Below are 121,439 nucleotides of genomic sequence, written 5' to 3'. Positions count from 1 at the left end.
GCCTGTACCACAGTGAGGAATGGCGGACTTGAGGTCAAGAGAGGCAGAGCCTCTAAAGTTACAAGGGAAAATTCGACTGTCCAGCCCAGCAGGCTGCAGGTCAAGTATGTGAAGGCAGCCAGTTTAGGCAAATCTAGTCCCCTGGAGTCTGTCCAGCCTCAAGTGCCAGGCATCCTCCTGAGCAAATCCCCTGTTGGGGTTCCATGCTGCAGCTCACCACCTTCTGGCTCCAATGTGTGAGATGCACTCACCTTCAGGTGGCCTCTCCATGGGCTCTGAGCCACATCCAGTGCCTGCCACAGCACTGCCCATCCCTAGACGAGCTGGAGATCCACTCATAAATTCATCCTGTTTCCTGAGTACCTGCCTTGTGCTGGGCGCTGTTCCAGGGGCTGATGATGTCTTGCCCTCCAGAAGCCGACCTTCCAGGTGGTCTCAAGATCTGTGCTGGGAGGCAAGCCCCTGCCCTCAGCCCAGTCTGAAAGACCTCGCTTCCCCACAGAACCATCTGGCTGAGCATTACAGTGGGGCTGAGTGAGTGGTGGGGATCTGGGGCCTCAGTGGCCCTGCCAGTCCTCTCAGCCAAGAGACCACATGGACAAGAATCTCCATGCAGCGTTTATTTCCCTAGTATCCTCACACGGCCGCTGGGGGGCAGCAGGAGACACCAACTGGGGCCCCTGAAGGGAAGCATGGGTCAGCACAGCCTGCTTTTCCCACTGCTGCAGTGGGTCTTCCGTAACACCTGTCACCCAGCAGGGGAAGCACCTCTGTCCTTTCCCACAGGGCTTATGACACTTAAGTGGCTCATATCAGAGATGATCCCAAGAGTGGGGCTCAGTCAACTCGAAACCCAGAACAGTGGGGGCCATGTTCTGGGGAGAACAGCAGCATCCCACCCCATCCCATGCTGCCCTTCCTCAGGTTCCAGGCACAGGCATTCTAGGGTGTGTGGGCTCCAGGTGGAGTGTCTTGAGTGCCCTCCCAACCCTGGGGGCAGCACCAGCCCTGCCAGGTCACAGGCAGCCTCATCCCTCCTCTGGGAGGGTCTGCGTATGTGTGAGGCCTGTGTGGACAGAATACCCAGGGATGTGGATCCACTGTAGCCTGGCTGGGAAAGGGTCCAGCCTGGAGGATCAGGTCCCCGTAGCCTCTGGGGTAGGCCTAACATGGTAGCCCCTGGGCCTGTCTTGAGCATCTCTTGCTCGGAGCCAAGCTCCCAAGATGCCTGTTGTTGACCCAGGGGCCATCCAGGTGGTATAGAGGGGCTCACACACCAGATGGGACTGGACGGGCTGAAGTGGGCAATCCATAGAGTAGAGAGGGTGTGCCTGCTGGGTCCTAGGGCTGCTTCACTCTTTGGCTCAGGCCTGGCCTCCAGGACTCTGTCAGCCATGGGCTGGGCAGGGGTGTCCAAGCTGAGTTTCCCGGCCTGCCTGCCCCTTCTCTATGTATTTATGGGTTCTCTTTAAATGTTCCCATTACTCAGGCCTCTGGTCGGCACTGAGACAGAAATAAATCCCACAAGGCAGCCCAGCCAGAAGCTGGGAATCCGATTCCCCCTTCAAGGCCGGAAGAGGCCCCTGTGCAGAGAGTGCCAGACCACAGTGGCCCACACACTCCACATGGCCATGAATACGGCCATGCGCCCCCCCATGCACACACATGTGCACATGCACGCATTCACACATGTATACCCCCACACGCAGAGACGCCTCACACCCACATATGCATATGCAGGAACTCACATTTGCCTGCACACTCAGATTTGTGTAGTGCACACACACGCACTCACCCCCCTCACAGAGATTGACCTCACGTGCACACATGCATTTACGTGTACACTCCCCCAGTGCAGACTCGATTCACGCACACACATGCACTTACAGCCCCTCACCCACCACATGCACACATGCAAACTCACTCCACACACATTCATGCATATACTCCCTGACAGCCAGGCTTACACTCAGTTGTGATCACACACTCTGGGGTCACACTCAGTCATCCTGAAGGCACTGGTAGACAAGACAAGTGGTGAGGCTGTGGAGGGTGGGAGGACGAGGCAGCCCCTGTGCAGCTCTGGAGGAGAGTGGCCTCATGGGAATGCAGGCCCAAGGCTGCCAGGGCTTCTGAATTTTTAAGAGAAGCTGGAAAGCTGAATTTTTATGTGAAATATCCTGATTTTTAAATGTTGGCTCAAGATGTTGAAAATACTTTGAGGGCCAAACCAAACACGTCTCTGGGCCAAATTCCACCCACAGGCGGCATTCTCAGACCACGGATCCATACAGACACACACAAATAGACACACACATACACAGGCATACATACAAATAAATACAGATATACACACTGGTCCACACACAGTCACACAGATACACCAAAAGACACACATGCAAGTGGACATACAGATACATATACAGACACGTGGGCACACAGACACAGGTATACGTACAAATAGAACCACAAACAGACACAATACAAATAGACATAACAGACACATGGCTAGGCACATAAACGGACAGACACATGTATACAAATACTCATATACACATACAAACACACATACACATATACATACACAAATACAAATAAACACAGACATACAAATATACATGTACACACGAATATACACATACATACAAACACATAATGACACACAACACTCCTCTACATCTCTGATGTGAGTGAGCTTGTTGGGGACAGAGCACCTGGCAGTGTAGCCTCTGGGCAGGGCCAGGGCATGGTTCACACCAGCACTGTCCCCTGACTCATATATGCTGGAACAGGAAAAGGGTGCTGGGGCAGAGGGTCCCCAGGAGGGACAGGTGGTCTTGGAGTGACAGTGTGGGGAGTGGAGAGGAGCAGGTGAAGGGCCTTGTGCGGCAGGGCCTGGGAGAGGAGTTTGAAGCTACGTGTACTGAGGCTCTGAGAAGGGAGCTTGGAGTGGCTGCAAGCCCACCCTCGCATGCCCACAACCTCATCCTCCCAGCCTGGCCCCGTCTCCTCACCATCGGGAAGCAAAGCCAGCAGGAGCCCCATGGGGGCTGCTGTCTGCAGAGCTCCCTACCAGAGCTGCTGGCGAGGTCCCCACCCTGCAGTGTTCTGTCTGAGGAGAAGCAGACTGAAAACCACGGGCCTTCCAATCAGGAAGACTTTGGGAGGATTGAAACTGCCTCTCTACCTCCACCCAAACTGACACCACGAGTAGGGGAGCGGCCTGAACAATAGGGGCATAATTAATGCAGGAACATGAAGGGGCCGCGCCTCCCCTCTCATCCACAGACGGAAGGCTGAGGCCAGCAGGCATGGTTGTGGGCCTGGAATCCGGTCTTCTGCCTCCCAGACCCTGGCCCCTTTCCTGACCCCCAGCGCTTGTATGTGGAGGAGCTGCACAGACTCCGCACCCACCACCTCTGGACCCCACTGCCTACATGACCGTGATGCTGAAGAAAGGGAACCTATCACTTGGGGATGTCCTGGCCTTGGGTCCTAAGGGCCCCAAGTCTGCCCAAGGGTAAGATAGGGGCCCTGTCCAGGCAGCCAAAACCCAGCTTGGGAGCCCACTGGGGAGCAGGGTAAGGTACTGAGCCCACACAGGCCAGGAGACCCGGACAGGGGTCTGATCTCAGAGGAGAAGCTGAGGCTCAGAGAGGGAAGGTGACTTGCCCGGGATCACACAGCACACACGGGGAGCCAGCCAGGGCCCAGGCCCCTGCCTGGCTCTGGAGTCCCCTCCTCCTCTGCCCAAAAGGAGGATCTTCTGCTCCAGCCAAGGCTTGTTTCAGTTGGCCATGGTAGCCTCAGGCTGGGATCATTCTCCTGGAGTTGGCCGAGGAGGCATCAGGGACAAGCATCCGGACCCAGCCCAGACTGTATGCTGGAGCTGCGCAGCAAGCCCCACTCCTCCAGCCCCTCTGACTGGGGTCCCCATAGCCAGACCTCTCTGCTAACAACCAAGGCAGAGCCAGGACCCTCTTAGATGCCCCCCAGGGCAGGTCCATGTCTCCTCACGTGCCCTCAGAGCAGGGCCATGTCCCCTTAGCATCCCCCTCCCCCAGCAGGGCTGTGTTCCTCTCACATGCCCTCAGAGCAGGGCTGGGTCCTCTCAGACCCCTGGGCAGCGTCATGTCCCTTTTGAACTTCAGAGAACTCAGCCCCCTTTCCCCTCTGCCTCTCCTCCCTCTGACCACCTCCTCCCGGTAAAGGCTGCCTACTCTGGGCAGGTGTGTGGGGCCCAGCTCAGTCCTTGTTCTCCACAAGCTTGCAGGTGAGGGTAGGGAGAACCATCTCTTGATGCCTCTGGATCCCGCAGACTCCACTCTGAGCTGGGAGCAGTACTCACCCAGCCTCACCTTAAGCCCTGGCCTGTGTTCCACAGCCCTCGGCAGGGCACGTTCCTTCCCAAGTGTCTGAATTCAGAGTCCCTCTCCCAGCCTGGGCTGGGGAGAAACAGCCAGAGAAGGGCAGGGCCTGTCCACATGCCCAAGACAGGTGGGAGCTGGAGGCCACCTTACTGGCCTGATTTGGAGTCCAGGTGAGGTGCCCAGACACCGTGGCCAAAGAGTCAGGGTCTCTTGGTGTCCTCCTCCCCGCCTACCCACTGTCCGGCTCGGCTAGTGTTTACGTGTTCCCTGTGGCTTGGCTGGGCTGTGAAGCCTTGAAGGAAGAAGTGACCACCTGGCTCCAGCCCCTGCTCAAGGCAAACAGGGTCCTGACTGCCTGCCAGGCCCGCTGAGGGCTCCCACTTCCTTTGCCAACACCTGGATGGCCCAGACGGGGCTCAGGGCCTCTCTGAGTGGATAGGCTGGCCCTGGCCCAGGAGCCCCCTATCTAAGGTTGGAGACCTGGTCCTGGCCTAGGGTTTTCGACTGATGTAAGAGGTCCAGTCCTGTCCTGGACATCCAGTCTGAGGGAAGAAATGGTACCCAGTCTAAAGGGGGTCTGGCCCTGGCCTGGGGACACTAAACCTGAGAGAGGGTACTCAGCATGTCCTGGGGGCATTTAGTCCAAAGGGGAATCACAGCCCTATCTTGCGGGTCCATCTGAAGGGAAGGTGGTAACAAGTCTGAGGGAGGAGAGACAGCCCCATCCTGGAGGGTGCCCAGTCTGAGGGGTGAGCATGGCCCCATCCCGAGAGGCGTTCAGTCTGAGGGGTGAGCACGGCCCTGCCTAGGGGTGCCCAGTCTGAACATTTCAGGGTGAGTGGACCTCATGGACTCATTACTTCAGGAGCCCCCCGATGGAGGAGTCAGCTGGAAGATGGGGCCCTGTGGCCCAGCCTGCTGGGGCCTCAGTGACTCCGTCTGTGGGGTGGGCGGATGAGTTGCCCTGGAGCTTCAGTGGTCTGGAGGTCCCGTGGCTCTGAGCACTGGAGAGGGGTGTCAGACACCCCTGGGAGGGGGTAGGGGGGTCTGTCTTGCTTAGGCCTCCTTCCCCCAGTCAGTGCCTCATCCAGGGTCCTTCCTGACCACTGTACCTCCCACTCCCATCACCATCTCCCCATCTGGCCACCTGCCTCTCACAAGGCTACCTCTCTCCTGACCCCTGTAACCTCTTCTGGCCTTTACACCTGGAGCAGGGACTCTTCTAAATGTCGCTCAGACCTTGTTGCGCTCTCTCTAGAACTTCCAATGGCTCCCAGCATTCACAGGAATTCTTGGTGCTCAGCTTGGTTCAGTGGTCCTTCAAGTCCTGGCTTTTGCCTCTCTCACACCCTACCAAGCAGGTCACACCACGTGGAACTCCATGAGTGCCCCAGGCCTTTGGACAGTTGTTTCCCCTGTCCGCCATCTGGAAGGGCAAGTGGGGCTGGCCCAAGCTACCCACTACCTAAGTGAGTTTGTGGTTCTGGCCTCATGACCTCTCACCTCAATTCATTGGGGGCTGTTGGAGATTTGGGAAGCGCTTCCCAGGTGCTGAGTCCATGGAGAAGAACAAGACAGTTTGAGCTGGAGACGAGCGGAAGGCAGGGCCAGGCAGGGGCACCGCCTTGTGCATAGGCCCAGAGGCAAGGCCATCTTCAGGTCGGGGCAAGAAGCTCATTCTGGCCAGAGCATGGGGTAGGGATGCAGTCTGGTCAGTTATCAGAGTGTCAGGCCCAGAAGGGCCTAGGCTATTCTAGGGCCCAAGACTGAGGTGGGCAGCGTGCAAGTAAGGTGGTGGGTGGTCTTGGGTGGGGATGCTTAGTGACCATCTTGGGTCCATATGAGTGGACGTGCCAATTCTGGCAGACCCCCACTCCAGCCAGCCCTCTGGGCTCAGGCTCCTGGCTCCCCCATGGTTCCTGAGCCAGAGCTGAGACCTCAGCCCACCTTTCACTTGCTGGCCCTGGCACTCCCCCTGCACCCTATCTGGTTGCTAGAGGCATGTCAGGTCCAGGGTGGGGGCTGGGAGTCATGTGTAGATGGCTCTCTGAGTGGCCCAGCCTCCAGGGCACAGCATGGCCACTAGACAGGCAGGAAGAGGCCTGTAGCAGGGCCTAGGTTTGGGGGGCCTGGCCAGGAACCCAAGGGATCTGCTGTCAGCCCTGGGTGGACAGTGATTGGGCGCCAGCAAGTCGGGGAGTTGGCCCAGTGGAGCCTGGGCCAAAGGCAGCCTAGGTCCCCCATGGGGCATGGGCACAAGTGTGGGGAGCAGCCGAGGTGGCAACTGGTGGCAGGGAAAGGCTGGGGCCCAACTCCCGCATGGGTCTACTGGGTCGCTGTGTGACCCCTGCAGACTTGAGCTCCTCTAGGCCTAGACAACAGCCTCTCCCAGGCCTTTCTGCTGGACTGTGCCCCAACCTGAGACTGGCCTATGGTTCCCAGGCCTCCTCCTGAGGTGAGACCCAAGAACTCCCCCAGGGCTCCCAGTGCCCTCCCCTTCTGGAGTGAGTCCCCAGTTCAGACCACAGGAAGCCACACACTGCTTCCTTTTCCCTTTTCTTTGTTTTTTTTTTTTTTTTTTTTTTCCTGTTTTATCGTCCTGGCCCCGGCCCTGAGTGGGCAACCGTCCAACCACCCATCTCTTGGTCCATCTTTCTGTCTGCCCTTATGTCCGTAGGTCCAACCCCGGGGTCCCCAGTCACATGACTGTCTCCCACTCCTCCTGCAGCAGGGCGGGTGGCCGCTCTGGCACGGAGGCCTCCTCGTCCAGCCCCGAGCAGGAGCCGTTGAGGAAGCCATTGTCCTTGGGAGTGGCCATGACAGGTGGTGTGGTCTGGAGGGCTGGGGCCCCTGGCTTGGTGTGGCTGGGCAGCTGGGGGTGGCCGTTGGTGGTGGCGGTGGGCAGCAGGCGGGGGCTGAGGGGCAGGCCAAGTCCCATGCGGGGGCCTACATTGGTCACACTTGTGTGAGACACCATGGGACCATAGCTGTAGCTGCTGCTCCCACTGCGTGCCTTACGCTTGAAGTCCAGTGCCAGTGTCCAGCGACTCCAGGATTTCTTGATCTCAGCCTGAACCTGGGATGGCAGTGGGACGGTGGGTGGTCAGGTGTGCCCCTAATCCCACTGCCACATGTCCTCCCAACCCCAGCAGTGCCCCATCCCTGTCCCTACAACAGCACTGAATGGAAACAGAGGTATGGAGTATTACTAGAAAATTCCAAGGCCAAGTAAAATCCTGTCATCCTCAGAACATGGTGCCTGGCTGCAGGCAACTGACACACCCAGAATCTGCAAGGCTCAAATGGCCCAAAGGGTGGCTGAGTCGTTCAATCTGGGTTACACAGAATTCAACCATGGGGTTGGGAAGACACTTGGCTATGCCAGAGACTGAAGAGCCCAAAAATCCTAGCACATTCTGAGCCTAACATTCTGAGCCTGAAACATCTGGAAAGACTTCTTTCTGCCTTCAGAATATCCTCAGGGATGTTCTTGGAGGAACAAAGGAAGAAGCAGGCAGAAGAAAGGAGGGACAGGATGTGGGGAACCCCTGGCACTTCTCTGTCCTCCCTGCCTCGCTCCAATGTGGCCCACCACCTACCTCACCATTGCAGAAACAGTATATGATGGCGACAAAAAATCCCTGTAGAGAGAGGTGTATGGTCAGGGCTAGAGCCCGCATCTAGAGAGGCTGGAAGCAGCGCCCCCCCGCCCCTCCCACCCCTCGCACCCTCAGCCAGGCCTTGGCCAGGGCTGCGCACCTGGAAGGAGTTGAAGAGCATCTCGTAGTGCATCTGGACTTGCCAGAGTGTCCCTGAGACCTCGGTGTATGGCGTGGCCATGAAGACGATGTAGTGGACGCCGAAGAGCGGCATGAGCACCAGTGTGGATTTGAGCAGCTTCCTGGACCCGCAGGACAGGCGGGTCAGGGCTGAGCCACTTGCCCTCGACAGGCAGTTTGCCACCCCCACCTGCCAGCCCCAGGCTCCAGAAGCCACTAAGGGGCCTAAGGCTCTGGCCACCAGCAGAGGACAGCCCAGTTCACCTGGGACAACAACACTTTGTCATCTCAGCAAAGTGTTAACAGGGCCCCTGGTTCTGAGGTGTCCTGGAGTGGACCATAAATTATATGTCGCCCTGGCCCAGGGCCCTTTGCACCTGCTGGTCCTTCTGCTGGCACTCACTCCCCCATGGCCTTACCCCATTTTCCCTCAGGTTTCAGCTGAGCTGCCACCTTCTTGAGGCCACCCACTGCCCACCTGTCCCTCATACTCCCTACCACCAGTTCTTTGAGGAGGGGTCTGGGTTTGTCCTGCTCTTGCAAACCCCAGCTCTAGTGCAGGGCCTTGGCACCAAGTGGCCCAGGTTGGCTTTGGGGTGCCCCCAGGGCCTCCAGAGGCCAGGCGAGATCCCATCACTGCTGGGGGGGGCTGGTCAGGGAGTCAGGAGCTGGGTCCTTCCCTTGAGACAGGTTCATTCTTGGGGGCTCCATCTTTGCTTTTGGACATAGCGCTGGGATTTGATGACCCCTAAACTCTGAGAAGCCTGGGCACGGCGGGTGTGGCTCACCGGTACTGCTGCCGCGTGTCACACCGGCCGGCATTGGTCTCCCGCAGCTTGGTGGCGAGCACCCGGACGATGTTGATGAAGAGGATGAAGTTGAGCTGGGGAGTGAGAAAGGGCTGCGTCTCGAGGCTGCACCCTAGTAGGGTGAGGGCAAGGACTCGGACCCAGGCCTGCTCAGGCTCTGCTCTGCCACTGCATCTCCAGGTGGCTTGGTTTCCCCATCGGAACCAGGATGGGGATCAGCTGCTTCTCAGGCCTTATGACTTTGACCCTGGGGTCCAAGGAAGCCTCTATAGTCCCTGTCAGGGGCTGGTCTCTGGTGCCCGTGGTCCATACCCCCACCCACCCCTGTGGCCACCCCTGCTCACCACAATGGAGGCGAGGATGGGCACCTGGATGATCCACTTCTTGTTCCCAGAGCTCAAGTCCCAGCACCTGGGGGAAGTTGAGGCATTAGTCCCCACCCCGTCCTGTTCCCACCCTGAGACTGCCCACAGAGAGGCCCCAGAGCTGGTCTGCTCTGATAGTAGCTGTTGAGAACAAAGGACAGGGGAATGTCAGGTGTGGCCAAGCCTGAGGCCACCCTCAGAGGCCTCTTTTGAAGTAGCTTCCTGTGACCCTGAGGGAGTACCTGGCTCGAAGCTGGACTGAAAACTCCTGAAGCTGGGGCCACTCAGGGCCAGGGTACAGGAGGCCCCCTCATACGCTTCATGGAGAAAGATGGTACCAGGGGTGTTCCTGGCCTGTGTCAGAGCCCCCGGCCCCCTTCTCCACCTGGACCTACCCAGTGTTGGCCAGGGTGGCTCTCACACTGACCCACACAGCCACGAAGATGGCAGGCAGACCTGTGGGCGCAGAGGGGGACAGCGTGTGAGGGACTGTAAATGCCGTCCATGATGTCTCTCTCCTCAGCCCACCTTGCTGGTCCCGTTCCCTTCAACCCTGATGACCCCCAGCCTACCCCATCATTGTTCCTGACCCCCTCACCCTGGGCACGTGGGCTGCTTGGTGACAGAGCCACACACTGGCATGTGCTGCCCCAACAGCCTCCCCTCAGGACTCCAGCCCTCAGGACCCAGTTCCACTCTCTGCCCTCATCTTGGTTCTACATCTCCTACACACACATGCACACGTGTCGGGCACGTAGTGAAATAAGGTATCACTAACTTATCCATGCCCAGTCCATTCCCCCCTCCCCTCCCCTGAAGCACACTGCTCTGAGCTGGGGTTCCCTATCAGGAAGGAGCCTATTACTAGCATTTTTCTGTCCCAGCGTGCCCCCTCTCAGTTTGAAAGGTCCTAGCCCCCATGGATGAGGCTGGATGGGGTGAGGGCCACAGGGAACCTCGGTGTGCCCTGGCCTGAGCCAGCTCAGAAAGCACATGGTAAACCTGAGTGAGCTTTGCCTGTGGAAGGGTAGCCTAGTTCCCAACCCTCCACCCCCTCACACTTCATTCTAGGCCTGGTGCATCCCCAGGAGGGGCAGGGCGTGACCTGGGTTATGGTGAGAAAAAGAGCTGTGACATTCCCGCACCATAAAGTTCTGTGTACTCCCCAATCTGCGATCTGTGTGTTCCCCGCCCACCATGACACCCTCTAGCCTTGGAGCCTACGTCAGTTCCTGGACCAGGCCCAGGTCTCCCGCAACTCTGGGGCTTGCCATGGGTGAGGTCAAGGTCAGAGTGTGTGCCCAGGGGCAGGGAGGCTGTGGCTGTTGATCTGAGGGCCTCTGGGTGCTGAGCATAGGAGGGCTCCCGCCACCAGGCCTACCCCTCTGCAGTCTGGCCAGTTGCCCCGGAGCCCAGCCAAGCCCTGGAGCTGCCAACAATAATGGACAATTATCGGTAACTCAATCCCAGAGCCCGTGGGGGAAGAGCGCAGAGCCCCAGCAACTACTCTGCAGGGAGGCTGCCAAAGCCCAGATGATGCTGAGAGCCTGGGCCTGCAGCTCTGGGCCATGGACCCTGCAGACAGGGTGGCAGTGGCATGGACAGCTCCACGCAGTGAAGGGACTGGTGAGGAAACAGGGCTCAGGGTGGAGGGAGGGTCCCAGATCCCAACTCCAGCCCCAGGCTGACCTCTGACCCAAGATCCCACTCTAATCCTGAGCTGAATCTACCCGAGAGTCCCCCCTCCCTCTCCTGGGCTGAGCCTCAACCCCAGGTGAATCTGCCTTCAGGTGAGCCCCAACCTCAGGCTCAGCCAGCCACAGGGGAACCTCTGGCCAAGCCCTGTTCTCTAAGCCTGGGATGGGGTCAGAGTCACAGAAGGGTGGGCAGGCGGCCCACCCGCCGCCCGACATCTGGGGTGGGATATGCTGTGTGGACACCTTACCCTCAGTGGTACCCTCTGACCCTGCCGCCAGTGGTTCCACCCATGCCTGTGCCACACCGCCCACCGCGCCTGCATACCCCAGCCGAAGACGGTGAAGCCCCACAGGTACTTCTTCTCTGAGAAGAAGGCCATGAAGATGAGGCTGTGCAGGTACAGCCCCTCCACCAGAATCCAGTAGTAGTTGGTGGCCAGGAAGTAAAGGAAGAAGGTCACAGCCACCCGGCAGCCCACCTAGGAAACCAGCTGGTGTTAGCCAGAGGGCAGGGTCTGCATCTGGGGAACTCGGGGCTGGGTGGGAAGGGGGTGGGTGTGGGACATGGGGCAGGGAGGGGCGTGCTGGAGAGATAGGTGAGTGATGTCAAGCCAGGAAGGGGCAGGATGTGTTCCAGCCCTAAGGGTAGGGGCTGAGGCGTGTGTGTGTGTGTGTGTGTGTGTGTGTGTGTGTAGGGGGATGTTGCCAGGGGCAGGAGAGCACTCACAACAGTGGCAGGGAGCAAGGTGAAGAGGTGGGATGGTTTGGGGTACTGGGCTGATGCAAGAGTGTTAATGAAAATGCAGGGAAGGGGGGACACTCCCAAAGCCCTTGGCAGTAGGGGCTAGAAGCAGGGCTGAGGAGTGGGAGGGAGACAGTGAGGTGGGTGTGAATGGCCTGAAGCCAGTGGTAGCAGGATACAGGCAGGGGCGAGGGCCAGGCTGGAGGTGCCAGGGCACAGCATGGTGCGGCTCCCACAAAGCCAGTGGTGGCAAGGGGCCCCAAAGCATGGGACGCCCGAGGGGGCACTCACGTAGCCAGCAGCCGAGGCGGCAGGCAGCAGGGGTGCCTGCGCGATGGCGCGCAGCTCCTCCTCGGTGAGGCGCTCAGCCTCATCGAGCGTGGTGCCCGAATAGAGCACCGCGTCCTTGACGAAGATGCTGACGGCGCGAAGCATGAAGGACAGGAACAGGTGCATGTGGATGTAGTTGCGTGTGCAGTGCAGCCGCCTGTGGGGCGCGCATCATCGTGGGTGGGGGCACGGGGACGCGCGGCGGGTGGGCAGGAAGCCGGGCTGTGCGCGGTGAGTAGGGACCTCCGGCAGGGGTAGAGGTGCGGTGAGGGGAGAAGGGAGGTACCACACCTCGGCCCCACCCAGACCACGCCCACCTCGACATCGCCCCCGCCCATCGCCCCCGCCCACCTAAAGTAGGCCAGGATGAGCACCGCCACGGTGAGGGAGGCCAGCGACACGGAGTAGCCCACGGTGTAGATCATGCCCAGGCGGTCAAACACCTCCTGTGCAGGTGGGAAGACACCGTCAGAGCCCTGGGACTCGCGGGGAGCATCAGGTTAAGGGTCAGAGGCCAGGTTAAGGTTGCTGCTGGAGGAGTCAGGACTAGGTCTGGGTCACCAAAGGGGTGGGGTGGCCTTATGGGGTAGTCAGGTCCGAGAGGGGAAGGCTCGCACCCGTTCACGAGTCTCATTGGTCAGGAACTTGACACACTCGCTGTAGTTGGCCCATGTCCGGTTGTGCCCTGGCACCAGCTCCCAGCTGCCATTGCGGTCACAGCGTCGGTAGGCATGGCCTGCAGGTCCATGAGAGGGTTAGGGCAGGCCGAGAGGTCTGGAGCCACTGAAGCCCAAGTCCTGCTGCCCCTGCAACCACCGCCCCCCCAACTCCAGCCTGCCTTACCTTTGTGATTGAAGTCATAAATGTAGTCGGGACAGGGCACAGCCACCACCTCACCTGGTGCCCCTGGCGGCCAGCACAGGATGTGGTCCCACTCGGGCAGGCAGGGGCGCCCTGTGCCCACAGAGACAGACAGACAGGGTGGGGGACACCAGTCAAGTCCTTGGTTAGTGACCCAGAGGGATGAACACACCTGTGGTCACTGACTCCCTCAGGGACAGGTGTGCCCCAGGACTGGAGAACTCTGGCCTGGAGCGTTCTGGAGAGAAGGTATTGAGCTCTTACTCCCTACTGTACCCTGCACCCACCTAGCCTCACAGAATTCACTACAGCTCCTGTATGCAGGTAATGGCACTGGCTCTATTTTCCAGATCGGCTGGCAGAGGCCAAGAGAGGCAAGTGACTTGCCAAGGTTGTGCAGCCCAGGGCCCAGTGCTCAGCCCCAGGCCAGGCCTCTCTTTTCTCTCTGCTCTTGGTCCCACCTTCTAGATGTCCCTGGAGAAGGGCGAGTTCCCAGACTAAGTCTCCTTTAGCTGAGAATGGCTCGCTAGGTGACCCCTGCACAGGTACCACGGACAGGAGGCAAGAGGTCTGGCCTCCAGTGCCAGCTGGACTCCCAGGGAGCTGCCGACCTCACGCAGGTGTCCACCCTCTGTGCACTTCAGTTTCTTCACTGGGAAGCTGCAATGGGCCATATCAGCCCGCGCCTCCACCACCATCCAAGGCCTGCCTGGAGCACCTGCCGTGAGACTCCCTCAGCCACTCATGGAGAGAGATGTAATCCCCTAAATCGAAGTGCTAACTGTGGGATTCAAGGCAAGGTGACATTTCCCACTTTGGGGCCCCAGCCTCTGAATCTTCCATGCTCCACCCTCTAGCCTTCTTTCCCCCTGCAGGGCTCCAACCACAGGACTCTCCAGCCACCCTGGAAGGCTGCCTTGACGGCCGGACCCACCCAGCTTGGTGAAAGGCTCTCTGTCCTGGGTACCATATTCCCGGCCCCGCCTGGCCAGGCCCACAATTCCCTCTGGTCCCTGGGGAGCCACAGGGTGACCACAGCCTCCCAGATGTGGCCCATCTGAAATCTGCTGCCCACCCAGCCGGTTCAAACCGGCCCTGTGGCTGCAGCCTGGACTCTGCGTTTGTCTCTCCTCACCTCCCTGAGGGACAGCACAGCCCCATGCTTCTCCCTCTCTTCTCTTCTCTCCGCCTTGTCCCACCATCTCTGGCCCCAGCCCTCCTCGGCCACTCTCCTCTCCTGCTCTACCTCTATGGCCCACCTCACTCTGCGTCTTGGTGCACATGCTCTGACACACTGAATCCCAGACTCTGTTTGTGCCTCCTGGTCCCCTCTGTCTCTCCTTGCCTCTCTTTATCTCTGTCTCTGGGTCTCTCCCAGCCTCTCTCTGTCTCTGTGTATCTCCCCTCTGTGTATGCCCTGTCTCCCGGCTTCGCTGCCATCTCTTTCCATGGGAGGGGCTGAGGCCCTAGGTCCACCCTGGGGTGGGGCGGGGCAAGTTCTCTGCCCACATCTCCCCAGGCCTGAGCCCATCCAGCTCGCCTGCCCCCTCCACACGCTGCCTCCTCAGCTCTGTCTCCTCCCAGCTCCTCTTTCTTGGGCAGGAGGCCGCAGCCTCTTCCTCCCCACAAGAGCTGAGGAGCATGAGCTCACTGAAGGGGACAGAGCTGTGGGGCGGGTGGGGCCGAGCCCGGCTCAGATGGACACACGGAAGTACAGACGTACCTCGGTGCCTGCTGCCAGTGGGCGCCTCCTTGTCCTCCTCCGACTCAGGGTAGAGCTTCCCAGATGCCTTCTCTTTCCTGGGCTTCCCTGATGTGGATGCAGATGCCCATCCCTTGTCTGATTCCATTATGTCGGCTGGAGAAATCAGGGCAGTTATAGCCATCGTCTATGCTACGGCAGGAGATCCAGGGCACCCTCCTGCCTCTGACTCCCCCTTTGTACAATGAGTAGGGTGTCCCCTGCTGACACCCAGGCTGCTGGGAGAGCTGGGATGACAAGTGAGGATGCGCGTTACAAATTGTAAAGTGCTTGCCAGGTGCAGAAGTAATCAGAGGGGATGGAGACTGTCAACAAGGGGGTTCAAATGGGAGCGAACACCATGTGGTGTGGGATCAACTCGTGAGTTGAGCATTAATGTGGGTAAGATGTGGGCAGAGATGGTATCCTCAGACCCAGGAGTCGGAGCCTGAGTCCACGCAGGAAGCGAAAGCCCCACCAGGGGGCGCATGGCAAAAGTACACAGTAGTGGTGAGATTAAACAGTGAAAATGAAGCTGGGCCACAGCGCTGTGCAGGTCAAGAAGCGGGTGGTGTGGAAGACAGGAGCAAGAGTGTGCAGTTGTCAAGAGTGGACAGACAAATCTACCTACCCTGTCCCCTGCCCTAGGATATTTGAGTAAGGGGCACACAGCTTCCACAAGGGACCCTGGAGGCTCTCCATCTGACATGGGGCCTGGCCTGTCTCTCCATTGGAGAGATGCTCAAGGTCTCTCTTCCTTGCTGAAAAGGCTTCCTCATTATCTGACTTGCATCCCTTCAGCTACAGCCCAAGCCAGGGCCCCTGGCCCTCCCATGTCTGGGTTTGTAGCAACAATGGGAAGCTGAATGTAGCTGGGATGGAATACCTGTGCCCATTTTCCTGCCTGCAGCCTTGGGTATCAGTAGAGTGGGGGTAGCAGGATGGGGTGGGGCAGGAAGAGAGGGGCTCCATCATGCACAGAGAGGGGGCGGAGGGAGGTGCCTCCAGGCTTCCACAACTAGGAAGAGGGCTGGGTTCAGGACCCAGAGTGAGGGGGAGCCCACCTGACCCTCCAGACCCTGATGTGACTGTGGCAGGGGACCAGGGAGCCACTAATGGGGCCAGTGTGGGTGGGACTGTGACTGCAGAGACCATGTGAGTCCCTGTGAGTGTGAGCAAATCCGGGTGCTACAGAGTGTGCGCCTGTGTCCTGGGCGTGCATCAGCATCCTCCCCCAGCCATCTAAGGGCCAGCACAGGAAGAGGAGAAAGCTGTTCTTGTCGGCCAGTCAGTTGGGGTCTGGGCCTCTTCCAGGTTGATGTGATTAATCAGACAGATGAGATTAATCTAATTAATCAGATTAATCAGAGGCCTGGATGGGTGCTAATGAGGCCCCATCTCTGCTTCCAAGAAATGGACTCAAGGAAGAGACCAGCCTGAGACGGGGGCAGGAGCTGTGAAGTCAGGTGAGTGCCCCTCCCAACTTCACTGTGCCAGGGGTCCTACAGAGATGCTGTGCTGGTGGGAGGAAGCCCTCTCTACCCCAGGTCAAGCCCCCTCTCCCGGACAGTGGCCATGACTGACAGAGTCATAGATACCCATCCCTATCCCTCTATCCTCCTCCCTTCTGGCCCCATGGACCCTGGATTCTCCCGACCCTGGACACCTCTGCCTTGCCCTCTGCCCAGGTGGCCTCTGTCAAAGACCTTGTCATCTTTCTGGCCCTGCCTTGGATACCTCCTCCTCCAGGAAGCTGTTCCTGCCCACCCCAGTGGGGTCTGGCACCCTAGTCAGTGCTCCTGTTCCTGGCTTGTCTCACCGGATCTAAGGCATCTCTGAGCCTGCTGACTTTGATCTTGCCTGACCCACCCCACTTTTGGTCCTCACTTTGGCCTGGTCTCACTTTACCTGGACCCACCCTCCCCTGATGCCACTTGGTTCTGCATCCTGGGCTCCCACCTTTGTCTGGCACTTCCCTCTCCTGACCTTGCCCCCAGACCCTCCTCCTTTGGCCCCGCCCCACCCGGCTCCACCCCCACCTGGCTTCTGCTGGACTTCTTTGAGCCGCTTCTCACATTGGGCCTGGGCGCGGTGCAGCAGGAAGATCTGCTCCTCTTTGGTCATGACGTCATCTGCATCCACCTACCAAGCTGAAGGTCAGACCGCAGGCAGGACTTCCCGGCGCAATGGCAGGTCCCACAACCATCTCAACCTCCCTGGGGGATTCTCCCCTTTCCAAAGGCCCTGACTCTACAATGTGGGAAATCTCCCTTATGTAGCTCCCATTTTGCAGATGGGAAGCTGAGGCTCCAAGGGGCAAGGCCTGTCCTACCAGAGGGAAGAAGGGGGAGGAGGGCTGTCCCCTGCCTGCCCGCTAGTAACCCTGTAGGCTGCAGCCACTATATTCCCTGTCCAGTCTGTTCCCCAGGGGTACATGGGAAAGGGATGGAATGTCCCAGGATGGATCCTCATAGGATCCTGGCTGTCTGCTAGGGACCTGGGTGGGGAGGGGGGTGGATAAGGAGTGGTGAACTCTCGGGAAACAAATCTGGCCTGGATTCCTTCAAGTCCTAGTGCCCTGGGGGACCTTGGGAGTCACCAATTTCCATGCTGGCCCTCTCCCCAATCACTGCTTTCCCCAGTGAATGGTGAGTGCCTCAGCCCCTCCCATCCTTGTGGTCCCAAGAGGGAGAGGATGGAGGAATTGCTGGCAAGTGGTCTGGGTTGGGCGGGGCACTCCTGTGCCGGCTGTGGGTGGGAGTTACCCACATCCCATTGCTTATCTGGAAGCTCCCTCCATTCAAGCAGATGCTGTGTTTTGATGACGTGGACAGGCCATTGCTCCTGCTGTTCCCTGCCTGGAATTCCTCTGCCCGGAATGTCTTTCCTTCCAACCTGCACACCCTGGGCATTAGCTGCCACCCACTGTGATGCACTGGCATTATTTTAAGGGGACAGGAACATCATGGGGGTGGGGGTAGGGTCTCACCCTGAGCCTCTGTTCCCCTGACTTAGGAGTGGAAGAGAGTCAGAGGGTAAGGTAGCATCCTGCTGTGGGGACAGCTCAGTGTACCCAAGCCCAGCCACTCCCATGAGTGGGACCCACAAGAGGTTAATGCATCCCCTCAGACCACCGTGTCTGTCCCCCTCCAGCCCCCACCCCAGTCAGGGCCGTATCCCCTCAGACTCCCAGGACAGGGACATGGTCCCTGAGACCCCTCAGACCCAGAGCAGTGCTGTGTCTCCTCAGACTCCACCAGGCAGAGCCTGGTCCCCTTAGTCCCTCAGTAGGCAGAGCTGCACCCCCTCTGACATTCCCTGGCAGGGCCGGGTCCCTTTAGTCTGAGTGGAGCTTTGCAGGGCGGGAGAACCAGAAGGCGGCAGGGAAGGAAGGAGGCGGGTCTAGGGGCGGGCACCAGCGGGTGGGGGCGTGCTGGCCAGCAGGGCGAGTCAGGGAGCCTGGCTGCAGGGAGAAGTTAATTGACCGCGTCTCTTGGTGGCAGCAGCAAGGGCTTCCAGGGCCAAGGAGTCTCTAATTGGCTCGGCCGGACTTGGGTTCTGCTGGTTTCATTTAGCGGAGGCGCGTGCCCGCATTTGCGCGTGCGCGTGCGACTGGCGGAGCATCCTCAAGTGGCTGCGCACTCGCTGTCCGGCTGGTGTGTGCACTTGTGTGTGCCGCCGTCTCTGTGCGTTCTCACGTGGGGATTGTCCAGCATGCACACTGGGGATATGAGCTTGAGGTATCTGTGAACGTGCACGTGTACATATGTTTCTGGGCAAAGGTCCGCGTGCGCGCGTCTGCGAGTGTGTGATGCGGTTGCTCCTTAACATGTCTGTCTGTGAGTGTCCATGCTTCTGCGTGTCTCTGGAGTCTGAGTTGGACCCTGAGATCTCAGGTGGACCTAATACCCATGGGTGCCCAAAAAGAGATAGAGCAGATTCTCATGTGCTTGCTGCTGGCCCCCCACAGCTCCTCTATCCTGGCCCATGTCCTCAGCTATGGCTGAGCAGGCTGGGACTGCAGTAGCCACAGGGGGGATGGTGTTTGAGGGAGGACAACTAGGGCATGCCCTAATCCAGGGGGCTCCTGAAGTACTCTTTGTGCCTCGGGCATTGGGGGTCCAGGCTGCTGTGGGGTCTGACCCCTGTGTAGCTGCCCTGCCCACCCCATCCCCATTACAGGACCCCTTCACTACCATTTCCATTGTTGCAACTAGTACCTCGATCAATAACCACCACAAACAACCATCACCAATTGACCAACAACACAACCATCACCACCACCCCATCATCACACCACCACCACCACCACCAATACCAGCAGCAGCAGCAGCACCATTACCACCATGAACATTAACTACTATTACCATCAGTATGACCACCATTACCACCACCAACACCATCACAACTGGTAGAACATCATTACCGTCACTACCACCAGTGCTACTTCTACCAGCACCACCAGCACCATTACCACCAAAGGCAACATTAGCACCATCACTGCCATCACCAATATTGCCACCAGCCCCATAACCAGTCAGTACCGCCTTTGCCATCATCTTATCTTTGCCCTCTCACCACGCCCCCTTCCCCACCACCCCTTCTCCTTCTGCCCACCTCCATCTCTCTCAAGACAAACAGATAACGTACCATATTTTTTCCAGCTGATGGAAAGTTCCTGAATGACTGACTGAGGCTTCCACCAGTCCCCAAAGACTGGCACACCAGCCCTCCCCATAGATAGACTAGCCCATGTATGTGAAAGGCAGGCAGTCACGGGTTGAAAATGGCCCGTTTGGCAGACTGACAAACAGACAGGTGTGCTAGCTGGGTGATGACCAGGAACTGACCACCTCTCTCACAGGCCCAAGGTGTCTGCTCAGCCTCCACCGACTGCTTTTGGCTTCACCATCTCCATGGCCGAGAGGGGGCACAACCTCTTTTCTGGAATCTTGTTTCCATGGTGGGTCTAGGAATGCCCAGGAGAGGGGAAGGTATGTGCTTCCAGCACCCTATGGCCCCCAAACTCCTTCATTCATCCGTAGGGATGGTGGACCCATTTCTGGCCTCTCTGAACAGTAGGAACCATTTCTCTGTCACCCAATCAGGGCTGAACTGCCATTGCAGCAAGAGGAATTCAGGCCAGAGTCAAGGAAGCACTTTCCCAATGAGAGGAGGGCAGCTCCACACCACTGCATTCCCACTCGCCTTAGAGGGCAGCTCCCCCACCTGGAATGTTCACCCCCCTCCAACTGCACTCTCTCCTCATCCAAGGAGATTCTGCACCACCAGTGGAGCTTGAATCCCGCCTCCACCACTGACTGGCTTTGTGTCTTTGGGAAAGTTGCTTAACCTTTGTGCCTCAGTTTCCCATCTATAAATCAAGATAATAGGGCTGCTGTGAGGAGTAAATGAGGTACTGCATGAAAAGCCTGGGCAGGAGTTGCTACTGTTAGCAGCAGCACCAAGTCATGGCTCCCACGCTGGCTATGGGGCCCCTGCGGCCGGGCTCCGTGGGTGCCCCCAGGGACCCCATAGTGGCAGGGAGAGATTGTCTGGGTAGATGACTGAGCCCAGGGGGCCACAGTGAGGGGCAGATGGGAGGTGGGACTCCAGGGAGGATCGGGAGCAGGGAATATGGAGGGCGTGCTGGGGGAGGTGTGCCTGGCAAGCTTTTGGGGTGGAAGGACATCCTAATAACTCCCTGCATTTCTGGATCCACCCTGGACTCACACTAAGATTCAAGGTCACTGCCAGTCCCCCAAGCTTGGGCTTGGGGGGGCAAAAGGGCCCCTCCTCTGCCTCTGCTCTGACTGAGGCGGCTTTCTCTCCTGGGGGTGACTGGGAAAATGCTGACACCTCTGATTCTCCTCCTGGCCTGGCGACTGTCTGCTGCTCCCTCTCCCCACCCCTTCAATCCCTCTCCCCCTGCAGAGATTGGATCTTCTTAGCCCAGCTCCTGGTGTGGAGGACTCAGACTTGCATCATTTTAGATCCAGAGAGTCTGCAGATCTTGGGTCTCAGGGGCGAGGACTGAGGGACCTGGGGCTGGGTCATAGCCAGGGGGTCAGTTAGTCTACACCCCCCACTGATGGGGCCACCCAACCCTAGCTCCAGGTGTCCCAAATATCCCCCACATCCCTCCTATGGTCTTGGGCAGGGGCTGACTTCCCCTGACCTAACCATTGTAGGGCTCAACTTCAATGTACCCTGGTATAGCACACTCTCCCCACCTTCACCCCGCAAGACGGAGCCCTCCTGTGTGCACATGTGTGCAAGATGTGCGGTTCGTGAACATGCAGGGGGTGGGGTGATGACCCGACCTTAGCCCTGAGCTGGTGTTTGTGGCGCTCCAGGCAGGCTGCAGGTGGGGGCTAAAAGCCAGTATGTTATTTACAGACACAGAAACTGCTGTCCTAGGGAGAGAGTAGTGTGTGGTCAAGAGGCCCGGATGCATTTCTCATTTCCTGAGTTCAGAAGCCCAGAAGATAAAAGCCATCTATCTGCTCACTACCCCTCCCGCCCAGGGACAAGCAGCTCCATCTAACTCAGCTCCCAGGGAGACCCCGCTGAGGATGGTGTTGGAGCTGGGGGTGGCAGTGATGGTGGCAGTGGGGGTGGAGGTGAGGACAGTGATGTGGCAATGTCAAGGCTGGTGATGGTGACAGAGGTGTGATGGTGACACTAGTGATGGAGAGAGCCAGTTCCATGCCACTGACCAAACGAGGGCCACTCCTCTCCATTCCTCTCCTAACTGCCAAATTCCACACATTTGCTGTCTGTGACCTCGGTTGTGCCTAAATTCTCCTCCTCCCGGCAAAGCTAAGGAGGAAATACAAGGGATCCTTCTTCAGCTGCTGACACGTCTGCCTGTGGGAAAGGGGCTTCTTCCACTGCATGGTGTTAGCCCCTGGATGCCCTCTTGAGTCCTCTCACCCCGCCCTCTGCCTGGGTTCAGCCTGGTCCCCTGGGGGGAAGGTGGCTGTTGGCTTCTTGCTCACCTCTAGAGAAAGCAAACCTGCCTGGTGTTCATCCCTGGACCCCTCTGCCTGTTGGCACCAGCTGTTGCCCCTGGAGCTGTGACCACATCTCCTTCACCTGCCACCACACCCCATCTTACAAATAGGGACACTGAGGCTGAGAGTTGCAGTGAGAAAGAAGACCAGGACTGGAGCTAAGGTCTGCTTGATATGAAGCACAACCCTGGAGGAAGGGAAAGAAAGGAGGAAGGACCCAGCCACATGGACCCCCTAGTGCCAGCCTCAATATCAGCTTTCCACAGGGTCCTTCTGGATTGTATCTTTTGCTGCATCAAGCAAGCACCTCTTTGCAGAGCACCTAAGGCAGCCCCCACAGAGGTAATTCAGGGGTGGAGGTAGATATAGAGGTGATCAGATGGTGATGGTGTTGGTGATGGCAGCTTGTGCTCAGCTCTAACTGGGCAGAAGACAGTTGCGCCCTGGTATGAGGAGCAAGGAGAGTTTGTACCTCCAGAAAAGCCAGAAGGAGAAAATCTTGGCTAACAGGAGACCCCCTCGTGACCTCCTGGCCTTCCTGCACCTCCTCTCCAGGTTCCACTACTGGGACCTGTGCTGGCACCCCTCAGTGTCTCCCATGCCAACTGGCTAGGCACTGCTCCCCACCCCTTGCTGCCCTCCATTGTCAGGCTGGTCCGATCAGGCTGGGACGGGCTCCCTGCCGGGGACACTCCTGCCCCGCCACCGCTGACAAGTGCTGACTTTTCCTCCCCCTTGCCAGGCCTTCCTGAACAGGCTGCCTGTGTTCGGGGCTGGGAGGGGCTGGGGGGGAGGCACTGTGACGCCTCTCATCCTGGCCAGCGTGGACGCCTTCAGGGCAGGGGGTGGGATGGAGCCTGGGATGGCGGAGTTGGCTGCTAGGACCCGGTGGATCTTCACAAGCAGCCTCTACTGGGGCTGGGGGACCAAGGCCCAGAAGGATGGTATGGCCTAACCTAACCATAGCCTGCTCAGCAGAATAGGATCCCACCAGGTCTCACCTCTGCACAAGGCTGGTCCCAGAGCTGAGATTCTTAAGGGTTTGAAGGTTTCTGATGTCTCTGGAAATCTGAGCAAAACTTTGCCCCCACTGCCTGTCACACTGTATTTTGCAGACAATTTCAGGGGCCTGCAAAATCCTCACCCCACCATTTCTTTTTCCTGGGGACTCTCTCCCTGAAAGAGCTGCCTTCCTGATGTGGTGGCCGGACCAGGGAGTGTCCCCAGAAGGCCCATAACAGGAATCTGGGGGAGGCCGCTTGACGCCTCATTAAAACATTCCGAAGAAAACCCAAGTTCCTGGGAGGGCTTGGCCCCCCTCCTTCTGCTCCATCCACGGGCAGTTCCCAGAGCTGGGGGAGGGGGGGTTTAAGGGCAGGTGATATAAAAAGCTTCAACAAATCAATATAAAAAGACAAATAACCCATAGAAAGATGGGTAATGGCTTTGAGCAAGCTCTTAGAAGATGGACAATAAACCAACATAAAGTCCAAAAGCTCACTGGTAATTGGCAAATTAACATGACAAGAGACACCATTTTTCACCTATCAGAATGGCAAAGGTGAAGAAAAGAATCCTCACACTAGCCCATGAGACAGAGGGTGTGGGGAAGATGCCCTCCGGGTCACTCCTGGTGTTGTGAGTATAAACCAGCACAGGCTTTTTAGAGGGCAGTTCGGCCATGTCTATTAAGATAAAAAATGTGCATGGTCTCAGACCCAGCAATGAGAGAATCTAGAAATATCCTACACGGGGATACGAGTGGGCATTTCAAGGAGCTTCCCTGCCACCGTCTGGAATCTCTCTCTCTCACACACACACACGAAAATTATGCAGAAAGAATCTAAATATACATTCCTAGGGACTGCTTAATGAATTCCAGATTCTGGAATACTATGCAGCATTAAAAAAAGACAGATTTATATTTACTGAAAAGAAGATCTCCAAGACACAACTTTAAGTAGAAAAATGCACATGGCAGAGCCCTATCTACAAACTGATAACATTTATTTAAAAACAAACAGAAAACAGAACAAAACTATCTACTTTATATGTACACAAAAGGTACCTTTTGAAAACACACAGAAAAATGTCCGGGAGGACATTCACCACCCAGACTGTTAAAAATGATTTTCTCTAGAAGGGGGAAAGGAGCTTGGGAGTAATCAAGGATGACTTGTTTAATCTGTATTGACTCTTTTATAAGAGAGTACATATTCAAGTATTAGTTATGAAATTAAAAATAAGGAAATAAAAGTAAAATAACAGAAGGATTTTATTTTAAAAAAAAAAGAAGGAAAGAAAGAAAAGGAAGAAAAAGAAAAAGAAACCCCAGAGTGGGACACAGGGCTTTCCTGCTAGCACGAGCCCTTACTCTGCTTTGGAGGAAGAAGCTCGGCACACGAGTCCAAAGACCTAGGTTCAAATCCCACCTCTGCCATAGACTCATCATATGAAGCACAGGGCCCTTTCCCATAAAATGGGTGAACGGACGGAATGAGAAAACATTTGTGACAGTTTCTAGCTCAGAATCTGGGGACGGCCACTACTTAATACATGTTGGTTCTTTCCTGTCTTTGGAAGTGAGCCCCGTGGCTGAACTGCTCCTGGAGCAGGCTGGAAGGGTCCCCTACACTCCCACCCACCACAGTCCCTCCTGAGTCTGACCCCAGGTCGCATCTCGACACTCAAGGCCTGCCCCCTACACTGACTTTCAGCCTCTCCCACTGCAGTCTCTCCTTCACATGTGTGCATGCTGACGGTGTTCTTAGGATGAGGCATCCCCAAGGATAAGATCACTCCTTTGCCCCGCTACTCACAATCTGTGGCTCCATCCCTTTCTCCAAACTTCACTCCATCTGATCCCCAGCCTCACAGCTAGCTACTCTTCCCTGTAAGGCACAAGATGGACCAGCTGAGTCTGGCCCCAGCCAGTGTCCTTCCAGTGGGACGATTTTTTGTCCCCCAACCGCGAGGTCCCAGGAGATGTGAGCCTGGTCCTGGGGTGGTGGGACAGGCAGCATACAGGTTTGGTGACAGGGGCAATCAATTGAGGTTCGTGGGCTTGGTGGGCACCAGTGCGGATCTGGGTGGGAGAGGCAGCTCCTGGCTTCAGGAGAGGAAGCTGGCAGGCTGTCAGCCTCTCGCTGGCTCCAGCTGAGCCCAGGGGGCCCATAGGGTGTTGGGTGACCCTGGGACCATATCCTCTAGCCCTGATGCCAGGGAGGCTCCAGTGCACTCACAGCCTGAGTGTCCAGCCACAGATCCCCAACAAGGTCCCAGAACAGACCTGGCCCTGGCATCCCACCTCCTGCCCTACCCTCAGCTTTGGGCCAGGGCTAAGCCAGGCAAATTCTCTGCATGTGCCTCAGCTTCCCCAGAAATCAGTATGGGGCCCTGGGAGCCGTACCCCACCACTGAGGCACAGGGCTTGGTACTCGGTGGGCATGCAATATAATGGTCATATTGGTTGTGGGATTCACGTCAGTTAAAAAATGGGGACAATCACAGAACCTTTCTCAGAGAGTTGTTGGAAAGATTAAACTAGTTAATATTGTAAAGTGCTTAGAACAGTGTCTGGCAAGTAGAAAGCACTACGGAAGCATTTATTAAATAAAAATAAGAAAAGAATAGACCTGGGTGCACATGTGCTCACAAATGCACACACAACTATGCTTCTGCAAGTCCTGTGCAGACCCACAGTTTCGGACACACATGAGCTCACATGTGGACTCAGACACTCACCCTCATGCAGACCCAGAAAACACAATGCCCAGAGTCCCACGGAGCTCTGCTCTGACACCCTGACGTACCCTCAGGACACCCAGGCCCATCACCCTGTCTGTCCCTCCACAGTCACATGCACACATATGTGCACACAGACCATGCTGGCTGGCTCTGCACAATGGCTATGCTCACACACCCTGGAAATGGCTCTGGGCCCTGGCATTTACCAGTGTTTGGAATGTCTCTGAACCTTGGTTTCCCCATCTACAAGCCTTTGTAAGGGGCGATGTCTCTGGCTTTGGGGAGCCAGAGTCATAAGGGCATGGGCACCAGTGAGTGGGGCGTGCTGAGGCCCACGGAGGAAAGGAGAGCCTCAGATCAGGGGATTCTTAGGCAAAAGTTTCTTTCTTGCTGTCTTTTTAGATAGGGAAACTGAGGTGTGAGGAAGGACAGCCCAAGGTTATGCAGGCATCAGACAGAGATGGAGGAATCAGGAATCGGAGGAATCGCAGAGCTCCTGCCTTCCCACCTGGGGCTCTGCCTGGGTAGGGAGCTTACAGGAGGAGGAAGCTGCCTGCCCATCTCTCTCTAGAGAAGGCAGATGCCGTTACCTGGGAGGTGGCGGGGAAAGCAGCAGGGGCCCTCAAGTCAGACACACAGGCACACAGCCTCCTCAGCAATGGGCTGGTCCCCTGGGACTGGGCTGCTGTGGGATCTGACTGACTGACTCCCCAGGAAATGGCCCCCAGACCCTGGCCCAAGATGAGGAGGCTGCTGCCCCTCTGTGTCTCCAGTTCTTGCGCTCTCCCAGTCACTCCATATTTTTCTTTGCTCTTCTTGGTCTATCTACGCCTGCCGCTCTGACGAACTCCCATCTCTACTTCTCTTTGTCTCTGTCTCTCTCTTCCCTCTGTCTAGCGTCATCTCCCATTCTGTCTCTTCTCTCTTTGGTTCCCTCTTGGCCTCTGCTCTCATGAGGGTACAGATGGGAGTCCTCCTGTCTTGCTAGGGGTCCCCTCACTCACCCAGTCCCCCTCCAGTGTGTTTCTCCTGTAGGAGTGTTTTGTGAAGTTAAACCTCCATTCCTGCTCCATGCCACACCACACCCGCCTCCCTGGGCAAACAGCTTCCACTCTGGGTAAAGCTCGGTATGAGTGCATGCATGTGTGCACGCATGTGATCTTGAGAGCTGGAGGGGGTCCCTAAATCCTACCCCCTGCCTGGGTGATTCAGACCTCCGACTCACAACCCTGCCTTCCAGACTGCAAACAAAACTTGCAGAAAACAGAGACCCCCACAGCAAAGTCTGTGGGACCCTACATGAAGGCCAAAGCCCAGTCTTCTGCTAGTTCGTCTTCCCGGGAGACTAAACCAGAGCAGTGGTGCTCACAGAAGCAGAAGCTAGGGGAACCCCAACCACAGATTTCCAGACCTGAGACCCCAAACCCAGGCTTCGGAAATAGGGAGACCTTAGGTATCTGGAACACAGAATCCAGACACCCCAGAGACAGCAGGCATCGAGGATCCTGGGTCAGAGGGGACCCCCCACCCCAAGTTCAAATTACTTGAGGAACCCAAGACTCTGCGCCCTGGACCCACCTCAGGGACCCCAGAGCAAGCCTGCAGCCTGTCCTGGAGTGCGGGCGGGGGACTTACCAGCGCGTATGCGGAGCTGAGCACCGGGCAGCAGAGCAGGAGCGCCAGGCCGGGTGCGATCCGGGCGGCCCCCATCGCCACCGCCTAGGGCCCCGTCCCTCGGGGCAGCCGCCGCCGCCGGCCCTGGTGGTGGTGGTGGTGGGGTACAGAGCTGCGTCAGGCCCGGCTGCCCCGCCCACGCCCGGGCCTAGGGGACCCCGGCGGCCCGGCGGCCCGAGGCCCCGGGGCCCGGCGCGGGGCCCATGCGCCGAGAGCTTAGCGAGCGAGCGAGCGCAAAGGAGAGAGAGAGGGAGGGAGGAAGGGAGGCAGCCGGGGGCCGGGCGGGCGGCGGGCGGGCGCCGAGCGCTGCGGAGCTGCCCGTCTGCCTCGGAGCGGAGAAATCACATCCATATGGCCGGGCCCCCCGCCCCCGGCCCGCCCCCTGCCCCCCCCCCCCCGCCGCCTTTTCTTTCTTTTTTTTTTCTTTTGGGGAACTGGGAGCTGTGGCTTCGCCCCACGCCCAGTGGGGGAGGGGTCGGGGGAGGGGTTGGGGTCGCGGTCTGCGGGGGGCGAACGGGCTGTTATTTTTAGCTCCGCGGCTAACGCAAGTGGGGGGGGGGGCGGGGCGAGGCTAGGGGCACGTTTTGAGCCGCTCGGGGTGTGCAGCTTGGGGATGCGATCCCAACTTTGCAACGACACTGAGCCCTTCGGTGATCGGGCCGCCAGCTCTCTGCCCCTCGGCCCCCTCAGATCCCCATCCCCTCCGCGGCCGCCTCCGGCACCCCCTCCCCATCCTCGGCCGGAGCCCCGACTGCGCCCGCGCTGCTGGAGCGCGCCTGCGGCCGGGACGCTCTGTCTGTCTGCCTGTCTGTCAGTCCGTCTCTAGCTCCCCTGGCCTCGGCCTCCGTTCTTCCAGCAGCCCCGAGCTCCGTTTCGGTCACTCCCTCGCTCCCTCCCTCCCCTCCTCCTTCTCTCTCTACGAAAACATTTGCAAGTTTCCAAAAAAGCCACGGAGCCGAGCGGCGCGGGGCTGGCGGCTCCACCGGGCTCCGAGGAGGCGCCGCCGACTGACACCGAGACAGACCAGCCTGCCCGCCCGGGTCAGGCCTGGGGTCACCCCCACACACCTCCAGCCTCCTCCCCTCGGCGCCGGCCCCCAACCCTGACTTACTCTGAGCGCGCCGCCGCGGCCCCCGTCTAGCCATGGATGTCGGGGACCCCCCGACAGCCTCCCCAGGACAGCGCCCCGTCCGCGGCCCCGGGGGTACCTCATGGAGCTCCCGGGATCCCTCCCTGGCCGGCCTGGCCTCCAGCGCCCCCCGCCCGGCCGCCGCTCCGAGCCGCCGCCCGCCCAGCGCGTCCCTCGCCTCGGCGTCTGCGCTCCCCTCCCCCCGCGGCCGGGCGCCGCTTCCCTCCCCCGCGCCCTCTCTGGGCCTCTCCCGCCCCCGCCCCTCTCCGTCGCCTCCGACGCGATGTGTGGAGCGGCCGAGCGGACGGAGCCCGCTGCCCCCTGCCCCGGGACATTTCTCTAGAGGCCGCGGCCCGGGGCCGCACAGCGGCAGGATGTGAGTGTGGAGGGGACGGGGCCCGGGAAGCTCTGACATCGGGGCTCGGGAACGGGGCCCGGGACGCTGCCGCTGCTTCGTTCTCTCCTCCGGGAAGGCACAGACGTTATTTTTTCTGATCGTCCGGCCCAGGCTGGTGAATGGGGGCCTTCAGCCACGAAGCAGGCCCTCTTCACGGGAGGTATCCTGCGCGCCCCCGGCCGCGGCGCTGCTCGTTCGCCCGCGGGATTCCCGCTCGGGTTGGACCGGGATCCCGGGAGAGGCTGCTCGGCCGCCCGCCCGGAGCTTGGCTCCGCCGCCGCCGCCCCGCCCCGCCCCGCCCTCGCCTGGACCCCCAGCCTCGGGAACCTCCGGAGTGGGTCGCTCGGCTGAGCCGGAGACCCACCCCCGCCCTTGCCGGGGTCTCCCTCCTCACGTCCCTCTCTCTCCCTCCCCAGCCTCTCCCCGGGTCCGGGTCTCTCCGAGTCTCGACCCATCCAGACGCCGGCCTGGCCTTTCCAGCTCCACGCCTGACTCCATCTCGGGCCTCTCAAGGCCGCTAAGACCCGGAGCTCGGCCGAGACCCCCACCATCGGGCTCCGCCTCCCTCTCCCACCCCTTCACACCCCCAAACGCTCTTGGCGGGCTCTGGTCCACTGCGGACCGTCAATTCGGGGAGGGGCGGGAGGAGTCTTTGGGGGCAGGGGCTGGATGGGGGCGGGGCTTACATACTCCCGGGCCGCCGAGGGGACGTCGGAGCGCTAAGAGGAGTGGGCCTCGGACCTCAAGCCTACCACCTCTCAGTACCAGACGGGGAAGCTAAGGTGCACGATGGGCCTGGGGACGCCTGGAGCGGAGGTTTGAGGAGGAAGCTAATATAACTGTCGGGGCCCTGCGAAATATCATCTGGGCTAAGCAGCAGCCCCTGCTCACCCACTTACCAAGTGTGTATCCTGGGCACGACGACTCTCCCACTGTCTGGGCCTCAGTTTCCTCATCTGCAAGATGGGGAGTTGACCAGCTGATTCAGAGGACACAACTTCACTGTTTTAGTGCCTCTGAAGGTGGGTGTGCAGACCCATGGGCTCTGGGGGTTCCCCAGACTCAGCTTTTAGAAATTAAGCTCCTCAAAGCCCCCAAATCTGCCCCTCATCTCTGGTATGGCCCCTCCCCTCAACGTGAATGAGTCCCCAAGCCCAAGCCCCTAAGGCCACTGGAATCCAGCTGTAGCCAACCTTCCTGGCAAGCTCACCCCTCTCCAGGCTCAAACCACCCATCTCCTAGACTATACCCACAACTGTCCTCTCCATACATTTTTATGGCCCCGCCCTCCTCCGTGCCCCATTACCCTCAAGTTTCTTGTCCTGGCGTTTAAGGAGTGTGTCGTTTGAGGCAGTTTCCTCCAAAGATGACTGTCCCCAGCAGGTACTGTCCACAAGACTCTTGGCCTTCTCCCCATGTTCACTCCCCTGCCTGCCTTTGTAGTCTCCTCTGCCAGGATCGCGCTCCTCTGCCTGGTGTAAAGGCCATCCCTCCTTCCTTGTGTCCCCATCTCCTCCATTGCTGGGGCTGTGATTTGGGGGGTGCCCCCTATGGTGTGTGGGCTCCTTGGGAACAGGGACAGAGGCCCAGGTGCCCAGAGTGGGCACCTAGAGAACACTTGTGGTTCTTCAGTGTTATATTTTGATGGTCTCCACTTTATGTCTGTTTCTAATCGATTCTATTCTAAGTTTTATGGTTTGATGACTACTGACCACGCGCCCCTCTCCCCCCACTGCGGTGATAGGAAAAGACCATTCACGGAGGGATTGGCAGAACTGAGGGGCTCATGGAGGGAGTCCTTCTCAGATCTGACACCAGAAAGCTTGAGATTGGGAAGCAAACAATATTTGTACTTAGGAGGACCAGGGTGGGCTGTGGATAGGGCTGCAGAGAGGGGTCTGATGTGCTCTGGGCCCCTAAGGGTGTTCCCTAGCCATAACTCATGTGCCTCTCCCCAGAGTCCCCTGCTAGACATTCCACCACTGCAGGTGGGGCCCCTGATCCCCTAACTCGCCCCCAGGCCTCTGGTTAAAGTGCCACCATGGGGGTGGGGGTGTCACACATTAACTGGTAGCACCCCAGTGCCTGGCAAAGCCAGCCTGCCCTTTTTGACAGAGCCCCAGGGTCAGTTTCTGGTTAGTTTCAGGTCAGTTTCAATGGGGTTTGGAAAGGCCTGATTGGGGGTGGGGAGTGGGAGTGAGTCCCAGTGGGGATTCTGGTCTCTGATCCCCAGGCTGGGGCCTAGGAGGAGGAGCCAAGGTGGTCACTGGAGCTCAGAACTGGAGCAGGGGCTGGACTTTGGTGCAGCAGCCCTAGGCTGACAGGCCTCTGCTACCACCACTGCCACCGTGAGTAGGGCTCTGGCCAAGGTACACAGACCCTGGGGCCATGGTGGGCACCAGACTCTAATAGGAAAGACAGAGGCTCAGCCCTCTGAGCTGGGCAGCCTGGCCTCACTCCCTCAGAAAACCCCTTGCCACAGCCTGAGGGCTGTCTGGGAAAACTGGCCCACAGACCCCCGACACTTTGTCCCCCAACCCTAGTCCCAAAGTCAGCCTAAACCCCAATCTCAACCCCAATCCCAGACTGAGCTTTACCCTCAGGCTGAGTCCTTATCCCAGTCTGACCTCTAACCCCTGGCTGAACCCTGACCCTGGGCTGAGCCTCCACCAAGCCTCAATCCCAGACTTCTCTCCCGTTCCAGGCCCCTCTGGAAGCTTTTCAAGGCAAGGGGCTGGTAGGGGAGGGGATGGCCAGGCCGTAAGTGAACCGAGGTGCCACTTTTACAGCCATTTCGGCTGCTCATAAACACCCCCCACCCGGATGAGTCACTGGAGGCTCCCACAGCAGCTGGTTGGGCAGCCCCTTCCCCTTGCAGCAGGAAGCCTGGCTTTCTCACCTCTCAGGAAGACGAAGGGAGGGAAGCTGGGGGCACAGGGGGCCAGGAGGCTCTGTCCCAGGTGAGGAGCACTCTCAGGGCGGCTGGGGTTGTGGGCTTCCTGTCCCTTCAGATCACATGGTCATAGGCCCCCTGCTGCGGTAACACCAGGTCTACAGACATCTCCATGCAGACGTGCCTTGTCTGCCCCACGGCGCTGCACTGGTACACACACACTAACGCGGTGGGGTACCACACAGCCTTGCCCCTCCCAGCTGCGCTCAGGTCCCCTCTGGACCCCACTCACCTGGAGCCCACAAGGCCTTCCAAGTAGGGCCTGTAGCCGCAGAGCAGATTCAGGTTGGCCGTGGGGAGGCCATGGATAGTCCTGAGCAGCTTCTGTGGGTTCAGGCCTAAGCAAAGATGTTTCTGTTTGGGACAGGAAAAGGCCTGAGTCAGAGCTTTCACTTAAAAAGAAAAATTAATTATTTTTTACCAAGCCCTGCACCAGCCCAGGACTTTGTCCCAGCCCCCTGGTAAGGGAACAGAGGCAGGTCCAAGCACACCAGTGCTCAGGTGCCCTGGGCTGGGCCCTCCTCCCCCTCCACTGGTCTGCCTGCCAGGCACCCAGGCCAGCTTAGCTCCTCAGGTGTGTGTGTGCTTCAGTGGTCCTCTCCTCGCCCTGCCAAGCCTCTCTCTGACTAACTCTCCTTCTGTCTGTTCCTGTGTCCCTGTCTGCCCATTCTGGCCTTTTCCACATCTCAGAAATTTCAGGCCACCACAAGGTATGAGCACAGCCCCTATGAGTGACTTCATTCAAGTTTTGGGCACCTGGAGAAATCAGATAGAGGCTGACGATAGTTCATACCTAGGTCACAGACTGGAAAACTGAGACCTGAGAAGGCCTGACCTCCCAGCAGTAGGTATCCAATGTCCCTCAGCCAGGAGAGATGTGGGAATCCTCATTCCACCCAGCCCTCATCTTGACCCCTGCAGCCCCACAGCCACACCATATCTGACTCCTTGTCCACTGGAACGTGGGCTCTTGGTGGGAAACCAGCCAGGAAGCCCTTTTGTGGCTGGCCCCCTAGTGCCACCCAGGCTCAGGACCTGCTTATGCAGTTACAGGTCACAGAGACGGGGGTGGTGGACAGGATGACCTCCCTCTGTGTTTCTGTGGAATGAGCTGTGGCAGAACCAGGGCTGCCCCTGGACACTGAGGGTGAAGATGTGGACAGACGGGGAGGAAGAGACCATGCAAGATCCTGGTACCTCACCCAGGGCCCCGAGACCATGGTTGGAGGCCACCCTTCCGCCTGAGCCCAGCCCGAGCTGGTTTGTGTCTGGAAGTCCCAGGCTCAGCCTGACGAGGTGTAATGATTGACGTGGCAGCTGCCGCTCAGCACATTCCAGCCGTAGCCCCCAGTGCCCAGCACGTGAGACGGCTGACCCCAAACCACCCCCAACTGCTGGGGCATGTTTCTAGGGCCCGCATCCCCAGAGGAACCTCTCCCCAGGTCTTACACACTTTACTACTACTTTCTTTTTTTGTTTTTTAAAAATTCTTATTTATTTATTTATTGAGAAAGATCAGCCCTGAGCTAACTTCTATTGCCAATCCTCCTCCTTTTTTTCCCCAAAGCCCCAGTAGCTAGTTGTATGTCATAGTTGCACATCTTTCTAGTTGCTGTATGTGGGACGCGGCCTCAGCATGGCCAGACAAGTGGTGGGTCGGTGCGTCGGGATCTGAACCCAGGCCGCCAGCAGCGGAGCGCGCACACTTAACCGCTAAGCCACGGGGCCGGCCCCACTTTACTACTACTTTCTAGTTCAGAAGCTGGAAAGGAAGACAGGGAGCTTGTCAACACCTGGCCTTCAGGTGAAGAAAATGAGGCCTAGAGAATAGACCAGGCTGGCCAGGGGCACACAGTAAGACCGTGACAAACAGCATTTACAAGGCTCCTGCCCCTAGAGCTGGGCTACTGCCAAGTGTGCAGCTCCAAGGGGTATCCCAGGGCACATAGTCATTCTGTGACCAGGGCCAGTGGGGGCTAGATTTTAGCTTTACAGGTCAGTGGGCAGCTGTGTCCGAGGGGAAGAGCTCCTCTGCCGTCTGTTGGGCTTCCTGCTGCCCTGACCCTCCACCTGCGGAGCTTCTCCCTCCTCTGAGCCCGCACACACATTGCTGCTCTTCCCAGTGTTCCCATCCTTACTGGAAAGGGAAGCAGGAGGCTGGGTCCCAGTGCCTGTTCTACCCTGACGTGTGGGTCCCCTTCCTGCTTGTGGCCTCAGTTTCCAGATCTATCATTAACAGATGGGCAGTTAGTTCAAAGCTCGAAGGGGCCTCATAAAGTGCCCCAGCTCTGGGGTCTTGGGTGCAGACCTGTGATTCTGAAACCTGAGGTCCTCTCTCTCCCCCAGCCTCAGGACCGTCTGTGCGGGCCAGGCTGTGTTCCTCCAGGGGGCCCCAGCCCAGGGCTTTGAGAGGCGAGTCTGGCCCTCAGCTCCGGGGACAGGAAGTCATATTTTGGTCCTGGGTCCTGGGGAAGGAGGCAGGGGGAGAATGGCAGCTCAGACCCAGTCATGTTTACTCGGGCCCGGCCCCCTCTGAGCTCAACAGGCCCATTCATTGGGAGCCCCATAAACCCTTTGGGGCTCCCTGAGGTTCGGAACGCCTGGACGCCAGGCCTGGCTGCCGCCCCCAGACCTGCTGGGCGCCGTGGGCAGCAGGTGGGGCATGTGTGAGGCAGGACTGGGGATGGTGGAGGGAGCCTCAGACACGCCTCAGTTTCCTAATCTTTGCATTGGAGTAACGGTTCCTGCTCATGCACATTTCAGAGCAGTTGGGAAACTCGAGGGGGCCTTCAAGGCTGTGTCCCTTCAGACCAGGCTCCTAAGAGCACATCCTCAAATCATATGGCCTTCAAGGCAAGTTTGAGACTGCAGTGGCCCAAACCAGAGCAGATTTCGTTGTGGAGACCCCACACTTGGCCTTGAGTTGTCCACAGTCCACACCCTGGCCGGGTGGGCGTGGGCGCACATCTCGCTGGGGTGGAGGGAGTCCCTCATCCTCTCCAGTGCTAACGTACTCATCTCTTCAAGGGAAGATCTCCTTCAGAAGTGGAAACATGGGGATTGGCTGGGTGGTTGAGGGATGGGGCTCTGCCGTCTGCTCACCCCGAGGTGAGGACTGGGATAACTCATGTCAGGGGACCCTTCACGCTGTCTGCAGTCCTCCAACAGTGCTTTAATCGGGTGGGGTAAGCTATTGTCCTACGGTCCCTTGAAATGGAAGGGAGGCAGCAGCAGCATTTGGTGGAAAGAACCGTGGCTTGGGGATCTGAATTCCTACCCCGCTCCCGTGTGACCTTGGAATAATCCCTTCTTCACCCTGGACTTGCTCCCCCGTCGCTGACTGGGGTTAGAGTGGACGTGCTCCACTGGGGTTCCCACGCTGGCAGCTGAATGGAGACCCTGGTGGTGGGAAGGGGGAGGGTAGGAGTAAGACCTCTCGCCCCAGGCCCCTTTCAGCAGTGCCCCCACATGCCCTGGCCAACCGATCCCAGACCCTGGTGGGGGGCGAGAATGGAGTCTCCTTTCCCAGATGCCTTCCGGTTGGGGTGTGACTTCCCGCTCCAGTGGTTGTAAAATCCCCTGAAGCCTGGTGGGTCCCTGGTGGGGAGGGGGTCTGTGCCTCGGAATACCCCCCTCCCAGGCATGTTTGACACGTGTTTCCGCCTCTCCCAGCATGGGCTCCCGCTGCTGCTATTTATAGCCTTTAAGAGCTCCTGCCGCTGCAAAGTTTTCTTAAACTCAAAATATCACTGAAGTCTTGGGCACGCGTTCCAGAGGCTGGCTGGGCCCTGCGGTTTGAAGGGACGAGGGGGCCAGGAAGGAGGAGGCAGTGGGAAGGGGGTTAGCTCAGACACTGGGTCCTGGCTGGGGGCTGTGGTGGGGAGACCTTGGGTGGGGGACCCCTGGGTCTGGACAGTGGGCCCTGCTTGGCCTGGAGGGACCCTCTATGTGGGTGGTCCTTGGTCAGGCTGGGCTTTTGAGGATGGCTGGGCCATCTCTCTGGGCCTCAGTTTCCTCTCATTCTGAATGCCTCAGGGGACACTAGGTGGGTGAAGCAATGAGCTGGCAATGACACTGGGAACATCTCGGGCTGGGACCAGGGCTGTGTCTGCCTGGCTATCCAGCACCCGGCACAGAGCCTGGCCCAGAGGCGCCGTGGACGTTGGCTGAACTAGCCAGAAAGGGGAAGCACTTTGGGGAAGTTTATAAAACTGTGTGTGGGAGAGCAACGTCCAGAGAGGGGCAATGGCATGCCAGAGGTCACTCAGGTCATCCAGACCAAGTACCAAGGCCTTCCCAACACCCAGGGCCCTCTGAGGTTCCCATGGGCTCTGGAAGAGGCTGAAGGGCTGTGACTGGGGACAGGTGAGTTGCCACCTTGGAGGACGTTTCAGGGATAACAGGAGAGTGGCTATGAATAGTTCAGAGACTTCCCCAGAGCTGGAGGGGCATTGGCCAAGGCTGGGCCCAGGGAGGCAGGATGCGGCCCAAAGTCACCCAGCTCCTGCCTGCCCTGGGCCACCGCTCCATCGCCGGGGCCCCTCTGCCTCCTCAAGAGTGAGTGAAAAGCTCAAGGCCGATTTCCCAGGTGGAAAGCAGACTGTGGGCTCAGTCATGCTCTCCATAGGGAAGCCAGTGGTTTAGTCCTCCCTCACCCCCACTGCACCTCTTTCCTTCCCTGCTTTCCTGAGCCAGTGTAGGGGAGCAGAGGCAGAGAACCGGAGTGCTGACCTCTGGGCCATCCAGCATATCCTGTCCCCACCGGCAACACCCTCTGCCCCACAGCCGGCTCCGGAAGCCATTCCTGGCCCAGAGAGCAGAGCTGGGTCCCAGATGGAAGGGTGGCCACCCTGCCCCTCCAGCTCATTGCTCCACATCACTTTTCTGATTCAAGCATAACCACAGAGGGCTATTTGAGGGTGGAGGGGGCGAGGAGGTGATGACCTAGCAGAGAGAGGAGAGAGAAAAGGAAACGTTCTGGAAGCTTAGCCCTGATGAGGCCACTCCTTTGCTCAAATGCCTTCTTATGGCCCCCTGGATCAGGTCACTCATTCCTCAAACACTTGAGCACTTACTGTGTGCTGGGCTGGGCTTGGAGACCTGGAGGCCTTGCTTCTACTTCTGGGAGCCATGTCCCTGCCCCACCTCTTCCCATTGCCTGAACCCTCAGTGACCTTTCACCTCTGCCCCTGCTTCTTGCTGTCTGACTTGCCCTCCCCTTCTTGGCTTAGGGGCTCTTGTATGCCCTTCAAGTGTGCCCTCCTCTTTAAGGTCTTCCTAGATCTGCCCCCTACCCCAGCAGAGTGAGACCTCAGACTCCTGATTCTTGCCTTTATCCTAACAGACTGTGAGCCCCTGGGGCAGGGACTGGGTCATCTTTGTGGTCCTGCTGAGTCCTACATGGTAAGAAAAAATGTCATCTTGTCCTGCATCTCTGTGGGCGAGGAGAGTTACTGGCTGGAGCTTTGGACTTCAAACACCCTGCTCCCTCTTACCTCCTCTCAGTTGATATGGGGTGGGCCCTCTTCTTCTGAGCCTCAGTTTCCCCATGAGGAGGGAGGGAATCTCAGGATCTCAGAAGGACCCTCCTCTACCCTCTTGACAAGTCCCTGTCATGTGTTAGAAAGTTCTCCTTCTTATGAGATTGAACCCATCTGATGGAAAGTTCTTAGCAAATTGAGGAGCAACCCAAGGGTCAATCTGGAGGGACTGGAGCCAACTCCCAGATGGGACACTGAAGCCTGGGAGGCCTGGGCTGCAGGGAGGGAGGGACCACCCCGCTCCTCCAGCCCAGGCCAGTCCAGCTGTCCCTGCAGCCACTGTCCTCAGTGTAACAATGGAGGTGGGAAGACTGGTGTGTCCTCTCTCTGGACCCCAAGTTCAGGCAAGGGGGGACCAGAGGTGGTGAGGGCTCTTGGCAGCCACAATCAATGGCTCCTCTTGGTGGTTCCTGACCCCAGACTGCATCTACAATGATTATGGGCCAGGTAGGGGCTGTGAGCATGCTAGGTGAAGGTGGGCTGGGGGAGAGCCTGCTGCACCCACCAGAGAGGCTCCTGCTTATCCCCTCAGACCCTGACTCCTGAAGGCAGGGCCCCACTTCAGAGGGGTGGGGCTTGCTATCAGGTAAGGCTCCCCAGGGGCGCAGGAATCCCCCAGTCCCTCCTTGCTTATCTGCAGCCTTGGATGAGCCCTATGTTCACGCAGAATTCCAGCCCATTGTTCCCCTGTTGACTCAGCTCTAAGCTCAAAGCTCCAGCAGAGAAACTCCAGCCTCAGTGCAAGGCACTGAGACCTCAGGTCCAAGGATGCCCCAAATGGACTGTGCTGGGGGGGACTGTGTGCCCGCTGAGCTGACCCAAAACCCCACCCCACTGTACAGGTGTGAACACCAAGGTCTGCAGAGAGGAAGAGGCTCCGGAGTCAGTGATGGGGCCAGGACCAGAACTGGGTCCCCTGCTGGCCCTGATCCCAGAACCAGCACCCTCGATCTGCTTTGGATGAGGCATGACGCTTTGGTGTCCCCCTAACATTCCAACTGTCTCCCCCAAACAGTCTCCCCATCGAATTGGGTTGCAGACTTCTTGGACATCTGTGTCCAAGACCATTAGACCATTAGTCCCTGACTGTTAGCCTTCACTCCAGAGCCTCATGAGCCTCCCTGGAGCAGAGGGTCTCAAGTCCAGATGCTGCAGGGAGCTGGGTGCCTGACATCGCCCCTCTCCATCTGCTCCAAGCCCTGCACTTGAGGGTCTCTGGGCTGGTTTGAGGGGTCACTCCACATTCCTGGGTAGCTTGAGTCTCTGAATCTGCAGTGGTCTCCTCTCAGCCCTCAAGGCTGGCCTGATTGGGACTTTGCCTGTCCCTCAGTCATCCCTCTTTCCCTTTTGCCCTCCCTCTGCCTGCTCTGGGGTCCAAAATCTGGGAAAGGAATGGGTCGGGAGCCTTCCAGAGAGTCCTTTCCCACGAGAGCCGAGCTCTGACCCCAGTCCTTATCTGGCCTGAGTGTGCCAAGAAAAACACAGATGCTAAGGCTTGCAGGCCCTAAACCTGGGGACGCCGACCTCCCCAAGCCCAGCTGCTCTGCTCTGGCCTCTATTTCCCCTCTGTCAACAGGGCAGGGGTAGGGATGGCCCTCCGGGGAGTTGGAGGAGGAGGCAGTAGAAAGGTCCCAAATACCTGGACACACACGTTCACACTCACATACAGACATGCACTGGCACAGCCACCCAGACCTCACCAGACAGGCCTGCTGTGCTCCCTGATTTCTCTCGCCTTCAGCCTCTCTCCTCCTTCCCAGTGCTCCTAATTCCCACCCAGAGCCCTTTCTATAGCTGTGCCCTCGAAGGTGTGATGTGTGCGTGTAGATGTGTATGCAAAGGCATGTGAATGCATATACATGTGTGCAAAGAGCATGTGTGTGCAAACGCCTGTGTGCACAGGTGGGTGCACATGCATATGAACATTCATGCAAAGGCATCTATATATCATGAGGATTTGTGTTTAAAGGTGTGTGCATAAGAGTGTGCCTGCTCTTGGTCCAAGCACCTGTGGGCCGAGGTTCCTGAGTGAGTGTGTGGGTGCATCACTGTGATTCCTGTTGGCCCACTGTTGGTGGAAAGGGACCAAGTGGCATGGGGAGTGTCCAGGGACGAGTGGGTATCTCCAGGTAGACACAGACACACAGCAGGGACGGGTTAGCCTGACTTGTGTATCCTCTGAGTGTGTGCGTGCGTGTGTTTTAGGCATAACCACACCGGGTGGGTGGGCTATATAAATAATATGTAAATACTCATATGGGCAGGTATAGGAATTGACCCTAACTATTCCTGGCTGGGCACTTGGGCCATTTTTAATGCAGCTCCACACCCTGGGCCACAGAGGGTGTTTGTGTGAACACTGGAGGGAAGGACACAGCTGGTGCTGGGTGGGGTGGGGTGGGGACGGCCTTGGGTCTGGTGGGGCCACCACAGCTAGGTGGGGTGTGCAAGGAGAGAGGGAAGGAGGCCCTCCCAGCCACAACTGCCTCTTCTGCTGTCATCACCACCATCATTTGCTTGTCACCCTCCTACCTCACTTCTACCACTGCTTTCCCTGTCCCCTGCACTGCTTTCATTCCTGTCACTGTCCCCTCTGTCACAGCTGGCTGTCCCCACCCTCTCTTCCTGCATCTCGGCCTAGTACCCCCTCCTGTCCACTTCAGACTGCTTGAGGGTGGTGAGAGGGGAAGATGAATCTGCCTTATACTTGGCTCCTAGCTGAGGTTGGGCGAGAGGGCTGGGCATGCACACACATTGTCTGCCGTCTATAGGCTCTGGGAAGCTATGCCCTGCCCTGGGTGCTCCCTTTGTCTCTGACCCACCTCAACAGCCTTCCCTTCCCTGTTTCTAAATCTGTCCCCATCTCTGTCTCAGTCCCTGTGTCTCTTCTCTGCTGTAGTCGGGGGTCCCTGGTCTCCAGTTTCTCTATGATGGCCCGGGGGAGCTGGCTCCTCCTCTCAGCCAGCATGAACCGTTTGCCTGAGACAGTTGGTCCATCCAGTCAAACAACCACCCAATTCAGACTCCTCATCTGACTGACGGGTTTTTTTTTCCCCTGCTAAATTTACTTGCATTTTTGACTGAATTGGCCATTCAACAGAGGTTGTGTCCACATGCCCCTACCCCGCCCCATGCCAGCAGATGAACAGGCTCACAGATGGACACGCACACAGGGCCAGGAGCACCCAGGCATGTTCAAACACACGTGTGGTCACAGCTTTGTGTGACACACGTGAGTACACGAGATGACAGACGCCCACACGATCACACATGTGTTTCCCATCCTCGTGCCTGCAGAGATGCATGTAAGCGTACACAGATGGCGCACATCTACATGGTCACACACACATTCATACCTCATGCCGTGGTGACAGTGTCTATACTCCACTAGACCTATCTGGAGAAGTCTTGGGGAAATGGAGGCATGGGCCGAGCCCCTGCCCAATGGCCTGGAGCAGCCATGGCCCCTCTCCTCTGGGGCCAGCTCACATCGCATCCTCCTTCCTCCACCCTCAGCCTGTCTAGGTGGGGTTTCTGGTCATCTCGGGCCGCTGCTGAGTCCCTGTAGGCCTCAATAGCAGCTCCCAGACCCCGATCCTAAAAGGGGACTCTTTTTTTTTCTTCCAAGGACAATAAATATTTGCTCTTTGGGAAACTGCTGGTGGGAGAGTACAGGGTTTGGCCCAGCGGCGGAGAATGTCCAGGGCAGTTCAGGGAGGCCACAGGCCACACTGGGGGGAGGGGTTGGGCCCCCTCCGGAAGCTGGACCAGGAGGCGGAGCTGGGGAGTCAAGGCTGGGGCTGCACCTCACTCCAGTCCCTCTGACCTCAGCCTTGGGCCTTGTTTTCTCCATTCCTTTGCCCAGCATGTTGGTACCCCTCCTCCCATCTCTCCCATCTCAGACTCCTCTACCCCAAACCTCACCCCTCAAGAGCCTTTTTTCCACTCCCATTCACCCTCGTCAGCCCCCATCCCCTTTCTCATGCATTCATATTTCCAATCTACCTCCTTGGACCAGCCACTGAAGGCAGGGCTGGTGCCCCCCAGGCCAGGCCCCTGAGAGCAGAGCACACCCCTCAGACTGGGCCCCTGAAGTTAAGGCTATGCTCTCCTTCCATAAGGGACCAGGCCTGGCCAACAGTGTCCCCCATCCTGTCCCCCACGAGGCACTGGTCCCTGGAGGATCCGCCTTCCCACTCCTCCCTCATGCTCAATTGGGCTCCCAAATATAGCGGCCGTGGCCACAGCTGGCCAGGACACCACAGCCCCAAGCGTCAGTCCTGGGCCGGGATCAGAGGGGCAGGAGCTGATTATAGGTCCCTGGGCCAAACCCAAGGCTTGCCTGCCAGCCCGCTGGGCCCTGCCACCCCCACCCCCAGAACCACAAGGTTGGAGCATCTGGTCCCCGTCAGCACAGTGGGCAGAGGGAGGGGCCTGAGGGTTGTGTTTGGCCTGCTGAGGACAGAGTTGTCTGTGTGTGGCGTGGGGGTGGCAAGGACGGGCTGGGACTCAGGGGCAGTGACTGTCTTCTGAACCCAGGATAACCTTTCCCCACCTGTGGCCATTGTACAGATGGGGAAACTGAGGCCAAGAGGAGCCAGGACCAGCCTGGGTCACAAGAGCATAGAGTCTCCTGCCTGGTCCTTGGCCACTCCTTCCCCTTGTTCAAGGCCTGGGGCTGTGCCTCTGGGAAGCAGGCCACATCCTGTTGGTGGCAAAGCAGCCCTGCTGGGAAGTCCTCCTTGGAGTCAGACTTCCACTCAAGGCTCCAGGGGCGTGGGATGGTGCAGAAATTCCTCTTCTCCGAGTCCTCGTGGCTGCCTCGTGCCACCTGTAGCCAGAGTTGCTGGGCAGCTCCTGCCCCTCTGGGGGCCTCAGTCCCCCGATCTGTGCAGCTGAGCAGGGACTAGGGGCTCTGCATGGGTCTGTATTTACGGGCACCCAGCATGTGGTGGTGGGTTTACACGTGTGCCCTGGTAGGTGAGCTGCAGCCCCTGAGCCTGCTCACGTCCAGACAGGGTCCCCAGGACCTGCTGCACAGCAACATTTGACCTACTTCTAAGGCTCTGGGTCTGGCCCAGGCCGCGTTCTCGACTCCTCCGGGAAGTGTGGGCCTGCGTCCCAGCCCACAGGCCATGGGCCAGGAGGGGCGGGCCCGGGCGGCCTGCGGAGCCTGCGGCCAGGGGGACAAGGGCACGTGGGGAGCCCGACCCTCCTTCCCTGCCTCTGTCTTCTGGGCCCAAGGGACACCAGGCCTTACCCATCCGTCCCTCCCTCCCCTTACTCCCCACCACTCCCTCCACGTGGCCACCATATTCTGAGCTCTCCAAATTGGCTCTGACAGGATGAGGGACATTCCTCATGCCCCTCTGAACACTACAAGGAAGGTCTGCCAGCACTTACCCCTGCTGTTTGCCAAGAGTTTACCCCACCACCTCCTGCTCTTGTCTATACAGGGCAGCAGGCCATGCCAGTCTGGAAAACCAGCAGCCCCTGTCCTGGGTCCTGGGTCTGGGGTCTGGGTTTGGGTTTGCAGGCCTGGAGTCTGGGTTTAGAGTCCTGGGCCTGGTGTCTGGGGTCTGGAGTCTGGGTTTGGCATCCTAGGTTTTGGAGTCTGGGTCCCCAGAGTTGGGTCTGGTCCTGGGTTCTGGGTTCCAGGTTCTAAGTTTGGCATTCAGATCCTGAGAACTGAGTCTGGGGTTTGTATTTGGGGTTCCAGTTTCCAGGTCTGGAGTCTGGGGTCTAGTTTGGGATCCTGGGTTCTGGGGTTTGGGTTCAGGAGCCAGAAGCTGGTTCTTATCCCTTCTACGCCCCCTGCTGGCTGGTCATCACGGTCAGGTCACTGTCTATACCGTGGGATCATCCCTACATCTTTAGGCTAAGAGGAGTCTCAGCAACAGCTGGGGAGTGGCATGAAGAGCAGGCCTGAGCTGAGGTGTCTGCAGGTGCGCTGAGGCAGCTGCTGGCTGCACTGCTGTCCCGGGGTGCCCCCTGCCATCACCAGAACTCTAGTCAGTCAGTCAACAAATGCCCCCTCCCCAATCTCCCCTTGCCCCACTCCCGGATGGGGTTTGGCAAGGGGTCCCTGTCCCCCTGTGAGAGGCAGGCACATTGAGATGTTTGGGACATTTGCTCATCCAACATTTATTGAGTGCCTACTGTGTACTAGGCTCTGTTCTGGACTCTGGGGATATATAGCTATGGAAGAATAAAAATTCCTCCTATGCTGACACTCATGGGAGGAGGGATCCACATAAGAGACAAGAGAACAAAGAGACAAGCTCATTTTAGGGTATGCAGGGACGGGGAGACAGGGCAGATGGAGCAGGTCCAGGGTAGTCTGAGGAGGCTTCTCAGAGCAGGTGACATCCCACTGAGACCAGGCGGTGACAAGGAGCAAGCTATGGCCAGGGTCCCAGACAAGGGTACCAGTGGGAGGAAACAGCCTGTGCAAAGGCATGGGGGTCTGGAAAGAACCTAGATGGAGGCCGGTGTGGCCAGGGGTCTCCTGCCTCTATCTGTGGGCTCCTGAGTAGTCAGGGCCCATAGCATTCCCATTGGCTGGGGGGAGGGGGAGGTAAGGTGGCTGCCCCCCGAGAGTGCTCTGGAACATGGCACGTGTGAGTCTGCATCAGATTGGGTCACAACTCAGACGCTGGAGCTGGGGAAGCCAAGGGGGTGGATCTAGACCCCCACCCCCGCCCCCAGGCTCTCCAGGTCCCCCAGGCCCTGCCAGTATCTTGCCTGCTGGGCTGTCATTCCTGAAGAGTGCAGAGCTCAGGCTGGGACCTGGGAAAGAGAGGTGAGCGCCAAGCCTTGTTTGACCTGTCCTTGCTGCCCACTACCCGTCCCTCCCTCTCGCAACGCCCCCTCCTCTGTTCACCGGCCTGCCCACCTGCCCAGCCCCTGCCTTCCTCCTGGCCTGCTGGCAGTGAAGGGGCCTGGCCCTGGCACTGCTCTGTCTAATCTCTGCAGAGTCTCTGCTGGGGGCTGGACATTAGTTATAGGTTGAGAGTGGTCCTGTGGGGTGAGCCCTGGGGCACTGTTGGTCCCAGGAGCCAGAGCTCAGACAGTCAAAGGCCCTGCCTCAGCCTCCATCTGAGCCCTGGGGAGGCTCAGAGTCCTGCATGGCTCTGTGCACGGTGTCCCCATTGCAGGACCACATCTGCCCTGTATATGAGAGAAAGGGACCAAGACACCCCTTCCCCTACCCCTGGTCCCCAAAAGGCAGAAGAAGGTGGTGCTGTGTGGCTCTGGCTGGCTGCATGAGCCTGGCCACCCCATATCACAGAACTGAGGCCCAGGAGGCCCATGTCACTCACCTACCCCTGTTCAAGCTGACACTGGGTGGTTTCCGAGGGATGGTAGTTATGTGTGAAAGAAAGAAATGAAGTGGGGAGTCTGGGTGACCCTGAGTATGTCCTCTGCCCTGGGCCTCGGTTTCCCCCATGATAGATGAAAGGCAATTGGTAGTGTCTTGTTGGCTGGGCCTGTGGATGGTTGGAGTCCCCGTGGGACATCCAGAGTCAGTTGTCCTGAGGGTCAGCAGGCGTGGGCAATGGGGCTGCCCAGAGGCCTCTCTCTGTGTTCCCTCTGGCTGTCTGCTCCTCTTGTGGTGTTTCTGGCTTGCCTCTATGGACCGTCCCCCACCCCTTTCTTTCTTAATACTCTTGCCAAACATCTGGAAGAAAAGTGAAAAACTTACCTCCCCCCCAGCACCGGATGTTGTCAGATTTCCAAATGTGGGGTGTTCTGCCCTCCAGATGAGGGGAGGAATGTCCTGTGTTCCAGCTGGATAGGGGCCTACCCCCATCTATGGACTGCTGTCCCCTTCACCATGAGGCTCAGTGACAGGATGAGTGAGACCGGGGCCAGCAGGAAGGCAGTGGGGGTACCCAGGTATGCACCCCACTGATTCCTCCCCTCAGGCTCCAGCCCCAGTCCCGCTCCACACCCGGGAAATCCCGTGGGGCCTGGGGGTGGAGTGGGGCATTGCCTCTGAAGTTTCTATCAAAGGCTCCAGGCATTTAAAAATAACAAGGAACACCTCCTTCCCACCCGCAGGCACAGATGCTGGGCAAGGAACGGGCCCAATGTGTTTGCAAGATGTCCCCACTCTCAGAGTTCTGTGCCTGGAGCGGCCTCATGCCTCCTCAGCTTTGCCACCTCCCCCCACCTCCCCAAATGGAGGCCCAGCCGGGCTGCACTCTGTCACTACCAACTGCCGAGGGCCGGGCACTCCAGGGTGAGCACGAGGGTAGGAACTAGGGGTGAACATCCTGAGCTGAGCATGAGAGGGCAAACATCCCCCAGCCCCCTGAGGTCCCTCAGAGAAGCAGACTCCCTCAGGGCCCCCACCAAAAAGGTCGACAGAGTGGGAACAGCATCCTGGAAGAGGGGGCATGTGCCCAGTGGAGGAGGGGCCAGGGCACTCTGGGCAGAGGGTACAGTGTGTACAAGGGTCTGATGGGGAGCAGGCCCCGAGGTGTGTGGGGAAAGTGGGTCACGGGGAGCTGTGGGAGGGGGCAATAGGAAGCAAGGGTGAAACTGAGAAACCGGCCTCAGGGCCAGGCAAGTGCTGATGAAGGAGGCTGTGGGTCTGTCTGGCTGTTGAACTGGGCCGAGTGACTGTCCTCAGGGAGCAGCACCCTTCCACTGCCCCTTGGGGTGTTCCTGGAGACCCTTGGACCTATGGCTGGGCTGCAGCTGCCTGTGAGTCAGGACCAGACACTCACATGCAAACACTTATAAACACTCAGACACAAACACACGGAAACAACACTCACAGACACACTCACATAGACACACCCAGACATGTGCACACGTGTAAACATCCAGACACAGATCCACAGAGCATACACCCAGAGATAGGACGGGCCATCCCCCACATAGACAACAGGCACAGCACACATGGACTCCACCCACATAAAGACACCCAGACAACATACACAGATACACACAGACCCTCCCACCATAGAGACACAGACACACATACAAACACTCCGACACACAGAGACCACACACACAGACATCCCCCCAACACACACATAGATTCACAGACACAGACACATGGGAATTCAATGCACAGATGGGAAGTTTAACTCAAGAGGTGCCCGTAGGTAATCCCAGTCCTTTTCCCCCCAACACAACACATGACGCACACTTGGTGCAACCTTCTGCACCTGTTCAATGTATTGACCTGCTAAGAGGCAGCGGGGCCCCTGTGCATGTGTGTGTGTGTTTGTGTGTGTATTCAAGGGTGTGTGTGTGTGTGTGTGTGTGTGTGTGTGTGTGTGTGTTGAGCAGTGGCCTCTGTCCTCCCCTCCTCCTCCCTTTTCCCAACAGGTCATTGGGAGGAATAGAGAGCCCTCCCTCTTCCCCACCCATTCCCGAGCCTGCACAATGGCCTCTCCAGGCCCCAAAATAGCCCCTGAGCCTAGCCAATGTCCTTTTATGGCCCTGTCCCTATTGTGCACTGCGGGGGTGGGGCTGGGGTCAGGAGGTATCCAGGCAGGATAAAGGCCAGGCCCAGGACGCTCACCTATCCTGCTCTCTGCTTCCTTCTCTCCACATCCCTCTCTGTGCTTACAGCCTCGATGGCCCCCAAAAAGCCAGAGCCCAAGAAGGATGATGCCAAGGCAGCCTCCAAGGCGGCTCCAGCTCCCCCACCGGCACCTGCACCTGCACCTGCCCCCGAGCCCCCCAAGGAGGCTGAATTTGATGCTTCCAAGGTCAAGGTGAGCGTGGGAGCTGGGTTCTGGCAGGAAAGGCAGGGCAGGTAAGTGGATCACAGAGTGGACCTACCCAGTACCAGGCCAGCCTCCGGAAAGTGAGCACTGAACTTAAGCTGGAAGCTTCTGTTCAGAGGTCAGACAAGCCCTGGGGGCTTCAGGCATCAGGAGGGCTGCAGCAAGAGGGATGGTGGTCAGACATTAGGCAGGGCTCTCCCAGTGCTGCTGAAGGGAGTGTCTTTTTGGTGGTTTCGGAAACTGATTCTCTCTTGCCCTTCTCCCTGGACCTCACATCCTTGGGGAATCCTGGAGCCACCTGTCCCCCACCCATGCAGCCAGGCGGGGATCTTCCTTGTCCAGCTGTTGGGTCTCAAGTCCGTGCCAAGTTCCCCATGGTGGACAGGGTGGGGGTTAAAGAGAAGTGAGACCCCTGCCCAGGCTGGGTCACACTCGCCCCTGCCGAGGTGCCTGTGCCCCAAAGCTGGTAGGGCCTCAGCTTTTTGGTGGGGAAGTTGAGGCAGAGGCTAGATAGGTCATGCAGGAAGTTGGTCTCAGAGCTGTGACCGTGGCCCCAGAAGGCCTTTCCCGGCTGGGCAGTCTTCTTCAGTGCCTAAACTTGGAGGACGAGCCGTGACTCCCACCTCTGCCATCTGCATAGCGGCACGCACCCTGCGTCCTGCCTGTTGCCTGTTCTTGCCTGGCCACCGGCCAGTGCTACCCTGGCTGCTGGCTGACGGGCCCTAGGAGCGCTCCCAGCCCCTCATGGTTCCTGCATGCCCAGCCAGGCCTGCAGCCCATCTGCACAGATCTACCTCCTGTTCGGAACCCTTCCTAGAGGCACCTATCCTACCCCTCAAGACACAGGTTCAAATCCCAACTCTGCTCCATCCCCTTTGCTGCTCTGAGGCTTGGTTTCCTCAGCGGTGAAATGGGACAATAAGCCCTCCTCGCAGGCTGTGGGGAATCATTCACAGAGAGTGCTCCCTGGAGTTGGCTCCCTGACCCCCAACCACCCCCAGACCCCAGGCTTGTGTCCCACAGGCTCCCTGGTGAGGGTCCCACCACCCTGGGCCCATGGTGGCATTGTCCAGTCTCACTGGATCTGAGGTTAGCACAGCCTTCTCTCTGAGAGGAGGGAATAGTGAGGCCTCTTGTGTGTCCCCCTGCCTCTCCCCCTTGGGCTGGCTGGTGAAGGGCAGGAGGCTTTGCCAGGAGCCCGGGGAACCTAATCTCAGCAGGCTTCCTGGTGGAGAGAGAGCTCTCAGGGGGCCAAGATCGACAACTTGTTCTTCCCAACACTGGACTGAACCAGAGAGCCAGCAAGGACAACCATGGAGGGTGGCAGGGCAGGTCTCCCTCTGTGCTGGTGTGCACTCTGGAGGTTGATGGGACTCCAAGGGCACAGCAGTGGGAGGGGTGCCAGTCACGCCCCCCTCCCCCAAGGTCCTTTCCCTCATGCAGCCTTGACCTTGGAGTCAGTGACTGAGTGATAAAAATAGACCTAGTATCGGGTGAGGAGGGGGAAACCGGGTCCCAGGAGGCCTCCTGACCCCAGGTGGCCCTGTTGAGGCCTCAGCAAACACTCAACAGCACTGCCCTGGCCCCATGCTGTGCTGCAGTGGGGGCTGCCCTGGGCTCACGATGGGGGTGGGTAACACCTAGGTGTAGGCAGGGCCATGTGAGTGACAGTGCTCAGCCTTGAGGGCTCTGTGAGGGGCAGACACATGTAAATGCATGCACACACATGTGTGTGAATGCACATGTACTTGCATGTACATTGCACAGACACATACACATCCCTTCCTATGGATGTGCTCTCATGCTATAGAAGCCCTCTGGCCTGCACCCTCACCCTTGCTCCTCCTATCTCTGCCCCAATGGCCCTGTGAGATAAAGCCTCCCATCTCACTCATGTGGACAGTCCTGCCCACTGGGCCCCAGGCCTGGTGGGGGTGGCAAAGCCAGTCTGGTCAGATCTTGTGGCTTCAGGTACCTCTGTCCAGGACCAGGGGCATCAGGTAAGGCCCACCTTGGGCTGGGGACTCAGGGCACCAGGCCTCCCTCCACACCACTTCCACAGCTGTGGCTCACCAGGTATCAGGATCAGGGCACACGTAGACCCAAGGCCCTCAGGTTGGACAGGTGGGGAGGTAAGGAGGCAGGAGGGTGTCAAGGTGGACAGCAGGAGGTCCTGGGTGGTGGAAGCTGGGATGCTGGGATGGGGACAGGTTGGGACAGCTGAGAGGTTGAGGCCTGGGCTGGCCATGGAGTGACCAGGAGGAGGCCTGCCCCAACCTCTGAGCAAGGCACTTAGAATCTTTGGGGTCTCCTTTCAGATCGAGTTTACACCAGAGCAGATTGAAGGTGAGTGGAGGTCTTGGGCCCAGGGGCTGCAGGGTTGGGCCCAGGTCCCCAGTCTGAGAGTCCCCAGCAGTGTGGGGTGAGTGGGGGGTGCTGACTCAGGGAGCATCCACAGCTCATGCCCTCTCCCTGCAGAGTTCAAGGAAGCCTTCACGCTGTTTGACCGCACGCCCAAGTGTGAGATGAAGATCACATATGGGCAGTGTGGGGATGTCCTGCGGGCGCTGGGCCAGAACCCCACGCAGGCGGAGGTGCTCCGCGTCCTGGGGAAGCCAAAGCAGGAAGGTTGGTACACCCAGCCTGAGACCTCGCCGTCAGTGCTGGTCCCCGGAGACTGCCAGGGTGGGCTGACATCTGTAGAAGGACAGCACGGGAACCTCCCTGCTGTGCACTGTCCTGACATTCTGCCATTGTCCGGATGAGGACTCTGAGGCCAGTCTCAGGCGATGCTTACCAGGTGACGAGCAGTGATGGTTCTCTGTACTCTCTGGCCCCATGCCAATTCGTCAGGTCTGCTAGTCATGGGAGACTGATGAGAGTGCAAACTACCTTCAGTGGCTGGTGTGAGGTGGGCTAGGGGCCCCGGCCTCCCCGTCCCATGTGCTCTCTCTGCCCCTCCTTGCCTCCTCGGCATCTCTGTGGGTCAGGGCCAGCTTCCCTCACCACCCTGGCCAGAGAGGGTTGCCTGCTTTGCCCCAAGGAGGAGTGAGACCCAAGCCCTCGTCATGGGTTCAAAAGTCCCAGGGAATGTCTCTGATTGGCCCAGCTGCTCCTGACCAGTCACAGGTCGGGGGATGGTGGGTCTATAAGAAAATGACACTAGGGAGGACTGTTCCCCAAAAGGAGAACAGGGGTGCTGGACAGAGCCCACTGTGGTGTCACTGCAGCAAACTCTCCTTGTGAACAGCAAAGGACCATGGAAACAATGCATTTCTTGGTTAACTGTAAAGTGTCTTGTGATGGTGGAGTGCTTTGTAAATGGCAAACTGTACAGAGTGCTTTGGGAACTATGTGAGAGCAACAGCTCCTCATTATAAGGCACAGAGGAAGGGTGTGCCCATCCTACCCCTCAGCACCTGGGACTCGGGACCTCTCTCCACAGAGCTTAACACCAAGATGATGGACTTTGATACGTTCCTGCCCATGCTTCAGCACATTTCCAAGAACAAGGACACAGGCACCTATGAGGACTTTGTGGAGGGGCTGCGGGTCTTCGACAAGGAGGGCAATGGCACCGTCATGGGCGCTGAGCTCCGCCACGTGCTGGCCACGCTGGGTGAGGGCAGCCTCCTCCCCACCCCCATTCCTCCTTCCGGGGGCATCCTGGGAGAAACCACTCTGTCACCCGTTGGGCCTGTGTCTCACCTGTGAAATAGAGAGTGACACTGTCAAGGTGCCTCTATGGCAGGCAACAGAAATGTGGGGAATTTAGAAATTTAGGTGGAGGATAATGAAAGTGTGTTGGTGCAGCTCACAGAACCTAAGGGGGATGGGAACAGCTCTGGGGACAGGGTGGGGCGAAGTTGTGCGTCCAGGAGGATCAACTCAGTCCTGGTGCTCATTGCCTCAAGGTCAGGGCCACATCATCTGAGTGGCTGAGTAGGTCACGTGCCTACCTCTTGGGCATTCTGACCCCAACTGTCAGGTGCCCGGCTGGCAGGGACGCCCCCTTCTCCAAGGGACTTTTTCCTACAGCAAATGTTAGTGAGCACCTGTGTCTGCTTAAAGTGACTTTTCCTGCAGCAAACATTTATTGAGCACTTACTGTGTGCTCAGAGCTGAGCTGGTCTCTGGGGTTATGTGTGTATATGTGTGGCTGAGGGGGTACGAGGCAGGAGAGAAACTGCAGTTGGCATTCCAGTGGGAGACCAGCACAACACACACAAAAGCATAGAGGCAGGGGACTGGCCCAGTAGTGTAGTGGTTAAAGTTCGGCGCACACCGCTTCTGCAGCCTGGGTTCGCTGGTTCAGATCTGGGGCATAGACCTACACCGCTCATCAAGCCATGCTGTGGCTGCGTCCCACATACAAAATAGAGGAAGATGGGCACAGATGTTAGCTCAGGGCCACTCTTCCTCAAGCAAATATAGGAAGACTGGCAACGGGTATTAGCTCAGGGCCAATCTTCCTCACCAAAAAAAAAAAAAAAAGAATAAAAGCATAGAGACAGGAAAGTGCCAGACTTGTCTGGGGAACAGTGGTAGTGTCTCTTGGTCTCCTCCACAGTTATCCCCCAAGGTTTCCGGCTCTATCCCCACCAGCCTATCGAGGTCAGAGGACAGAGTGTGCTGGTGGTTTGAACACCAAGATGGCACTGTAATGAACAGAGCCCAGGCTCAGAGGGGGCACCAGGCCTGCATCCCCAGGCCCACCCTTTTTGATTTGTCACTGATTCTCTTGGTCTCAGAGATGGGGGTGATGGCCAAGGCCTTGTGAGCAATGGTGGCTGTGCCAACATGAGGTGTGGGGATACTGGAGAGGCAGACCCACCATCCAGGGGGTTCAGGGGATCCTCCCAACCTTTGCACGTCCGGATGTTCCTGACTCGGCCTCCCACCCCTGCCAGGTGAGAGGCTGACAGAAGACGAGGTGGAGAAACTGATGGCTGGGCAAGAGGACTCCAATGGCTGCATCAACTACGAAGGTAGGCTGAGCAGGGCAGGGGTCTGCTGGGGGGGCATTGGGACCCTAGGCTCCCACCCTTGGCTACCCAGGGCTAAACCCTTGCCACTCACTCTCCCCTTCTTTCCAGCATTCGTGAAGCACATCATGGCCAGCTGAACCTCTCACCCCAGGTGAGACCCCCCCACTCCCTTCCAAACCTGCTGCCACCTTTGCCACCTCTGCTGATCTCAGCCTTGTTGTCCCCATCATGCCTCTGTCACCCAAATCCCTTGTTGCCGCCTCCCCATCTCCACCAACTCCAGTTCTCAGTTGACATGCTGCTGCCTTGCTTGATCCCCTCCACCGTACCCTGCAATCGCCTTTGCTCTCAGGGAGCCCAGGGGAGGCCATGCTGGGGACAGCTCATTCCCCATTCATGATGCTGACACCAGTGGCCTGGAGTTGTGGGAAGGAGGGGAGCGCATCAAGACTCCTGCACAAGCTCCCTCTGCTCAACCCTGCAGACCTGTCTGCCTGGCTGTCATCTCATGTCCCTATCAGGCTACACTTACCTGTGACTGCATCTCTGTCCCTACCCCATGAGCCCCATGAATAAACGGCTTCTTTCCTTCTTGCTGTCTTTCCTTCTTCCCTCTCATCTCCTCCCTCCCTCCCTCCCTCCTTCCCTCCCTCCCTCCCTCCCTCCCTCCTTCCTTCTTTCCTCTCGGTGGTCCTTTGGTTGACTTCTGTAAAGTCTATGGGCCACACATAGTGAGCCTGGGACAAAACAAGGCGAGTCATTTTGAAATGCTGCTCATCCCACCAAAACTGCCCCATATGGTGTGCCAAACCCTCTGAGCCTGCCCACCAGGATAGGAGCAGGGCCAAGCTAGAAGAGGTCTGGGGGACCCTCCCTTGCTTTAGCCCCCCCTTCTCCCTTCTGGAGATGGCAGCTGTGCTATGGCCTCAAACACAGAGATGCCACTGGGAGCCTGAGAGCACTGTCTGAGCTGTCTCACTCCATGACCGGCAATCAGGGAACCATGGGGCATTGGCCCAGAGCCACCTATGTCACAGGTGGAGAAACTGAGGCCCAGAGCCTGAGTCATACTGGGAATGGGTGGTAGGGCAGGAGCTAAATTTGTCCCCAGGCTGTCAGAGCTGAAGAGGCCTTAGACCCCTGCCTGACTCAGCTAGGGAAACTGAAGCACTCTGCCTGCAGTGGGGATCTAGGCTAGAGGCTAGGGGCAGCATCCAGGGTCCACCAGTGGGTTCCTCAGCCCCAGGCTCCTCAGCAGGAGGCAAGTGTGTAGTCCAAGTGTGCAGCGACAGGAGGCGGTGCATGCCTCTCTGCAAACCCTGCCCCATCCCACACCCTGCTCTGGGGCCGGGACCCTCCCCTTGGAGCCCAGTGGGGAGAGTGAGGGGAGGCTTCCTGGAGGAGGTGAAACACCGGAGTTTGATGGAGAGAGAGAGCAATGCCTTGCAGGGAGGCTGGTTGCCCTAGAGATATACCCACATTCATAGCAGCATTATTCACAACAGCCAAAAGGGGGAAACACCCTAAGTGCCCACCAACAGATGAATGGAGAAACAAAATGTGGTACATCCATACAATGGAATATGATTCAGCTTGAAAGAGGAAGGAAATTCTGACACATGCTGCAACATGGATGAACTTTGAGCATATTATGCTAAGTGAAATAAGCCAGTCACAAAGGGACAAATACTGGATGATTCCACTTACATGAGGTACTTAGAGTACTCAAATTCATAGAGACAGAAAGTGGAATGGGGGTTGACAGGAGCTGGGGAGAGGGGAGAATGGGGAGTTATTGTTAAAGAAAAGAACAACAAAAAGAGAGTAGAGACAGAATGTCTTAGGCTGGGCTTCCTCAGAAGCAGAGCTGTGACAAGGACCTGAATGCAAGGAGTCTCCCTGGGAGGTGACCCCAGGAGCATGGGAGAGCAGCTGGGAAGGGAAGGAAGTCTCTACGGGGTGTGTGGGAGCAGATGGAACTGTGGGCAATGGGGGCTCAGCCCACTGGGGACCTTTAGGAGATAGTGGAGTTGTCCCACCAAGGGATGAGGAAACCAGACTATTTATCCACCACCTCCCATTCACTGTAAGGGCCAGGCTCCGAAGGCAGACTGGAACATTTGTGTGGGGCACTTCAACATCTGCTCCAAGGAGCCATGCGGGCATCTGAGGGAAGACTTTCTGGCAGAAGGCACAAAGGCTCTGAGATGGAAGCAGAGAGCATGATGGGGAGGTGACAGGACACGGGTCAGGTGATGCAGGGCCTGTGGGCACTGGAAGGGCTTTGCACTGGGGAGATGTTTTATCAGCATCACTGTGGCTGCTGTGTGGAGAATAGACTGGGGGGCATCAGCAGAAGCAGGGAGACCCATTAGGAGGGTCCAGGAGAGAGAAGCAGATGCACTCTTGGCCCAGTGGAGATGGTGAGAAGTGGCCGAATTCTAGGTCATTCTTTTCTTTTCTTTGTTTTTTTGGTGAGGAAGATTAGCCCTGAGTTAACATCTGTTGCCAATCTTCCTCTTTTTCCTGAAGAAGATTGGCCCTGAGCTAACATGCATGCCCATCTTCCTCTATTTTATATGTGGGACACCTGCCACAGCATGGCTTGATAAGCGGTGTGTAGGCCTGCACCTGAGATCCGAACCTGCGAACCCCGGGCCACCGAAGCGGAGCGCGTGAACCCAACCACTACGCCACCAGGCTGGCCCTCCAGGTCATTTTTAAAAACACTCTCAGCAACATCTTGGGTGGATTTTGAGGCTTTCTGGTTCCTTTCCTTACCTGAACGCAGTCCACTGCAGGCCCAGATCTGGTGCAGGGGGAAGGGAAGGGCCGTGGTCTGCTCTTTCACTGTGTATAGTCTGTCTGGAATCGAGGCACCTGTGGCCTCGTTGTGGTGGCCTCAGCTAGTGGGGGTGTCTCCATGTGAGTGTGTGACCTTGCTGGACACTGGATAGCCTCCCTGGCCACTTGGTGGCTGAGGACCCCTACAGAGGAGAGCAGGACCTTCCTTTGGCCCCAGTCAGGGCAGGGAGCCACCTGATGTGGCCAATATCCCTGTGGGCAGCCCCCAGCTCCTGCACGTTCCAGCCACCTTGCTCCTGGTCACCAAGCCCAGGAATAGCTGAGCTCCCCTTCAAAAGTCTCCAGGGACCACCCAGGCCTGGGTGGTCCCAGCATTTTCTTTCTGGGGATGCCCCCTCCGGGCTGGAGTCCTACAGGCTGGGATTGCACTTGTTCTCAGTCATCTCCAGGCAAGAAGTGTCCCTGCCTCCAAGTTCACATATGCCCCGGATCCCAGGGGATATATGCCCTACTCTCTCAAGAATGCCTCCCCTCCTCCAGTTTCCAGGATGGTCCTGCAGTGTCCCCAGCCCTCCCCCAAACATACCCTCCTTCTTGCAGGCTCCCCCAGTTCCTGGGAGCTGCCGCCCCTCTTGGCTTCTCTGGGCAGTGGAAGGGAGCATCCCACATATCCCCCCAAGACACTCTGCAGCCCCCACCCTCCAGTCCTCCTGTGTGGACTAAGAGGGGACGGGCTGGGGTGGCTGGTGGGGGCAATGTGGGGCTGTCGTGTCTGATGAGCTCTGGCTGGGGCTATTTGGTCCCACTTATTGGGGGTCAACGCTACTTAAAATGTGTCTCTGTCCCAGCCATGGCCTTGTTGCCACTCTGGGGCCATTTACGTGTTATATGTGGCTGTGCTGACCACGTGTGGGCTGTCTTGTTCAGGGGCTCAAGTCACTGGCTGTGGGTCTGTGTCAGAGTCGAGGAGGTGGAGAGACCTAGAGGTGGAACTCAGCTTCAGGGGTGAGGGTTCTCTTCGCCCAGCATCCTCCACCTGCCTTGGTTGGGTGGAATGTGTGTGTATTTCTTTGTGTCCCTGTGTGTTTGTGTGTGCATATGTCTGTGTATTTGTGTGCCTGTGTATTTGTGTCTATGAGTGTGTAAGTACCTGTGTGTGTATACTTGTACCTGTTTGTGCATATGCACATGGGTGTTTACCTCTGTGTGTGCATGCATGACTGTGTCTGTTTGTGTACGTGCTGGGGGGCTCTGCTGAGTCAGCACTGGTGCTGGGCGGGCGGCACTGCCAGCCAGGCTGTGGCCTCCCCACAGTTGCATAAACACTGGTCCCAGCTCCCCCCTCAAGCAGGGTGGTCCAGCTTGTGGCCCTGCAGCCAGTGGAAAGGATGGGAGGGGGCAAGCGGCTTGTCCTCCTGTCAGCCTGGTGCCCTCCATGTGTCAAGTGCCAGGTCATGTGCCTCATAAGTCTGGGGTCTGGTCTGGGGTCTGTCTATGCCTCACTTCCCCCATCTGGCCTGGGGCCTGATCTCTGAGGTCTCTCTAAGGTGGCAGTAATATTCACCTCTCCAGTCCCAGCACAGGCTGAACCAGAGGGTCAGTGGGGCAGCCAGGGGCTAGGGGACCTGGGACAGGGTTGAGCCTCAGGACCCCAGAACCAACCGTCCCTCCTCTGCTCTGACGTCCCTGAATGGACACCTGTCGCTCTTGGCAGCCTGCCACACTCTATCCTCTCTCCCAGATACCATCTGCAGGGATCCTGGGATCACCACTGGGACATGGATCAGATGGCACTGAGTGGGGGCCCAAGAAGGTCAGAAATTCAGACCGAGGTAGAATGAAGTCAGGCAGAGTCTTGAAGAAATCAAATGTTGGAGGAAAATCTTACCAGGTCACAAGAAGGAAAGAAATCAGACTGCGGTATGAGAAATTGAACTATAGGGCTCAAAGCACTCAGCGGTAGAGGAGCTGACAGAAAGCTGATGAAGACCTTAAGAGAGGTCAGGAGGTGGAGTAAAAGGGTCCAAGCAATGGAGTGTATGAAATCAGAGGGTAGGTGGAGATGAGGTGGGAGGATAGGAGGAGGCGCAAAAGAAATTGGGCAGCGGTTTGACAGGCAGCCCTCGTGTTGCATAAGTGGGTGCTTGGAAGTGCCAGGCTGGAGTGCTCTGCTCTTGGTCCTGAGGCCTTGGGTGGTGGGGAGGGTGGAAGGAAGGGGGCAAGGATGGGCCTGTCTGGACCCAGGCATACCCTGGGGAGTGTGTGACCTAGTCATCTCGGAGAACAGGAGGAAAACCCCAGACTTGAACCTGGTGACCCAGCACAGAAGTGACTCCCTGGGATTCTCCCAAGTACCTTCCAACCAGCCCCAGGTCCAACCCTGCCCAGATTTGGGGGTTATTTGTTCCTGCCCTCTCAAAGCCACACAATCCTGGTTTGCCCCAAATGCTGACAGAGCACAACTGGAATGTAGAGTGTGTGTGAGTGTGTGTACATGAGGTTCCGCAGGGCCGACCGCCCAACAGGCCACCTCCAGTCTCAGCAGCCAGGGTCCAGGACCCCTTGGTTGGGGAAGGGCCCGGAAGGTCAGGGCTGGGAAGGGCTCAGCCTGGCTGAGGACGCCTGGGTTCCACCATTTTCTTTCAATCTCTGTTTCCTTCTCTGACCTATGGGTCCGGGTACCTCACATATCCACTGAGGCCTTGGTGAGAATGGGTGCATCAGAGCCTTTCTGGAGGGCTGGGGGGATGGGGGTGAGGCAGCTGGAAGACTCTTGAACTCCAGAGACAGGGGAGACAGTGCCCCCTGGGAAGTCTCAGGTCTTGACCAACTTCCTGATTTTTTATACTTTGGTCCAGCTGAACACAAGCTGGACCCTTCCCCTTTTCCTCACCACTCCTGTGCCCTGGGTCTGGAGGCCTCTTCTTCCCTCCCCTCAGCACCTCTTCCATGTCACTCTCCTCTTGGTCTCTTTCTCTGCCTCCCACAGGCTTGGAAGCCACTTCAAGGTGCTCTAGAATGACATCCCTAGCTCCTGAGCTAAATGGGAGAGGTAGTGAGCACCCTGTCCCAAACGGTGTACAAGCAGAGGGGAACCGATTCCAGTCAGGAAGGCTGTAGAAGGAGTTCTTGCTCTGGTGGAGACTGGAAGCACTTGGGTGTCCCCAAGCCCCAGGTTCCAACCTGTGACAAGAAAGTTTTCATGAGAGAAAAATAAGGCCCATATTGTGTGTTTTCCATAAAACTCAATTTATGCATCTTCAAGGGATGCCTGTCTTTCTTCTGAGTTGGCATCCTGCCTACTTTTGTTTCTTTTGCCTTGAGAATATGCTTTTGTTTACAAAACAATGGTGATGGCGGCTGGTGGCTGTTGTTTTCCATATCTTTACTTGGCAAAATAACACCTTAGAAGTCAGTTTTTAAGTTTTGAGGAAATCTCAGTTTGTTGCAGTCAACATCTTCCCAAACCCCTGCATAGAGACTCTTTTTTTTTTAATTTTTTAAAATTTATTTATTTTTCCCCCAAAGCCCCAGTAGATAGTTATATGTCATAGCTGCACATCCTTCTAGTTGCTGTATGTGGGACGTGGCCTCAGCATGGCCGGAGAAGCAGTGCGTTGGTGCGCGCCCGGGGTTCCGAACCCGGGCCGCCAGTAGCGGAGCGAGCACACTTAACCGCTAAGCCACGGGGCCGGCCCGCATAGAGACTCTTGAATGGGGCACATCCTTTCCAGGCCCAAGGCTCATATGAATCAACTCATTAATTCATTCATCCATTCCCCCATCGTGTAGTCATTAGGTACGGACTGACTGCTCCCTCTGTGATGACTGACAGAGGCCTGGCCCAGCCAATTGGGATGGAGTGGGGAGTGGAGACTTGGCATTCCATCAGAGAGCAGAGAGTCGGGATGCAGGGACAGTGAGATGAGCCCTTGGGACAACTGGTGAGGTTGGTGCTGGGGGACGGGGGCACATGGGTGAAGATGCCTCAACTCCCTTTGTTGGAGTAAGTGGGATCCTGAGATTCCGAGTGTCCCCAAACCACTGGATGCCCATACCTGTCCCCACTTCTGGAGGCTGCAGCAGGAGGTGGGAAGCCAGTGGCAGTGAGCTCTCGTCCCTAGCTGCAGCACAGGGGGTGGGATGTGGTGGGAAGGCAAACGTTCAATGGTTTCCGGCCTGGGAAGAGACACAGAGCTCAGGGCTGAGGGATGAGAGGGGAAGCTGGGCACATCCCAGGAGCTTTAGGAGTTCCCTCTGCATGGCCTGGCCTGAGTGGAAGGGCCCTGGGCTGGGAGTCTCCAAGGGGGTGACGTACCCAGAACTCACAGCTCTAGATGGAGACGGTTCTGGGCCAGCTAATGGCTGCTTCCTCTCTCAGGAGCCCAGGCTCTGTGCATTCCATCCCCCAAAGGGTGCCTTCCTTATAGTAAGGGGGTCTCTGGGGAAGGTCTGGAGAGTAGAGCTGGAGGTGTGGGCAGGCCCTGGGTCCCCAAGCTTGCTGTGGACAGCAGGAACCTCCAGGGCCACATCACAGGGTGACTCCCACTCTCCTGGGCCCCTGAGGATCCAGCCATCAACCCCATACCTGGGTGGACATGCCTGGCTGTAGGGTCGGCAGGGACAAGATGGTCACAGAGTGTCAAGAGTGACCTCCAAACTCGGTCCTTAGCACCCCCAGGTTGCCCACCCCACCTGGGCTCCCGCCTTGGTTTCCCTTGTGGTCATACGCTCTCCCCTAGGTGGAGGCCCTGACTCCTGCAGGCTGCCTTCCACCCCTCACCCTCTGAGTCAGGCCAGGTCAGACCCCATTTAACTCATCAGTACATGACGATCACACATCTATTGTGCTCCCAGCACAGGTGCCAGGTGCCAGGTGCCAGGTGCCAGGACACTGAATGAACCAACAAAGAAAATGCCTTGGACAGGTTCTGCTCTGGCCTTGGCCCAGCTCCCAGGTCTCCTGTCCTTGTGCCTTGGCCTGTGCTTCCAGACCTGTCTAGCTGTCCCTGAGTGAGCGAGGAGGGACCCTTAATTCCATTCATCTGGAGTGGGTACTGGGCCTGCCAGCCCCAGACTCTGACCTCAAAGTTGGCCAGGAAGGGGCCTCAGATACCTGGGCCAACCTCTTTTCCAGGGCAAGTCTGACAAGCTGCTGCTTGCTTGAACACCCCCAGCAACAGGGAGCTCACCCCTCATTGAGGCAGTTTTGCTGGGCAGGCAGCTCTCTGATGGAGGGCAAAAATCTGTCCAGGGCTTCTCTAGTTCTCCAAAAGTCTGAAACTGGGTCCTTAGAACTGTTTCTCCCCCAACCCGGCCCCTTGGTTGTCCACTAGGCTGACACCAGCCCTGCTATTTTCTAGGTTGATCTCTTGCTCCAGGATGGGCCTTGCCCTCTGGAAGGCCACTGACCCAGTGGGAGCTCAGTTTGTTTGGGCCCTGAGCAGGGCAGGGACTCTGAAAACCGTCCTAGCACCTGCTCCTGGAGGGGGAGGCAGGGGCTGGCTCTGCATTGTAGAGGGGGGCCCCGAGGTCACCTGGGGGGAAGGTGGCCCAGAGGGGCGAATAGAGGCAAGGAAGGCAGTGTTATGAGAGGGTGACAGCAGGGTCAGGGGGGCACATAGGAGGATCCCAGCTTGAGGCGGGGTAAGTTCAGGTACAGACTGTTGGGGGTGTCCCTGTGGGTGATCCTGGGCTCTCTCTCTCGGCCTGTTTCCCTTCTGTGCTGGGCTGGAGAGGTGGGAGCCTCTGGTATTTTGAGCCCTGGGGAGGCCCCTTCTGGACTCTGAGCTTCAGGCTGGGGGTGGTCGGGGGAGGCGACAGCTGCTTTGAAATGTGGAGAATAATAAAGCAAGGAATGCCTGAGCTCAGGGGAAAAAATAACCCCCCCTCGCCCGGCCTCCCACCCTGGCGCAGTGTAATGAATTAAGTACAGGGAGGCACATTTCATGAGGGGTGGGGGAGGCTAGAAGGCCCCTAATGAGAAACAGGGTCCTGGGTGGGGCCACCAGGAGCTGAGGGTGCCCGGTTACCTGACTCAACCCCTAGGGGTGTCCTCACTCCCCAGAGGCTTCCTCTCAGTCTCTCTTTGTCTGCATGGGTGAGGGAGTGGGGGTGCTGTCCCACCTCAGTGCTGACCTCTGACTCTGGGCTGCCCCTCAATGCTGGCCCCAAAAGGTCAGAAAGGGGAGAAGGTCTGGCTGACTTGGAGGGACCACCTCCTCATTCTCAGCCTTCTTAAGCATTTACCAAGCACAGATCCGTGGGGGCCTCCTGCGCATAGGATGATGGGGCCAACATTGCCCCCTACTGGACTGATCAAACCTGCCAGCCCTGCCCATCCTCTTCTGACCAGCAAGCCCCTAGGCCCCAGGTCCCACTTCCAGTCTCTGTAACCCTCCCCTTCCTCTGCCAATCCCTTTGCCCCATGTGGCATCACCCACCCTGCCACCCCTATGTTCCCAGCCCCACCTCAGCACCCCCATCTCCCCGGGCCTTGGACATCAATGGCTCCAGGTCCAGCTCTACCTTGCCAATCCACCAATCTACGGGATCTGACTTTTTTTACAGATCACCTCCCCCCACCTCTTCTTGTCTCCCAGTAAACTTAATGTTCCCCCAATAAGACTCACACTCTCGGGTCCTCACTCATGCTGTTCCCTCTCTCTTTTCTGCCTGGTGGACCCCCATTCATCTACCCCCAAGACTGCCTTCTAAAAGACCACACTTCCCAGAGGGGCCCAGGGAATAGTGGGTAAGTGAGTAATTAAACTGTCAGCCAAAGGGCAAAGTCTCAACAAGGGAGCTGGAGAGGAATGGAGGCAGGTAGGGGTGTTCCTGGGGCTCCCCAAGGATCCTTGCCTCCCAGCCTCTGCTGGCTTGGGGCAAAGCTCCCACTTTATTTTTAAGAAGTCTGGCCCGGAACTTGGAGTTCCTAGAAATATTCTCCCCCACCGTCCCTTCTCTCCCCCACCCACTTTAATTAAAACCATTGTTTTTCAAGCACATGTTAATTAAAAAGCAAACATGTTTTGCTAAGTAATTTGGAAGCTCTGATTATGCAAACCAGAGTCATTCCAGTTTAAAAAAATCCCTCACCCAGCTTGCCCCAGTGTCCTGGGAGCTGAGGACCCCTGTGGCTATGGTAGATGCCGGTCCCTTTAGAGTTTACACCCCCTGTGGAGGACTTGCCAGGGCAGGGGATCCTCTCGGTCTCACAGGTGGGAGCGCGGTGGGGACTCGGAGGCTTCAGCTCCTAGCAAGCCCAGCACTGCCAACCCTCTGCAAATGTGGGCTTTGGCCCCAGGAACAATAGCCGGTGACGAAGGGTGATAGACTCATGGACCCCATCTGGCAGGCGGGGCCCTTGTCTCAGAACCACAGCCCAGCTGTGGGGTGAAGGGAGGAGGAGGGGGGCATGACAATGCTGCGAGCCCAGCCAGGAGGGCTGGTGGGCACTGTGTGGCCAGAGACACCTCCCTGAGATCCCCAGCACAGCTAGGGCTACAGCTACCCAAAGCTGGGACTGTAGCTCCCTGAGGTGAGGGCCCAAGGTGAGGACCAGCCAGATGGTGGGGGGAGCCTTGGATGCTCAGAGGCACTCACTCCATCCCCAGCTCTTCACTCCATGTCTGGTGATGCCCACAGTGCTATGTTCCCATGTTGGCTTCTGGCCCTGAAAGTCCTGATGCCTCTGAGGCCCTTCATACCCTGGGCTGCAACCCCAGGGCCCACTGCAGGGAGCAGGAGCCCCTAAGACACAGGGTTCAGTGGCCTCCAGCCCTTCCTGCTCTGTGCCCCTGGCAGGGATGGGGGCATCTCACCAAGAGGCCTCTCCAAGCCTTGCCACCACCTTGCAACCTGCTGTTGAGTCTCCTAGGTAGGAGTCCCGCTAATAAGCAAGTGTCCATTATGTGTGTGTTGGTGTGTATCTCCATGTGTGAGCCTGTATCCAGGTGTGTGTGTCTCCCCATGTGCTGTGTGTGTCACTGTTAGCCGTGACCCTGGTGTGAAGGGGTCTCGCCTTCTCTCCTGAAGGATGAGTCCAAGGTCCTTCAGGGTGAAGGAGGTTGGGGGTGGGCAGTGACCAGGAAGAACGTGTTTGTATATGGTGGGAGGGGAGTGGGCCCAGAACGCTGACCCTGGCTCTGTGGGACAGTGGGCTGGCTCGGACCTTTTGTACACACACAGGGACACAGGCTTAGGGGCAGAGAGCCCGGAGTCCCAGCCTTGTGCCACCAGGCTGGCCCTCTCCCTCCTCGGCACTTGGCCTTCTTCTCTGTAAAATGCGGAGTATGTGCTGGGATGCGTGCAACTTATCACACGCACCCTCACAAGCCACGGCACACGGTGACACACAGCGACACACGCTGGCGGCCGGCTCCCAGGGCTCAGCCCTCACTCGGCGACGAGCCAGCGATACACACACATTGCCGCCTCCCCACTCACACCCACATCCCGGGAGGAGTCACTGCTCCCGCCGCGCTCCCCCGCCCGGCCCGCGGCGCGGCGCGGCGCGGCGCTTCTGTGTCCTGGTCCCTTCTCAGCGCCTGGAAACCGCAGGGGCGGGCCGAGATGAGCTCACGCCGCCGCCCGCCGGGCCTCCCGGGCCTAACTCGCTCCAGATGCCGGCTCGCCGGCCGCGGGTCTGAGCAGAGGACGGCCCTCTGGCGCCCCCTGCAGGGGACTGTGGCGCGGCTCCCGAAGGGGGCGCAGAGGCAGCGCAGGGCCGGGGGACCTGCGGTGGGAGCCCCCTACCCCGGAACAGGAGGGCCTCAGATTGCCGGCCGGCTTGTGCTTGGGCCCTGCCCATTGCCTGAGTTCTGTGCCGGGAGGGGACGGCTGTGAAGGCAGCCCTGCTGCCCCCGCGTGGGCTCCAGGTCCCAGTCCACGACCCCTCCCTGCTGGGCTCAGCCTCCAGGCGCCGTGTGGCGGTCTCCCCCCCCCAAGGCTCCGCTTGCCCGAACCTCGGGGTCTCCCTCCCCCAGCCCCCGGTTCCCGGGACGCCTCCACCAGGTACTGCAGCTCGAGCGGCCCGCCTCAGTGCCCTGCCGCCCCGCCCACTCTCGTTCCTCTTGGAACAAACACCCTAGTTTCTACTGGGAAAGCAGCAGGGGCCTGACCACGGCCTGTTTTTAATAAGGAGCTGGTATTTCCCCGAAATCGCGGGCCCGTGGCTGACCTCACGGAGATGACGGCTGGCGGTGGGCCAGGGGGCGGGAGCCGCTCCTGGGTGAGCCCTTGGCGCCTGGCCTTGCAGAGAAGCCGGGCAGAGAGCAGGGTCTCTGGGTTCTAGTCCCAGCCCAGCTCTGGCTCATTCAAAAATCTGTCCATCTATCTGTCTGCTGTGTTGTGTACCCTGGACAGGTACTGCCAACGCCCCTCCTCCTCAGCCCTGCCCAGGGTCCGGCTTTGCCCCTGCCTCGCTGTGTGATCCTGGCAAACTGCTTAACCTCCAGCCTCTCATTTCCTCCACCGTAGAATGGGGCTGTTGTGGGATTAGAGAGGGAACCAGCGAGGGAGAGCAGATGGACCCCGGGAACAAGTATTTTCCAGAAGGCAGGAGGAGGGGCTCTCGGGAGCTGAGGGGCCAGGGATCAGGCCCTGGACTTCCTGGGGCAGGGTTGGGGCGGTGGACAAGGGCCTGGGGGGAGAGAGGGGCAACACAGATGTGCTGGCAATATGACAGCGCTCAATGAAGAGTCAGCAGAGGGGGCTGGGGACACCCAGAGGCTGGCGAGGGTGTCAGGAGAGGCTTTTCGGAGGAGGAAGCACATGAGCAGAGGTGCAGTTAATCAGGCAGAGACATAGGGGGCCAGAATCCTTAGGCAATGAAGGGGTGGGCTGGGCTGGGGTCTGGGGAAAGAATGGAGGAGAGTGGAACCAGGCAGTTGGGGCCAAGGCATCTCTGGTAGTGAGTGGGGACTCTGCCTGAGGCACTGTGGGGACGAAGGGTCCTGGGAGCTGGCCCTGAAGTCCCATTTGTCACTGAGGAAGGACTGAGAGAGCCAGAGGGGGACGTAGGATCAAGTGGAGGGAAGAGACCAGGAGCCACGGGGGAGCAGGGAGACAGGGAGAGGAGATGCAGCAGGCAGGTAGGCAGGATGTGGACACGTCTGGTGGCTGGAAGATTTTGTTTGTTCTGGGGCCTGCACTTCCCGGATGCTTGGGGCCCCTCCTGAAAGTAACAACAGTGACTAACACTTACCGAGCAGAGTGTGTACCAACAATGCTCTGAGCACTTACAGGTATGAATACATTCTCTCTTCCTTGCATTCCTATTCACTTATTCACTCAACAGATGATTGCTGAGTGCCCACTATGTGCCAGACATGTTCCAGGTGCTGGGAATACAGCAGTGACAAGACAGACGAAAACCCTGCCCACATAAGGTTTACGTATGGAAAGGGAAGACAGCTAATATATACATGAGTAAAATATATAGCACGTCAGATTGTGAGAAGTGCTACAGAGAAAGTTATAGAATAAGAGGGATGGAGAGGGCAGAGTGGGGGGGCATGATTTTTGAGAGAGTGTCTGGGAGAGTCTCACTGAGGAGGTGACATTTGAGGGTAGACCAAATCTGGCCCACCAGCTCTTAGCCAAGAATGGTTTTTACAGAAGAGCATTTGTGATCAATTTCATGTTAGGGAACACTAACTTCCATGTTATCTCCCTGAAAGAATTCCATTCTTCTCCTTGGTAGACCTGTACTACCAAAACCCAAAACCAAAACCAAAAAACAGTACTCAGTTCTACCTATTATATTTTGAATTTCATCAACAAACATTTTGTAGATTTGTTTTCTCTCTTATTATATAAGTACCTGCATAATATTTTCGATTTTGTCTCTTGGCCCACAAAGCCTAAGATATTTACTATCTGGCCCTTTACAGAAAAAGTTTGCTGACCCTGGTATAGACCCAGGAGGAGAGGAAATGAGCTGTGTGGGTATCTTGGGTCAGAGGGCACAGCCAGTGCAAAGGCTGGGAGGCAGGAGCTAGTGAGTCTCCTCAAGGAGGCCAGCGGGGCTGGAGTCCTGTGAGGGAGGAGCAGAGTGATAAAGAAGGGTTGGAGGAACCCGGCAGATGGTACAAGGCCTTGTACCAATTCCTAGATATTTTTAAAAATGTGTTTGGCTATCATTAATGGAATATCTTTTTTCTATTATATTTTCTAATTTATTATTGCTGTGGAACTGAATGTTATTGATTTTGTATATTGATCTTTTCCCTAGCCCTCTTAGTTTATTCTCTTATAGTTTTATTAATTTTTCAGTTGGTTCACTTGGGTTAGTTTGAGCAGGCAATTATATCTTCCGCAAAGGATGCATTTTGTATCTTCCTGCCTATATATAACTCAGTTTCTTCCTTCTTTCCCTCCCTCCACTCCCTTTCTCCTCGCCTCCCTCCTCTCCCTTCTCCCCTTCCCTCTTTCTCTCCCCTCCCTTCCCCACTCCTCCCTTCCCTTCCCTCCTTCCCCTGCCTTTTCTTCCTCCCCTCCCCTCCTCTCCTCCCCCTCATAAAAATGAGAGTTTCAGTTTTTAAAAGAGCCTCAATGAGAGGTGTCTCCATCATGTACCTTTGCTGACCTCCCTGGGGTAGGGGGCAGAAGGCTTGGTCCCCTGACTGGGCCTGGATGTAGATGTGGGGACTGGGATGCTCCTACAAAGACTCTGAAAGGGGAAGTTGAATGAATGCCTGTGCCAATCAGGAGATGCTGTGTGGCAAGGAACAGAACACTGATGTCAAGCTGTTCTGAGTGTAAAGAAGACTGGTGGATGGCTGTCCCTCAAGAGTGCAGAGGTCAGGTGGCTTCAGTGGGTAACCCTGGGTCTCTATTTCACTCTTTCTCTGTGCTCTGCCATCCTCAGGATCAGTGATGTCAGAAGCTGGCTCCTGTGGACTTGCAGGCAGGTCTGCACCAGCCCAGTGAGCCTACCTGTTTCTGTTCACTCTTAGGGGGATGGGAGAGGGTTGCTATTGGAAGCTTCTTGAGAATAATGAGGAGGCCTCTTTTCCTGAGGTCCCAGCAAATCTTTCCTGAATCTCATTGGCTGGCACTGGGTCACCTGCTATTCCTAACTCAACAGTTATGGCCTTGGATGGGATAATGGTGAATATCTCTACAGTTGGTCAAGGGGGTGGTTTCATGTGTCACACCTCTCAGAGACCTGTGGGCACCCAATGGAGATGGGTAGTTACAGAGAAGAGGAATCCTTGCTGGGGCAGCGACCACCTTAAGACATCTGTCAACCATCGGGTCCCCATATGTAGATACACAGCTATGAATATAGCATGAGCTTTCTGCTGCTACTCAAATAGGATCAGACTATGTACGTCATTCTTCATTTTGTATTTTTTACTGAATTGTGTGCCTTCTAGAAGTCTGAAATGAGACTTAGAGGGCTAAAATCAAGGTGTCAGAAAGGCCCATTCCTTCTGGAGGCATAGAGGAAAATCTGTTTCCTTGCTTTTTCTAGTTTCTAGAGGTCACCTGCATTCCTTGGCTTGTGGCCTCTCTTCCTCCATCCTCAAAGTCAGTAATGTTGCATCTCTCTGACACTTCTTCTATAGTCACATCTCCCTCTGACTACAGCCAAAAAAAGTTCTCCACTTTTAAGGATTCATGTGATTAGATTGGCCTCACCCAGATAATCCAGGATAACATCCCCATTCAAGGCCCTTAATGTTAATTGCATCTGCAAATCCCTTTTACCATGTAAGGTAAGATATTCACAGATTTGGGGATATGAACATGGGTGTACAAGTATCTGAGTCCCTGCTTTCTTTTGAGTATATACCTAGAAGTAGAATTGCTGGATCATATGGTAATTCTATGTTTAACTTCTTTTTTTTTATATTTAACTTCCTGAGGAATTGCCATATTGCTTTCCACAGTAGCTGAACCATTTTAAATTCCCACCAGCAATGCTTAAGTTTCCAATTTCTTCACATCCTCACCAACACATTTTCTGTGTTGTTGTTTTTTGTTTGTTGTTTGTTTATTTTTAGCCATCATAATGGATATGAAGTGGTATCTTATTGTGGTTTTGATTTACATTTCCCCAATGACTAGTGATGTTGAGTATCTTTTCATGTGCTTATTGGCCATTTGTGTATCTTTTCTGAGAAATATCTATTCAATTTCTTTGTCCATTTTTTTTTTTTGTGAGGAAGATCAGCCCTGAGCTAACATCCATGCTAATCCTCCTCTTTTTGCTGAGGAAGACTGGCTCTGAGCTAACATCTATTGCCAATCCTCCTCCTTTTTCTCCCCAAAGCCCCAGTAGATAGTTGTATGTCATAGTTGCACATCCTTCTAGTTGCTGTATGTGGGACGCGGCCTCAGCATGGCCGGAGAAGCGGTGCGTGGGTGCACACCCGGGATCCGAACCCCGGGGCCGCCAGCAGCGAAGCGCGTGTGCTTAACCGCTAAGCCAAGGGGCCGGCCCCTCTTTGTCCATTTTTAAATTGGGTTTTTTTTGTTGTTGAGTTGTAGGATATTATATATACTGGATATTAATCCCTTATCAGATATATGATTTGCAAATATTTTCTCCCATTCTGCGGGTTATTTTTCACTCCATTGATAGTGTCCTTTGCAGCACAAAAGTTATTAATTTTGATGAAGTCCAATTTACCAATTTTTTTCTTTTGTGCTTGTGCTTTTGGGGTCATATCCAAGAAATCACTGCCAAATCCAACATCATGAAGATATGCTATATTTTCTTGTCTAAGTTTTAAGTTTTAGCTCTTACATTGAGGTCTTTGATCCATTTTGAGTTAATTTTTATATATTGTGTAAGGTGAGGGTCCAACTTCATTCTTTTACATGTGGATATCCAGTCTTCCCAGCACAACTATGCTGAATTCGTTTATTGTCTCTAACAGGTTTTTTTGTGGAATATTTAGGGTTTTCTATAAACAAAGATAATTTTACTTGTTCCTTTCTAATTTGGATGCCTTTTATTTCTTTTTCTTGCCTAATTGCTCTGGCTAGAAATTTCAGTGCTTTTTGAATAGAAGTGGTGAAAGTGGATATCCTTGTCTTGTTCCTGATCTTAGGGGAAAAGCTTTTAGTCTTTCACCATTGAGTGTGATGTTCACTGTGGGTTTTTCGTATATGGACTTTATCATATTGAGAAAATTTCTTTCTATTCCTAGTTTACTGAATGTTTTTGTCATGATATGGTGTAAAATTTTGTCAAATGCTTTCTTGCATCAATTGAGATGATATATATGTGTGTATATATATGTATATATATATATTTTAACTTCTTTGAATGTATTTAAAATAGCTATTTTGAAGTCTTTGTCTATTATGTCCAACACATGGGGCCCTTCAAAGACAGTATGTATTACCTGCTTCTTTTCCTGTATATTGGTCAAATTTTTCCTGTTTCTTTGCATGTCTTGTAATCTTTTCATTGGAAAGCAGATAATATATTGTAGCAAATCTGAACACTGATTCCTGCCTCCCCTGGACTTGTGGTGGTGGTGTTTGTTTGGTCCTTTGTTTATTTGCTTAGTGACTTGGGTGAAATAATTCTGCAAAGTTTATTTCCCTCTCAATTTGTAGTCTCTGATATCCCTGCTCAGATTTTTCCCCTTGTTTTTGTATGTGAGCCTGGCTTTCTAGGGCTCATCCCTGGATCAGCATAAGTCACTCATTGGTTGATGGTTGTGTGTAAGACCCTTTGGTCAGTTTTATTTTCACTACTGACCATTGGATATGTGTGTGTGTCTTAGAGACTGCTTTCACAGTTCAGGGAATTTATTTTCCCCACATGTTCAGCCAGGGACTTGTAGCTTGGAAGTTCCTTGTCCATTCACTCCTGAGAAGACACAGCCTTGGGTATGTGCACAGTCTTTTAGCCACTAGGGATGAGTGTGATTTTATTTTTAAGCTTGGCTTACTAGCAGTTGCCCCTGGGTCAGAGAAACTCATTGTTCAGCCAGTATTTGGTCAGAGGTTGTGCTTAAGTCCATTGAACCAGCAAGGTTTCTGCTCTTTGCTGAAGGATCTATGTATGGCTTGGGAAATGCATTTAAATTTGCAGCACTTCCTGCTCTTATTGTTCCTGTGTTGGTGTAGCCTAGGGCACCGCACAGTGTTTTAGACTCCCAGGGATGGGTGTGATCCCAGGAGAACTCTTCTTGGCTGTCTCTTTCTCTAGTTTTTTCTGTTAAACTTCTGGCTAGTCTGCTGTTTAACTTTTTGCTGCTAGTGTCATGGAGCTACTAACCCTCTCTTAATTGCTCGGCAGGAAGGTCTCCATTGTTTTTAACAACACCCTTAGGCATGAATTTCTCTACCTTCTGTTCCAAATAAATTCAGTTATTTCAGGCAGAGCCGCAGAGCACTCATCCTTTCAGTCTGCCTATCCTCCTGGGCAGAATGTGCTACTGCGCCAGGGCTGGGGCTGGGGATGGCAGCCTGCTTCTTCTGGAGTGAAACTCCTATTCTATAAGTGGGCACTGGGGAGAGAGATGGTATCCATTGGTCTTTTCACTTGCCCCTCCCCAGGCAGAACCTCTGCTATATAAGTGAGCTGGGATGGGGCAATTGAAGCCCCAGGATTCTTGGCCTGCTGTGCCTGGGGTAGAGCTTCTGCCCCATGAGTAGTGGCTAAGTGATAAAAAGGAGCCTCAGTCCTCTTGGTCATGGCTGCTGGAACAGAGCTTCTGCAAATGGGCTTGGGAGAATGAGAGACACCAGCTACCTCCTTCTCCTGAGGTGGAACTATAGCTGGGGGAAAGGGAGACCTCATCATCTTTGCCACTTGTCCAGGATAGAGTTCCATAATATGGAGCTAAGGAGGGGAGATGGGAGCTGGTCATAGCTCAAATGCCACAGATTCTTACCGAGATTTTCTTATATAAATATTTCTCAATTTTCTGTATGCCCTCAGGACAATTTCCAGAAACATTAAATACCTGTTTTTAAAAATAATTTTCACCAGTTAAATAGCTTTTTTTCTAGAGAGAGAATCAACTGAGTTCCTCATGCAGCCGTTCTGGAAGTCCAAAATCAAAGTTTAAAAAAATTTCCAAACATTTGGGAATTTTCAAAATATTTTTCTGCTATTAGTTTCTGATTTAATGCTGTTATGATCTGAGGACATATTTTATATAGTTTTAATTCTTTTAAATTTGTTACCACTTGTTTAATGGCCACTAATGTGCTACATCTTGGTATATGTTCCATGTACACTTGAAAAAAAGTGTATTCTGCTGTTGTTAGGTTAGAATATTCTATAAATGTCAATTAGGTCTAATTCATTGATAGTGTTTTTGCAGGTTTCGTATATACTTACTGGTTCTCTGTGTACTTGTTCTATCCATTATTAAGAAAAACATGAAGTTCTAAATTCTAATTGTGGTTAGAATGTCTTTTTCTCCTTGTTTTGTAAATTTTGAAGATCTGTTGTTAGGTACATTTAGGTGCATACTTAGTATTTTTTTATCATTATGTAGTTAATGTCTCTGTTTATCCCTGAAACTATTTGTTCTGATGTTGACTTTGCCTGATAGTAATATAGCCACTACTTCTTTTTTTTTTTTTTTTTGTGAGGAGATCAGCCCTGAGCTAACATCCGCCAATCCTCCTCTTTTTCTTCGCTGAGGAAGACGGCCCTGGGCTAACATCGGTGCCCATCTTCCTCCACTTTATATGGGACGCCGCCACAGCATGGCTTACCAAGCAGTGCGTCGGTGCGCGCCCGGGATCCGAACCAGCGAACCCCGGGCCGCCGCAGCGGAGCGCGCGCACCTAACCGCTTGCGCCACCGGGCTGGCCCCTAGCCACTACTTCTTTTGATTAGTGTTTGCATCTGTTGACCTTAAACAAATAGAGAGCCAGTTATTTCTCCAGCAAAAATGGGTTTAATTGGAATCAACAACGAATTGCAATTTGGAATCTGCAACCATGATGAGCCACAAAGAGAGTGTAAGTTCTGAGCAACAAAGAGAGGAGAAATTCCTTTATAGAGGGGAAGAGGAAGTTGCGAGGGCTATTGTAAGCAAAGAGTCCATTGGAGGAATTGAGAATTAGAAGTGTAATGGTTTTTCACTGGGTGAGTTGTGACAGTCTCTCATTGGCTGAGCTCTTGCTCAGCCAGAACAAGAAGTCTTTCTTTTTCCTGTTGGGCTCTGCCATCATTGTAGCACAAGAGAGCAACCCCTTCTGGCCTCCTGACTCCATTTTAAATGAGGTTTCTGTTTATTAATTTTTACACATTGTGTATCATATTGAATCCTTTTCCCTATAACCTATCTATGTCTTTATATTTAAGGTGGGCATATAGTTGAGTGGTGCTTTTTTAAAAAAGTCCAGTCTGACAATCTATTTAATTTACGTAATAGAACATGAACATGAATTAATAGAAGCATTAATTCATTTAATAGGACGTTTACCTTTAGTGTAAGTATTGACATTGTTTGATCAAAATTTACCATCTTGCTAGTTGTTTTCTATTTGTACTGTCTCTTGTTTCTCTTTTCCTCTGTTCCGGCTTTCTTTTAAATCAATGGAGTATTTTTTATGATTCTATTTTATCTGCACTGTTGTTTTATTCACAGTTATTTAGTTTTTTTTCTGGTTTCCCTTGAGTTTACATTGTATATCTTTAATTAATTGCCCTCTTCCTTCAAATAATTGTATCTTCTTTTTAGGTGGTGCAAGGACCTTATAACAGTATGCTCTCTATTCTTCTCACTCATTCTGTATCAGTTGCCAATCTGTATGGCAAAGTCATTTTGATGATAACTAATGTTTTTTGAATCACAAGTTATGTCAAGCTGCTTTATACAGTTCCTGTGCTGTCAAAAGTTAAAACAAGAAGATATGCATTCCCACACAAATTTGCAGTAGATATATTTTCTGAGCTTTCTGCTGTGGTTTCAGAAACAGTTTTTGGACTTCAATGTAAGTGCAAAAGAAATTTGCATATTTCAAAATCCATTTAACTGTGCCATTGAGGAGCTTCCACCTAAACTTTAATAAAGTGATTACTTTGCAATGTAATGACATGATAAAAGGCAAATATCAAGAGAAGAACCTAAAAGAATTCAATAAATGCCTTTCGAGTGAAGAATATGCTCCAAGTCGTAAGTTCATGTATTAAGATCAGCACTTGGCAGCACTTATCTGCATAAAAAGACATTTTAAAAGATGAAATGCATAAAATATCATTACAGATCACCGTTAACAGAAAATTTGCAATTGATTTTGATGATAGGGAACATTATCTTTGAATCCCAATTAAGTAACATGTTATTCTCCCAAAAAAGAATTCTGTTCTTCTCACTACTAGATCTGTATTACAAAATATTGTACCCAATTAGTATTATTACTATATTTTTGTGGAAAATTTTCCTTCTTCTTATATAAAAACCTACACAATATCCTCAATTTACCTGATGGTTGACAAACCCTAAAATATTTGCTATCTGGCCCTTTATAGAAAACGTTTATTGACCTCTGAATTAGAGCCTTCAAATATATTCATCACAGTATTTAAAATTCCCTATGTGATAGTTCCAAACTCCATGTCATATCTGAATCTAGTTTTGTCGATTGGTTTGTCTCTTGACATTTGTCGTTTATTTTTTGTTTCATTGTGTATCTCACCATTTTTGGTCAAAAGCTAGTCATCTTGTGTAGGATAGCAGAGACTTAGGCAAACACTGTTTATGCCCAGAAATGGGCCTGTCTTTAGTGGGGAGTGTTGAGACAATCATGTCCTGTTTTGTTGTTGCTATGGTTACCCTCAATATGCTGCAGGCTTCAAATTCTAGTGTTATATTTTTCTTAGAGTGGTGGGTGATTTGTTGGAGAGTTTTTCTCAGTGTCTCTTCCACTCTGAGCTGTCAGTCTTCTCTTTGTGCCTATGTCTCACAGGGGATGTCTCTCCATGCTTTTACTCCCTCTTCCAGCAGTAGACAGCTGTTACTTGCTAGCCTGGTAGTGGAGGGAGGAGGGGGGGCATTCTTTGTTGCTCTGGTTCAGACTCACTCTTAGGCAGGTGCTATATTCTTGGCTCTCAGAATAGGCCTTCTCAGTGACCTTGACCCTCTCCTAGCATAGGAGATCTCTAAAAGTCTGGTCCAGGACAATTTCCTGCTTTTCTCCCAGAGGTAGAGGTTATTTTATGTTCTCTTCACCCAGTAGGCTTTCATGGGTACCCTGAATATGATAGTTTTATGCCCTTCTCCCAGTTGCATGAGGCTTCTTCTTCTTCTTTTTTTGGCTGCACGAGGGGAGGGGGAACAGAATTCGAAGGATCCAGGCCAGCCTTCCTGTCTTTCCCAAAGTAGCTCCTGCTCACCTCCCCAAAGACTGTACTGTAAACAAGGCTTTCTCTAGACTCTTGCCCTGCCCCTAATCTTTCTCATGAACACTTCATGAAAGTTTGTGGAGAAGGGCCGATGAGTGCAAATTTCTCTTGTGTCTGCAGCTCCCAGAAGTTCTAAAGTCTTACACTAGCCCACACTTTGCCTTTTACAGTTCATTAAAAGCCAACAGGCTGCCACAATAGATGTTACTGTGGAAATGAAAAATATAAGGACTGTGAGGAGGGCTGGTTATGTCTTACTGCACTAATGATTTTAAAGAAAGAAAATGGCAACCCTGAATTTTAGCTTCTCATTAAAAGCTTCTATGATTTCTCTTAAATAATTTCAAATACCTTATAACTGCAGGGTTGATGTAGTTGACAATAAGATGTAGTATCTGATCTTTTGGGTTGCTGAATTTCAACATAAGTTGACTTAACAGCTCCATCAGAACTCTTACAGAAAAGTTAGGGCACTGATTGGGAAAGAATGAGGCCCTGAAAATTTAAATGGGGACACATTTGGCTAGATTTAGGATACCCTGACTCCCAGTCACACTGAACTTCTCTTGCTAACAGAAACAGTACCTCCTCCCATTTGATAAGGCTGGTCCTCTCTACCTTAGAGACACTGTAATGACTTATTCTGAGGAAATTACATTATAAGGGCATGCCAATTTTCCACCTATACCACCCCATCCAGTCTTCACTGCCTCTAGACCTAATAACTAGAGTAAGATCCCATCATGCTCTAGGACAGGTACAAGTATCACTCAGGAGGAGAAGGCTTCCTTACAGAAAGAATTGCAAGATTTTGCTAATCCACATTGAAAAGAACCAGGAGTATAAGTACAGGATTGAATTCTAAGGACTGTTGATTGGGGAGGCTTGGGCCCAAATTTATCAGGAGTATGCTTACCAGAAATTCTGAATTCAGTTTGCTGGTTCAGGCAGGTGGGAATGATTCTACATGTTTACCTGGTTGTTTTAAACCTGAACTCAATGGTGAACCACACTAAAGGAAGTTGATACGCCAGAAATTCCTCGGTTTAATGTAGAGAAAGGAATGCAAAGAGTTAGAGAGTGGAGAATATTGGAATGAATTCATGATGTATGATCTGCTCCCTCACTCCTCTGAACTTCAAGAGGGCCTTAGAGAATAACCCCTTCACTAAGACATTGAAAAATAAATTGTGAGGGAAGCACCCATATCCCTGAAAAATATTGTAACTGGCTGTCCTCTTTTGGCTGGGAAAAAGTGGGAAATACTGCAATTCAAAAGTTGTTGTTGTGTTTTTCCCCTCACTTCAACAGGGATGATGAAGCCCAGAGAGGCAGAGGCCTAGGAGAAGCACTTAGGCAACAAAGACAAAAGGATGACCTACCTGAATAGATATGAGGGACATGAGCTAATAAGAATGAATTGACTTGGGGGTACGTTGGTGATCACTAATTTTTGAAGGCATCCCTACGACTGAAACAGAATAGCAGCCTACTCCCTTGTCTAACCTACTTAATCTGTATAGTCCCCCTACCCCCAAATCTAGCTCTGATGAAGGAAGCCCTGACTTGAGGAGCCATTATAGAGAATTAAGGCTCCTTAACTCATTCCCAGACGGCCTATCCTCACCAGCTACAGGCCAGGTATCACACCAGAAAAGGGCAGGGGCGTCAAAAATCCTAAATTGGGAGGTCCCTATTAGGGGCAGTTTCCTCAGAAGCACCCTAACCCTTCGGCCCTGGCAGGGTTCTGGCTGGACACCGTCTGGAGTGAGGGTCTGAGTGAAACCGAGAGCACGACATTTCCCGCTTCCCCTGGACCCTTGCAGGCCAGAATCCGCCACTCCTGCCCCTCGACCACCGGCCCCCTGGCCCGGCCCCGCCCCTGCGCACCCCCCGGTTTGCCTCCAGGCCGCGAAGGGGCGCTGCGAGAGGGCCGAGGCCGCGGCGGTGCCGATGGCATCCCTGGCGGCCCCCGTGGCGGCGGCTGCCTGGGCCTCCTGGTCTGGCTCCTGCTCCTTCAGCCCGGGCTCAGTGAGGCCTGGGCGGGCGGGGACGGGGCGCAGGGGGGGTTGGCCCCGCCCCCATCCTCTCCACCCCCCTCAGGGGTTGGCCGCGAGGACCCCAGGGCGAGCCTGCGGACGCCGCCACCTGAAGGGGTTCCGGGATCCTCTGGGGCCCCCCGAATCCCATATGACCGCGGTCTCCCCTGATTTGGTGGCGTTTACCCCAGGTGACCTCGCGTTGGGAGTCAGAGGAGAAGGCTGAGGCGCCAGAGTGGGACCTGGGGCTCCCTGGGGGTCGGGGGGGGGGGAACCAGGTTCTGCCCTCGGGGGGTCTGCCTGTGGAGCCTGGGGGGGACACGATTCGGCCTTGGGAGGTCAGTGAGTCCATGGCCTGGGGACTGGGAAGCACTGCCCTGGGGTCTGAGAGGACCTGGCCTTCTTGGCTGTCTGGGGGGCATCTGGTGCTTTCCCAGGAAGCCCGGGGCTCAGGGAACGCAGGGCCTGTTTCTTTGAGGTTCTTTTTCCTACACTGTCCTCGCCCTAGTGTGTGGCCGAGTGATCATGAAAATGTTGGGAGGAAAGGAGGCGGAAGAAGGTGAGTGGCCCTGGCAGGTGAGCGTGAGGATCAGTGGCAGACATGTATGTGGAGGTTCCCTTGTCACAAAGCAGTGGGTGCTCACTGCAGGCCACTGGATTTTAAAGTGAGGACTCACTCCATGAGCAAGTGGAGACATGAGAGTTCTGGAGTTGGTCCTGCCCTCCTCAAACGCCCACTAAGTTCTGTTGCCCGGGCAAGTTGGCAAAAACCAAACCTAAACCAAACCAAACCAAAGCACACACAACAAAAATGGGAGGGGTTCTGCACTGGTAGTCATGTGACTAGGAATACTAGTTCCATGAACAAAACCAATTGTTTGGGTGAGCAAACCAATTCTGAACATCATTAAGGAGGGGTTTTGGTGATAGGGTGGTAGAGGGAGTGGTGAGGGAGGTTGGGGCCAGATTAGGAAAAGTGTGAAATCTATGAAAAAGGCACAAGGGATGCTTCCCAGGGTCTCTGTGAGTGGCATGCCCTCTCTCCCACAGCCGTTTCCACTACAGCGTCAAGATGGGAAGTTGGAGTGTCTATAAAGAAATCACAAGTATGGTGTGGTCCCTATCCAAAACGTCATTGTCCACTCTCAGTTCTCAAAAGTTGGAACCATTCAAAACGACCCTGCCCTTCTTCAGCTCCTCTACCCTATAAATTTCGCCGTGACCATCCAGCCTGTATGCATCCCTAAGGAGACTTTCCAGGTGGAAGCTGGGACCAGGTGCTGGGTGACCGGATGGGGCAGAAGAGAAGAATTTGGTGAGACTGTGAGGCAGGAAGCAAACTCGGGCAGAAGGAGGCAGCCTTATCCCTGGAGTAGGCAAGAAGGCTGAAGGGAGGGATGCAGAGGCAAACTGCTTGGCAGGTGGGTTAAGGGGGTAGCAGTTTAGCAGCAGCCAGGATAATGGTTCCCGATTGGCCTGAGCCCAGAAATTAGTTGAGGTCTTTTGTTGCAACAGATATTTGATGGCGGCCATTTAGGAAAGGCACCGGTCCTGGGAACTGGAGCTGCTCTCAGGAGAAGAAGAAATACCTGGGTGAAGTCTCCTGCAGATTTGTGGGGGACCACGCCTGGCTGGTGTGGGGGTATTTTTAGGTTCCCTGAGGACAGAGCCAGATGCTATGGAGTTCTATCCAGGGTGGATATCTGCTCAGGGGGTGATGAGCTGTCTGCCCATCGGAGCTGTCCCTCACAGGAAGTACCTGCCTTGGTGAGTAGGGAATTCCTGTCCTTGGGGGTGTAGGCAGAGCCAGAAGACCCCTGTTGGTGAGGCTGTAGGGCCTCCTGTCTCTGGAAAGAGGCTGGATTTGGCACCTTTGGGGCACTACCTGCCCGGGAGTCTGTGATCCTGCTCTAAAGTAAACACACTTTACTGACACACAGACACCTGTTACTGTTACTATTGATACTCAGAGTGACGGATGCTTGGTTATCATTTCTCAGGCTGATAGGCCTAGCCTCTTCCTGTCCTGATCTGTTCTTGCTTATCCTATCTTGTTTTGGTTCTTACCTCCTCCCTATGTCAACTTTGGGCCTCAGTTTCCTCTGGTGTCCATTGGGGACAATACCCACTGCCCTGCCTTCTTCGAGGGGGATTCTGGGTGCTAGGGGCTTTCTGCCTGTGCAGATCTACCCCCTGCTGTTTCTTTACTTGTAGGTGGCGAACTCTACTCATATATTCTCCAGGAGGTTGACCAATACATCATCTACTATGACAGATGTAATCAGGTGGTCCAGAAGGCCATGTCAACAAATAAGGATGTAGTATTAAAAGGAATGATCTGTGGCTATAAAGATGCAGGAAAGGATGCCTGTCAGGTAAGTTCATGGATGGTTTCTACCTCTGCATTGAGGTTGTCCCCTCAAAGCTTCCTTGTTCCCAAGTGGCAGGGCTATTTGCCACCTCTTCCTTTTGCCCCTTGACTCAGAAGATTCATGGGGAGAACCCCTCGGCGTTCCCCGAGCTGGCCTGGCCTGTTCCTTCAAAAAGGAGCAGCCCTTGCTGCTGGGGGGCGCAGAAAAAGTGTGGAGAAGTTGGGGGCGGGTAATGCTAATAAGTCCCTTTAATCAGGGCACTGACTGTGCCAGTGTGAGCGTTTACCCACATTAGCACAGAGAACCCACCTCACAGCCTTGCAACACAGACATCGGACCTGTTACACACATGTGCTGAGGGCCACAGACGCGAGTTCAAGGTCCCCCTGTGAGGGTCTGCAGGACTCCTGGGCCCACAGTCTTCACTCTGCACCGAGCTGCCTTCCTGAGGAGGGGGGCATGTGAGCAGGGTCTTAGAGGTAGAGTATTTGGATTTCTTAGAAAGAGGAGAACAGCATAGTGGGGAGAGGGAGCAGCATGTACAGTGGCTCAGAGGTATGAGGGAACCTGTCACATTTAGGGTGCGTTTTACAGGTCTGGAGCAATGAGGTGGCAAATATGGCCAGAGAATGGGGTTGGAGTGAGAATATGTGTGCCTGGAGTGCTGTGCCAAGTTTCTAGATACTGTCCAGGCAGGACTATAGGCCAGGAGTTTGTTTGCATCATCTAGGCAATGATGTTGAGTTCTGACTGGGACCTGGGGCAGTGGGGTGGGTGAAGGAGGTGTGTTTGAGGTTGCATCATCAGTCCTTGGTGACTGACTGTATGTGAGGGTGGGGGTGAGGGAGAGGTTGAGGAGGACTCTGACTGAGCTGGTTGGTGGTGGGGCCTCGAGGGTAAGCCTGGGAAAGGACATGGAGAGTTCTGCTGGAGGTGGGAGTAGAGGATGTCTGGGAGTGAAGCTTAAAATATGGGGGCGGGGCTGGCCCGGGGTTGCCGGTTTGGATCCTGGGCGTGGACCTACTCACTGGTCATTCATCAAGCCATGCTGAGGCAGCGTCCCACGTAGAAGAGTTACAACTCTACGCTATGATACACAACTAGTACTGGGGCTTTGGGGAGAAAAAAAAGAAAAAGAGGAAGATTGGCAACAGATGTTAGCACTGGGCCAATCTTCCTCAAAAAAAAAAAAGATAAAAGTTGTTTGACCATGGATCTTTTTAAAAAAAAAATATGGGCGGAGCTGGCTATATGGGTTAGGAGCACTAGAGAAACTTTAGGCTAGATGTAAGGATTTAGGGGGCTGCCGTGCAGCGGTGATATTCAAAATGTCTGACAACCACTGTGGTTTGGGAAATGACCAGTCATAATATCCTCAGAGGATATTAGAGTTTTCCTGTTAACTTTTCAATTCTCAGCTCCCATATTCTCAGAAGCCTGGGCCTGGTGGGTGCCTGACTCCCCAGCGCCTTGCAGTGCAATCAGCCTACTCTGACTAGGATCCTCTTCCATTCCTGCGTTTGTTTCTTTCTCTTTCTCCGGGGAGATTCTGGGGGCCCCCTGGTCTGTGAATTTAACGAAACGTGGGTCCAGCTGGGGATTGTGAGCTGGGGCATCGGCTGTGGTTGTAGAAATGTGCCTGCAGTTTACATAGACGTTGGTGTCTATACTAAGTGGCTAGTCACAGTGGTGAACCAGGCTACCTCTTTGTATCTGGTGGTGTTCCTTATCCTACCCCTGTGTCTGGTGCTGCCCCTGGGCATCCTGGCGACCCCATGATCACCCTGGCCCAGTCCCCCCATGTTTCTGAGTCTCGCACTAGGCCTCTCCTCCGACCTCCCACTCCTACTCAATGCCCTTTCCTCAAGTTCCGGTTGGGATCCACTGACCCTGTGGAGATCCACAAAACAGAGAGTGGCAGCACGACTGGCGTCCTGAAAATGTCCCAGCCTGGTGCTCTGGTCACCTGCCTCGGCCTTGCCTCTGCCTTGGATGTGCTCTGCCTGCAGGGAAGGAGGGGGGACACCACCCCAGCTAGAGGGCCAGCTGACCTGCCAGGTGGAGCATGAGGCTTCAGTGACATCTTCGAGAGCATCTACCAAAGAGACGGCAACCGTGAGACAGCATTAGCCCCAGTTGTGGTTGCACAGCTCCACCTGACTCTTTGTCAACCCAGTCAGCTTGGTGGTTGTTCAGAGAGTGAAGGAGGAGTCGCTCTGTCCCTGCTGAGGTGTGAGCCTGGGGTTTCCACATCTGACTTCGTCGTGTGGGGCTGGGAGAATTTCCCCTGCACCCCAGTGTGGATCCATCTGTGAGTGGCCTGTCTCCGCCACACAAGCCCTCCTGGGGCAACTCAGTCTTGGAACCCCCTTCCTTGGTGCCCTAGTGGCCACATCCATGTTCACCCCAAGTTGTGCTGAGGCATTAAGGAGTGTGGAGATTTCAGATGTCAACTGAATAAACGTTTGGAGAGTCTTTTTTGTGTTCTGCGTCTCTACTGGTGTGGGGCGTGTAGACACTGAAGAGAATTTATCTCACATTTAGCTTAGGAAGATGTTCATGATGCTGTAAACCCTACAGTGAGAGGGGAGGCCCTTGCCTACCCTGCTGTGAGTCTGATAGATGGTTTTAGCATTGGGTCCTGCTGCTGTGCTCCTCCTAGCCATCAGCATCTCTGCAGGGAGCTTTGTAGCTGCATCTGGGAAGGAGGAAGCGAGAGACTGGAAGCAAGAGAGGGGTCAGGGCGTTGCATCCAAACTGCATCTCCTATTTTCTGCCTGTTTTTGCCGCCATCTCTCTGGGTATGTAAGGCCTTCAGCAGCTGATCGCCTTGGCCAGGCTATGGGAAACACAGGGCTAAGGCTCCGGGAGAGGAGAGGTTGGGGTGCTTACGGTGTCTGTGCTGGTTCATTTCCCTCATTGCCCTGTGGTCCCGGGATAGCTCTTTGTCATGGTGCAGAGCACTTCACTGCTCCCAGTTTCCCTCTCTGTTCATGAAACTTTGAGGTTGCCTTCTATTAAGAGGCGATTGGTACGTTTTGCATACGAGAAGGAGTGCATGTGAATATTTGCAGACTGTGGTAAAGACTGATAATTGTCTGCCCTGGCACCTTTCATCGACTTCCTTCTGAGCACAAAGAGTAAAGAGTACATTTCCAAGTCTCCCATATATCTAAGTGTGGCACTAAGTTTTGGCCAATAAAGTATAAACAGAAGTGTTGGGTGTGAATTTTGGGAAATGTCCTTAGAGGGAGGACAAACCTTTCTTTGTCTTTCTTCTCTCCTGGCTGGAATGTATACATAGTGACTTCAATTCTTTTTTATTCCTACTTCACTACATGCCATTGCTTCCTTCTTTATTCATTTTTTAAAATTGATAAGGTTAAAAGTATATTGATAAATGATGGTATTATCTCTTAATGCATTTCTATGTTATTATTTTCTTTTTTTGAGGTATAATTTATATGCAAATGCACACATTGCAATGTACAATTTTATGGGTTTTAACAAATGTATACCCCATATTAACATCACCTACATCATGATAGAGAACATTTCCATCAATCCTGGATGCTCCCTGGTGTCCCTTTCTAATCATCCCCTCCTAGAGGTAACCATGTTCTGATTACTCTCAGAGTAGATTTGCATGTTATTGAACCTCATATTAATGAATAATACAGCAAGTGCTCTTTTATGTCAGGCTTCTTACCTTCCACATATTGTTTTAGAGCTTCATCCAGGTTGTTATGTGTATCATTAGTTCATTCCTTTTTATTGCTGAATAGTAACCTATTGCATGAATATTCCACAGTTTGTTTATTCTCCTGTTGATGGACATTTGGTTTGCTTCCAGTTTGGGGCTATTATGAATAAAGCTGCTAATAAACATCTAGTGCAAGACTTTGTGTCTATGTGCTTTCACTTCTTTTGGGAATAAATCTAGAAGTGGAACTGCTGGTTCATAGAACAGATGTATGGTTAACTTTATTAGAAATTTCCAAAGAGTTTTCTAAATTGGTTGTAGCATTTTATACTCCTACCAACAATAAATGAGAATTCCAGTGGATTCATATCCTCATCAGGACTGTCTTTTTTTTTTTTATAATTTTATTTATTTATTATTTTCCCCCCAAAGCCCCAGGAGATAGTTCTATGTCATAGCTGTACATCGTTCTAGTTGCTGTATGTGGGACGTGGCCTCAGCATGGCCGGAGAAGCAGTGCGTTGGTGTGCGCCCGGATCTGAACCCGGGCTGCCAGCAGTGGAGCGCGCGCACTTAACTGCTAAGCCGTGGGGCCAGCCCAGGACTGTCTTTTTATTTGCCCAATTCTAATAGGTATGAAGTGGTATCTCACTGAGGTTTTAATTTGCATTTCCCTGTAACTAATTATACTGAGCACCTTTTTGTCTGCTATTGGTAGATCTTCTTTTGTGAAGGATCTTTTCAATTCTTTTGCCCATTTTTAATTAGGATGCTTGTCTTTTTATTGCTGATTTGTAAATAATCTTCATATATTCCAATTAGAGTCCTAAATCTGCAACTTGCTTTTTTCACTTTTTAACTGGGGGTTACAAAGATTTTCCTTCTATTTTTTCTCCCATAAGCTTTATAGTTTTAGCTTTTACATTCAAGTCTATGGCCTACAAATTAATTTTTGGTCATGGTGTGAGATAGGGATCAAGGTATACTTTTCTGTATCTTTAATGTTTACTCAGTTCTAGTACCATTTGTTGAAGATATATTTATTTTCATATTGATTTGCTTTGGTACTTCGTCAAAAACTAATCAACAGTGTATATGTGCATCTATTTCTGGACTCTATTCAGTTCCTTATCTGTTTGTATATTCTTATGCCAACTTCACAATGCCCTAATTATTGTAGCTTTATAGTTAGCATTGAAATTTGGTTGTGTTATACCTCCAAATTTGTTCACATTTTTCACACTGGAGCTTTTTTGTAGAAATTGACAAGCTGATTCTAAAATATATATGGAAAAGCAGAGAACCTAGATAACCAAAACAAAGAACTACCAGATTTCAAGACTTATTATAAAGATATAGCAATCAAGACAGTGTGGTATTGGCATAAGGGCAGACATATAGATCAACAGAAAAGGATAGAATCTAAAAATGGATCCACACATATGTGGGCAATTGATTTTAACAAAGGTGCCAAGATAATTCAATAGGGGAAAGGATCATCTGTTTTTTTCATTATTTTATTGAGGTCATAATGGTTTATAACATTGTGTAATTTCAGGTGTATATTATTATTTATCAGTTTCTGTATAGACTGCATTGTGCTCACCACCAGTACTCTAATTTTTATCCGTCACCGTATATATGTGCCCCTTTACCCCTTTCGCCCACTCCCCAACCCCCTTCCCCTCTGTTAACCACTAATCTGTTCTCTTTAGGATAGGCTTTTTAATAAATGATGCTGGAACAATGGGACATTCCTATGCAAAAAAAAAAAAAAAAGAGCCTCAATCCTTACCTTGTGCTATATAGAAAAATTAACTCAAAATGGATTATAGAACTCAATGTAAAACCTAAATCTATAAAAAACTTCTAGAAAAAAATTTAGAAGATAAATCTTTGTGACCCTTGAGTATGCAAAGATTCTTAATATAGGACACAAAAAGCATGAACCATACAAGAAAAAAATTATTGGATTTCGTAAAAATGAAAATCTTCTGCTCTTTGGAAGGTACTGTTAAGAAAATGAAAATAAAAGCCACAGACTGGAAGAAAATAGTAGCAATATCCACTCAAAGACATATATGAGTGTTCATAGCATCTTTATTTGTAATAGCCAGAATCTAGAAGCAACTCAAATGTCTGTCAACAGATAAATGATAATCAAGGAACTTACTACTCAGCAATAAAAAAGAATAAACTGCTGGTATACACAAGAACATGGATGAAATTCAGAAACATTATGTTGAGTGAGAGAAGCCAGACCCAGAAAGAGTACAACTTTCTGATTCCATTTATATGAAGACCAAGCAGGCAAAGCAGGTGATCAGTGGTTGCCTGTGATGGATTTGAAGAGGACACAAAGACACTTTCTGGGTTTATGAAATGGTCTACATCTTGATTAAGGTGGTGGTTACATGGGTCTATATATTTATTGAAACATTAAATTGTGCACTTAAGATCTGTATATTTCACTGATGCAAATTTTGCCTCAGTTTAAAAAATAGATTAATGTGTCACGTTCTAATTTAGCCCCAATGCCTATTCTCCTTCCTTTCCATAATAATAGATGTTTTATGCAATGACCTGATATCTTAGGTCATTCTGATAGTGTACCTGCAAATATTTAACAAGCAGCTCTATAGGCAAAAAAAAAAAAAGCGCCCTAATTTGTAACATTTGGAAATTTCCATGGTACAAATACTTCCACTGTTGCTGATTTCAAGCTACCAACATAGCATTACTGAAAACATAGCCAGAAAACAAAAATTTGAAGATATAATAGCTGAAAATTTTCCAAATTTGATAAAAACTAAAAGCCACAGATTCAAGAAGCACAATGGACCCCAAGCAAGCACAAAGAAAACCACACTGCAGAACATAATAATTGAATTGTTATTCAAAACTCAGTGTTAAGAGTTTAAAAGCAGCTGGAAACAAGACACATTACATATAGAGGAACAAAGATAAGAATAGTTGCAGACTTCTATTCAGAAACAATGTAAGTGAGAAGATAGTAGAGCCTCATCTTCAAGTGCTGAAAGAAAGAAAGTAAGTCAATGTAGAATTCCACATCAAGTGAAAATATGTTTCAAAAGTGAAATTGAAATAAAGACCTTTACAAACAAAAGCTGAGAGAATTCCTTTCAGGAATTCAAGAAATTTTGAAGTTCTTCAGCTTGAAGGAAAATGAAATCAGATGGAAACTTGGATCTGTACAAAGAAATGAAGTGAGCCAGAAATGGTAACTTTGTTCGTAAATATTAAAGATTTTTCCATTTTTAAATTAAAAAAAAATTACATCACATGTAAAGTGGTATAATATTATTTGAAGGTGGCCTGTGCTAAGTTAAAGATTTATATTGAAAACAGTACAGTAACCACTAAAAATAAAACAGATGTATTTAAAGTTAGTGGTGGATACTAAATGGAATCCTAACAAACAGACAAACAGTTAATCCGAGATGCAGCAGGAAAAGAGGAAAGATGAGATAGAAAACAAATGGGATAAAGAACAAATGGCAAGATGGTAGACTTAAACTCAACCCTATCAATAATTATATTAAATGTAAATGGTTTGAACAATCCAATTAAAGACAGAGATTTTTAGATTTAAAAAAAGAAAACCCATCTATATGCTGTTTAGGAAATGCACTTTAAATATAAGACACAGGTTAAAAGTAAAAGGATGGAAAAAGATAAACTATGCAAATACTACTACTAATAAAGCTGTAGTGGCTATATTAATATTGGAAAAGCAGACTTCAGGAAAAGGAATATAGCTATAGATAAAGAGAGACATTTCACAATGAAAAAAGGTGTAATTCATCAGGAAGATATAACAATCCTAAATAAAGATACATCTAACTACAGAGTTTTGAAACCTATGAAGCAAAAACTGACAGAACTGAAAGGAAAAATAGACGAATTCATAATTATAATTAGAGACTTAACACTCCTCAATAATTGATAGAACAAATAGACAAAAAAGTATCAGTAAGTATACTGAAGACTAGAGTATCACTATTAAACAAATTGACTTTATTGACATTTATAGAATACTTCATCTAACAACTGCAGAATGCACATTCTTTTTAAGTTCACATAGAACACTCAACAAGAAAGACCATATCCTGAGCCATAAAACATGTCTTAATAAACGTAATATAATTGAAATCATAGAGTAGGTTCTATGATGACAATGGAGTGAAATAAATCACAAAGAGATACCTGGAAAATCTCCAAATACGTGGAAATTAAAAAACACACTTCTAGGGCCGGCCCAGTGGCTTAGCGGTTAAGTGCGCGCGCTCCGCTGCTGGCAGCCTGGGTTCGGATCCCGCGCGCGCACCGATGCACTGCTTCTCCGGCCATGCTGAGGCCGTGTCCCACATACAGCAACTAGAAGGATGTGCAATTATGACATACAACTATCTACTGGGGGGCTTTGGGAAGAAAGAGGAGGAGGATTGCCAATGGATGTTAGCTCAGAGCCGGTCTTCCTCAGCAAAAAAAAAGAGGAGGATTAGCACAGATGTTAGCTCAGGGCTGATCTCCCTCACAAAAAAAATAAATAAATAAAAAATAAATAAAAAAATAAAAAACACACTTCTAAATAACCGGTGTATCAAAGAGAAATCACAAGGGAAATTAGGAAATATTTTGAACTGAATATAATGAAAGCATAATATTATCAAACTTTGTGGAATGTAGCTGAAGCAGGGCTCAGATGGAAATTTATAACTTTAAATGCTTATTTAGAAAAGAAGAAAAATTTTAAGTTCATGATCCAAACTTCCACTATAAGAAGCTTACAAAGAGTTCCTGGACCCAATTTCAATGTGTGTTTGTGTGTATGTGTGGGTGGGTGTTCCCCACACCAACAAACAATTCTGGAACACCAGCAGGGTGTCCAAGAATTCAACTCAATTCTGATACTATCCACAGGAGATTGCATCAGATTCCACAGGTTAAGGGTTCAGTCCTACAAGACTGCCCCCCTCCTCCCACTTCAGGCACCAGTCGCAAGCCCAGGTTGTTACCTGTGCTTCTGACCGATTGGCTGTAAATCAGAGGTTCTCACAGCTCGCTCCTTAGGTTCGATTAATTTGCTAGAATGGCTCACAGAACTCAAGAAAACCTGTTTACTCACTAAATTACCGACTTATTACAAAGGATATTGCAGGATATTGATCAATAGCCAGAAGAAGAGATACGTAGGGTGAGGTCCCAAACAAAGGAGCTTCTGTCCTCATGGAGCTTGGGGCCCAGCACAGTGGCACATGGAAGCTCTCTGAAAAAGGGCCTAAAACCTGTCCTTTTGGGTTTTTATGGAGGCTTCATTACATATCATGATTGACTAAGTCATTGGCTGTTGGCAACTGACTCAACCTCAAGCCCCATTCCTCTCCCCGGAAACTAGGGGGTGGGACCAAAAGTTCCAAGCCTCTGATCACCTGGCTGGTCTCCTAGCAACCAGCCCCCACCCTTGGGTGGGGTCCAAAAGTCACCTTCACTAACATAACAAGAGACACCTTTGTCACTCTCAACACTTAGGAAATTCCAAGTGTTCTGGGAGCTGTAAGCCAGGAACTGTGGATGCAGACTAAAGCTATATGAGAGACATGTTTTGGTCATCGGAATGACCAAATATATATTTCTTATAAATCACAATATCACAGAGCTAGAAAAAGAAAAGAATTATTTCCAAATGAAGAAGAGAAAGGAAATAAAGACAGGAGTGAAAATCAATGAAATAGTAAATGGATAAGAAATAGAGGAGTTCTCAAACTTTTTGGTCTCAGGATCATCTTACACTCTCAAAAATTTTTGAGAATCCTAGATATCTGGTTTATGTGTTTTAAATCTATCAATATTTACTGCAGTAGAAATTAAAACAGAAATTAAAAATTTTATTGTAAAAAAATAAAAATAATAAGCTCATATGACATATTTTTATGAAAAAACTATAATTTCCAAAAGAAAAAAATTAGTATGAGGAGTGGTATTGTTCTATGATTTTCCAAACTTCCTTAATGTTATGCTTAATAGAAGACAGCTGGGTTATCATTCTCTTCTGAAATTTATTGTTTTGATTGAAGTATATGAAGAAAAACTACTCCCATACAGATATACAGTTGGAAAAGGGAGGAGTATTTTAATAACCTTTTCAAGTAATTGTGGATTTTTAAAAATTATTTTACAATATACCAAAACTTGACAAGTGGTAGTTTCTTGCAATGTGGAATATGAAACTTTTTGAACTTTTTGTACTCATTACATTAAAGTCCATTGGCTTATCTTTCACTTTAAATGGATCATTTAGCCATACATAATTTTGTAAATCATTGGAAAATATTGGTTTACTTAGTTATGCAGATTTTCCAAACATGGACACATTTCATTACATAATATCAAAAGATCACATTCACTCATATTACCATTACTGTCATCAGAAAAGTATTTAATTATCAGAAAGCTGTTGAGCTCATGGTGGCAAATATACATTTTTCAGAATTCAAATTTTCACTTGAAAGCTCAAATTTTGTGATTGGTAACAAATACTGTCAGTTCTTTTTCTTAAAAGTTGCAGTTTCTTTGTTTATTTTTTATTTATTTATTTTGTGAGGAAGATCGGCTCTGAGCTAACATCTGCCAATCCTCCTCTTTTTGCGGAGGAAGACTGGCTGTGGGCTAACATCCGTGCCCATCTTCTTCCCATCTTTATATGGGACGCCGCCACAGCATGGCTTGCCAAGCGGTGTGTTGGTGCGCGACCGGGATCCGAACCGGCGAACCCTGGGCCACTGCAGTGGAGCGTGCGCACTTAACCGCCTGCACCACCAGGCCGGCCCCCTTTGTTTATTTTTGAGAAAATGTCTGCTAAATATGCAAGTCTGAATAACTATAATTTGATTACTAGTCATTCTTTTGTGTGTGTGTGTGAGGAGGACCAGCCCTGAGCTAACATCCAATGCCAATCCTCCTCTTTTTTGCTGAGGAAGACTGGCACTGGGCTAACATCCGTGCCCATCTTCCTCTACTTTATATGGGATGCCGCCACAACATAGCTTAACAAGTGGTGTGTCAGTGCATGCCCAGGATCCGAACCAGTGAACCCCGGGCCGCTGCAGTGGAGAGCATGCACTTAACCGCTTGTGCCACCGGGCCGGCCCCTAGTCATTCTTTTTAAGTAAAAATGGTGCCACGGGAAAAGCAGCTAGTTCAGCTAACAACTCAAACAATTGTGTTTCCACACAAAATTGGGGTTCTTTTGCCTCATGTGCATAAAAAAAGCCAATTATTATGACATCAGTTTTTGGGAAAAGAAATGTAGCTTTATTTTGTGAGATCGATCTGCAAGGAGACAGGGGGCATGTGCCCTCAGATCTGTCTCCCTGATCCAGGCCTTGGGGCACAACTTATGGGATGAAGGGCAGAGTGGTCTGAAGTGTGGAGATGATGATTGAAGGTAAGGAGAAGTGAGGTAATCCATGATCTGCGCAAGCATAGTCAAGCTTCATGCCTCATCATAGGGCACATGTTCACAAAATGATGGCAGTACCATGATCTGAGGGTGGGGTTGTTAGCTCCTGGACATCAAAAAGTTCACTTATCGAGCATTTTCACAAGCCCAGTTGATGAATTGGTCTCAACTGTGGGAGATCAAGATTTGGCCACCCTGAAATATCTCTCTTTACCTTGATTGTTTTCTGTGATGGACATTTGACCTCCCCCACTAACTGCCTAAAGAATTTGGCATAGTAACTCCTTCCTGGAACAGATTTTCTATCTGATGGCTGTAATATAATGTAAAATAGATGTTACAATAGAAAAGGCACCAACAAGCCCATCTTATCAGAAGTTCTGTCTCTCTGGCCACATTCTCTGGATGGCCCTGTGAGGAGTTGCCAGACAAACATTTACATTTATAAGGGAAATCTCCATTTGTAAAGGTGTCTCCCTCTCTGTATTGGGAAGAGGGGGGATGACCTCATTTCTAGAAACTTATCAATGTGGAAGGTGAGGCCTTAAATCTGCATGATAACCTTACTCTTGTTTACTGTGCTTTAGTGGTAATCTCCTGTAACTGACTCCCCCCACCCCCAACATCCTCCTTTGTCTTTAGCGGAAGATGGTATTTAAGACCAGAATTTCTGCTATTGTGTTCAGAAACGCGGTGTCCCTGGTTTCTCCCATGTATACATGTTATTAAACTTGGTATTATTTTCTCCTGCTAACCTGTCTTATTAATTATTTGGCCAGCCATAAGAACCTTAGGGGAAGGGCAGAGGGGGATTCTCCCTCTTCCTCCAACACAACTGACCTGAACGGGACAAGAGGTCTCTGTTCCTGAAAGACGACTCAATTACTCTGTTGATAAGATGGAGTCAGTTGAATTGGTCCTGGAGGGCCCACAGTTACAATTGTACAGTGTTCACTTGAGTCAGCATCATACTTCTGTATACAGAAGTGCTTTATGCATACTTGACATTTCATCACACAAAATCTTAAATAAATGTAGACTAAAGGGTCAATACTTAATAAAATTAATAATTTGTACTTCTTCATCAAGGACATTTTAAAAATTCATCTGGATTAATGGATTGATCGATTCTGTGATTGGGATGTCACCCCTGAGCTTATGTTGTAATATGTAAGACTCTATCTTGCTGGTGTCAATGCAAAATAACCAGGAACCAGTCTATAGATGAGAGAGATATAGTGACCTTTACATGAGCCAGGGTGAGGACCATAATCCAGGAAGGCAGTCTTCACAAAGGAAGAAAGTGTTCCAGAGAAACATGGCTTTCATTAGTCTTATATCTTTTTAGAACAAAGAGTGTACATTAAACATGCCCAGATACATATTCCTCAAAGTTTCAAAGAGGTATTCAGTGGCAAAGTGGTAGGTCAACATGACCCTGATGTCGGGGAAAGGAAACTTATCTTTGGGAGTACTAATACGGGTGTTACAGATAGGGGTTACTGATAGGGCATTACTGGCATCATGGGAAGAGAGGTATGCATTCTTAAGAGTGCATTCTTTATTTTAATGGTTAAAGCAGATGTACAATGTATGTTTGATGGGCCATAAATCAGACCTTTTTTAGTTCAAGCCAAATCAGTTTTGAATCAGAATAGTTACCCGCATATACCCCAATATGTGAAAATCTTGTCACTAGCAAACTCACTCTGTGTGTCTTGCTTTCCTTGTTAGCTTTGAAAAAGCAAGCTGCCATGAGTCCTCCAGCCACAGGAAATGAATTCAGGCAATAACTGATGGAGTTTGGAAGCAAACTCTTCCCCAATCAAGTCTCCCAGTGGATGAGAATCCAGCCCGGGCTGACACCTTGATTGCAGCCTTTCAGAAGACCCAGCTAAGCTGTGCCTGGACTTCTGATCAACAGGAACTGTGAGATAATAAACTTGTGTTGTTTTAAGCCACTAAGTTTGTGATTATTTGTTACAGAGCAGAGAAAACTAATACAGAGGCCGTTCCAATATTTGATCAGGCCTCCAGCTTCTGCATAATGAAGTTTATGATAGGTCTAGTGGATCCTATAGTAATGTGCCTACTGTCGCACCTTCTTTACCAAAAAGCAGATCCCTAGGTCTAAGGCAATGTTATGCAGGATCCCATGATGAGAAATCAGACACTCCATGAGTTCACTGATAGTGGTGCCGGCAAAGGCATTATAGGCTGATAATACTATATACATATTTAGAATATGTAATAATCCCAGTAAGGATGAATTGCTGGCCCTCCAGGGTGGAAGGAGGTTGATATAATTGTCTTGCCACCAAATAGCTGGTTGGTCTCCTTCAGGGATGTAGCATATCAAGGGCTTGTCAGTGATCTCTGATGCTGACAGACTGGACTTTCAGCAGCAGTAGTAGCTACATCAGTTTGGTAAGAGGGAGCCCATGTTGTTCTATTGGGTGAATGAATAGCCTCCAGTCCTACCAACACAACCACTCTGGGCATTACTGTTCATGGGCATGATGTGCGATCACGGAAGTTGACAAGGGCAGAAGTTTGCTGACCTCTTCTGGTTTTCTTATCCACATGATTTTTTTTTTTTTTGTGAGGAAGATCAGCCCTGGGCTAACATGCCAATCCTCCTCTTTTTGCTGAAGAAGACTGGCCCTGAGCTAACATCTATTGCCAATCTTCCTCCTTTTTTTCCCCCTTTTCTCCCCAAAACCCCAGTAGATAGTTGTATGCCATAGTTGCACATCCCTCTAGTTGCTGTATGTGGGACACCGCCTCAGCATGGCCGGAGAAGCGGTGCGTCGGTGCATGCCCGGAATCCGAACCAGAGCCGCCAGTAGCGGAGCACGCACACTTAACCCCTAAGCCACGAGGCCGGCCCCCTCCACATGATTGTTGAGTACCTCCTCTGCACTGGATGCTTATAGGTGGGCATTGGCATGGGATAGAAAAAGCTGCACACTTTGTTCCCGCTCCCATAGGTCCTTTCATGTGCTTCTTCCCCAGATCTTCAAATTTTGCTCCTTCTAAGCCCTTGACTAACCAGACAAGCCATTCCTCACTGCTCAGGGGTCCATATATATTCTTACTCAGGCCACTTTTCTTTTTATACCAAGTCGATGACCAGGTGTACAGTTCAAAGCTCTATGCACAGGATTTCCCCTCATCACTGTCTTTCAGGGCCGCCCCTGAATGAGTTCTAGTGCAACAGCAGTCTATTTTCAGGTGGCACCAAAATTTTGAGCCCATCTGTGAACGAGGCCCAGGTTTTTCCCTCTTTCATCAGCTAGTCATAGGACAGTCCCTATAAGGCTGTGAGTGTGAACTGAGGGAGAAGCTTCAATTCAATACAAGTAAGTGACATGGGGGTCTAAGCCATTTCTTTGTGCAACTTACTTGTGTCTTCAAGACCTGCCATGATCCAATCCCAAAGGTATCACTTCCATTGAATGACGAATTGCTTTGTCCAACTGAGTTTATGACTTAGAAAGTCTGGCTAAATATCCATCTTATGATAGGAGACACTGGACTCTTAGTCACTTAATGTCCCATGGTCTGGTATTTAGTTTCTTTTTAGGGTTCAGTAGTATGCCTGGAGTTGCTTTTCCAATAATGTGCAATTTCTTGCTGTAGACAGTATGTATGGTTTTGCTCCGGAACTGTAGGGGCCTATACTGTGACTCTCTGATTAGAACATAGCAGAGACTCCTCATAGTCTTTTTACTCACCACAACAAACTATAGCACCATGGGTTTTGCCAGATCATATAGCCCAAGTGACAAGGCTGCTTATACCACAACCTGACTTGATCTCTTGATAGGAGGAACTTCAAGTATTGTGGCCACTTTTAGGTATCTAATCCAGGTTAATCTCCCCTCCTTAAAATTCTTTATTTATTCACATTTTGTTTGCCATGTAAGGTAATGCAGCAGCTCCCCCTCATCCTTGGGGGGATAGATTCCAAGATCTCCAGTGGATGCCTGAAACTGCGGGTAGTACTGAACAGTACTGAACTCTATATATGCTATGTTTTTTCCCATACCATCATTCTTATGATAAAGTTTAATTTATAAATTAGGCACAATAAGAGATTAATGGCACTTTGGGGCCATTATTAAATAAGAGTTTACTTGAACACAACACTACATTACCATGACAGTCAATCTGATAACCATGACAGCTACTAAAGAACTAACTGGCAGGTAGCTTATACAGCGTGGATATGCTGGACCAAGGGATGATTCACATCCTGGGCAGGACAGAGCTGGGTGGCATGAGATTTCATCATGTTACTCAGAATGGTGGGCAATTTAAAATTTATGAATTGTTTATTTCTGGAATTTTCCATTTAATATTTTCAGACGGTAGTTGACTGTGGGTAACTGAAACCGCAAAAAGCGAAACCATGGATAAGGGGGTACTACCGTATATTCATGGGTTCCAGGGATTAGAATGTGGACATCTTTGGGAAGCCATTATTCTGTCTACTACAGGGTTGTTTCCAGATGTTGGCTATTAGGAATTTAGCTGCTATAAACATTTGTACGAGTATTTTTGTGAGTGTATGTGAACGTAAAGCTCTATTTCCTGGGCTAAATGCCCAGGAGTGCAATTACTGAGTTGTATGGTAATTGCATGTTTTGTTTTATAAGAAACTGCCAATCTGTTTTTAGAGTGTCTGTAATATTTTACATTCCTACCACAATGTATGACTGATCCAATCTCTCTGTATTAGTGCCGGTATTTGGTGTTGTCACTATTTTTTATTTTAACCAGTCTGTTAGGCGTGTAGTGATATCTCATTGTGGTTTTGATTTGCATTTTGCTAATGGCTCTTTTCATGTAGATGTTGATTTTTAAAAAGGTAGCAGTATCCGGGCAGCCGGTGGCGCAAGGGGTTAAGTGCAGGTGCTCCGCTGTGGCAGCTCGGATCCCCGGCACGCACGGAGGCACCGCTTGTCAAGCCATGCTGTGGCGGCATCCCATATAAAGTGGAGGAAGATGGGCACGGATGTTAGCCCAGGGCCAGTCTTCCTCAGCAAAAAAAGAGGAGGATTGGCAGATGTTAGCACAGGGCTGATCTTCCTCACCAAAAAAAAAAAGGGTAGCAGTATCATCTCTAATGCAGTGGTTAGTAATGTTAAGTGCAACATTTATGTTAAGGAGTTTTAATTTTTATTGCAAACAAGTAGGGGAGGAAAATGCTGGGAAAGGCCTAATCCAAACCTGGCAGGGAGTTTATGGATGCATCTCCATAAACAACAGAGGCGAACAAACAGCGGCGATGAGGTGGCTGCCACTCTCTGTGGCCAGGGACCTAGGCCAGGGGACACTGAGTGCCTGCGAGGCACCCCATTAACGAACGAGTCCACGCAGAGCTGGGAAGGGAGAAGACTCACCTAAGTCACTACTCCGCGGAGGTCCTGCCCAGACCCTGACCCTCAGATGACCCCATGGGCTCGGTGGGACCCCCCTTCCCCTGAGGGACCCCTGTTTCCTGCCAACACGAGGCCAGGGCCGGGAGCCGCCGCGAGGGGGCGCCACGAGAGGGCCGAGGCCGCAGCGGTGCCGATGGCGTCCCCGGGCGGCCCCCGTGGCGGCGGCGGCGGCGGCGGCGACGGCTCCCTGGGCCTCCTGGTCTGGCTCCTGCTCCTTCAGCCCCGGCTCAGTGAGGCCTGGGCGGGAGGGGACAGGGCGCATGGGGGGTTGGCCCCGCCTCCATCCTCTCCGCCCCCCTCAGGGGTTGGCCGCCAGGACCCCAGGTCGAGCCTGCGGACGCCGCCACCTGAAGGGGTTCCGGGATCCTCTGGGGCCCCAGCATCCCGTGTGACCGCGGTCTCCCCTGATTTGGTGGCATTTACCCCAGGTGACTCTGATTCCTACAAGGCTCTGGCAACTGCACAGCCACGAGCACTAGCAGAGGCCACAGGAACAAATCTACTTCCTTCAGGTGAGGTTTCTGGGCCAGGCCCTGCCACAGAGCACTGGCCTGGTCTGAGTGGGATGGGACTCTGCCTTGGGGGAGGAGGGTCTCAGGGGGACACGATTTTTCCCTGAGGGGTTTGAGTGGACCCAACCTTGCCCTTGAGATGTGAGAGGAGATGGCCATTCTCTGAGGAGTCTCAGGGGATACAGACCTGCTCAGGGGGTCTGAAGGGACATGGCCTTGCTCTGAGGGTTCTGAGACTTCTGAAGATTCTCTGGCTCTGGTGGTGGTGGTGGTGTCAGCGGCATTACTTTCAATCCCCTCCCTTCATTGACCAGCTCCAGGATGTGGCCATCGGACTATGAGGATAGTTGGTGGAATGCCGGCCCCAGAGAAGAAGTGGCCCTGGCAGGTGAGCCTGCAGATCAAAAATCAACACATATGTGGAGGCTCCCTCATCGCCAGTCGGTGGGTGCTGACCGCGGCCCACTGCATATTTGGGTGAGTGTTACGGGCTCTGGGCTTGGGCATCTGGTCAGTCTGTATGACCTGGAGCCTGTCCTGTTTCCCCACCCTGAGCTTTCTCTTCCTCATCTGAAAAAGGGGGTCACAGTCCCTGCTCTTCAGTAGTCAGAGTTAGGGCCCTTGGTAGCCTGGAAAGTCAAGACCCAAAATCAGGTTCAAAGCCACTTCTTTTAAGCCTGTGCTGATTAGCCTTCAAGCCAAGTGGCAAGAAGGGGGAGAGATGCCTGTTGGGAGAGAGTGTGTGGGTAAAGACTTGCAAAGGGGAATATTTAAGGAGAGTGGAGTGTGGTAGACCAATTTAGCTAGATCAGTGGTCTCAAACTTTAATGAGCATGGAAACATCTGCAGAGCTTGTTAAAACGCAGATTGCTTGTCCCCAGTCCCTAGAGTTTCTGATTCAGTAGGTCGAGTGGGACCTGAGAATTTGCATTTGTAACAAATTGCCAGGTGATGTTAATGCTTCTCATCTGGGGACCAAACTTTGAGAACCACTGGATAGAGTGGCCAGGACTCCAGGGAAGGGATGTGGTTTGGAGGGAGGGAGGTGGCTGATGGCTGGCATTGGAGATAGGACCAGGTTGGGAAGAACTTAGAAGATGTTGAAGGGGAGTGTAGATCCTCCAGGATCTCTCTGCAGCCATGTGGACTACACGGTGAAGATGGGAGACATATATGTGAACCATACCTCCAGAATGGCAATTGAAGTCCCAGTCCGAGACATCGTTATCCACAAATATTATACTTCTGTTGGATCCATCGGAAATGACATTGCCCTTGCTCTGCTTGCTTTTCCTGTGAATTACTCCTCGCACATCCAGCCTGTATGCCTCCCTGAAAAGGCTTTCATGGTGCAAGCTGATACGGAGTGCTGGGTGACTGGATGGGGAAGGCTAGGCGAAAAAGGTGAGACTGTGAAGCAAGACTACAGCAAACTCAGGCCAGGGAAGAGGCTGCCTGGTGCCCTGGGGGTGGTCTACAGCTAAAGAGAGAGGCAGAGATGCAATTTTCTAGCAAGTGGGTAAGGGAGGAAGGTGGGAAAGATGTTGCTAGGGAGTAATTTGATGGTGTTACAAATTTCTATTAGTGTGTCAGGACCTGGGGGCTTGGGTGACAATCAAGGTGGATTCTGTCTAGGGTGGATTTTAGCTCAGGGAGTGTTGGTCTGTCTGCAAATCTGAGCTGTCCCAAACTGGAAGTACTTGCCTTCGTGGATACAGAGCTTCCTGTGATTGAGAAGAGGCCGGAGAACTCTCGGTGAAACTGTAGGGCCTCCTATCCCTGGGGAGAGGCTGGATTTGGTACCTTTGCGGTACTACGTGTCTGAGAGTCTGTGATTCTGTTCTAGAGTAAAGACACAGGTGTACAGGACACCTGTCACTATTACTAAAAATACTCAGAGTGATAGACACTTTGTTTTGATTTCTCAGGCTGGTAAGGAGCCTCTTCCTCTCCTGATCTGTTCTTCCTTCTCCTGTTTTGGTTTTGAGTCTTACCTCCTCCTCTCCTCATGTTAACTTTGGGCCTCATTTTCTCCAGTGTCAAGTGGGGACAATATCGATTGCCCTAAGAGGGTGTATGTATGTGAACAGACTGTATTGCGACCCGTAGTGCATGCCAGGGGCTCCTGTCCTGTCCCACTAAGCAGATCCACCCACTCCTAAATTATCTTTACAGGTTCATCGGGTGAATCTCCAGTGCAGCTTCAGGAGGCCGAGCAAAGCATCATTCGCTATGAGGAGTGTAACGAGATGTTCAAGAAACTGTTGGCAGGTACAACGGATATTGTCAAGGAAGGGGTAGTCTGTGGTTACAACGCCCAAGGAAAGGATGCCTGCCAGGTCAGTTCATGGGCCCTATGCCACCTCTGCATTCTGGGTTGTTCCCTCAAAGGTTACTCATCCACAGGCAGTAGGGCCTGCATTACCTGCCAGCCCCTCCATTCACCCTTTATGCAAGTTAAGGGGATTCAAGGGGCAAACCACTAAGGCTCTGCGAGGCTGGCCTGACACAATCCTTCACTAGAGAGGAGCTGATGCTGCCTGGAGGGGGACAGAGAGGAGGGGAGATTCAGGCAGGAAATACCAATAATACAAGTCACGTGTTTTGAACCACTTCTATGTGACAGGCAGTGTACTCGGGTAGAACTTTATTCATTATTATTATCTCAGAGTACATAAATTTTCTTCATTTATATTCAATTTTTTGGTACACAATTTTTGAGTATGTACAGAAATTTTGTTTATTAAAAATTTTCAATTCTCAAATCTCATATTCATAGAAACCTAGGGCCTGTGGAGCCTTAGGAATGCCTGGGGAAGGCCCACATGTGCCCATCTCCCTAGTGCCTTGCAGTGCAATCAGCCTGTTCTGATGTTAATCCTCTTCCATTCCTGTGGTTTGTGTCTTTCTCCAGGGAGATTCTGGGGGCCCCCTGGTCTGTGAATTTAATGACACGTGGTTCCAGGTAGGGATTGTGAGCTGGGGCATTGGCTGTGGTCGCAAAGGATATCCTGGAGTTTATACAGAAGTTAGTTTCTACAAGAAGTGGCTCATTGATCAAATCAATCAGGCTTCTTCTCGGGACTCAACAGGCTTCTTCATCCTACTCCTGTGTCTGGTGCTGCCCCTGGGCATCCTGGCGACCCCGTGATCACCCTGACCCTCCCATGTTTCTGAGTCTCGCACTAGGCCTCTCCTCCGACCTCCCACTCCTACTCAATGCCCTTTCCTCAAGTTCCGGTTGGGATCCACTGACCCTGTGGAGATCCACAAAACAGAGAGTGGCAGCACGACTGGCGTCCTGAAAATGTCCCAGCCTGGTGCCCTGGTCACCTGCCTCGGCCTTGCCTCTGCCTTAGATGTGCTCTGCCTGCAGGGAAGGAGGGGGGACACCACCCCAGCTAGAGGGCCAGCTGACCTGCCAGGTGGAGCATGAGGCTTCAGTGACATCTTCGAGAGCATCTACCAAAGAGACGGCAACCATGAGACAGCATTAACCCCAGTTATGGTTACACAGCTCCACCTGACACTTTGTCAACCCAGTCAGCTTGGTGGTCGTTCAGAGAGTGAAGGAGGAGTCGCTGTGTCCCTGCTGAGGTGTGAGGCCTGGGGTTTCCACGTCTGACTTGGTTGTCTGGGGCTGGGAGAAGACCCCTGCACCCCAGTGTGGATCCACCTATGAGTGGCCTGTCTCTGCCACACAGGCCCTCCTGGGACAACTCAGTTTTGGAACCCCCTTCCTCGGTGCCCTAGTGGCCACATCCACGTTCACCCCAAGTTGTGTTGAGGCATTAAGGAGTGCGGAGATTTCAGATGTCAACTGAATAAATGCTTAGAGAGTCTCTTGTGTGTCTAAAGCTCTGCTCTCCTAAAGGTTGTGGGGTTGCATATAACATACTCTATAGAGAACTAGTTTTCTATTTAGCTTAGGAAGCTCTTCATGGTGTCCATTAAACTCTGGAAGAGCCAGAGATGAGGATCCTGTCTACCCTGATATAAGTCTGAGGGATGGCATTAGCCAGTAGGTCTTGCTGCCTGTGCTCCTATTGTAGCCATGAGCATCTCTATAGCTGGGAGTATTGTAGTTGAGTCTGGCAGCCTCTGTAGTCAGGAGCAAGGGAGCAAGTGGACAGAGACTGGAGCATGGCACACTCACACACTCTTGTGCCCCTCCTCGCTGCCCTGTAACAAGCATGCCTTGAGGAGACACCAAGGGCTGGGTGAGTGTCGACACCTTGAGCCCAAAGAGCTGAATTCCCACAAGGGGGGGATAGATGGGAGGGCCTGGCTCTGTGTGTGTGTGTGTGTGTGTGTGTGTGTGTGTGTGTGTGCGTGTGTGTGTGTGCACGCGTGTGTGTACAGCTTCTTTTACCCAATCACGAGTGTCCCATAGTCCCCTGGACTGGCTGCTGATCATCCCCCAGCCTCTGTCTCGTGCCCACCCGTCCTTCCTTAGTGCTAGAGCTCCCAGATATCAGTGGACCTCAGCGGGCAGTCTGTGATAGTCCCACCTGCTGCGTGAGGGAGGCAGAGACGGGACAGTCTGCTTTTCAAATCCAGCTGCTTACAGCTAAACCTGGTAAATGCTCACACTGTCCTGTTACAGAAATGCACGGTTGGGCAAACTTGGAGGCCTGAGTCTTGCTATACGCCCCTCTCTCTTGCAGGTTTCTTTCAGAACAAGCTACCTTGTTCTTTCCTGTGGTGTTCCCCTGCTGGGAATGTCAGTATCACTTCTCATTTCCTTCTTCTTCCTCTCCACTGGTTAAGACCCAACATAAGCATTCAGTCCGCCCCAGAGCCTCTCCTGCGCACTCCCCTGGGCTGCGTAACGCGCTTTCTTCTGGGCTCCCCTGACTCACGTAGTCCTGTGCCGTTCCTCGCTCATGTTTCCACTGGGTGACATTTTGTTCCTCAAGGCCGGAGGACTCGGTGTAATCATTCTCTATCTTCCACCCTCCAGCTCCAGGCTTAGAAGAGAGAAAGACTTCAGGAAGTACTTGGTGAACGAGTGAATGAATGGATAAATGACTATCCACATCTCCTCTGTCGCCTTACTCCTTTCTCTCAGTGCCCTCATGGCTCATTGCTCCGTCCCCCTTTACCTTTCCAGGTTGACTTGGCAAAGAGGGAAAACCACCACTGGAGTAGGCAAGAGTTACAGCCCTTGCTGTAGGAAAAGTCCCAGGCTCTGGGAAGTTCATGGCCCCAGATGGGGTGCCCTTTGGTATGCTGATATTAGAGTATGTTTCTTGTTGTCGGGGAAAAGGAATTCAATTCAAGCAGCTTAGTTACATACGTAGCCTCTGGCTACCAGAAAAGCTAGGCATGGCCTCTCAGAGAGCAGAACACCAACTGTCAAATAAATGGTAGCCATGTTTACTCTTTCCAATAAATATTTATGGAGTACCTTTTGTAAATCAGGCACTGAGCTGGGGCCACAAATAAGATGTAGATTGCAGGTGGAAAGAAGAGGTGGGCATTAGGATGACCTTTAGGTCAGGGAATTGCTGGCTGAGTAGAACCATCCTTTGAAAGAGATAGATAAAACAGGGAGAAGAGAAGGCTGAGAGGCAGGCAATGAGTTCTACTCAAAATATTGGACTTTAAAGAAAAAGGAAACAAACAATGCTGGGGGTTTCTAGTCATAAGAAGCAAGTGACATATAGCAATGAGCATTCCTATGCCTAGATTGTGGTCTTGAAATATGGTATCCCACCCAAAACAACCAGGGCTTCTTGGAGAAATGGCTTGAAAAGTTTCCAGGACAGGAAATGTATAAAACGAGCCTGAAATTTCATGTCATACCAGATAGCAAGGAAGCTATCCACATTACTAGGATCATAGCAAAAGGACTCAGGAACCAACTGGAAGAGGTACCCTATAGTGACATGTGGTGTTCCTGCTAAATCCCGCTTGCAGAGAAATCACACCTGTTCCCCAGCTTCTGAAAATACTGACTCACAGTTGCACCCCTCACAAAAACTGCACTCAGCTGCAGAGACTGGTTCACTCATGATTATGTCCCTTCACAGGGGGTAGTCCACAGCTGATGACTAGCCTGCAGGGACATGAAGGCCCAGCCTCCTTGCCTCAATTTGGGACAACTGGAAAGGGCTTCTTGTAGGATCACCTGAGACCTCAGTTACAACTGCATTGTAGCTCAGCTTCTCCCATTGCCCAGTTCTGCCTCACTTGCTCCCACACAGGCATATCTCGCAAGAGTACTCCTCAACAGATCCTTGCATACAATTCTATCTCAGAGTCTGTTTCAAGGGAACCCTATCTAAGACACTTGGCTTGGCCAAGACGGGACAACTTGAGTTTCAATAAGTGTTTCACTTATCTATTGCTGTGTAACAAACTCCCCGCAACCCAGTGGCCCCAAACAACAGTTTTTCAAGGTTGTTATGTTCTATGAGGTAGCCATGAGCACTGAATTAGCAAATACTGAACAACTGCTCCTTAGGGAAATACAGGATTAGATTGCCGGGAACCTCTGATCACAACATTTTCATCAAGCGATCAATATGCAAACTTATTATATGTTTGTTTCTGGTTCAAGACTCCTTAATTAATACACTATGTTGATTCATTCTCCTTGAACTCATGGACAACAGCAGCATAATTCACGCCTGTATGAAGCTTACCTAACACGTATTTTTTCCCTGCAATGCACATCACAGCCCGGAGGCTTAGGAACACAAGATAGCACTTCAGCAATTTGCTTGGGGGGCATTTTAAACAGTAAAATCACCAACAAAAAACACAAAAATGCAAAAAATATGGCGTTAAATAGACTAGGAATAGGACATTTGTTTACAATTTGAGAGCTGAAACTAGAAGGCAGAGTGTCATCTTGTCTGACCTCAGCGGAAAACATTGCTTGCACTGTTTCTGGTGAGAAGTCTGTCACCTTTGTTCCTCTTACTTACTTTATCATTGATTTTGAGCAATTTGATTAGGTTGTGCTTTGGTCTGGTTTTCTTCATGTTTCTTTGTCTGATACTTGTTGAGCATTTGGATCTCTGAGCTTATAGTTTTTATCAAATTTGGAGAATGTTTAGCTACTATTTCTTTAAATATTTTTGTCTCCCCTGCCCTGCAACTCTCCTTTTGAAACTCCAGTGATACGTACATTAGGCCACAGCTCACAATGCTCTATGTTTTTTATACTCTCTTTTCTCTCCATGTTTCATTTTGGATATTTTTTTATTGTCATGTCATTAAGTTCACTAATCTCTTCTGCAATGTTTAATATATTGTTAATCCCATCAGTCCATGTATTTTTTCATCTTGCACATGGTAGTTTTTATATTTAGAAGTTTGATTTGAGTCTTTTTACATCTTTACTACCTCTACTTAACTTTTGAATGCATATACCGTTGTAGTAGCTGTTTTAATATTCATGCTTATGTGTTTGACATCTGTGTCAGTTCTGGGTTGGTTTTGATTGATTGGTTATTCTCCTCATCATGGGTTGTATTTTCATGCTCCTTAAATGCTGAGTATTCTTTGATTGGATACCAGACAATGTGACTTTTACCTGAGTGTTTGATATTTTCCTAGGAATATTCTTGAGTTTTATTTTGAGATGCAGTTAAATGGCATGGAAATTGATATTTTCGGGTCTTGCTTTTAAGATTTGTTAGGCAAGACTGGAGCAATTCTCAGTCTAGGGACTATTATTCCCCATTGCTGAGGCAAGACCTTCCTGAATACGCTACCTAGGGCCCCATGAATCTTGAGTTTTCCTTCTGGCTGATGCAAACAGGCACTATTCCAGGCCTAGTGTGAGTACCAGGCATTGTTCCTTCTAGTCCTTTCAAGTGGTTATTTCTCTAGCTTCAGGAAGTTTCCTCACACACATGCACTGTGCAGTACTCAGTGGAATACTGAAGGGGGAGCCTCTGCAGATCTCCGAGTCCTCTCTCTGTGCTACTCCCCGCAGTCCCGTATTCTGTCCACAGAGCTGCTTCCGTGTCCCTGGCCTTGGAGCTTTACCTGCTCACCTCAGGGCGCCTGCTGGGTTCTGCCTAGGTTCTCCCTCTCTGCACTGCAGCCTGGAAACTATCTCTCAAGGCAGGAAGCTGAGGCAATCATAGGGCTCACCCCATTTGGTTTCCATCTATCAGCCATCCTGTTCTTTATGGCCTAGTGTCCAGTGTCTTAAAAACTGTCTGTCATAGTTTTGTCCATTTTTGGTTGTTTCTAGTGGGAAAGGCCATCCCTATTAGTGTATCTTGGCCAGAAGGAGAAGTCAGCATTCGCATTTAATAATATTCTTTTATAATTAAAAAAACCTCTGTCATATCTTTAAGTTTCTTCCCCTTTTCATGCTGTATTTGCTTTCTTTCTTTTCTCTTATTCAACCTAGCTAGAATGTTGTCTCTTATTAAACTTTTTAAAGATCAAAATTCCGATTGTGTTAATTCTGTTCTTTTTTCTCTATTTTGATTTCTGCTCCTATTTCCGGTTATTTCCTGACTTCTCCCAAACCCTTTCTTTGAGTTTACTCCACTGATATTTTTCGCTTTTTGAGTTGAATATTTAGCTCATTTGTATCAGTTTTCTTTATTTTCCTATATAATCAAAGCTATAAATTACTTTCTAGGACTTCTCTAGCTGTATCACCGACGATTTCATGTGAAGTGCTTTCCTTGGCGCTGATCTCTAAATATTCATTATTTCCCTTGCGATTTCCTTTTTAATAGGAAGACCATTTACTAGGGTGTTGGTTTTGTTTCAGAAATATGAGATTTTTTAAAAAGTTGATGTTAATATTATTGATGTGTGGCTTAAGAATGGAATCTGTACAACATTGATTCCTTGAGTTTATTGGTCTTCCTTTGTGGTCTTGTTTCTTTTTTTTTTTTGAAGGCTGACAGCCCTGCTTTTTTTTTAAAAGATTTTATTTATTTATTTTTTCCCCCCAAAGTCCCAGGAGATAGTTGCATGTCATAGCTGCACATCCCTCTAGCTGCTGTATGTGGGATGCGGCCTCAGCATGGCCGGAGAAGTGGTGCGTCGGTGCGCGCCTGGGATCCGAACCCGGGCTGCCAGCAGCAGAGTGCACGCACCCAATCGCTAAGCCACGGGGCCGGCCCAGTGTGGTCTTGTTTCTGAATGTTCCCCATGTGCTCAGTAAGAATGAGTGTTCTCTGTTGGTAGTTGTAAAATTCATCATATTGCTATGAGGTCAAGATTATCAGTTGTGGTAGTCAAATATTCTATATTTTTGCGTAATTTTGCCTCCATAATGTCAGCTTCTTTTTTTCCTATTTATTTATTTATTTATTTGTTTTTTTGCGAGGAAGATCAGCCCTAAGCTAACATCTGCCAAGCCTCCTCTTTTTGCTGAGGAAGACTGGCCCTGGGCTAACATCCATGCCCATCTTCCTCTACTTTATATAACACACGGCCACAGCCTGGCTTGACAAGCGGGACGTCAGTGTGCGCCTGAGATCCAAACCAGCGAACCTCAGGCCGCTGCAGCGGAGTGCGCTCATGTAACTGCTTGCGCCACTGGGCCAGCCCCGGCCCCCATAATATCAGCTTCTTAAGAGAAGTGTATCAAAAGCTCCAATTTCCCATAAGTTGGTCACATGTTGCTTTATCTGTTAAAGGCTTATCGTGGCATCTTCTTGATCATTTTTTCATTCTTTCTGTATATAAGTCCATCTGTCACTTATATAATCCTTGCCTTAAATGCTCTGACCTAATAGCAAAGTTGCTATCCCACCTTTCTTTTGCATCAGTTTTGCCTGGTATTTCGTTTATTATCCCTTTATTTCCAATGTATCTATATCTCTTTGTCTCTTTAGATAGTATATTTGTGGACCTTATCTTTTTCTCCAATTTGAAAGTCCTTCTTTTGTCTGGTGTGTTCAATCCATTCACACTTATTGCAACTGCTATTATATTTGGACTCAAAACTACCGTTTTGTTTTGTATTTTCTATTTATCACGCTTTCTTTTTGTTTTTCTTTTTATCTTCCATGGGATAGATTGTATTTCCTTCTACTTTTAAGGGCTCCAGTGATTAAATTATGCCAAGATGTATAATCCAGAATGTCCTTATTTTAAGGTCATAGAATGAATTACATCTTCAAAGGCCTTAAGAGCACTACCTAGATTAGTTTTTGGTTGAATGACCAAGAGTTGGGAATCTTGGAGGAGCAGCTTTAGAATTCTGCCCCTGCCCAGGGTTTCCGCCAACACGAGGGCAGGGCCGGGAGCCCCCGCGAGGGGGCGCCGCGAGAGGGCCGAGACGGCATGCCCATGGCGTCCGCGGGCGGCGCCAGTGGCGGTGGCGACGGCTCGCTGGGCCTCCTGGTCTGGCTCCTGCTCCTTCAGCCCCGGCTCAGTGAGGCCCGGTTGGGCTGGGAGGGGGCGAGGCTGGGCTAGGCTGCTCACGTGGGGGGTGGGACATGGGGAGGGTGCCTTGGGAAGAGGCCCCGGGTGGGCGAGTGGGGGATGGGCTGTGCTCAGGCCAGCTCCTGTTCTCGCTGGTTTCTCATCTTCCCCAGGTGAGGGTTCCGGGCCCAAGGAGGATTCCGCAGTGACCCCTGCAAGTCCAGAGGTCCTCTCACCTCCAGGGCACCTGAAATCCCTGAAGATTCCAGAACCCACAGTGGGAGAAGCCTTGGAATCCCACCCGGCCACTCCGTCTGGACCGTTCTCCCCTCTAGGTACTGCATCTGTACAGGTCTGTAGGTCCAGGCCTGCCTGGGAGGCTAAAGGGGAACACTCCCCGGGGAGGTTGAAGGGTCCCACTCTGTCCTGGAGGGTTTGAGAGGAAACCTGGCTCTGCCCTAGTGGTGGTGGGCAGGGAGTGGGGGCAGCAGTTTCACCTCCAGTCCCCTCTCTTGACTGAGCCGACCAGGATGTGGCCATCGGAGTATGAGGATAGTTGGTGGAATGCCAGCCCAGGAGGGGAAGTGGCCTTGGCAGGTGAGCCTGCAGATCCGCGATCAACACAGATGTGGAGGCTCCCTCATTGCCCGGCAGTGGGTGCTGACCGCGGCCCACTGCATACTTGGGTGAGTGTTACAGGCTCTGGGCTTGGGCCCATGGTCAGGCTGTAGGACCTGGAGCCAATCCTGTTTCCCTCCCAGAGCTTCCTCTTCCTCATCTGAAAAAGGGGTCACAGCCCCCTAGTTTTTATTCAGTCTGGAGTGAGACCTGAGAACTTGAGTTTCTACCAAGTTCCCAGGTGCTGCTGCTTGTGGTCCTAGGGCCTCACTTGGAGAAGCACTAGCTAAAGTGCTTAAGGGTCCTGGGAGGGGATGTGGTTTGAAGGGAGGGAAGTGGCTGATGGCTGCCACAGGACCAGGCTGGGAAGAACCTGGAAGTTGTGGAAGGGGAGTGTAGACCCTCCAGGATCTCTGTGAGGGCCATGTCCTCTTCCCACAGCCATGAGGAATATATGGTGAAGCTGGGAGACACCGTGTTAGGTCCTAATTCCAGAAAGACTCTGGTGGTTCCAGTTCGAGACATCGTTTCCCATCAGCGTTTTGAAACTAGAACTTTGAGTCATGACATTGCCCTTGTTCTGCTGGCCTTCCCTGTGAACTATTCCTCATTCATCCAGCCTGTGTGCCTCTTTGGAGAGGCTTTCCAAGAGAAAACTCGGGTAGAGTGCTGGGTGACTGGATGGGGCCGACTGGCAGAAAACGGTGAGACTAGCAGACAGAAAGCTGAGCGGGGAGCAGCCTGGTGCCCTGGGGTTGGCCTGCAGGCTAAAGGGAGGGACAGGGAGGCTGATTCTCTAACAGGTGGCAAGGGAGGAGGTGGAGAAGATGCTGCTAGAAAGTAATTGAACTGCATTAAGAATTACTATTGGTATGTTAGGACCTGGGGGTTGGGTACCAGGTATGGTAGGTTCCTTCCAGGGTGGATTTCAGCTCCAGGGTGATGAGCTGTCTGCTAATCAGAGCTGTCCTTCTCTGCAAGTACCTGCAGAGAAGGTACCACCCTACCCAGGTGGGTAGGGAGCTTCTTGTGCCCAGGACTGTAGGCCAAGCCAGAGGAACCCTGTTGATGAGACTGTGGGGCCTCCTATCTCTGGGCAGAGGCTGTATTGGTACCTCTGGGGCACTCCCTGTCTGAAAGTCTGTGATTCTACTGTGCACAGGATACCTATCACTGGTACTATTGATACTTGGAGTGACAGACGCTTGTTTTTGATTTCAGGATGGTAAGGCCTCGCCTCTTCCTGTCCTGATCTGTTCTTCCTTATCCTGTCTTGGCTTTACTTTTTATCTCCTCCTCTGCCCATGTCAACTTTCAGCCTCAGTTTTCTCCTGTGTCAAAGGGGACAGTACCCACTGCCCTGCCTTTCTCTGAGCGAGCGGCAGAGTGTGAAGGCACTGGTCCAGACGTGCAGTGGTTTGGGGGCTCCTGTCCTGTCCCACTCATGCAGATCCTCTCACTCGTAAGTTGTCTCTCTCTAGTTTCAGCACCAGCGCCAGAACTTCAAGAGACTGAGCAAATCCTTCTTCACTACAAGGAGTGTAATGAGGTGATCCGGACAAAGATAGCAGTACATCCCAACCTAGTGAGAAAAGGGATGATCTGTGGCCATCAAGAAGAAGGGAAAGGCCCCTGCCGGGTCAGTTCATGGGTCCCTTGCTACCTCTGCATTGAGGTGTCCCCTCAAAGCTTCCTCATTCCCAAGTGGCAGGGCTATTTGCCACCTCTTCCTTTCGCCCCTTGACTCAGGAGATTCATGGGGAGAACCCCTCAGCGTTCCCCGAGCTGGCCTGGCCTGTTCCTTCAAAAAGGAGCAGCCCTTGCTGCCGGGGGGTGCAAAAAAAGTCTGGGGAAGTTGGGGGCGGGTAATGCTAATAAGTCCCTTTAATCAGGGCACTGACTGTGCCAGTGTGAGCGTTTACCCACATTAGCGCAGAGAACCCACCTCACAGCCTTGCAGCACAGACATCGGACCTGTTACACACATGTGCTGAGGGCCACAGACGCGAGTTCAAGGTCCCCCTGTGAGGGTCTGCAGGACTCCTGGGCCCACAGTCTTCACTCTGCACCGAGCTGCCTTCCTGAGGAGGGGGGCATGTGAGCAGGGTCTTAGAGGTAGAGTATTTGGATTTCTTAGAAAGAGGAGAACAGCATAGTGGAGAGAGGGAACAGCATAGTGGGGAGAGGGAGCAGCATGTACAGTGGCTCAGAGGTATGAGGGAACCTGTCACATTTAGGGTGCGTTTTACAGGTCTGGAGCAATGAGGTGGCAAATATGGCCAGAGAATGGGGTTGGAGTGAGAATATGTGTGCCTGGAGTGCTGTGCCAAGTTTCTAGATACTGTCCAGGCAGGACTATAGGCCAGGAGTTTGTTTGCATCATCTAGGCAATGATGTTGAGTTCTGACTGGGACCTGGGGCAGTGGGGTGGGTGAAGGAGGTGTGTTTGAGGTTGCATCATCAGTCCTTGGTGACTGACTGTATGTGAGGGTGGGGGTGAGGGAGAGGTTGAGGAGGACTCTGACTGAGCTGGTTGGTGGTGGGGCCACGAGGGTAAGCCTGGGAAAGGACATGGAGAGTTCTGCTGGAGGTGGGGGTAGAGGTTAACTGTGAGAGTTTGAAGAGAGGGAGAACTGATGAGTGGATGGTGGGTTTGGAAGCAAGGAGAAATTTCAGGTTAGAGGTGAAGATTTCGGGATCCCCTATCCAGGGGTGATGTTCAGAATATTTTGCAGTTGTGGAGGCTTAGGTCTGGACAGTCAGAACAGACAGTGGCATCAGGGCTGGAGCAGGGCTCTGGAGGCTGCTCGCTGTGCCAGGAGATACCCCTTTAGTCGCTGGGTCACGGGAGGTTTGTAGAGGATCACGGGGAAGGGGTCAGCAGCAGTGGAGGAATAGGGGGCGTTAGAGAGAATTTCAGTATATTACCAGCAGTACTGCTGTACCGGGGCCTACGGGCTTTGTATCTTGTGTGCATCCCTGAGCACCTGGGAAGGAGCAGTATTTCTCAGAGGATGTTAAAGTGTTCAACTCTCAAATCTCAGTCACAGAAACCTGGGCCTGGTGATGCCTGGGGAAGACCCACGTGTGCCCATCTCCCCAGCGCCTTGCAGTACAATCAGCCTGTTCTGATGTTAATCCTCTTCCATTCCTGTGGTTTGTTTCTTTCTTTCTCCAGGGAGATTCTGGAGGCCCCCTGGTCTGTGAATTTAATGACACGTGGTTCCAGGTGGGGATTGTGAGCTGGGGCATTGGCTGTGGTGGCAAACGAAATCCTGCAGTTTATACAGAAGTTAGTTTCTACAAGAAGTGGGTCATTGATCAAATCAATCAGGCTTCTTCTCGGGACTCAACAGGCTTCTTCATCCTACTCCTGTGTCTGGTGCTGCCCCTGGGCATCCTGGCGACCCCGTGATCACCCTGGCCCAGTCCCCCCATGTTTCTGAGTCTCGCACTAGGCCTCTCCTCCGACCTCCCACTCCCACTCAATGCCCTTTCCTCAAGTTCCGGTTGGGATCCACTGACCCTGTGGAGATCCACAAAACAGAGAGTGGCAGCACGACTGGCGTCCTGAAAATGTCCCAGCCTGGTGCTCTGGTCACCTGCCTCGGCCTTGCCTCTGCCTTGGATGTGCTCTGCCTGCAGGGAAGGAGGAGGGAAACTACTCCAGCTAGAGGGCCAGCTGACCTGCCAGGTGGAGCATGAGGCTTCAGTGACATCTTCGAGAGCATCTACCAAAGAGACGGCAACCGTGAGACAGCATTAGCCCCAGTTGTGGTTGCACAGCTCCACCTGACACTTTGTCAACCCAGTCAGCTTGGTGGTCATTCAGAGAGTGAAGGAGGAGTCGCTGTGTCCCTACTGAGGTGTGAGGCCCGGGATCTCCACGTCTGACTCGATCGTGTGGGGCTGGGAGAATTTCCCCTGCAACCCAGTGTGGATCCACCTGTGAGTGGCCTGTCTCTGCCATACAAGCCCTCCTGGGGCAACTCAGTCTTGGAACCCCCTTCCTTGGTGCCCTAGTGGCCACATCCACATTTACCCCAAGTTGTGCTGAGGCATTAAGGAGTGCAGAGATTTCAGATGTCAACTGAGTAAACGTTTGGAACGTGTTCTTGTGTGTTCTGAAACTCTGCTCTCCTCGAGGTTGTGGGGTTGCATATAACATCCTCTGTAGAGCACTAGTTTCCCATTTAGGTAAGGAACTATTCATAGTTCTTGTTAAGTCCTGGAGGGAGAAGTGAGTCCCCACCTGCTCAGATGTGAGTCCTAGGGATGGTTTCAGCCAGCGGTGTCCTGCTCCCTGTACTCCTGTTATGGTATCAGCGTGTCTGCTGGGAGCTTTGTAGCCTAACCTAACAGCATCTGCAGCTCAGAATAGAGAATCAAGAGAGACTGAACTGGGAGCAAGAATGAAGTTGGGGCATGAGAAATATTCCTCCTCTTCCACTGCTTCTACTAACTTCTCATCCCCACTTTGTTACCATAGATCTGCTCTCCCACGCGGAGGAGGGCACAGATATTCACTATACTAGTCACCAGTTCTTTACCCTCATTCCAGGGCTGAGTGTCCCAGAGTCTCTCTGACTAGCTGTTGATCAACTCCTCCCCAATCTCCCATTCCCTGGCTTTCCAAGGGTCAATGTTGTAGCTCCCAGATATCCGTGGACTTCAGAGGGCTGTGTCAGTCCCATGTGTTGCCCGAGGAAGGCTGGGGTTCAGAGACTGTGAGCTTACATCAAACCCAGTCTATTAATAAGTATGGAACCAGCACTTTAAGAAGCCACTGAATATTCATGGGTTAACAAAATAAATTTGCCTTCTTGTCCTTATAAAATCCCAATCAGGTGTTCTTGGTCCGCAGGTAGCTTTTCTCCATCTTATGGCTCCCCTCAGCCCTGTGGTTCACGCTTTATCTGCATCAGAATTTCCTGGAGAGCTTGTTAAAATACAGATCACTGGTTCCACTCCCCGAGTTTTCAATCCTGTAGGTCTGGGGTGCAGCCTGACAATGTCATCTCTAACAAGTTCCCAGGTGATTCTGCTGCTGCTGCTCTGGGGACTAGACTTTGAGAACCACTGCTGCCCTGCATTAACACGAGTAGAGAAGGCAACATTCTCTTGACCACCTCTACTTACCTCCTATTGGTGTGAACTCACCATGTGGACCCCCTTAGATGCCAGGCTGGGGAATGTGGTCCCCAGGGGTGGACCCCTCCATACTAGACAAGAGAAGCAGGAATCTTGGTGGTCATCTCCCAGTCTCTGTCACCCCCAGCAGACTGAAAGCAGCCTTCTGCAAAAACGCCCTGTGAAAGCCCAAGGGGTAGCATATGCCACCATCTCTTTCAGTTGCTATCATTTAGTGGGTGGTCTGTGGAAGAGGAGGACTTTCCCTTCTCAGGACTCCTCCAGCACTCCAGTTCAAGTGTTCGGTCCAGCTCAAATGTCACCTTCTCAAAGACATCGCTCTCAGTTCCCTAGCCTTCTTGTTCTTTTCCTGTGCTTTCTACATCTGTTTGGATTCTCAAATCAATATAAATTGTGAAACTCCCCAATGCACCAAGCCCAGGGGATGAGGGTGTGGTCAGAGGCTGGACGACAAGATGCTATCACCTGGATTCTGGTGTGCCTTCACCAGCCCTCTTCTGGGGGCAGTGGCACCAACTTAAGGCACTTGGGGGTGCTTTCATGGGGCTGGCCACCAAGGAGGCAGTCACAGATCAAGGGCTCTGAGGTCATCTTCAAGTAAGAGGCACGAGGTGGGGGTGCACGAGATGCGCCAGTACGTGCAGGGGCGTGTCCAGGGCGCCATCACGTGTCAGGACGTCGTCACGTGCTGGAGGCACCGTCGGGTGTTGGAGGCTCCGACGTGTGCTAGAGGGGCCCTCCCTCGACGTGCGCCATCACGGGCCGGGGCTTGTGGGAGTTGCCTCGGCCACCGCTGTGTGGAGCGGGGCCTCATGTCCGCCTCGCTGTGCAGCTTCGGCGCTGGGCCTGGAGCGTTGAGGCCCTGGGGCCTGAGCCGCCGCCTCCTGCTGCTACTGCTGCTGCTGCTGCCGCCACTGCTGCCGCTGCTGGACGCAGGTGAGGCGGCGCCTTCTCCGGGGCTTTTCCCCGTCCTTCCTCCCCACCGCCCTTCTCCACCTGGCACTCGAGGCAGGGGCTGGCCCCCGGGAATGGCTATTTGGCCATTTGGGGCTCTGTGACCCACCACCCCACGATCGCCTCTCCTCTGCCCCCTCCCAGGATCTCGCCAGGGCTGTTTCCGGGATCCCAAACTCCTGCCCTCTGGCCTCCTCCCTCAGGCGCCACCTGTCCTGCAGCCTCCTGGGACCTGCAGTGGGGAGAAGCCCTACCTTTTCTCCTCGCCCGTCAGCCGCTTCCTTCCCCTGTCAGTGTGGACGTCGGGGCTGAGACCCGAACCACCCTCTTGACAGCATCGTCAGGCCTCTCCCACTCTACCCTCCACCCCAGGCCCTCTGATCTTCCCAGGGAGCTCGGCACCCCTGGAGACCCCACTCCGGCATGGGCTCTGGGGGACAAATTCGGGGTGTCCACCCACTTAAACGAATATTCCAAGTTCACCTTCTTCCCAGACCCTCTATTCCAAGCCACTGTGCCTCACTAGCAGCTGCTTCGTTGGCTCAGAAGAGGCAGGCCCTCAGATGCTGTCTCCTTTGACTCCCTCCAGCCCCCAGGGGCCCCTCCAAACCTGACTTCTCACCATCCTCACCCATTTCTTTAGGAAGCAGAGACATGCCTCCTCTTCAAGGTCAACCTGCTCACTGGTGCTCTGGACTGTGGGCCCTCCCTGTGCTATTCTCCCTCCATCATCCTCTCTTCTAGATCCTTATCCTCTCTCTTTCTATTTTCTGTGTTTCTTCTCCCTCACTGCCTCGTCCTCACTGCCGGATTTCTCAACATAAGAATTTTCACTTTTTCACTTCATGCTTCCTTCCAGTGTTTCCTCACTTTGCACTTAATCCTTAGCCCATTCCTGGCATGTCTCTGCCTTTACTATCCTTGACCTTTCTACTATTCCCCCCTTTTTCCTTTTCTCTAGCCCCTTGGCTTCTCTCAGGCAATGCCTCCTGATTTTCCTCTACCTCAGGGAAACTCCCTTGCTCCTCTGTGTCCCTCCTGGGCCACCCATGCTGTGTTCATCCCTGATGTATTGGTGTTCCCTAAGGTGCTGTCTGGGTTCCCTCTTCACTGCTCTCTGGGTGGACTCACTTGCTGTGGTCATTGAGCTGCCATTCATGTGAGGCTGCCTCGCAAAACAACGTGTCTGGATGTGCAGCCACCTACTGGACATGTCCACCTGAAAGACCTAGAAACATCTCAACTCCTTGGGGTCCAAAGTTGAGGCCCTCATCTTCCTACCAACTGGGTTCTCTAACTTAGTAGATAGCAGCCACTCTTCTCTAAAATCAGAAACGGGCATCATCCTAGAATTAGCCTTCTCCCTAAGTTCCACGTCCAGCTTACCATCTCTGTTCTCACTGCCTCTTCCTCATTCAGGCCTCCTCATTTCTTGCCTGGGTTCTGCAGAGCCTCTGGTGGGATCTAATTGCCTTCAGTCTTGTCGCCTTCCTGTCTATTCTCCATGCTGCCTTCACAAGACAAGCCTGACCATGTCACACCTCCATTGGCCTCCCTCCTCCCAGACAGTCTCACCCAGGCTTCTTGGCTGGCTTATGAGGCCTCTGGGATTGACCCTTGACTTTCCTCCCCTGCCATGGTTTCTTGCTGTCACAGGCCTTGACCTTTAACCTCTGGAGTCTCTGACATGCACCATGGTGTTTCTTTTGTAAGGAATGTCATTGTCACTTTTCATTTCTGTTTTACCTTCTTATCTTTAAGACCTGAAACAGTAACCCCTCTTCCCAGAAGCCTCTCTGTCCACCACTTCTTCTGGGCTTACCTGATATCTGTGGCCTTGTCCATGCATTGATCTCACCCAGGTGATTGTGTGTTTACTTCTGTCTCCCCTGCTGGACAGCTTGTTCCTCAAGGGCAAATACAGCAGTATGTGTCTGATACACCTTTGTTCCCTTAGCCTTGGGCTCCAGGCTGGGAACCGAGTGGGAGATTAGGAAATATTTGGTGAATGAATGAATGAACTACTTAATGAAAAATACACTTTTTCACTGTCATCCTGTCACGACCTCTCGCTTCATCTCTGTCCCCCTTTTCTCCTTCAGGTTACAAAGAAACCAACACCAAACCAGGTGGGTAGGGTGAGCCTCTGCTTCAGGAGAACCTCAGCTCCTGGGAGGGTATGTTCTGAAGAGGGTCACATAGGTAGAGTTTCTGGGTCTGTAGGGAGCAGGAATTTAGTCTAAAGGACCTGCTTTCTAAAGAACAGCCTGTGGCTGCCAGGACATACAGACCCAAAAGTGCAGAGGAAAGAGTATCTGGGCCTCGTGTGGGAATGCAGAGCCTCTTTGAATTCAGCCCAGACTGCATCCCATCAGAGGACATGTCCAGGAAGCTGATGCAGACTCTTCCACACAGAAACCTTTTGGGCTCTAAACTCTTCAGTTGCAAGTGGAGCCTCCGGGGCCCTGTGGCAGTGTCTTCAGAGCCCAGCTCTTCTGGGGTCTTCCTGTCTTTTTCCTTAGGCCTCAGGGGTGGAGGGTTGGGTTGCTCCTGCTTGTTCATGGGCTTCCATTGTCACAGATCCACCCTGATTTGTTATGGATTGTTTGGTTGATTAAGTTAGTTATTCCTGCTTGTGTCCATGCCACACTCCTGTACCCTCTTCCCCCTCCTCCCAACATGTCTTATGTGTTCAATGTGTATCTTTTTGTTTGTGCGTATTCCTGTAAAAATCTACATTGTGGTTTTGTGTGCATGTATTTTTAACTTATGTAAATGGTATGTGCTCTAGATCTGTTTCCTCCTCTTTTCATTCAGCCCCATTTAAAAAAACATTTTATTTGGAAATAATTTTAAACTTACAGAACATTGCAAAAATACAAATAGTATGAGGGACACACGCATACACACACACAATTTTTTCAGAATCAGTTGAGGGTAATGTATAGCATGGGTCTTTATCGGTAATACTTTGGTGTGTATTTTCTAAGAATATTCTCTTGGATAACCCCAGTATACTTATCAACTTAAAAACTTTACATTGATGCCATACTTTTATCTACTGTCCGTATTCCACTTTGGTCAGCCCTCTGCATTCCTACCAGCAGTTTGTGAAGGTGTATATATTGCTATGTACCTACCAACCCTTGGCATGATCCACCTTTTACCAATCCAGCCTTTTTTTTTTTTTTTTTAATTTTATTTATTTATTTATTTTTCCCCCAAAGCCCCAGTAGATAGTTGTATGTCATAGTTGCACATCCTTCTAGCTGCTGTATGTGGGACGCGGCCTCAGCATGGCCGGAGAAGCTGTGCGCGCCCGGGATCCGAACCCCGGGCCGCCAGCAGCGGAGCGCGCGCACTTAACCACTAAGCCACAGGGCCGGGCCCAATCCAACCTTTTATTTTTTGCCAATCTAATAGGTAAAAAAAAAGACTTCTTGATTTAATTGACATTTTTCTCATTATTAATGCATTTGAACATGTCCCAATGTGCTGTTGGCCTCTCCAGTTTCCTCTCCTAATAAGTTATCTGTCCTTATCCTTCGCGTATTGTCTATTGTTCTTTTTTCTTGTTGATTTCCTAGAGTTCCTTGTATTTTCCTAATAAAAGTCTTGTATTGATTTTAGATATTGCAAATATTGCCCCCCAATCTGTTATCTGTCTGTTAACTTTGTTCCTCGGGTCAAAAATCCTTGATCTTGATGTCAAGTTAATCAGCTTAATGCTTTATGGTTTGTGTTTTGAGGTTTTGCTTAAGCAGTCCTTTCCCACCCCACCTCACATGGTCTACTGTTAACTTTACAGTTTTACCTTTCATGTTTAGGTCTTCAAGTGTTCCTACAAAGGAATCCAGTTTTCTTTTTCTTTTATAGTGAGCCAGTTTCCCCAGCACCATCTACTCAACAATCCATCCTTTTCTTGCTGATTGTGGTGGCTCCTTTGTTTACATTAAATTCCTGTATTCCATGGGGCAGTCTCAAGCTCTCTGTTCTTTTCCATTGGTCTGTTTGTCTGTCTTCATCAATACCACACTTTTTGTTATTATGGCTTTGACGTGTGTTTTAATATCTGCTAGGACAAGTGTCCCTTCTTTGCTCTGCTTTTTCAAACACTGAAAAATTTGTGGGCTTTTGTTTTTCTATTTCAGTTTTAGAGTAAGTTTATCAAATTTCTTAAAAATTGTAACTTGGAAAGTGATGTTATAGATTAATTCTGGGAAAAATTACATCTGAAATATTTACTTGTTCATTTTAAGAGCAAGGGGTGTCTCTCCATTTATGGCGATCATTTTCAGTGTCCTTTATTAGAGTTTTAAATATATTACCACAGAAATCTTGCATAGTGTTGGATAAGTTAATTCCTTGGTACTTTATAAACTTTTGCTATTGAAAATGTATCTTATTTTTGAATATATTTTCTAGTTGGTTGTGCTGAGGTAGAGAAATATTACTGATTTCAAAAATAAGTTGTTGAAGTATTATATACACACAGGAAAGTACACAAATTATAAGTGTCCAGCTCAAGAAATTATCACACAGTGAACACACTGGTTCAGTCACCACCCAGGTCAGAAAGTAGATCAGGACCAACACGTAGTACCAACACTCCCTTATGTGCTCTCTCTTACTTCCTCTGCCCTCCCACCACAAAGTACCGTTATTCCTGGCTTCTCACAGTATAGATTCTTTTTGCCTGTTCCTTAAGGTTAGATGATGTTTGCTGTAGGTTTGTGGCATATAACTTTTATAAAGTTAAGGATTTCCTTTCTATTCCTAATTTGCTGAGTCAAAAGTGTGTTTTTTTTAAGTCATAAATATGTGTTGAATTTTTCAGATGCCTCTTTCTGTGTCTATTGTGAAAGGCACATGATCTTTCTCTCTTTAGGGAAAAAGAATGGTTTATGTGGAGAATACACTGAGAGCTCTTCCATTGTGGGACCACCCTTGCACTCCTGGGACAATCTCTACATGATCATGGTGCATTATTTTTTAAAAATATAATCTTGGCTAATATTTTATTTATAATTTCTACATCTATGTTCATTCATACAGTAGTACAATTTGATTGTTGGAACTACGTGCAAACTAAGAGTGTCTCAGCTGTGAGTGGGGGGCCTCTGTGGCCTCCATGCTGGGCCTCTTTCTTGAATGTTCTGTGTAAAGACTTCTGACACAGCTGTCTGGAGCTTTTCTTGACTCTGAGCAGTGTGAGGACAGAGGCCTTTTGTATCTAAGAGATGCAGCAAGCATTATAGCCTTTCAGGAACGTGGTGTAGGGATTTACCCCAGAAACAAGGAAATGCATTTCTTGTCCTGGGGCTCCTCCTGTGCTTCTCCCTTGGTTTGGGGTTCTGTACTAATTGCTCCCTGTGTGTCTCAGTATCTCTCTCTGTCCTCCTGTGATGTCTGTATGTCTCTGTCTTGATGCTTTTTATTTCGGTCATTGTCGTTTTCTGTCTAGCTCAGTGCTTTTGAGTAGGCCACTGCCCTTCTCTCACCCTCAGTCTCCCCCTCTTTGAAGTGGGACCAAGACCCTGAGTTTACAGCCTTGTGCAAATTGCCCCCGGGGGCATCTTGTTCTCCGTCATTCTTATCCTCCTCTATGTGACACCTGTGTCTCCCTGCACACTTGTTCCTGCAGTTTGTGCCAAACCCTGGTGGTCGGAGAATTTGAGTGTGACCCGCCATTGGCCCTGGGAGGTGAGCCTCCGGATGGAAAATGAGCACGTGTGTGGAGGGTCCCTCATTGACCTCAGCTGGGTGGTGACTGCTGCCCACTGCATCCAAGGGTGAGTGTGGCCCCGTGTCCAGGGCCTGGAGAGCCAGGGCTGCAATGGGCCCAGCCTAGCCTCCTCGTTTCCTCTTTGAAACAGCGTGGGAGCGGGGGTGTTGGGGGAGGGGTGGGAAGAGATGTCCAGAACAGGGAAGAGTCATGCACAGGATCTCACAGTGGGTCAGGGCCTGAGCTGGGGCAGGAGCCCCAAGCAAAAAGACTGTATCCTAGGCAGGGCCACAGGAAACCCAGTGTATACCCCCACCTCTCACACACATGAGAACATTCCTGTATACCAACACCTACACAGCCGCATGCACAACACATAGACCAGGCCACCTTGAATCACCTTGAATAGTGAATGAGGAGGCAGTCATATCTCTGCTCCTGAGGACCCCTAGGCCGGATTAGCAAGATGGAGTGAGCGAGCAAATCAGGCAGGACTTCTGCTAAGGGAAAAGGTCCTCGTGGAGGTAGGAGCATAGTGTTGCCTGGGAACCTGACATCTACCAGGTGGGGCTCTGTGTCTCCTGTAGCACCAAAGAGTACTCAGTGATTCTTGGTACCTCCAAGCTGAAGCCCACGGACCCCAAGCAGGCTCTCTCGATCCCTGTGAAGGACATCATTATGCACCCCAAGTACTGGGGCCGGACCTTCATCATGGGCGATATTGCCCTTCTCCAGCTTCACACTCCTGCCATCGTCAGCAAGTACGTGCAGCCGGTCTGCCTCCCAGAGCCCAACTACAACCTGAAGGTTGGGACACAGTGTTGGGTGACCGGCTGGGGCCAGGTTAAACAGCGCTTCTCAGGTGAGCAGGATGGGATGGGAGGTGGGGTGTGGTACCACTGAGGGTGATGTTCTTTCCTTCAGGGGCCTTGCCTGCTGGACCCTCTCATGGTGCCTCTCAGGAAGCTTGTGGCCGTTACCTCTGTCCCCTGGTTCTTTGGATGTGTTAGGACTGCTGCTCATGTGGGAGCCATTTTCATGGTTTACACCATTGTGCTTGCTGTGGGCTCCTTATTCAGGCATAGCAGTGCCTGGGCTGGGTGTGATCATTTGCCTCTTACAGAAGCTCAGAGTCAGGGACTCATAAATTCACTCACTCACTCATTTGTTCACTTGACAAATTTCGAGCATCTGCCACATGGTAAACCCTTGGCATTGAGAATACATGCCCTGTCTGCAGGGGACTCATAACTGAGTGTGGGCGGGGGTGCAGGCTGACAAGGAAAGAGGCAAAGATTTTGTCAGGTGATCTTGAGGTCAAGCCAGGAGGGATCTGGGTTGAGCTCTGAGCAGAGGGTTCTGACTGAGATGCCTGAAGAAGGAGCGAGTGTTAGTCAGGTGGCAGAGGGCACAGCCAGTGCAAAGCACAGAGGCTGGAGACAAGCAGTACGTGGCTAGGGTCTCAATATGTAAGTTTCGCCTTGAAACTTGGATTGTGGCCTACTTGATTCAGAAGCAAAAGTATCCCAGAAAGAGGGATCCTGAAACAGAGCCTGAGACGGTGAGGGACTTGGCAGACGTGGTCCACACTGCAGAGGGAAGGATCAAGTGAAGGAGGGCAGGGAGGTGTGAAGGGGCGTGGCTTCACTGAGTCTCAAGGATGGAGGTGACAAGACACGGGGAAGAGGCCAAGGCTGAGTGGAGTGAGGAGTCAGTTCTCACCCCGCTGGGCTCCTCCACAGTCAACTCCACGCTGACCCCAGAGCTGCAGGAGGCTGAGGTGTTTATCATGGACAACAAGAGGTGTGACCAGATTTATCGCAAGATGTCCTTCATCCCCCGCGTTGTCCCCCTTGTCCTGGGGGACATGATCTGTGCCACCAATTATGGAGAAAACTTGTGCAATGTGAGTTTCTGGGAGGTTCTGGCCGCTATCCTTCTTCTGTTGGGAATGACTCTCAGGTCGGGGGACAGTTCCCTGGGGAGGGTTTTGCTTGGTCTCCCTCTTTGTCACCATCACCCGGCAATGCTCTGCTCCCGTCTTCCTTCTCCTATGACTTTGATTTTCCCTGATATTCTGGGTTGGGTTCTCCAACTGAGAAGCTGAAGGGTGGCCCAGGTAGTGAGATCCTCAAGGATTGAAAGAATCTTCCAAGCAGAACTCGGAGGGGGCATTCTGGGCCCCTGGCTCCCCTGCATCCCAGGTGAGTCCAGAGCCTCCATCACTCCTCTCTCTTTGCCTAGGGGGATTCTGGGGGCCCACTGGCTTGCGAAGTGGAGGGCAGATGGATTCTGGCTGGGGTGTTATCCTGGGAGAAAGCCTGCGCCAGATTACGGAATCCAGGCGTGTACACCCGCGTCACCAAGTACAGCAAATGGATCAAGACACAAATAAGCCATGGGGCTCTCTCAGGCCCCCGCACCTCCGCCTGGCTCCCACTCCTCTCCTGGCTGCTACTGCTCCAGATGGGCCCTTGATCTCCCCTCTCCCTTCTTCTTCCTGCTTTGCCTCTGCTGAATGGGGCCAGATCAAAGTTAGACCAAGGTCATGGGTCCGTATTCAACAAGAATCAAGGTGGGGAAAGAGTGGCCCGTGGGAGACTGTGTCCTGTTTTGGCGTCCCAGTGGGGAGGGATGTGGTAGATGACTAGGCCTTGGGTGATCAGGAGAAGGGAAGTGTGGCCTAGAAGGGCTCTGGAATTGGGACCAGAATAGCAAGGATTAAATTTGTGCAAACATGAGCTGGCTCTGTTCTCTTTTCTGGGTGGCCCTGGGGGTTGGGGGTGGGTAGGAGGGCAGGGCCTCCTGGAATTAATTCTGCCAGGAGGCTCCCCAGAGTAGGGGCTGATGGTTTTTGCTGTATTACTAGTGCTGGGGCATAGGGAAAGGGCCTGCGCCTGAGGCTTGGGTTTTATCATCTGTAAAGTGGGCGTGCTGTAAGGGAGTGGTCGGAACATGCCCTGTAGGCTAACAGTAGGAAGGACCCACATATAGTGCTCCAGAATCAGCTTTCATTTTTTTTTAATGGCACTTAAACTGATTACAAAA

General features: G+C 52.5%; 5 protein-coding genes and 1 long non-coding RNA gene across 9 annotated transcripts; 5 read left to right on the top strand and 1 right to left on the bottom strand.

Annotated features, from left to right (window-relative positions):
• Nucleotides 1-6,907: 6,907 nt before the first annotated feature.
• On the bottom strand, nucleotides 6,908-28,386 carry PTH1R (parathyroid hormone 1 receptor). Of its 3 annotated transcripts, XM_058556981.1 has the most exons (15): nucleotides 28,243-28,384; nucleotides 27,093-27,215; nucleotides 16,734-16,836; nucleotides 14,677-14,811; nucleotides 12,936-13,046; nucleotides 12,710-12,828; nucleotides 12,444-12,538; nucleotides 12,054-12,249; nucleotides 11,346-11,499; nucleotides 9,719-9,779; nucleotides 9,303-9,369; nucleotides 8,938-9,032; nucleotides 8,130-8,271; nucleotides 7,970-8,011; nucleotides 6,909-7,446 (listed from the first exon to the last, which is right to left on the bottom strand). In XM_058556981.1, exons 2-15 carry the CDS (start codon nucleotides 27,165-27,167, stop codon nucleotides 7,069-7,071), a joined length of 1,773 nt encoding a protein of 590 aa, XP_058412964.1. In that variant the 5' UTR covers nucleotides 27,168-27,215; nucleotides 28,243-28,384; the 3' UTR covers nucleotides 6,909-7,068. The 3 variants fall into 3 exon arrangements, with proteins under 3 accessions (XP_058412983.1, XP_058412964.1, XP_058412973.1); XM_058557000.1 differs by lacking the exon at nucleotides 16,734-16,836 and having other exon boundaries at nucleotides 6,908-7,446; nucleotides 28,243-28,386; XM_058556990.1 differs by lacking the exon at nucleotides 28,243-28,384 and having other exon boundaries at nucleotides 27,093-27,481.
• Nucleotides 28,387-46,745: 18,359 nt separating this feature from the next.
• On the top strand, nucleotides 46,746-52,479 carry MYL3 (myosin light chain 3). 2 transcript variants are annotated; one of them, XM_058549658.1, is made up of 7 exons: nucleotides 46,746-46,887; nucleotides 49,218-49,245; nucleotides 49,378-49,527; nucleotides 50,345-50,518; nucleotides 51,810-51,887; nucleotides 51,996-52,038; nucleotides 52,240-52,479. In XM_058549658.1, the coding sequence occupies exons 1-6, from the start codon at nucleotides 46,747-46,749 to the stop codon at nucleotides 52,022-52,024; spliced, it is 600 nt and encodes a 199-aa protein (XP_058405641.1). In that variant the 5' UTR covers nucleotide 46,746; the 3' UTR covers nucleotides 52,025-52,038; nucleotides 52,240-52,479. The 2 variants fall into 2 exon arrangements, with proteins under 2 accessions (XP_058405641.1, XP_058405630.1); XM_058549647.1 differs by having other exon boundaries at nucleotides 51,996-52,479.
• A 24,599-nt stretch (nucleotides 52,480-77,078) lies between these two features.
• LOC131411000 (uncharacterized) lies at nucleotides 77,079-91,573 on the top strand. Its single transcript, XR_009221452.1, has 3 exons — nucleotides 77,079-77,837; nucleotides 78,285-78,445; nucleotides 91,363-91,573. It is a non-coding gene; the product is annotated as an uncharacterized LOC131411000 (long non-coding RNA).
• Nucleotides 91,574-95,208: 3,635 nt separating this feature from the next.
• On the top strand, nucleotides 95,209-99,188 carry LOC131421019 (serine protease 44-like). The gene is made up of 5 exons (XM_058567540.1): nucleotides 95,209-95,587; nucleotides 95,908-96,064; nucleotides 96,726-96,991; nucleotides 97,763-97,926; nucleotides 98,502-99,188. The coding sequence occupies exons 1-5, from the start codon at nucleotides 95,209-95,211 to the stop codon at nucleotides 98,736-98,738; spliced, it is 1,203 nt and encodes a 400-aa protein (XP_058423523.1). The 3' UTR covers nucleotides 98,739-99,188.
• A 6,674-nt stretch (nucleotides 99,189-105,862) lies between these two features.
• On the top strand, nucleotides 105,863-110,668 carry LOC131421014 (serine protease 44-like). The gene is made up of 6 exons (XM_058567526.1): nucleotides 105,863-105,953; nucleotides 106,117-106,278; nucleotides 106,473-106,629; nucleotides 107,003-107,265; nucleotides 108,043-108,212; nucleotides 109,740-110,668. Exons 1-6 carry the CDS (start codon nucleotides 105,863-105,865, stop codon nucleotides 109,974-109,976), a joined length of 1,080 nt encoding a protein of 359 aa, XP_058423509.1. The 3' UTR covers nucleotides 109,977-110,668.
• A 1,803-nt stretch (nucleotides 110,669-112,471) lies between these two features.
• LOC131410995 (putative serine protease 45) lies at nucleotides 112,472-121,148 on the top strand. Its single transcript, XM_058549627.1, has 5 exons — nucleotides 112,472-112,648; nucleotides 118,311-118,458; nucleotides 118,979-119,253; nucleotides 120,134-120,297; nucleotides 120,636-121,148. Exons 1-5 carry the CDS (start codon nucleotides 112,525-112,527, stop codon nucleotides 120,867-120,869), a joined length of 945 nt encoding a protein of 314 aa, XP_058405610.1. The 5' UTR covers nucleotides 112,472-112,524; the 3' UTR covers nucleotides 120,870-121,148.
• Nucleotides 121,149-121,439: the final 291 nt, after the last annotated feature.

This window comes from Diceros bicornis, chromosome 2 (assembly GCF_020826845.1).
Source record: "Diceros bicornis minor isolate mBicDic1 chromosome 2, mDicBic1.mat.cur, whole genome shotgun sequence".
Lineage (NCBI taxonomy): Eukaryota > Metazoa > Chordata > Mammalia > Perissodactyla > Rhinocerotidae > Diceros > Diceros bicornis.
This window is presented reverse-complemented; position numbering and strand designations above follow the sequence as displayed.

What these genes read in the sequence shown, in the direction of transcription:
- LOC131421019 (XM_058567540.1), top strand. Translation starts at nt 95,209, where the DNA reads ATGGCGTCCCCGGGCGGCCCCCGTGGCGGCGGCGGCGGCGGCGGCGAC. An exon ending in AACAAATCTACTTCCTTCAG is followed by an intron (nt 95,588 to 95,907) that starts GTGAGGTTTCTG and finishes GACCAGCTCCAG; the next exon opens with GATGTGGCCATCGGACTATG. An exon ending in GCGGCCCACTGCATATTTGG is followed by an intron (nt 96,065 to 96,725) that starts GTGAGTGTTACG and finishes ATCTCTCTGCAG; the next exon opens with CCATGTGGACTACACGGTGA.
- PTH1R (XM_058556981.1), bottom strand. Translation starts at nt 27,167, where the DNA reads ATGGGGGCCGCCCGGATCGCACCCGGCCTGGCGCTCCTGCTCTGCTGC. An exon ending in AGAAGTCCAGCAGAAGCCAG is followed by an intron (nt 14,812 to 16,733) that starts GTGGGGGTGGAG and finishes TGATTTCTCCAG; the next exon opens with CCGACATAATGGAATCAGAC. An exon ending in CCATCCTCGCCTCCATTGTG is followed by an intron (nt 9,033 to 9,302) that starts GTGAGCAGGGGT and finishes CTCACTCCCCAG; the next exon opens with CTCAACTTCATCCTCTTCAT.
- LOC131421014 (XM_058567526.1), top strand. Translation starts at nt 105,863, where the DNA reads ATGCCCATGGCGTCCGCGGGCGGCGCCAGTGGCGGTGGCGACGGCTCG. An exon ending in GCTCCTTCAGCCCCGGCTCA is followed by an intron (nt 105,954 to 106,116) that starts GTGAGGCCCGGT and finishes CATCTTCCCCAG; the next exon opens with GTGAGGGTTCCGGGCCCAAG. An exon ending in GCGGCCCACTGCATACTTGG is followed by an intron (nt 106,630 to 107,002) that starts GTGAGTGTTACA and finishes CTCTTCCCACAG; the next exon opens with CCATGAGGAATATATGGTGA.
- MYL3 (XM_058549658.1), top strand. Translation starts at nt 46,747, where the DNA reads ATGGCCCCCAAAAAGCCAGAGCCCAAGAAGGATGATGCCAAGGCAGCC. An exon ending in GGGGAAGCCAAAGCAGGAAG is followed by an intron (nt 49,528 to 50,344) that starts GTTGGTACACCC and finishes CTCTCTCCACAG; the next exon opens with AGCTTAACACCAAGATGATG. An exon ending in CCACGTGCTGGCCACGCTGG is followed by an intron (nt 50,519 to 51,809) that starts GTGAGGGCAGCC and finishes CACCCCTGCCAG; the next exon opens with GTGAGAGGCTGACAGAAGAC.
- LOC131410995 (XM_058549627.1), top strand. Translation starts at nt 112,525, where the DNA reads ATGTCCGCCTCGCTGTGCAGCTTCGGCGCTGGGCCTGGAGCGTTGAGG. An exon ending in GCTGCCGCTGCTGGACGCAG is followed by an intron (nt 112,649 to 118,310) that starts GTGAGGCGGCGC and finishes TTGTTCCTGCAG; the next exon opens with TTTGTGCCAAACCCTGGTGG. An exon ending in GCTGCCCACTGCATCCAAGG is followed by an intron (nt 118,459 to 118,978) that starts GTGAGTGTGGCC and finishes TGTCTCCTGTAG; the next exon opens with CACCAAAGAGTACTCAGTGA.